This window comes from Falco cherrug, chromosome 2 (genome assembly GCF_023634085.1).
Source record: "Falco cherrug isolate bFalChe1 chromosome 2, bFalChe1.pri, whole genome shotgun sequence".
Taxonomy (NCBI): Eukaryota; Metazoa; Chordata; class Aves; order Falconiformes; family Falconidae; genus Falco; species Falco cherrug.
In genome coordinates, this window is record NC_073698.1 from 26,950,798 (window position 1) to 27,094,976 (window position 144,179).

General features: G+C 40.4%; 3 protein-coding genes across 8 annotated transcripts; 1 reads left to right on the forward strand and 2 right to left on the reverse strand.

The window, feature by feature from the left end:
• Positions 1-25,816: 25,816 nt before the first annotated feature.
• On the reverse strand, positions 25,817-77,135 carry CCDC169 (coiled-coil domain containing 169). 2 transcript variants are annotated; one of them, XM_055703123.1, is made up of 8 exons: positions 76,832-77,135; positions 70,648-70,730; positions 70,085-70,195; positions 69,952-69,992; positions 35,417-35,515; positions 35,213-35,266; positions 31,352-31,428; positions 25,817-27,862 (listed from the first exon to the last, which is right to left on the reverse strand). In XM_055703123.1, the coding sequence occupies exons 1-8, from the start codon at positions 76,906-76,908 to the stop codon at positions 27,760-27,762; spliced, it is 645 nt and encodes a 214-aa protein (XP_055559098.1). In that variant the 5' UTR covers positions 76,909-77,135; the 3' UTR covers positions 25,817-27,759. The 2 variants fall into 2 exon arrangements, with proteins under 2 accessions (XP_055559098.1, XP_055559099.1); XM_055703124.1 differs by lacking the exon at positions 70,648-70,730.
• Positions 77,136-81,937: 4,802 nt separating this feature from the next.
• SPART (spartin) lies at positions 81,938-99,809 on the reverse strand. Of its 5 annotated transcripts, XM_055702594.1 has the most exons (10): positions 98,766-99,084; positions 93,278-94,110; positions 91,983-92,180; positions 90,874-90,978; positions 88,967-89,096; positions 88,006-88,200; positions 86,876-87,034; positions 86,707-86,797; positions 85,675-85,735; positions 83,461-83,594 (listed from the first exon to the last, which is right to left on the reverse strand). In XM_055702594.1, the coding sequence occupies exons 1-9, from the start codon at positions 98,782-98,784 to the stop codon at positions 85,675-85,677; spliced, it is 1,791 nt and encodes a 596-aa protein (XP_055558569.1). In that variant the 5' UTR covers positions 98,785-99,084; the 3' UTR covers positions 83,461-83,594. The 5 variants fall into 5 exon arrangements, with proteins under 5 accessions (XP_055558565.1, XP_055558566.1, XP_027671427.2 ...); XM_055702590.1 differs by lacking the exons at positions 85,675-85,735; positions 98,766-99,084 and adding an exon at positions 99,742-99,809 and having other exon boundaries at positions 81,938-83,594; XM_055702591.1 differs by lacking the exons at positions 85,675-85,735; positions 98,766-99,084 and adding an exon at positions 99,632-99,751 and having other exon boundaries at positions 81,938-83,594.
• Positions 99,810-136,244: 36,435 nt separating this feature from the next.
• Positions 136,245-142,548, forward strand: CCNA1 (cyclin A1). The gene is made up of 8 exons (XM_055702707.1): positions 136,245-136,457; positions 137,553-137,796; positions 138,023-138,144; positions 139,283-139,506; positions 140,128-140,332; positions 141,264-141,377; positions 142,036-142,169; positions 142,497-142,548. The coding sequence occupies exons 1-8, from the start codon at positions 136,332-136,334 to the stop codon at positions 142,546-142,548; spliced, it is 1,221 nt and encodes a 406-aa protein (XP_055558682.1). The 5' UTR covers positions 136,245-136,331.
• The last annotated feature ends 1,631 nt before the right edge of the window (positions 142,549-144,179 follow it).

The following is a 144,179-nucleotide window of genomic DNA, read 5'->3' on the forward strand; positions in this document are numbered from 1 at the left end:
ATGTTCTGAGAATTGAGGGACTGCATATCTATATAGCAAAGAGGAATGATTGCCATGTGGGAGCTGAGAGGAAGAAACAGGCTGCTCTGTTGAAAACTGAGGGGGAGAATGGTTACATAAAGACAAAAGACAAGGTACTGCCTACAAGCCAGATACAAGAAGATATACTTTGGGAATAGTCAGTGATAATGAGAGACAAACAGGAAAAGAAAAGGATATATATGTACACACCTCAGACACACTGCAAAATAACACAAGGAAGGTTAACTGTTTAGTGTTTGTACAGATCCCAGCCTCTCCATCCTTTTTCTTATGAATTTCTTACGTATCTTTGTTGTTGTTGTTGGATACAAGAATGAGCTAAAATGTAGGAAATCAAATTGCCTTGTTTTTAAAAGAATTTGAAATATGTGGCAGCATCCTTAAAGGGAATTTAGTTTATCCCAAGTAATCATAAATCTACCTCTCAGAGACCCAGGGTTAAACCTACAACATATACAACAAACTTGGTCTTTGAGAGGTACAACCCATTGGTGTCTCAGGCTTTCATTTGAGAATGTTTGCCATCATGTGATCTGTGCAATACATGCAAGTATATGCTTCCTATCTTAACGTTTGTTAAAGAAAAGGCTGCCATTTATTGTATGATTCAGTATATTGCAGTAGAGAGAAGATACACTGGTGGCCCTTTACATGTCACTGTAATACAAATAGCATGTAAATAAACCTTAAAAGCTGAGGGCAAATGTAATGGGTCACTGGGCCTAAGATATCCTTTTTCTTAGTCTCAGTTTAGATTGTAATCAAGGAGTTCTTACTCTTGCAGTTACTAGGTTATGTGTAGAGCATTAAGGCATTTATAAAATTAGCAGTTCTATTATACTAATAATTGGAAACTGGTATTGGTCGTTAATTGGACCAGTAGCCTGTGGAAATTAGTACTGCGTGATAAAGGGAGAAGGGGGTATGTCACACATTTGCTTCTGCCTCTCCCTACTAAGTGCTCTGGAAACCCTGTTGAGACAAAATGCCCAGGCTTTAACAGAGGGAACGTAGTTGTGTCTTGCCATGACCAGCAGAAGGCAAACCCTTTATTGTTCTGGTGACACAGTTCTGAGTTAGGACTCAATACAGAATCACGATACCATGTCTGTCTCAAGTAATGACAGACAGCACCTTCTCAGCTTTGTTTCAACCCTGGATCTTCATAAAGATTTAATCCTTCAGCTTGTCCATCACCCTGTTGTGCCTCTCTGGTCCTCAAGTATTGTCTAATTGTCTCTCATGCTTCTATCATCCAGGTAGAATATGTCAGTGTAGGATTCCTATGTATCCTTAATCACAGGCCCAAAGGCTCTCTGTTGTCTTCTGTGCAGATGCAGGTAGTCATACAATAAAATAAAGAACAGTGATGACAGGCTCTGAATATTGTCTCATTTTACCCGAAAGTGCCAAATGAAAACTAGGAAATGAAAGTAAGTCCCCACCCCACCCCTAAGGATTGTTGTTAACAGTCCTTGGTTATGAAATTGCAGAGAATGGAGAGATTTCTTTGCAGATTGCTATGAAGTATCTTCTAAAGAACTTTTCTGAATGTTTTCTTTTCTGAGATTGGTTTTGGAGGTGAGAAGATGTTTTATGTTTTGTGTCTTATGTTCATGTTTTATCTTGACCGCAGCAGCAAAAAGGTACCATCAGGCGGAAGATGTCTGCAAATTAATTAAAAAAAAAAATCAAGTCAATTGTCTTTAGACTGGAAGCATTTTCCTCAGTAAATACAGATATTGATGTTTCATCTTTAGCCAGTGATAGAAAGACTGCTTAGGCGAGGAATCTGTATCATGAAAATGTTTGCTTTCTAAAAGTAAACAAAGAAGCAGTTTCTAAATCACCAAAAGACAAAGAGCAACTATTAGAGCGGTGAGATGACGAAGACACCCAAGAGGAGAGCTCAGTGTGGGTGACCTAGACTGATTGATACAGGACGGATAATGCAATTCCTATCAAATAAACCAGGATTATGACTCAACAGCATATTTACCTATATGCTAATTGAAGTGTATACTTAAGCCCCCTAGAAATCAATAAACTTAAGCATTGATTTAAAACTCTTTCTTTAATTAAACTGTAAGAATCATGGAATTCTACTTTGTTTAGAAATAACACAAAATACTATGTATGCCTAGTAGTTTTAAGAAAGTGCTAGGGAATTAAGAAAAAAAAGTGCGATTGCGTAAGGAAAGATTACATGTGCTGCTCAAAACTGTGCGAACAGTGCTCATGAATGAACTGAGCTTCACTAAAGCATAGCCAAGTTTGCAGAGCTGAAAAACTGTATTTAGCCATTTGTCTTAGGTTTGCATTTTGTATTGAAGAAGAGCTCACCTTGATTCAGTGCATTGCTAACAGTAGCAAAATTCTTAATCATTTCAAGGGTTGCAGGAGCAGTAGACCTTTGACATATGAATGAAAGGTGGGGATGGATATAAAAAAATTTAGTTTATGACTGGTCACCGTTTCCCCAGATCAAAAAGGCATCCATTTTATTATAGGTTAGTATAATGTACCCTAGGGGCTGACTAACAGTCTTTGAAGTCACTGGAATGCAGATATTTTTATTGAGAGGCCATGGTGGAGCAGGCTTACACCAAACTGTCTTGCTCACTTGAACCCTGAACACAGTTTGGGACCCAGTGCAAAAAATACCTAAGTACATGATTAATCATTAAGACCCAATGAATGTAATTATTTGCATTAGTAAAGTAATGTATATGCAGAAGTGTATGCCAAAGACAGGTATTTAGACTTATCTAAACATTTTTGTGGAATGACACACATAAAGGTGTCTGGATAACTCAGCAAGGTACAAAAAACTTACATGAAGTATGGGCGGGACCAAAGCATGCATATTTTGTGCAGGAAGGTGTGTATGTGCGGGTAAGTTCTCCTGTTTGTTGCCACTAACACAATTGTTACTTTGCCATCAACTGCCTGAATAATTGGTGGTTTCTTTCTCAGTTTCTTTGGCTGTACTTACATTGCTAAATGCATTCACTATAGGGAGATCCCTCGTGCCATGCTACATGGCGCAGAATATCTTATGTGCACACCTGGACTTGTCCCACTCACACAAGCCGGCTGCATGCACACTAGCTCTGGGCTTCCTTCTCAAGGACCAGTTGCTTAGAGATATGTTTTTTAATAACTTTTATTTTCTAGTTGAAATTGTCTGAAAAAAATGTGAAGATCTTGCTTCAGCCTATCAAAAGCAGTATTTTTATAGCATGAAACAGAAGGCATGTACTACCTGTCTGGGGGAGACATGTAAGGTTGCTTGAGGCTGCAAAGCCTACTGAGGGTGGGTTGGGAGAATGTAACATTGGAGTTCAAGCTTGTCCGGGCTCGTATCATCCTTAGAGAATGGGGTTTGGACTGAATTATGTCCAGAAGTACACCTAGTTTTTGTTTTGCAGGGAACTAAATGTTTCAGTCTGAAACAGTGCTTACTGCTGAACTAATATATACAGTATTGATGATCAGGGAGCCAAGACCCAGCAGAAAATTGGGGAACTAAGATATTTGGTAGCTATTAAGTACCCGTTGAGAATAGATTATGAAAACACACTTTCCCATTAAGCATTCAGAGAGTCTAATAGCTCTGAAAAATATAAACAAGTCACCTGTGAAAAATGACAATATGAATATTATTGCTTTTCCTCAGACATTCAACTGCTGCCGTATAAAACCCTTTTTGTTTGATAGTCTCTCTCTAGTATTAAAAATAAATGCATTTTTAAATGAATTTGCTATCTCCTGTTATCACAGACTGAGGCTGACTTTTAACAAGAAATACGATCTCAAAGAAATCAAGCTCAATGTCTTGCTCTAAATCAGTTCCACTTGTTTCCATCTTTCCTTTAACATCAGTCACATTGTTTGGAAGCAACCAATTAAACAGCATATGGGTTCTGGGTTTCAACTTCACCAACTGCTTAGTAAAAAAATTAAATTATTCCTACAAGTAGGTGTGAGGAGCACAAAAAGGTGTGAGCTTGGTGTTAGCAGATCCTCCCTTGACTTAATTCAAAGCTGTAGGAACACATCCTCCAGAGACCTAAGAAAAGTAGTCATAAAGAAGGTGGAAGTTAAAAAAGTTGTGTTCTAGGCATCTGAACCCTTTCACACATGCCTGTGCTTCCCATCAAGCATGCATGGGGAACGAGGAATAACAAAACAGGATGGACAGTTAGGTGAAATTAATTTTATCTGAAATTTCTAGACCTCTGCATGTTTTAGGTATGATCCATTTCACCTCGTGAAGACTGATGCTTCTGGACATGCAGCGACACAAGGTATTATGGATATGAGCTGAAAGCATTGCACGCCAAAGGATATTAGCCAACTTTAGGTGCCTCAGTGTTTAATGGGCAGCCGACTAGGGAATTGCTGGCATGAGAATTTCCTGCTCTCCTTCACATACTCAATGAGGGGAGAAAAACTGAATAAATAAAAACCATTGTGACCTGTGAAAAAACAAGCAGCATAGTCAAAGAACTCATAGACGTGGAAAGATTACAGAAAAAAAGTACCAAGATGCTTTTAACTGCACACCACTGGTGCAGAAACACAACTATTTTTTGATACTGTATTTCACAGTTACAGGGGAAAAAAAATAAATCAAAAAAATTAAACAACAAAAAAATGTCCTTCAGGCTCAGGAACATTTAATGTTTGCTGGCGTAATAGTACTGTAATCTTATTAAACGTTGGTCTTAATTGTTCCTATTTTACCTATTAGGTAAAAGTTTTGTGAATCAAGTCCTTACAGTGCATATTTAATTCACATATTTCAAAGTTACTGAAAATTTATTTTCTAATAGAAGCTCTTATTATCTTATTGACTTTTTTGGCAGAACAAGGCCCCACCAGACATTAAAATAATTTGCTTTATAAAAGGAAGTTCTGCTACAGTTACTCCAGAAATCTTCAGAAACTATTAGAGCACTCTACAAAATGACATATTTTAGACACTAAAATGTATGTTTTTACTATGCTAGATACTGGAAAAAATGTCAAGAGGTAATTGATTTGTTCCAGTAGTGCTCTAAAATAAGTTCCATTACATCAAGCAATATTTATAGAAAACAACATTGAGAGAAATTGGTTTCAAGGCAAAAATGATTACATATTACATAGCACCTTGTGAACTTCCATGTTATTATGAACTATTTGAATATTGTGGTTTCCATAGATTAAATCTCTGATAAATGAAGTTGTGCTTCAATAACTGAAAAAATAATTTAAAGAGTTGCTTGTTCATGCTAGACCTTCATTACAGCCAAAAAAAAAAAAAAAAAAAAAAAAAGGCAAGGTTTATCTTTTATTTACTAGGTTATTCAACAAATTCAGAGGTTATGGCAGTCCCAAAATCAAGAATGGATCAGGAACAAAATAGGGTAATATGGAGTTACGCTGTGTATGATAGTATTCGGCCTCCAACCTTATGACCAGATGTGATACCAGGTCTGTATTTCAGATTAATCCAAAATTGCAAAGAAGTGGAACAATTTACGTGGCTCAGGATACGATGTCTCATGTAACTGGCATCAGGTTTGGATAACAGATAGGCTGTAATTTAGATTAGTAGAACCCCTACATTTCAATCATTAACATGCATTCCTCCATTGTAGTTTTCCTTAACAAAAGCTAAGCTTTGTTCCCCAATAACTCAGATTTACGGTAATGTGGTCCCCACAGAGAAAAGAACAATTTCACCTCTGAAAAGGAAGGTCTGTAAAACAATGTATAGGACAGCATTGTTAAATAATGTATTTTGAGTATTAGACAGTAAAAACTTACTGTATTATATTAGACAGTAAAAACTGCCATACACAATAATCTGGCTGAGCTTCATAAGCCTGCATTTGGCCCATCGCTTTTGTCTCGTACCCCAAACACGTTTGGCTCTGTAAAACGCACTTTTGAGTTTACAGGGTAACAGGGACAGAAAAATAGTTTGAGAACTAATTAATATTTGCAAAGCATTTGTGTATTCCAAATGTTTTGGTTGTATAAAACAATTTACAGTCAATATTTCGTGTAACAGGTTAATTGTCTGAATTGTCCATAAACCAAAAACATCTTAATTTTTTAGTAAATCTTTCAGCGTAACAGCGATTGTATATATTGTTTTATTCACACAAGTCTTTAAGAAAGGATGAGAAGTGTGTAAAAAGCTTTACAAAGCAGGAGGAAGACAGAAAGATAATACAGAATAAACTGGGCAATAAACTTCATTTTAGTAAAATGGCTCACAATAATACCTAAAATAATAGGTATATGTCCTTTCTGCTGTCTCAGATTGGCAGCCCATTCAGAAGCAGCTATTTGAGAACATCCTGCTAACGGTGTTTTCTGATAGGGACTTCATGTAGGAGACATGAAAATAAATCTTAATATCTCTGATTATGGTCTACAATATCGCAGCAATAAAAGATCAAAAAAAACCCCATCAAAATGTCACAAGGAATAGATTTACTCAATGATATTGAATCAACATTCCCCGGAACATGACAGATGCATAAGTGTGCTGCATATACGCAACTCCCACGTGACTTTTCTGACTGGCGTTGCCATACTGCCTTATTTATGTACTTTTAAAAAAGTGTGTCCATTCAATTGTGTTCATGAATTTGATTAAACTGATTTTAAAATGCAGGTAATGTTCAGATTAGCTTTCCTTCCTGCATTCCAACCAGAATCTAGATTGTCTTCTGTGCCTTTCTGACTTAGGTGATGATTTCCACAGGATTCAGTAGTGACAATGCTGTGCATATTTGTAGACTATTTTCAGATTCCATTGGGTGACTTCTAGAAGAATCTATATCTAGCTGTGCATGAAACTGCCAGTTCCTCACATCAGCACTGACAGTCCACAGGCAGTCTAGGGGTTAAACTAATTAGGAAATGTATTTTTTTCAAAATTCCTTCATTTGGATACTAAGCCGTTTTAGATGCCTAGTTGTTCTTAGGCACGTCACAATATTATCAGACAAAACAGACAAGGCTTTTGCCACAGTAAGATGAAGTCTGACCAAATATTTATCAGTCATTAAAATTTCTGTGTGAAGTTTTGCTTTACTCTACACACTTTTGTAAGTTGTGTTAGCCTCTTTATAGCATCCACTTCCTATTTTGACGATGCACAAGAACTACATGATATTGTTTCAGATCAATATTGGACTTAGCGTGTCAAACTGATTAGTGATTTTTTACTGTAATTTTATATTCCAGTAGTGTAAGCTCAATTGTTTTCCAGTACACTGTATGCATTATTTTACAGCAAACTTCAGAGGCTTTTCTGCTGCTGGAAGCCTCTTGCAAATTAATTCTGTTTTGACTGGACGACAGGATATCAGCAGGGGATGACTAAAAACCAGCAATCACAAAAAAAACCCTTTCCCTCTAGGAGACTCAAACTCAGCTGGAATGCAGACTTCTTGGACGGGAAGGAATTTTTAATTATGTAGAAAAAATAGCTGAATAAAGGAGAAAATATAAATAATTAACAACCAACTTCACCCCGCAACAGCAAGAATTCCTCTTGGCTATTTTAAAACAGAAAATAATTAGTCTAGTATTTCAGAGTATGAGAAATAAACTACTTTTGCAGATACTCTTTTATGTTTCCTAGAATAGAACACCCCAACGTGACTGTGTCATTTAAACATTTGTAAAAGGGAAGAAAATCCTCTGAGTCTCCTTATGCATATTCTGATTAGCTCATGGAAATGTCAGAGTCTTCACACACGTAACTGGTGTGTGAAAGTCTTCAGCGGTGAAAGGCAGAGGGAGGAAAAAAGCCTAGACACTCCACCTTTGCTGTAGTCGTGTGGCTTTTGTAATCAAATGCTACTCCCCAATTTAGAGAAGTTGAAGACTAAGTTCAGAATAGAAGTTAATTGAAGAATTGTGACAACAGCTGTTAGAACTGAAGGAGGACTTTGTTAGAGTAGGTTGCCAGCATGCAATGAATCGGCCAAAGCGAAGGACACAAGACAGTGACAAAAGCAAGAAATCTGAACTTCAGTATGAGCTGGCACATTGATGAATGTCTAGTAGTATTAGTTTTTCAAGATAAATCAAACTGGGTAGACCACTAGGTTTTCTTCAAAAAGCTCACACCCTAACAGATAGAAAACCCTCCTTAAAGAGAACTAGGTAAGCTTCATACAAAAACACAGTGGGCACCTGAATTCAAGGCTGACTTTCAGGGTAGTGAAAGTGAGGTAAATTCCATCCTGCAGGATTCACCTTTTCTCGGAGTCCAATACATCCATGTCCTTCTTGTACTGGGGAGCCCAAAACTACACACAGCACCTAGACAGTCTCACAAGTGCCAAATTCATGACGAGAACCACTTCCCTGGACATGCAGGCTGATGCAACCCAGGAGGCTGCTGGCTGCCTTTGACATAGGGGTGCACTACTGGCTCTTCGTCAACATGTTGTCCACCAGAGCCCCCACACCCTTCTCTGCAAAGCTGCTTCTCAGCTCTTGGTTTCCAGCCTATGTTGGTGTATGGGTTTTTTCTACTCCAGAGATGTTTGCATTTTCTTTTTTTGAACTTCATGAGGTTCCCGAGGTTCTTATAAATCCCTATGTCAAATTATATTCAAGCCTAAATGAACTGAATTTTTCACAGATTACATAAAAACAAAAATAATCCTTCAGATGGTTCTCAGAAGCACTGCAAATCTGCAGGGTTGCGTTCTACTTGCCACTAATATCTGAATGAAACTGGTGAGTCTAATTAACACTTGATGCTTTCCATGAGATAAGTGTTTTCAGCTAAAACAAAGTCAGGAACTCAAATATATTTCAAATACATTAGTTTAGCTTCAAGCCCACCATTTTTCTTTGACAAGGCAGCTGTGTAAAGTTATTTCATTTTAGGAGGAAATGTAGGGCTGAACAAATCTCAATTATTTTTTGAAACTTCAGGCTTCTTAGATCAGGCATTTTCATAAAGAAATCTGGCATTCTTATGAGCCTTGGTGTCTGTTCTCCTTTGTGATCTTTAGCTTTATTTACTGCCTGTAGGCATGGGTAGCTACAACCATTTCAGGAAAAGAAGACGTTATTGGTATTTTTATCCCAGTTATGCAGGTATCACCAGTAGAATACATTGCTTTCAGGTTTTGCATGGACCACGAATTATGGTAGTCTAAACAGCCTTTAATCTTCTTAACGGCATGCATTTTACTCCTCTGCAAACTGACAGTGCTCTGCCTGAAATAAAATTAAAAAAAAAAAAAAAGGAAACGGTCTTATTATTGCTATTATTACTTGCAGCACAGTTTTTCCTGCTGATGGCAAGGGTAATCAAGGTGATGGAAACCCACACACTTAATTCTCACTCAGTATGTTAAAAGCTGTCAAGAGACAAGTCCTGAGCTCCTTAACTTAGATAAACCTCAACTGAAAAAAAAAAAAAAAAAAGTTTATCTGAATAGTACTTTAAACTTAATATCAACTTAGGCACATAGTTGCCATTAGTTTAATGAAAACACATTTTTAAATCTGGCTCTCAGCTTATATTTAGGTGCCATATATAAACTAGATAAAATAAAACCCATAATATTTTACCCTGCCCAGATAGTCAGACATTTAACAGAACACATTTATATGACAATGTTTAAGAATTTAATTTAGCGAATTGCAAAATTTGCTTTACCCTGACAAACTCTTTCTATATACATATGCATATTTAAAACTGTTCTACAGTGCTTCAAAACACTAACTGGGGAAAGATTTAAGACCTTTAAAGGTTAGTGAGAGGTGGTATTCCCTGAGGAGAACAAAGGGAGAATGAAGGTCCTTGAGAGACACTGGGGAGGCATTCCCAAATTACAGGAACTGCTGGCAGCACCAGAAAAAGCAGAATTAAGTGATCTTGTAACCTCTTACTAATGCTTACATATTTGTGCCTAGATCAAGCCTCAGGGCAGAGACTGTGTGGTTTTGTTACATTTTGTTATTTCACTTGTACCGATTTCCTGTTGTTCAATAATTCAGAGCAAACTATACACTGCACTAGAATGTATGGCTGTAGTCCTTTCCATGCATACCATAGCATGGCATGAACTCTGGAGAAGACGGTCTAACCTGTGCCGAACATCATCCCACCTTCTCTTGAGAATGCTTGCATTGTATGAGTCCATTCCTGTGGCTTGCCCGCCTGTAGACATCTGGGCTGTGATTGCTAGATGGAAGCTAGATCTGATGGCTTCAGGACTGAGGGGTCCCAGTCCCTGTCCCATACAGCCAGGCTGCCAACAGGATTTAGTCAAGAAGCCTATAGTATAACAAAACAATTACCCTCCTTATTCAGTGTTCATAGTACAGGTCACTATGACGTGGCAACCGGAAATGTAACATTTTATTAGTGTTGTTGATCCAGAACCCCTCCACCCTTCTTGTACATGCACAGGATTTTTTCTTCCTTTTTTTTTTTTTTTGCCTTTGCTCTTTCCAGATACATGTCCCAAGCAGTCTTTCTGCTTCTTGACTCACATTGTTGCAGAAACTTAGCAAAAGTTGGAACCACTAGATTCAGACCAGCAAGATATTTGCCTTTGACTGATGAGCAGACTTGCGCCAGTGTGAACTCACGTTCCCTCTATATTCTGAACCGTATATTGATCCCCTCTAGCCCCAGTGACGAGTATGGTGCATCTCTGCTTACAATCTCAAAAATGAAACAAACAAAAAAGACATAAATCCTGACCAGTCAGATATTGGCATATCTCTGACAACTGTGTCATGCTGCAGTCACAGAGTGCCTTCACTCACAAAAAACTCTGCCTCAGTAAAGCTGAATTTGCAAATATGGAGAAAAGAGAAGATTTGTACTTCTGCATGCTTTAAAACTGCCTGTGAAAGGCAGGGGTGAGGCCTGAGGTTAAGACAGTCATTGAAGAAAGTGGGATTCTGGCACAAAGAACCGGATCAGTGCAATCTGCACTCTCCCACCACCAGAGGAAGGAGTAATTTATGGTCTTTTTAACTGCAACTGCTTTACCCTTCTTTCTGTATTCTAACAGAGCTTGGCTGCAGGCTGCCTGGCTGATTTGATGGGAAAGTGAAGATAAGCACCTCTGTAATGAAAAAAAAAATAATCTGCTGCCTGTAAACAAGCCCTGCCAAGGTCCTCAGCAAGATCCTTAGGACAGTTGAAAGCCTGGACAAGTGCTTGAGCATCTTTAAATTTGATTATTCCCATTTGTTCACAAATGGAAATCAAAAGGTCACTAAAGTCAAACCCGGTTTGAGTCTCATAAAGTAGCGCTGCAAACTATCAACATTTCTTTGACTAGGGTATTGCTAGTGACTTGCTGCAGTCTTGCACTGCCTCTCTTGTTGGCACATAGCTCCTTTGGCAGCTGTGATGAGTGAAAAATCTCCCTTGGTGGCTCTTGCATGGTCATTTCTATTAAATTGCCAAGTGCCGTATTCCAGTGGGTGTTCCAGCTTGTTAGAGAAGGTGATAGATAATCCTGAGACAGAAGTCTGGCCTTGGTTTCTGGAGGGCAAAGCACTGCACAAACATAAAAAATTGACTACCAGAGCTGCTCATGGGAGTACCTTCAGGTAACTCATAGCAGGGTGCTAAAGGACTTGGTCTCAGAGAGCATCTATGGTATGTCTACATATACTTGATGCCTTTATAATGACACATATAGCCACACAAACAGCACTCAGAGGACCAACAACCCAGGCTATCATAAGACCAAGAAAAATTACTCCTGACCAGGGGTGGGTTATACACTTGCCAAGATCCTCTTGTGCATGTTACATACACCTGGCATATTGACACTCAGCAGGGAAGATTAACGACTGAGATACAGGTCCTGAAGGACCCACATCTGTCAGGAATACCTCTGTGCCATGACACAGGCTGATGGTGATGGATGTCAAGGAATTAGATGCCTCTTATGGGTCCTTTCATTGCTTTGAAGTGTTTTTGCAATGTAAATACAGGAGAAAAAATCAGCTGAGCACAGGGAAATTTTTTTAGGCAGGGTGTACAATGCTGTGAAGCATCCTAGAAGGAGTTCAGAGTGCCTGAGGCATCCTGTCTTGGATATATCTTGTATAACCAGATAGTACCTGAAGAATTAATATAATATCATTTCCCCCCCTTTATCTACTGCAGGAGATCAAACAGCTGTTCATAGTAATAACTTGTTCTCTAGTTAAAATAATTAGAAGAATGTATATTCCCCATGAAAGCAAGCTGTGTTGCAGCAGTTGCTTAATGCATTAACAATACTCTCTATCTTAGCTTCTTCAGGTAGGAGGAAAGCAGCACAAGGTATTCCCAAGGAGTATAATCCCATTTCACTTTGTGTGCCCTGGCTTTCTACCACAGTGGAGGAGCTCATAGACAAAACTGCTACATTCCTTGAAAACTAATGTTCATAGAAGTTGTACATTACAAGACTTAGATTAACTAGTTATTGGTAATATTTTCTTTGTTTCATAAAGGCATAAGTCTTAAAACTGAGAAGGTGCATCAAAGAGCAAAGCCAGTCCAATCTTTAAAAAGTAAATATTTATCCTCTAGAAGTATTGCTCATTGCTACTCTTTTACTTTGCTTCCATGTATTTTATTGCTTTTTCCCCTACTCAGCATGATGCAAATTTTTCAGGTTAAACCAACTTCTTCTTCTATGTCTTTTACCAAGCAGACACTAACATTGAAATATTCATCTGTAGTGTATGCTCTTTACACTTTTCATTATTAAATAATGGGATTGTAAAATCAGCATTTAGAAACTTCATAAAACCTAACAGCCATATCAATAATGAGTTTGAAAATATTTTATCCTTCATTTTATGTGCTCCATAATGCAGCAGCAAATCATAATCTATATGTGGGAGACTTTCTCTATGATTTTTTTTTTTCCCTAGAAGTCTTGCATATTGGAAGTTATTTAAGGTGCGTTGCCTCTTTTCCCTGCCAGCATGTGATAAAGTTCCAAAACAGCCTTGCTGATTTACATGGCAGTTCTGTAAGGGACTCTGCAATGGTGCTTATGGCGGTTTGTTTGCGGGGATACATTTCCTGCTAACTCATTACTGGAAGTTTGAAAATGCCTTGAAAGAAGGCAGGCCTCTCCTTTCATTCTTCCAAAAGTTGGGAGAGAGTGTGTACTATCACTACAGTCATGAAGTTTTTCTTCCTATCTAGCTAAAAGTCAGCACTTTAAAAATCTAGCTTAAAGATACATTTTAACAACAGGTGTCAAAGGCAGATTCTTAGGTGAGCTGGATGGTGTGGAAAAGGAGGTGTCAAATAGTGACTTGCAGACATAAAAGCATTGAGACTGTGAAGCTGAGAAATCACACTTCTGTGTTAATCACAAAGGGACTTCAAGAAAACTTTAGAGTTTAATCTCATCTTTGTACTTTTGGTCTATTTTTGTTCTGGAATGAGGGAAAAGTTGGGTTCACCTTTCGGTTCTTATGCAACAGAACAAATTTAGAAAAATGTTTACATTTCTTCCTGAAGGTTTTTGCTCTGTGACTATAGCTATTATAAAAGTGCTATACCAACAAGAGCTTAGGAAAAAATGTTGCATTTCCCTTACACTGTGCAAATGTCAGCACCGTGTGCACATCCACTCCCCTCTGCCAGCACAGCTCAGTGAGTTTTAAGCTGAATAAGAGCCCCTTTGCAACTCAGTTGGTTCTCCTTGCTTAATAACCTCTTTCTTCTAAAACTACAAGTTTTCTGTTTGATGAAAAAAAAAAAAAAATCAAAGAAAACAAGAGAAGTGAAGAGATGGAGGAAAGCATGGACCATAGGCAAGGTTAGTTCTCTTGCCCGCTCTTTGAAGAAGGAAGCAGAAGGCAGCAAAAGCAGAGCTGTGTCATACAACTTTTGTGTTGTTTCCTCTGCTTTTCAAAGTGCCTTGGCTATTTGATCTTTAGCAGATAGATGCTGTAGTCATTGTTTAGCAAAAGCCTTATCTTCATATGCCACTTTAGAACTATATTTCATAGTGAATGGCAACACAAACTTTCCCTAGTGATCTTCAAAACAACTTGCAAGCAAAATGGCAAGCTATCACAGTATCATTCCCTTAATTTCTCTTTCTGAGTCTCACTTTTATATATACTTTTTTTTTTTATCATGCTTTCTCAATGCATGTTGGTGCCACTTGACCTTTAAATGTCAAAATCCTTTTGAATGGCATTTACTGTGAACTCTGCAGCCATATACCATATGTGCCTAGCTAATATACATAAGAATCAAGAGATATATTTCATGATGCACAGCGAGACTTATGAATTCATTTTATTATTCCTATCACCTCCCCACCCCCATGAAAATAAATTTTCAACTAGCTACTGCTATTTTAGGAAGACGGTAGGGAGAGCATATACTGGCAAGCTGATTGACATAAGTCAGCTAACTCTTCCAGCTAAAGGTCTGAGTCTGCAAGCTGTTTCCTGGGGGTGGATCTCTATGCTAAGATTGAGAAGCCTGCAGAATTTAAACTGAAATCAGCTATAGCTAAGCTATAAACACTTACTTTAGCAGTTCTTAAAGTAAATAACCACTTACAAAGTGAAGTCGCTTTACATATTATTGTTACCACTTTCTGTTTGCTCTTGATCAGGTTTAACATAAAAATATTCTCTGTATTTTATTTTTTTCTGTTTGTCTCACATTGGGCAATAAGAAGAGGTTCCCATCATTGCATCGACCTGGATAAAATCTGAAATAAGAATCAAATACCCCATCTTGTTCCTTGAAAAGTTATGGACAAAGGCAGAGCACGGGAGCCAGTCATGAGGAGAGAACTGAAAATATTCCCAGTGTAGACAAGTTTCATTCAGGCTCATCTCTCTAACCCAAAGCTGTTTGGCAATGATTCAATCGTAATAGATGTTCTCTACCAATCTCAGCTAGGACAAATAGCAGATTTTGTCCCATTCTCATGCCAGCAAAAAAAAAGGAAGATGAAAGGTCCCCTTCCTCCATCAATTTCTGAAGCAGAACATGACAGATTTTGAAGCCATTAATTGAGAAGTATGCTCGTGGGATGCTGCAGGAGAGAGTATGGTTTTCCATTTGTGACTATACTTTGGTTTGCAAAGGTGTACTTGTCTATTTTACCCATTGGCAGGTCTTTCTGCCTACAGAGAAGAGGTTTAGCCTTCAGGAAGGGAGGATGAAAAATACTGATAAACTCGCCACTATTTCTCTCACTCACTTGGTCTAGACTGGTGGAAATGGCTGCCACAAAGAAACAGGATCAGGGCTCTGCTGGGCTGCAGAAGCCATCCACAGCCTGAACAGCCTGCAGGAAACTAGTCATTGTAGAAATCTGGGTATTACATCTTGCTGGGTGGCCAGCCAATAAACTCAAATAATCCCATTTTTGGGTGTACAAACAATGTAAGCATGCACAATTTCCACCATTCATTCAATTTTCTTCTTTCATCTTTCTGCTTTAGAAGGCATGGATTCGTTTGCAGGTTTTTACCGGTGATGCCTGTCGCGTTGAGATGGAGACGCCTCTAGAACATGACAGAATTATAGTGCTTACAACACCCACAGAAAACAGTTGCTATCCCACAGACAAGTGAGAAATTGAGTCACCATATCATCATCATCTCCTACAGCCCAGCTGAGTGTCCTAATTATAACATCATTCCCTATTCAGAATCATTTAAGTAAAATGAATCCTTAAAGGTAAGTACCTCCGTAGTATTAAAGAGCCTTGCTGGCACAATGAGCTGTCTCACATTTGAATTACAGACATCCAGGCTAGATCATGACCTTCAGGATGACCTCAGGAGGTATTGTAGGCCAAAGCAAGGGCTCCTCAATATTCACCCAACATAGTGCTCTATCCTGAAGTAAACAGCGCATGGCCCTCACTAGGAACTTTCCTCCCAGCCATGCAGAGCTCATGTCCCCGTGTTCACTAGTACACATATTAACCCAGTGCTACATAGGTTTACTGAGCTTTCCTCCCAGTCAAAGGAGCTAACTTGATTACTTAATGGCCTTTAGAAAGCAAATTTGAAAGTAATCGTCTATTCTTAGCTCAGCTAGTTCTCCTTTCAAAAACGTTTTCCCAAGAGCTCAGCTCAGATGAATGGGATGTTGCCCACAGAGCTGTACAGCTTGCCTGCAATTTCCACCCACCATCCTGAAGGAGGTACCTGACAGTTAAAGGTACAATACAACACACACAAAAAAAATGAAAATCCTCCTATTACAAACCAAAGAAAATCCTCTTTCAGTTAGATAACCGTCACCTGAGAACAAAATCACAGGTATTGCAGTTTTTGTGGTTTGTCATACATTAGCCTCAAGTTTTCTCACATGGTGCAGATCTCCTCCAAGTGGGCAGGCGTGCTGCACGTGCACTGCCCGCGAGTGCTATTGCACTGGGAACATCGGTAACGGTCATGGCAGTAGGTACCCCTGGAAACCGATACCTGGATGCCTCCATGCTGAAAACACTGCTTTCAGCAGCTGAAATGGTGCCTTCTACCTGAAAATTCAAAAAGACCAAGGCTCATAAATAGAACGTAAGTCATTAAAAACCTTCGGTATGAAGTATTTCCCACAGATTTGTTTCCATGTTTTTTTATTGAAAATGAAATACATACTTTAGAACAATAAGCATTGACATTTGGTAGTGTGATTTTATTTTTTTCCGTAGTAACTAGTGTTCTTATTCCAGGGAAGCTGTACTGTTAGACATGGCACATATCCTCTAGGCTGACTTTGATCTCCTACCTTTTCTACCAGAAAACTCAAGCAGCTTTTCTCAAAAACTATCTGCATTTCGCAGGTTTGTGATTCCACTACTCAGTTAAGAGCCAGGTGCCTCAAAGTAACTTTAGCACGCAACTATGACATTAGCACCTGTAAAGCTTTCACCACACTCCTGGTTTAAGGCCAAAGGACAAGATGTGTACAAAAAAGGAAAGGCTTAGTTGATAAGTGTCACACCTGGAGAGAAAATCTCTGGTATTTCTGCACGCACTGAAGAAGCCTAAACTTATCCTTCCTGAGAGTCAGCAGCTTGACTTATCAGCTCATAGACAGAATGTGTTTGATATCACTGCTTTGTTAAAATTGCCAAAATCACAACTTTAGGCTCTTTAATATCAGTTCTGTTTAAGGGCAGTTGTATTGTGTTTGCTTGGCAGGTTTTTGGTGGCGGGGGGGCTACAGGGGCGGCTTCAGCGAGTCGCTGCCAGAAGCTTCCCCCACGGCCCTCGGGCCAGTGCCAGCCGGCTCCCAGAGGGACCCGCCGCTGGCCAAGGCCGAGCCCACCAGCGACAGCGGCAGCGCCTCAGGGGCTGCGGATTGAGCAGGGGGTAAAACCCCCCTGCGGCAGCGAGAGAGCGAGCGCAGCAGCCCCGCAGCCCCGGGCGGTGCGGAGGGGCCGGGGGGCTCCGGGCGCCGCAGCAGCGGCTCCCCCAGCCCGCGGGGCAGCCCCCGGCGGGGCAGGCTGTGCCCCCAGCCCACGGAGCCCGCGGGGGAGCAGGCAGCCAGCTGCAGCCTGCGGGGACCCCACACTGGAGCAGGTGGGTGCCCAAAGGAGACCATGACTCCGCTGTGACCCCTGCCCAGCTGAGGAGAGGAGAGATAGACTGGCTTTGGTGGGCACCTTGGGTCCAGTCAGGGTCAACCCACCATATAATTGCAAAAGCAAAAAAGGGAGACTGACCTCTTATATTTTAAATAAAGCTTCATAGGCAACTACAAAGAGAAAGAATCAACATGGTAAAAGCATCACTCCCAGAGATGTACATATTAGAACTCTTGATTTGCTGAGGAAAGGATGAAAAGGTTACACAAAACCTCTTCAGCATTCCTTATTAAGGAGACCTTTTCCTTCCACTTGATTATGATTACTCTGTCTTCTTATACACATACAATTTCATAACATAAAGTGGTATTTTTTAAAAACCAACCTATTTTATTTAACCATTATATGTTTGGTTTAATAAAAATTATTCCAGCAGAGCATTTTCTGTTTGTTAAACACCAATGAATTATGGATGACTGTGGAATACATGTTACAATGCGCATGCAATGACATCAGCAATGTATTTATTTCTGCACTGTAGAAAATTATTAACAAGAAACCATCAAAAGGCTGAACTGTTGCAAAGACATTTGAAGGATTTGAAATGGAGTACAGCACAGAATTTTATGGTTAAGCTGCATTTCGTCGTGGAGTGGCCAATAACTGAAACAGAAGCTCTTACCAGAAAGAGCTGCCCTACTCGGTTTGGATAAGATAAAGCAGAGTTGGCAGGAGATCTCCGCCATTCATGGTCATCATCTTGACGATTGGACTGCTGGCTGGCTGGCTTAGGCTTCCCCACACTCGGCATCTGAGGGCTGCAAATCTCATCCTTCAATTTCTAACTTTTCCCATGTAACATACAGACAGTATTAGTGGCAGATTCCCTTTCTGGAACCTAACTTTCAAGCCCTGTATAATTTGAGCCCTCTTTGAATTTACTCTGTGAAGTCCTTTGAAAATCTGGCTCTTAATGTAAACCTTAACAACATATTCTGTATTATCTTCTGTTTGACCCTTTCTAAGGGTCCAGGAATCCCCTGGATGCTGTTAGCCAGTCTTTGCACAGATATACTGGGCAAGTACCTTGGCTATGCTTATACTCCACAGCTCAAGAGGAACGCCAAAAGCATGCAGGTTTACTTTAGAGCATCTCTCTCTTTTTTCTTTATACGAGAATTCAACCAGTCCATTAAATATATTAAACTTTATCTTTGCAAGTAAATAAATCACACCCTCAGCAAGCCTCTTCTGTAGCAGAAGTATCTTCTTTGCTTCTGAGCACATTTTTAGATGTAAAATAATCAAAGGTATTTCTTAAGTAAACCTTTCAAAGGCTTTTATAGGGTAACCTTCCTGCTCTCACTCTGCTTTGTACCGTTTTTTTTAAGCTGAAGTTTATATTAAGTTTGATACTACAATGTTTTTATAGAAATTATGAACTTTCTCTCAAAATAACTCAAGCCGAAGCCTGAATGGACCAGTTTTATCTTTCACTGCATAATTCTATTATTTAGATTTTAGGAGGGGTTGTTTTGGGTTGGGTTTTTGTTGTTGTTGTTGGCGAGGTTTTTTGCACATCATCAGAGCTTTGGCTGAGAAAGCAGCAGGGTGCTGTTTGTCCTCTGCAGCGATAGCATGTTCTTTTTTCTATTTTCTGTATCTTTGGGCACAGAGCGTTCCTTCTTCCTTTCTGAGAAATGCCATGGGCACTGCTCCTAAATGATAGTTCCCCGAGACCAGACAAGTAGTCCACAGACCTGCACTAAGCAGTAAAATTTTATTAATTTCCAGTTAAACTTTTGATGGGGAGAGGAGAGAGGACAGACAGTTCAAAAAGGGCAAAGCAGGCACTGCTGCGGCCAGTGCTGGCACTAGGAAACAGATGGTGCTGGGAAATCACCAGGCAGGCCAGAAAACAATCACTGAACTCCTCTATGGCTCAGGCTTGAAGGCGACCAACTTTAGTAAAACAAGATGAAGGAATAAGTTTGCAGTACTGTGAAATGCTACGGTGGGAAAGTATGTGCTGCAGATACCAGAGAACACATGCACAAGCAATTAAAGCAATTACCTAGGCAGGGCAGACTACTAGGAGGAACAAGACAGGTATTTTTGCCAAGGTTTTGGGATATCCGCCATGAAATCTGCTATAACTTCCCTCACCGAATGCCAGCCCAGAGTGTGAAATACCAGATCTCCCCAGAGGCTTTAGCACTAGTTCACATCTCTTCCACCTCTGCATTCGTTACCCTTTTCAGGAATTGTTAATTGCAGTGATGTCCACATAGTGATAAAATAAGCCAACAACAGAGAACACGCTACTATTCTGAATTGTAAGAATCTGTCAAACGCTGATATCTAACATTAAAAGCATGTGTGTTGCTGTAATTGTTGAATTTTCTCCTAATCATCCCACCTCCAGAATGTGTGGCTAAGTTACGTGTGAGATCCTAAGACAAAGGCTGGAGGGGTCGGAGGGAGGACAGCGTAAGTGCATGAACTCACTACTGTAAGGTAACTTGTACACACATGCCATGTGCTAAAATTGTAAACCCTGGACTGCCAGTAACAATCTGGGGCATGATAATCCCTTAATGAGCAACAGCAGGTGCTGAAGTGCTTAAAGTAAATCACTCCTGCATTTTAGCGAGCTGTTATTTATGTCATCGCTATTGACAAGTGCAAATCTGACAGGACTGGCAGCAGCCAGTGACCTCTGCTACTGAGGGCTAGGAGCTGCAGGGGATCCCCGGGCAGGCAGGGCAGGCAGGGCAGGCAGAGCAGACAGGGCAGGCAGGGCAGGCAGGGCAGGCAGGGCAGGCAGGGCAGGCAGAGCAGACAGGGCAGGCAGAGCAGACAGGGCAGGCAGGGCAGGCAGGGCCTGTCCCACTGCCCCAGCCAGGAGTAGGGCAGGCTGACAGGGTGCCAGGGGCAGCCCCAGCACCAGGCACCTCCCTGGGGACAGGGACAGGGACAGCCAAGGCTGGCACAGGACATCTGCCCGCAAGTGGAGTTGGGGGTCGGGCCCGGTGAGCGGAACCAGGGTTAGACCCAGCCCAGGGTGGCAAAGGCATCACAGCGTAGCTTTGTGAGTGTGGTTTTGTAATAACAGGTTTTTAGTCTTCTGATTTTTCTTTTTTTTATAAGATGTATTTTTTCTGTCTCTGCTCTGACAGATTTGGATTGTTAGGAATTCCCATTGCTTGTGCAGTTTAGCATGCCTGTGGGTACACCCAGAAACACCAGCCACTGGAGAGGTGTTCATACAAATTAAGAAGCGTTAGCCAAGGCAGCAATGACCACAACGCAACACAGTTTCACACTTGGTGCTTCACTGCAGATGTCTGGAGTGCAAAACACAGTCCAGACATATGGTCTTCCACTCTTCTCTCCTTGCCAGCCACATGAAGGACGCATGGTTTTCACGCCCCTCCAAGGCAGGACAGCCTCGGTGGCACAAGAGCAGCACCCATCCTCGCTGCTCAGGGGCTGATGGCAGACCATCAGAGGCTTGGCCTGAGAGGTGATTTCTGGTGGCACCCTAAGGCAAGGCAGGTGATTTAATCCAAACATTTTAAGTGTATTTGGACAAATTATTCTTGTCCTAGAGATATATTATACTAATGAAGTCATGCTATTAGCCATTGCAGCCCTGGCAGGAATTGCAAACTATTTTAATCCTTCAAGAACACATTTGCCCAGCCAACAATTTGACTTGTCATTAGTAAACTCCTAGCTCAGCTTTTTAAGAGATGGGAACACACAAGAAAGTATTGATCTCTAGGTTATTGATTCCTATCACAATTGCATCAGATTTCTTCTAAGGTCTGTAGCAAATTGATCTGTGGGCTATATTTTCCCACCTATATATTGGAGGTCCACAGGCTTCAGGGAGGGCTTTTTAGAATAATGCAGCAGCTTGTTGCTTTGATTTCAAAAGAGCGTGGAGCTTGCCAGATCTCTTCAAAGGGAAGGAAAAAAAAAAAGGTAATTTGTCCTTGTAAATGCTGATGCAACATGAGAATAGATCTGTGGGCCTTGTAAATAGAGTGCTTAAAGAACAGGTCCTCTGTTGTGTGCTGGGCTGATGCAAGAGGAAAAGATCAGCCCAAAGGAGAGTCAAATCGCAGCTCAGTATTTCCTCTTGGCTCAGACTCTCTACTGATCTTGTGTGTCACTCTCCTTAACCAGAGCAAGAAAAATAGGCATTTTCATGAACAGGATTCACCGTACCTAGCTACACGCTGGACAGGTTATTCTGAATTTGTAATCCTGTATTCTCTTTCTAGTTAGTGGAGAGAAATCCAGTAGATGTGTCATCTGATCCATTATAAGCAGCTTTGTTATAATGAGAGGAACTGCTCTCTGAAGGTGTCTATTTTTTCTCATTGATTACACATGGAGTACACGGTGATTAGCTCAGACTTAGATGTATGACTTCTAAGCCCCAAGCTGGGACAGATGATTCCCATGCTCACATTTCTTTCTTTCCCTTTTCTGCCCCCTTTTTTAAGATTTCTCAGTATCCTATTCCTAATCAGCACAGGATGAGTCAAGGGGGCACACCCTTGTTGCTTCATCCTTCTCCCAAAATAATCCCTCAGCTGTGCATGATTTCTCTGCTCCCCAGCCTGCGTTGTTCCATTACACCACATCATTCCTTAGCAGATTCTCCATAGGACACTAGCTAGTTGTGAGGAGGGATCAGACAGCTGCAGGAGGAAGTGCTTGTTGTACAGAGTGGTGGGGGGAGCGAGGCATCTCCTCAGCCACACCTCACAAGGGGTCCTTCTCCTTTCATGGCTGACATTTTTTCCTTTGACAAGATTTGCACAGCAACTGGTGACACTGCTGGGCTGTGTTCATTGGGAAACGCTCCATGACCCAATAAGACATGAATCTTTATTGGTAATTCTTTTCAGTAAGATGCAGTGGCGACAGCTGTTTCTGCACCAACATAGCACCAATGTTATCCATTTACATTGTAAGACAAAAGAAAACCCATTTGATTTAGGTCAGGCCTACTCAGGCTCATTGTGTTTTTACCAGTTGGCTTCCTTCCAGAACTCACGTATTTATCTTCGTATCACTTTTCAGCACCAGAATCATACTATTCTCCCCACTGTACGGGTGGGTTCCTGGAACAGAGTTCATCTTCTCCCAGGCAACAAAGTGAGGGGTGAGGATATTACATGGGAACCAGAGTGTAGGAGCTTTACTAACATGGAAGTAAAGCTCTGCTGCATCCATCAGGGAAGGCCACGCCAAGGAAGTCTTTGATATGGAATCCTGATGGAGTAGTGGTGATCCTCAAACACGTGACAGGTCATGGCAACGGCACACTCCTAGCTGCAAAATTTGAAGAAACTGCATTGCCTACACTTAGAAGCCCAGCTCCAACTTAGGAACTGCCCAGGTACCCGTGGGCATGAGCACAAGCAGCTGTTTAACCTCTTCTAGCAAGGTGCACTGAAGCATCTGCAACATCAGTACTGTGTTCTCAGCCTTGCTTTGTCCCTAGTTATAACAGGCAAAGGAACTTCAGCTGGGGGAACTCGAGATGCTCAGAACTGCCCTGTGCTAAGGGAGCAGGCTACTGTCCTTCTCAGTCCCGAGCTCTGTACTGTGGGTGAACAAAGTGCAACTCCCGTTGCTGTGTGACTACCACCAGGCACATGCCTCTCTTTCCATTCCTATCAGGTGATGTGCCACCATCTCTGATTAAGGAAAGAACATCTGAGAGTTTGGTAAAGAGTCACAATCACAATGGGAAATTTCTAGAAATGAATGGCAAGGGCCCAGCTAAGCCAGCTAGCTGTTTCCTGTTCCACCAGCCAGAATACACAAAACACCTTCATTCTCCTCCATGAGAAAACTTGTGGAGTCTTGACAGTCATTTTAAGAGTATGTTGCCAGCCACACAGAGCATGCTACATGGAGGACACAACTGTGGTGGAAGCCACCTTTGTGACAGGCAGCACCCAGAACGGCTTCAGAGGTTAAACCCATTCCAGTAGCTCAGCTGTTGTTGGTTCTTGCTGAAAGGACAGCACAGCCTGGGTGAGCCTTTTCTGTGGAGTGGTGCATTGGTTTGCACGCAGAACCATAGGGAAAAACTGGTCCCATGTGCATGCTGCTCCTGCAGACGTGAGATACTCGTTTGGGCTCTACACAGTTTAGTCAGTAGCTTATGGCACAGATTAGCGAAGGGCAAAAAAACTGGATTCCAAGCTGTAACCTACAAGGAACTACATACAATGTTTGTATCTTTGGAAGAGAAGGTTAAACTGATCTGCCAAGATAAATGACGTACTGCCAACTTTGAAAAGCTTCATTATCTGGTCTAGAGCTGTCTGCCATTAGTGTGACACCTGTATGTAAAGAGATAAAACTGTTGCAATTAGCTGTGATTTTCACCCACGTACTTTATGTCTGCTTCCAACCAGAGTTAGTTCAAATTATTGTTTAGGTTTGAGACCAGTCTGGCAGCAGCAGCAGAAGCTTAATGACGCAGAGGTTGGTTTGTTTGTTTCTTTCTTTCTTCCTTTCTTTATTTGCTTGCTACTGTGTGCATTACATTTTTAAAAATGCCTGCACAGCATCTTCCACTACTGGAAATGTGTTAAAGGTAAATTATACATCTCATCTGGACCAGTGGAGATGGAATATCACAGGAATTAGGGAAGGTGCGAACTGTACCACCCAGTCAGTTATTTATATTAAGAATCCATTAAACAAAGTATTTAAGCAATGAAATATCTTGCTCATTGTTAATGTCCTGAATGTGAGGAAGCTCATCACCTAAAGTTCTCTGGAGTCTGTGGTTATACTGCATAATTACATAATAACCACACAGTCAATGCCTATCCAGCAAACATTTTAATTTTGTTCTGTCATAGAGGAATACAGTGGTCCTATACTGATTTATCAAAAAGAAAAATCATGATTCAATACCCTCTTAAATCATGAGATTATTTTTTTTAAAAAAAAAGTTTTTCAGGAAATAAGAAATGTTTGCTTACCAGAATTTGAGATTTTTAATTCATATTTTCCAGCAACAATATGGGTAAATACTTAAAATGTCATAATTACTTCAAAATCATGACTCATCTGAAACCAGTGGAGTTACATGAGTAACTGTGTAAGGGAAGCATACTCTCAAGTCCTGAATTAGGGTATCAGATTTCTTGTTTCATCAATTAAAGGCACTTACATGCTACAACCAGTGTATCTGGAATCCCAATTACATTCTGTGCTGCAAGAAGTTTGGCCAGATTCAAACATTCAGCTCTAATTCTATCTTTCTCTGATGTTTAGCTCACTGATCACAACTGTCAGCAATTCAATTTCCCATTTTTGTCTTCAGATTCCTCCAGTTTAGGATATGATGCACAGAGACTTCAGAGGAGACAGATTTACCCTGCAATGGTTAGCAACATCACAAAAGATCACTCTGTCACAAAATCAGAGAAAAACCAGGCGTCACTACACACCATTCTCTACTTTAAATAAGCCTAGCTCTGTGATTCAGTCTTCTATGTCTAAAATAATAATACATAAGTGCTTTGAAGGATTAATTACTCCTAAATGTGCTGAAATATTCATATAGAATATAATGTATAAAGACATGTAACTGTTCATTGCCACAAATGTAAACAAAATCAATTTCAGAGCACAGCATAATAGTAAAGAAAAAAAGTCCACACAAGAGAAATTCAGGAATTTCAAAACACTCATCCATCCAAAACAACAAAGCCAAATGAAAAATTCCAACATAATTTGGGAAAGCTAGCAGTGTAAAAAGTTTTGCTCATGTCCGAAGAAATAACACAAAACACTTTTGAACCAAAAATTTTGCTGTTGCAAGGAAACTTGAGTCATCAAACAATCACAAGGGGTGCCCTTATTTTCAGAAAGGCAGGAGGAAAATGAAATGCCAAATTCAAAGAGTAAGAGTACAGAATTATAACCATTTTGCACAGCAAACTTTACAGCTGCCACACAATTAGAATGGTCAAACACATGTTTTAGGGCTTAATTAGCATACTACTGAGTTTCAAATCCTGAGGTTGCTCCTGGCAAGCTGAAACAGGGATGAAGTAGGACAGTCTGCTCTGCTCCTCAGGTCATTACTGTACCAAACTCCAGCAATAAACGACTCTTTCTAGGCTTAAAAAAAAAAAAAAAAAAAAAAAGTCTCTTTTTAAGTCCTCAGTAAGGACTACCCATGAGGGAAGCACCCAAGTCTCCTGCTGTGCATAAGTGCCATTCTACCATATTTGTGCAATGTTCCCAGTTATTTTGAGGTGCTACTGGGAAGTGCATTGACTAACATTTGATTCAGAGACAGCAGTAGTAAATGTCTGCTGCATGAATCCAAGAACTGGGTATTTTTCACTACTGCAGATGTCCCTTGTCTTTTATGCCAACAGGACCATTATGGTGATTTTTTCCCTCTCCTTCACGATGACAAATGCCAGCACAATCAAAATTTGGAATTTTTCCATGTGAAAAACAGAAACAGAAGAGTGCTAACCTGATCAGCTCTGCTATGCTTTCAGCTGTGACTGTGACTGTGACTAAAAAACTGGCCAGGCAGGCCACCCTGCTTATGGAAGAATAATACCAGGTGCATCACAGTAACATAAGAAATACCTGAAATAAGCCTCATGCTATGAAAGAGGAAAAAAATGGGGTTTCCATACAGAATATGCTGTACAATACTGCAGGCCTTTTCTCTCTGCATTTTAGAATGCCATCACTGATCTTTTTGTATGAGTTTAATTACAGCCTCACTTTAATGCTGCCAGTAATAAGGAACTATTAGTACTGCTCTTAAAAAGGCAAAAAGCTTTGTTAGATACTGAAAAGAGCTAGGGATGCTCTTAAAAATAATAAAGGACAGTCAAGCAATCACGCTTGCTCTGCCAAGAGCTTTTAAGATGTAACCCAAAGGCTTGAAGCTTCATTACCAAAACATTTTTCCTGTTGCCACTTAGAAAAATTCTGCTGAAGTTTAATGACTAAAGTGTAGGTAGTGAAACTGCAACAATAATTGCATGCTTAAGAATTAAAATACAAAGTAGTTCTACTTTATTTGAAGAGATTACTTTAAATACTGGCACTGTTTTGGATCCTCAAAATACACAGATCAGTGCCACTGAAGAATACATAGAGATTTTTATGGAACCCAGACTGCGGATACAAAGGTTCATCTGAGAGTTCAAATTTAAAATAGCAACATACCAATATCAGGAAACATAATGTGTATACAGTGTTTAAAAGAAACAACCCATCCACAAGATAGGCTCTGAAGAATCCTTAATAAAGTGTTCTGTTTTTCTTTCATTTCTACCCATTACCAGCGCCTAAAGTAGCTGGCAATGGTGCTGTGCTTCTAAACCGTGCAGGCAAAGTGGCAGTCAACACAGGAGCTGTGGTAAGCCAGCCTCTGAAAGAGTTACATTTGGAGGTGTTCTGTCTTCTCTGCTACAGTAATAAAGCTTGTAGAATATAACTTTAAACTGTAAAGGCACTCTACCGTATGGTATCATGTAAGAAATCAGACTGGCTAGCAAACTACGCTGTTGGTCTTTCTAAAAGCCAAATGAAAGGCATGTTCAGCTGTACCAACATCAGACTACTTGAGAAGTTCTTTTTGCTGCCTATATTGAATGGGCATGCTCTTGGATGGAACTGTATCTGAGATTTATTGGTTTGGGTGTTGATACAATACTTCAGGTTACATCAGCATGCCTTTTTCTTCTTCCTGGCTGAGAGGTCAAAAATGTTCCAGGATTGTCTGTTTTCAATGGCTGCCGTGTAGTCAAAAAGTTAAAGAATCTACCTAGCGTACAAAGACATTAAACATTCTCCAAGGCTTCCAACATCCTGGCACACAGAATCACTGATAAGAACCAGAATGGAAAGGGTCAGAGATCACCAGAACAAAGATGGCAACTAGAAGAACAATTCTGTCAGGCAAAGGATCACTTACATTAAGTGCCATTAAGACGACATGGCAATCTGGGTTTGGCACAAATACCTTCATTTTCAATTTGGAAACGCTCCGTTAAATTTGGTGGTGTTTTTTAAATGATTGGAAGTTCTTGGCATTGATATTAAATTAGTGCTTTAGTTTGGGAAGTTGCTTCACTCCTAAAGTCTTTTTAATTGATCCTTTTTGAGGATTAACCATCTTCGGGTTTCCTGGAACACTGTACCTCCCTCTGAAATAAAATGGGTGAAGTTAGTTATCAAGTGTCACATTCCTTGTAAGCTTTAAATGCTATAAATTTACATGCTTTTTATATTTACATAACTGATTACTATTGTGAATTAATAAAGCTGACTGAGGAAAAAACAAGTATATTTCTGGGTTTGCAGGCTAGCAGAGCATCTATTCTGCATACAAACTCCCTCCTCATCTCACTGTTCCTGACTGCTTCCTGTTACCTAAATGATGGTGTTTGAAGAACGTGAACAGAATACTGAACACCTGCACAAAGAGAACGATAACTGGCTAAGGAGACATTACATAATCCCCATTAGGAAATGGAAAACCACTTCATGTCAATGTAATTACAGTTCTCTGCAGGTATTCCACTCTGCTCTGGAGACCATGCTCTTGAGCCCATGATCTTACATAGGAAATGCTGCTCACCAGACTTGTGCTCCAGACCCTTCACCAGCTTCACTGCCCATCTCTGAACATGCTCCAGCACCTCACTATCTTTCTTCAAGCAAGGGGCCCCAAACTGAACAAAGAATTCACAGTGCAGCCTCACCAGTGCCCAGTACAGGGGGATGGTCACTGCCCTGGCCCTGCTGGCCACACTGTTTCAGACACAAGCCAGGGTGCTGTTGGCCTTCTTGGCCACCTGGGCACACTGCTGGATCATGTCCAGCTGGCTGTCAGCCAGCACCACCAGGTCCTTTCCCTCCAGGCAGCCTTCCAGCCACTCTGCCCCAAGCCTGTACCACTGCAAGGGATTGTTGTGACCTAAGGGCAGGACCCGACACTTCTTGTTGAACTTCATGCAACTGGCCTCAGCCCATCGGTCCAGCCTGACCAGACCCCTCGGCAGAGCCTTCCTGCCCTCCAGCAGATCAACAGTCCTGCCCAGCTTGGTGTCACCTGCCAGTTTACTGAGGATGCACTCAATCCCCTTGCCCATAGAGATTTGGAACTACTTCTACTTGGAGCTTAGAAGATTAGAACCCAAGGCCCCAGTTTGCTCAATAATTGATTATTCAAATAAATCCATTACTCAAAATCAATTGATTAATCTGTAGATCACTGTAGAACTGGACCAAGCACACACTGTGTGTCTGTGTGGAATTCTGCAGGCAGCAAAACCTCTTTCCACCCAAAACCAGTTGGAGTTACAGACTTGGAAGCCAGGTAGCTGCAGCCAGTGCAGTGTTGAAACTGAGCTAATAAGCCACGTTTATGCCCGAGTAAAACAGTAAGGGCTCATGATGACATTAAATTGGCTGCTCAGATTTCATCAGAGACATGAGTCATCAAGACATTCATGTTTTTCCCGACCGACAGCTAGCTTTTCTTCTTCTTTTCCTGTGAAATTCTGTAAGAAAGACCTTTACTGAACTTGGCTTCTAGGTCTGAGTGGCCAGGAAACTGAATGCATTGACAATTAGTGTTCAGAATTGCTACTCAAAAATGTTTTGGTGTTGCTTTAATATGCTGGTTGGGTTTTCCAAACCTGCACCTATAGTTAAACTTTAAGCATAGTTTCTTAGTATGGTTTGGAATCCAATGAAGGCAGACATTTTCTGAAAGGTCAAGAGAAGTGAGAGAAAAACTCTGGACAGAAAATTTTCAAATTATTCTCAAGAACATGTTTATTTTCAGTCATGCAGGTCTTCCCTCATTTGAATAAAAATATTTCATTAATGTCAGCTTGAATGAACAGCCTTCAGGCTGTAAATCAAAACATAATTAAAAAGGAATAATATAACAATGGCTGTGCTAACCTTGTGATGATCAAAGGGTCCTTACTTACATTCTAGTGTTTCCTTAAAATACAAACTATGCCAAATCCCCATTCTTATCTCCATGTTGCCAACTAAAGCCAAAGTTTGACCTTAAAGTTCTAAGTCCTAGTTATAAAAGCCAGTGCTTTGTAAACCATGTTTTTTGTTAGTAAGGGCAATTTAAAAGATGAAAAATTCCCTTCATGTGCATAAAGTACTTTGAAAAATTAAAAAGAATCCCCTGAGGGAAAATGCGTTGAAAGGGGATATTTTGTTACAATATGCATCTTCTGAGACGAGCAATTACAGGGCACTATTTTATTTTACACTTTATTTTCTTTTGTTTGATATAAAGAAAATTACGGAAATGTACTGTCATATAATTTCAGCATAAGTAATGGTCTACTAAAATAAAGTATAAAAAATCCCCAGATAATCACAGTTCTAACCCTCAGCAAATCTCAATATCTGGCTGATGATATTTAACCTTCCAGCAGAGACAGTGAATTCTAGTTCTAGCTTCCTGACCTTCTCCACATGAAGTATGTTAAACATCACTGGGACCAGAAGCAGCAGCTGGTGGGGTCTGATGTACCCCCTCAAACCTATACATGCTTTTTTTCTGTATTAAGAAACTTTAGTTATAGTCTTTAATTCATATTGTACTACATTAATTCATATTCTTTTAATGTCATCTCCTCGAGCATTAAGATCTAGTGTTCTGATTTCTGAAATCCTGTGATTCTGTGCTTACACAGAATGAAAGGATAAAGCTAGTCAGCAAATATACCTACACAATTTCATGCTTATAATTTACTCATTACATTTGCTGAAGTTCCCAATATATATTGGGTATGCTCGTTTTGATAATATTGGTAAGTGGGTTTATTGGTAAGAGTATTTACTGTGAGATACTAAATACACAGAAAACATACTAGCTCAGGAAGTCTCCAAACAAAGTATTTGGGAGAGCTCCAAAAGCAAATATTATATCTGCCTGCTTACATACTTTTGTTTGTTGGCATCTACTTATGGCCGCTGGAGGCAGGATACTGGGTCCAACACAATTTTGACATGAATCCCTATATTCTTCGTATTTTATATTCTCAACATTTTCAGTCCAGCTGAAAAATAAACGTCCTCCAATTTCAAGCTCTCCCACAAGCACTACAATCAGAAATTAATTTTATTTCTATGTAGCTCAGAGAGGGTGGGCTCTTTTCAAATTTAAATTTATAACCCATGTAACTAAACAGAAATCTGTTAAACAATGAAGTCTTTATATGTTGTCATCTAAAATCACTCACATTATCATCCACAAAAAGCTTTACAACCTCTATTAGCTAAAAAGGACCAAGCAAGGCATTTATTTAATTGAATCACTCTTAATGGACTAAAGGGTATACTTGCTATTCTCAACTCTGCAGTAATACAGAAAAAAATGATCCATTTTAAAGGCAGGTTGAAAGAGAAGGACATCAGAGGTATTGTAAGATTTCAGAAAGGCCACTTGAATACATCTATTTTCAATATTGCAACATACTTAGTATTAAATAAAACTGATTGAAAAACAGTATCAAATATTATGTTAAGATTAATACTTTGTCAGTAGAATTATGCTCAGTGCTATTTACCATGAACAGAAAGTTGCAATATTCAAAACACAGTATTTAGCAAAAAATAATAAACCAGAAAACAGAGGAAATATAAAGAAAATTTACCTTAGTATCTGGTTTTCTCTCTTGCCAGTCAGAGCATTTGTTTTTTGCCTTTCAATGATTTTAAGTGTAGCTGAGGTCTGCAATAGCCAATTTTTTTACAAAACAAGTTAAATGCTAACAACAATCACAGTTAAAGAAGTAAAATATTTCCAAACTAATTTTGACCCGCTATGGCCTTATCACCATAAAGTACTTTAAGCAGATATTATACTGATGCCTTGTTGATTTGGAGAATTGAACACATGCCAAAATCCCTTGCTGTGCAAAAATACCATTATTTATTGAGCTGAACGATCAGAGAATACGTAATTTCAATCAGCATGTTTTTGGTCATGCTACCTATAACTCCACATTTTCAATGAAGAAGGATTATTTTTCCTAACATACCTCCCTGAATAAGAAACAAATTATAATCACTTAATTGTATTTTTGAATGATTAAACCATTAATTAAGGACAGGAATTACTTGAAAAAAACATTAACACAGCATGGAAATCTCTGCATACTCTAGAAGTTTACTTTACTGGACACATAGAAAAACCCCTCGGTTGTTACCCTGGGTCTTGCATTTAACAGAATCCAAGCAGGACTAAATAACTTGGTTCCCTCGTTCCTTAGCTCCAAGGGTTCCCTTCTCACCCAGCTGCCTTCACCATGTTTACCATTACTTTACTGCATCTCAGAGGGACAGGCATACTGTGGGCAGAAAATTAGAAAATGCAGAAAGTTTAGGGCTTGCCTGGCTGCTGTGCACACTTGGGTATCAAGTGTAAGTGAATAAAGTTTTCTCAGCCCCTTTAAACAGATCCATCAGGAACATGTAATAAATACTTAATATATCATGATTATCATGTATCGGCTACATCAGATCAGTGGAGGCTTTTTCAAAGCCTACAGCTAGATTTTGGGGCTACCTAAACAAGGCTCAAGCTTTGGATTATTACATTACATTAAAATGCTACATTTTATAGCATGTGTGAAAACATCTTGCGCTTGTGAGAAAAAAATTCTGGCACTAAAAAGAAGCGTGTCTCACTGCTTACAAGACAAAAGGTTTCTACTGTGCTTCCAAATATACAATGCACCAGGCAAGTGTTCTTGACCCAGTTGTAGCTGTAACTAAAACAGTCTTTTCAGAGTGCAAGCATAAAAATGGAATAGGATCTGCACAGATTTACCCTCTTGAAAGCAAGAAATTTTTTACACTTAAGGAACTCTAGTACTAAAGATGGTGACTAGTATAATTCATCGTCTTTCTAGGCAGATGTGATTCTGTGACACAAGGCAAGGCCTGTACTACGATTGCCTTCACCATTCTTTTAAGTTATTACTTATATGAATATAGAGTGCCAGTATATACGATTATTGTCCTTAAAAGCCTCTTTGCTGGTAAAGTTTACTCCAGACCTATTCCAACTAAAACGAGCTGTTATTGCACAAGCAGATAATTGTGATTAATTGTGGTTTTTTTCTGCAAAGAATTCATAATCGCAAGTCAGAGTCTACTATACTAGTAAAAGGCATGAAAGAAACGGCCTTTTCAAAGTTCTGCTATTGTTCTTTGCTTCTTAAACTGATTTCCGAATAATATCAGAAAGTGTTTTGAGATTTGTGGAGTCCAAATCCCAAACCAACATTTTTTCAGACAGAAAACAAAAAAAAAAGCAAGCATGAATACACCAGAAACCGTTGGTGCCTCTAGCATGACTTCCCAAGTTTGTGAAATCTTTAATTTATTTTAAAACCATCATTTACAATTTACTATATCCATATAGATCCAGACAAGGCAAACAACAAAAGCACTCAGAAGATATTTTGTAAAACAGCAGAAAAAGCACTCTATTATAAAAAAGGTAATTAAAAGAAATGGCTGCTGAGAAGTATCTCTGCCTTCTGCTTCTGCCACAGGCTTCAGGAGGGATCCAAAACAAGCTAGGAAAAAAAATCCAAATACCTGGGATTTTTTTAACACCTAGTAGTGGAAACTTCCATTCTACAATTTTTTTAATATGTTTTTTTTTTACTGTGGGCTATAGAAAAGCACAAACATAACGAGGAAAAAAAGCCTAAAAAGACATTATATACATTCTCTGTAACAAAGAGTGTCACTGTAATATATAATAACAATATCCTGTAGTATATTTACTTTGGAATGTAGGGAAAATGTTAGCCTATGAGTAAATCCTTCTAACTTGACTACTACCAACATTACTGTGCAGACTTTAGAACAGAGAATTACAGCTGAAAAAGTCTGGACTGAATGTGAGTTTACTTCTGCCTCTATTGTTAAAATGAACTGTTAAAAGGGAGAGCGTATATACACAGACTTTAAAATAATATAAAGGAAACAATCAAATCAAATCCATACCTGAACAAGACCTGAAAAGACCAGAGGAGCCACTGGTCCTTTTGTAACCAACAACCAACCATGATTAGGTTGACTGCCATGTTCAGATTAGCAATGTAAAACATCAGTGTCTGATCACACAAACAACTCACATAGGCTCTGCTCACAGCTCAGGAGGAGGGACTGATAAGTCCCTGGGAAATTCATTTCATCTTGATCTAGAACAGGTGTGATGGCTTGCACCTTAAACATGCTCCTCTCTCCATAGGCTACAGAGGAACCCTCTACAACTACTTTAGATTGGGTGTTTTAACACTGAGAGATGATAGGGAGATTAAAGTGAAGAGTATTATTTTGCTCTCATATGATTCTGAAATCATGGGGGCAAATAACTGACTACTGAGAATAAAATGTGCTACCTACCTTGAGTGTCAGTGGCAAAATCCTAGTCCCTAATGCTCCATTTAAGCAACATGCCAGTGCATATACCTCACTTCAAATAATGCTTTATGCACATTTAAGTGCTTTTCTAGGCAGCTGAACAGAGGCACTCCTCTTACTAGCATGTTCAGCAATAAAATCATCTTTTCTTTCCTATATTCTTCCTCCAGCAGTTCCCAGTTTCATTGTTAATGCAAAGATATTAACAGTTATCGTGGGCATTTACTGGGGTTTTTTTTCTTGGTTTCATGCTGGAAAGTTAGTTTAAGCAATTCTTTCAGATTTCCCAGAGCAGCAATGAACCGTGCAAGAGAATCAGTTGCCCGCTGTGCAGACACATGGAAACACTGCTAATTACAGCCTTTCACCCCAGTTAGCTATGACAGGGATTCAGTGAGTCATTCTTGAGTATCACACTAAACTATTACTTTTACATAATTCAGAAATTAAGAGCTCTTTCAGACTAAGAAGTACTAGAAATCTTTACAGGTTCCTTCAGTTTGCAGTATCAATTTTTATGTATTACATAATGTGCAGCAATAAAATTTAACCTCTGATTTCACCAAAACAAGGTATCTTATCCTTTAGCTTATAAATTTAATTGAAATACATGCTGTATCATCATTCTGAGCTGGATGGCTAGTTTGTCTTTAAAAGAATAAAAGGAGAAATACAAAAAAGAGGAGTTGCTACTTAAGGTCGGTGTCACTACTGCTAAAAATTTGGTTCTGTTCTTTTCAACTGAAACATTAAACTGGCATAGCACTCCTGCGACTAATGGATGGGCAAGTATCAGAAAATTGCTTCAGCTTTCTCATTTAAGGGCACTGACTGTGCTTGGGAACAATGAAACACCAACTGACACAAAAGCAAAAATAGTATTTAAAAATAAATAAACTGTAGCAATATCTCAATTTCTAGCTCTCAAAATGTTTAAAAGGCAGCTTTTGTAATGGATTTGGTAGATGAATTAAGTGACAAAAGGCTTTGACCTAAGGTGTTAACAGATGCTGTTGCTATACTAAGAAAGCATACTGATTTTTAAAAGTTATTGAGTCACACATTTTTCTTACCTGTAAAATCTCTGAGAGGTATATGCGCCGCTCATTGTTAGCTTTGTGGTAAGCCTACAGTTGAAATAAGGGATATAGGCTAGAATTAAGCAAAATATTTTAAAAGCTTTTTTCCAGTGACATATTTTGTGAAACTATTCTATTGTCTGTTTGTCAGACAACATAATGGCTTTCATAGATTAGAGGCATACAGTGATTACAAACCTTTGCTTCTTGTTCCAGGCTAAGTTCATAGTCTTTTAGCTGATTCTGGAGCCTTTTCTTCTCTTCTTCTAGTTGTTTAAGAACCTCCTTTAAGGAACCCTGTGGTTACAGTAGATAAAATGATGTTTTATAAATATTTCCGTTCTGTATAAAGATATCATCATCATAGTCCTTATTCTTCAAGCATTATGATGTTTGTCATTCTAATTGCTTCTTGTGCACTTTTTGTTTACATGGTTGTGCCTGGTACACTGCAGAGACAAAGGCAATTAACCATATGCTACAATTATCAAGTTATGTGCTACACATTTCCACTGTGTTAAAATGATACAGATACAGTTTTCCACACTGCTGCTCCTTGATAGATTAGTAAAGTCACCCTGTGGTGACCAGCAAGAATTGCTCCTTACTGCTAACAAAAGTTCACTCTGATGGGTCCTTTTCGGTAGGAGGAAGATTTCAGATCTCACCTGTACATCCATTTCCAAACCACTTGCTGAGAGAGCTGCTGGACTGGCTGAAGAGGCACATGGGATGTCAAAGTAACTCATGACAGCTTGGCTAGAAAGCAGTATTTTGTGGGGCAACTATCTGTCTTAGGTGCGTAGCCATCTACCTTGTCTACAATTGGGATGAGCTAGACCAAGAGTGGTAGAGACTGTTTTTGATTACTGGCACTGGAAGCAGAACACACACCCAAGCAGGTGCTCCTCCATTTCTAACACGGGAAACTGCTTCTCTTTCATAAATTGATCCACTCCATCCACTAGAGACATTCTTACTGGGCGACTCTAAATGTAGATGGCTTTTTTATTTCCTTGTCTTACATTATTCAAGTTCAGTTTATAACTGTTTGTTTCTCTATTGAAATGATTTCTAAGATAACTGTTCTCCTTCCTCCCTGGTGTTTGCCCTCAGCATGAATAGACAGAAGACAGGAACACATTTTTTCAACATTCATTTTACTAGTATAAATAAGATGAGCTTTTAAAAATCATTTTTCACACAGCTGGCTGTCCTTTCCTCTAATCATCAAAGTAACCCCTTTGTACATCAGGCTGGAGCTCAACCTTCTTACGGTTGGAGAACAGAACTGTATTGAGTATGTAGTACTCCAGAAGCCACCTCACTGCCCTGAACAATGTCAGTAATACTCCTGTAAACTGTGTACAGAAGTTTTAGGATTGCATTTTCCTTTTTCACAGCTGCACGGTGATGGCTCACAGTCAACAAGGGATCAGCTGGAATACCCAGATTCTCCTCTGCAGCATGTCCAGGTGATCAGCTCTCAATTCATAACAGAATTTATTTACTATTTCCTAAATCCCTTGGTCTACACTATTAAATTTTAATCCCATTTTAATAATCTAGTCTTCAGTGTTGTTCTTTTTCTAAACAACATCCAGATCCCATTATATTACACAATTGGTATCAGGAGAGATATCACAACCTATTTCTACTTTGTGTATCAAGGTCATGCAATAAGTGTTAAGATTACTCCTAAACTGGTTCTGGAAGAACTCTGCTTGTACTCCCCCAGCAGCCTCCTTCACTAGTCGCTGCTATTACGTTCCATTTTCCAGCTCTTTAGTCCTTCACAAACCTACTAATCTTCTTTTTCTCCAAATTAGTTATTTTCCATGTGACATGGTATCTTTATCAGAGGTCACAATGAACATGATTACTGTATTTATTGTGACAACAAATCTATTGTCTCATCACAGAATGTCAACAGGTTTGCCTACCATCCATTTTTCAGTCTTGTTCTGCATTATTCCTCTCTTTCTCTATCTTAAAACTGAAACGAAAAAAATTCTTTTCTCCAATGCACACAATGCCATCATCCACAACTTTATTAAAACCACTTGCTATCAGATCAGTGATGTAGCAAGCCTGTTCTTTCAGAATCCTAAGGTACAGATTACACATTTCCCTCAATTTAAGCATGCCCAGCTCCTTGAGTTTTCCTTAGGATTTAGTTACTGTCATTTCCTCTTCTAGGCACTGGCTGACATTAGATATTTCTTCCTTTGTCTTGCATTTTATTGTGTCTGCCTTTACTGAAAACTTAGGCAATATATACACATTTAATTTAAAATTAATTAATTCATGATAACTTGATCTGACAGTTTTTTTGACTGGCTTTTCTGCAATGTTCTTCTAGATTTTCAAATTCTAAAAATGCATTCCCTCCTTATTATCCAGTATTTTCTGACAAAAAGTGTTAACTATTACATCCACTGAGATCTGTGCCTCATCATTATTACTAGGCACTTGGGTTTTAGTCTTTATTTACAAGTATCACATACAATACAATTTCTGGAAGTAATCTAATAATATTATATCCAAATTAATCCATCCAAGTTTTATATTTATATCTATATTTGACTGTATGTATGGGATTCAGTCTAAGGTGAAGATATCTACATTTGAGTGTCCATTTGTGAAGCTCCTGCTAAGCATCACAGTCAATACAGCCAATGATGCACAGCAATTCATTCAGCTGAACAGCTTCAGAGCTCAGTTCGGGGGCCATCTGAGATGCCCTAGAGGTTCCAAGACATTGATGTGTGGCAGGTATGACACATGGGTTACGGGAGACACATGTCCTTTTGGAGCAGCGGTGGGCTACTCTGCACTGAAACATCTGCAAACCTCTTTGTTTACACAACTATTCCACAGAAGATGCCTGCTTAGATATATCTAGATAAAAGACTCTATACTCACTCAACTGTATTAATGAGACCTGTAGTAAGAATTCAAGATCTAGCCAAGAGGTAGACAGCTATATATAGAAAAGAAAATATTGGTGTCCTAATATTAGAGCCATATTGTTTCAATACATATTTCAATATTATTTCCCAATATTACTGTGACTAAAATTTGTTTTCCTATCGATCTCAAGATGAATTAACCCAAACAGATGATGAAAGAATGAACAACACTGATGTAAAAGTCTTTCACACCTGCAACATACCGTATCTATCTCTGTTTTGATCTTTCCTGCCAAATGCATACCTTTAATAATTATCCCTTCTTGTTTTCATTATCAGTGTTACTACATATCAGGCTAGTCAGGTTCTTCCATTTGTCTGCTTAGGCCCCCTGTATAAACAAAGTATCCTTTTCAAAAATTTTGTTTATTTTTATTTCTAACTCGAGCATCTCCCTAGTCAGAATAGCTGAATCCTTTCACTTTCTGTACTGATTACCTTATCATTGCCTTAATGATCAGTTATTTCTTCTCATGACCTTAATGCTTCACTATGCATTTATTTACCAGATTTTCCTGGTACACATGGAAAGGAAGATAATATGACTCTCCCCAGATATTCTCCCTTTCTTTTTTTCATGTATTTTTTTTAATTTCCCTATTTATCATGCAAACCTCAGATCCAGAAGGCCAGTGCCCTTATATCATCTATTTCTCAGAGAGGTTATGAATGCATGCTAATGGTAAAAACATCCCAAACCTAATATAAGCCTTAAGGGATCAATACTGGGTCTGGTCCTGTTTAAAATCGTCATGAATGATCTGGATGATGGGGCACAGTGTCCCCTCAGGAAGGTTACAGATGACACCAAACTGGGAGGAATGGCTGATAGGCCAGAGGGTGGTGCTGCCATCCAGAGGGACCTCAGCAGGCTGGAGACATGGGCTGACAGGAGCCTCATGAAGTTGAACAAGAAGTCCGAAGTCCTGCACCTGGGGAGGAACAACCCCATGAACTGATATATGCTGGAAGCTGCCCAGCTGGAAAGCAGCATGGTAGAAAGGGACCTGGGTGTCCTGGCAGACATGGGCCAGCAACGTGCCCTTCTTTGCAAAGGTCAGCTGTATCCTGAGCTGCATTAGGCAAAGCATTCCCAGCAAGTCAAAGGAGGCGATGCTTCCCCTCTACCCAGCCCTGGTGAGGCCATACCCGGGGTAATGTGTTCAGTTCTGGGCTCCCCAAGGGAGACATGGACATACTGCAGAGAGTTCAGTGAAGGGCCATGGGGATGATTAGGGGACTGGATCACCTCTCCTGTAAGGAAAGGCTAAGAGATCTGGGATTGTTCAGTCTAGAGGAGAGAAGGCTGAGGGGGGATTTTATTGATGTGTATAATCACCAGAGGGTGGGTGCAAAGAGGACAGAGCCAGGCTGTTTTCACTGGTGCCCAGTGACAGGACATGAGGCACTGGGCACAAGCTGAAACTCAGGAGGTTTCCTGTGAACATCAGGAAACACTTTTTTACTGTGAGAGTGACTGAGCAGTGCAATAAGTTGCCCAGGAAGGTTGTTGAGTCTCTCTCCTTAGAGGTATTAGAAAAACATCTAGACATCATCCTGGGCCACTGGCTCTAGGTGGCCTGTACAAGACAACCTCCAGAGGTCCCTCCCAACCTCAACAGTTCTGTGATTCTGTGACCTTCATTTTATTGTTACAACTGTGCCCTCCATCCCTCAGTCAGTACCTTGGCTGAACAGTTCAGTTTCCACTTTTCTGGGCATCCATCCAGCCTCCCACAGTATTATTCAGTCTGTTCCAGAGTGAACTTGAAAATACCATTTGTCATTTCTCCAAAGATTATGTCATTCTTATAAAAGCATTTTCATCTCAGGTCCATAACTTATATCCTTGATTTTGGACATCATCAAGCCATTCTATTTTCTCGATGTGTAAAGTGATAGTCCTACCAATGGTTTCTAACAGGGAGCCACCAAGCATATACATCTCTTACATTTACTTGTTTGAAATCTCCAGTCTTCTCCTTTCTATCATCTGCAACTCACTGTGTCTTTTATTCTTTTCATAATTATCTATAAAACACGTTACTTATTCAGCTTCAAATTTTATTTTTCATAAAATTTGCAGTAACATTTCTGGCTGTTGCTGTGAATTCCCTAGGAATGATTTCCATTGAAGTCAAGATTTTGCAGGAGCATGGCAAAAGGCACAGTACTTGTAAAACATGTTGCCAAGAGAGAATAACCAGTCCCACTTTCTTTTTTTTTTTTTTTTAAAAAGGAGCTACAGAAGAGCCTCATCTTTCAAGAATGTTTCACACATGACTGAACTGTTATTAATTTTAATCTGTTACAACAGACACACTGGAGACATTAAAAGATTTGGGGGTTTTTTGGTCTTTTTCTAATTAAAACAGAAGTACCTTGGATGCAGATGAAATCTTTCTCCTAACACAGAAGGCTCCTATAGTTAACACTGGCCCATTCAAGGAGAAAAAGTAAGCTGCAGATTAAAGAAAAGATTTGGCCAAATTCCACCAGGTTCATATGCTATTTCATTACTTCAGTGTCTGTACAGAATTAAACAAGACAGATACAGAAAACCTCAGCACTGTCAAGCGAGGTAACTAATTTTATTTTTTGCTTTCTTTACCTGACTGCATATTAAAGATCACAACCATGTGACAGCATGTTTTGTACAACATATTTTGTACCACCTACAACATATTTTGTATGACTACAGTCAGCTTAAACACAGTAAATACAGAAGTTCATGATGCTCTCCAGATTTGTTCTGTGCAAATCCACAGCCCACTGTTTATTTCCTCACTAGATTGTCCATCAATGTTATATCAAACAGTAAGACTAGGTGTTGCAGCTGTTACTCACAACAGAGCAATTTGGTATTTCCTCAGTGATTGTACTCATCTAATTTCTTTGAGTTCTTTCACCTACAAAGTAGGGGTTTAGATCTTTTTTCATTTAATCTTTTCAGAAGCACTGTCTATTTTTTGCTGCCAATGCAGCTGGTGCAGTGCAGATGCCTGGGCATTCATTCAGCTCTAGAGCAAGGATGATATCCAACCACAAGCAAACAAACGGTGCACTACACTGCTTCTCATGAGCAAGCAGACGAAAATAGATTGATACTACAGTATATGGTTACCATCCCTATATTATCTGGGTGCCTCATAATTTGAAATGTACCTATGCTTACAATTCTCCTGTGAAATAAATTAAAAATTATTCCCAATGTATAGCTTGGGAAGTGAAGCCCCAAATCAAAAAGGGACTAGGGTCTAAATTGCACTTCAAGCAGAATGCTAATGCAGCAACCTATGCAATCTCTTACATTCTTCACATCTGATTTTGCCATGTAACTGAGGTAGGCATATGAGCTGTTGCTGTTGTGGTTGCCCATAAGCACAAGCTTAATCAAGCTCCTTAGTTTGCTGCTGAAAGCCTTTATGGAGTCTCAAAGCAAAGCTTTCTGGTGATCTGTCTGATGGGGCACAACCTGAGAAGCACGCTTCAGCCACATCACATGAGGAAGGAATACTGTCTAACAGCCTAAAAAATAACTCACAAAGAGTTTAGATGGGTTGCATTTTAGTCCTCTGCCACCCTCAGAGCTTCAGTTCTCATATCTCATATCCTGAGAGTGCCCTTGCCATCATACTTAACTGCTACTGAGATATTTTTTTTAAGCCAGGCCATCAATCAGTCAGAAATGCAAAATTTACATGAATGGAAGAGGAACAAGTGAGAAAGGCTGCAAGGTCATGCTTACTTCTGAAATTTCAGACACAATTCTTGGATGTTTCTTACCAACTTGCAATTACACACTGTTTTGAATCCCAATCTAGCTGCCTTTCTCCCAGTTAATACCTAGGAAACTTAGGCAGCTAACTCAGTGTTCTGACTTCTATTCCTGGGTCCACGCACCTAACTGATGATGCAGAGCTCAGCGTAGCAATACTGAAGTTCTTATAGGAATCTAGTGATACAGGTGTTCCTACTCAACTAAAAGACCTCCCCAAGTCCACAAACACTATAAAATGCAATTTCAAAAGCAGTCACAAGAAAATTTAAAATAGTAAAACTTCAGAGAGCTTCTAGAGACCCACTTTAGCTAGGACTATTGTAAATTACCTCCCACCCCTACTTTCAAGGCACTAATTGAAGTGCTAGCTGAGACCTTAGGCATCTGGAATTTTTAGCTGCTGCACAACATTACAAATCAAGAAGTGAGAAACTCCAGCACATGAACTCAGCCAGATCATTAAGGGCTGGATTTGTCTTTCCTAAATTCTGTAGGAAGGAAGCAGAAAGAAACCTCACCAAAACAGATTCAATTCTCAGTGCTCATGGTTGTATGATCAGCTTAGTGCTTAATACAACAAAAGCACACAAAAGCAAAAGCTCACAGAAAACAGAGTTTAAAGCATACAGTAACACAGACTTATAGCAGAGTTCTTGGAGCACAGAAAAGTGTCAATACAAAGCAAGGACCAGTGAGAGCTCAAGAGAACCAGAAGGAGCCTCCCAGTATGCAGCACTCCCCCAGAGGGGGAAATTGCCAACAAAACTCCAGGATGAACCAGTAAGATAAATTCTGAAAAAGCTTTTAGAAGTGGTGTAACTGAATATTGAAATGGGTTTTCAAAGATAGGTTTATTACAGGTTCTTCTACTAAGTTTTGAATAGCTGGACAATGTGTTCCTGAAAAGGAGACATAAGCTAAGGCATTTAACCTGAATTTAAGATCCTTTAGTTTTCAGTAAGTCATCCATGTGAAACCACTCTGAGCAAGCTGCTAAGCTAAAAGACACACTGAGATTTTAAATGAATACTTTCTTTATGTAATGGAATTTTGCAGGGCTTAGCAAGATTCACTCTCAGAGCAATGATACATTAAGTCTTCTGTCCAGCAGTGACCAAAGCCCGGAGTTCCACAAAGGGAACACCAATTCTCCAGTTCATCTTTTTTTCACACAATTTCCTTTTCATTCGACTAAAATTACAAATTTCACTTAACACTTGCCAGAAAATGAAATTATACAGAATGACACTGCAGCTGAATTTTTAAGGCCACCCACATATGTTGTACTCATTCTGGATTTTTCCTTGCCCTGCTACCAGTGGCAACAGAGATGGTAATTTCCATAAATCATTTCACAACAGACAAGGTGACAAATCCATGACACCATCAAGAGGCTCAAACTTGCTTTCACCAGAGTCTAGCTCCTGCAAACTATTGATCTTTATGGCAATTTGCTTCAGCTCTAATGCTCTTTAACTTTTCTCCATGAGTTAAAACAGAAGCAATATATCTGTCAGTCGTGTAGAAAAAAAAAAGGAACACAAGAAGCCTTTGCAATCCATCCTGCTTGACATTTTAAATCAAATGAAGTTTTGTTTAGAAAATAAACACTCTTCCCTCCAACACTAGGAGCTGATGTTCATCAGCTGATTTAGCTGAATCTTTTAACATGTTTTAAACCCATCAAGAGCAAAAAGCAATACATCTTTAGTTTTGTTGTAACAGAAAATTATATTAAGTTGATAACAATAAACTCACTAGTCATATGCTACCGAGAAAATGATACACAAAAATTATTTAGCATATTTCTACAGAAAATATGCACTGACATGCACTCGGTATATACGCACGGATCCTCTAAGGGCTTCAGGAGAGGCGCAGACAGGCTCCCGGCACTTGTCTAAATGCCAAGTGCCCCCTCGCGGTTAGCACCATCTTCATAGTCAAAACCAGACCCAGAGCTGAACTCCACGCACGCAGCGCGTCTTATGTGCACCAGACATGTGCAACAGCCAGGGTAAAGAAACCAGCCTGAAGACTTGGAAATCTCAGGCTCCTTCAGTGTAATGGGTGTGGGGCACCGCTACCCTAAATCCTGGTGTCAATGGTCTCCACAGCATCACTCCTAGAGGTTAGCTGCTGACTCCAGGAGGAAGGCGGCAGAATGCAGCCCTCCGTTGCCATGGTTCAGATTGCCAGAACAAGTTGTTGCTGGCTCTGAAATGCTTCACTTAGTATCTTTTCTGGTCGGCCTGATTGCTTCCTTATGCATATTCTCTGGAAGATATCCCAGGGTCCCAAGTCAACCGATGTCGATGGACTTTTTAAGAACAGCCAGTAATAAATGTCCCTTGCCTGCAAGATTTTTCCCTGATTGTTTTCTTTGAAATATAAAACATATTCTGCCTCTGGGAATACCACAAAGTGATGTAAATAAAATTGCCTGCTGGTTTGTGCAAGGCCACCAGGAGGACCAACCACCACCACTATGACAAGGAAAATAAAAACGGCAAAACGAAAAGGTCTCTTCAAGGCATCCAAAATACTTGTCTGAGGTCAGATGAAAGGAGTAGGAAGGGGAGGTCTGCAAGGAGGCAGGATACAGCTTAGGGCAGTCAGACCAGGCTGCAGAATCTTCTCCAAAATACTCCCAAGTTTCACAAAAGACAGGATACCAGATTTCTTATTCCCACAGAGCTACTGGTGACTTAATCCAGCAAGAGCAATAAAGTTCATTTAACAGTCACTTTCTAGTAGAATTGTCAACATTTCCTATGACATTATAAAGTGCTGACATTCCCTATAGGCAGTTATCAACACCTACTGAAGTAGAGTCTTTGTTACGCGTTTTCATAAACCCAACATTCCCCTCCTGCCATGTTACCAACACCTTCTCCAGTGTGACACCGCCACACATTCTACTTACAGTATAAAACTGACAGCCTGAACAACCCTGAGGTGGTTGTGTGAGGGTCTCAGTTCTGCGGTCACTGCGCTCTCAGAAAGGCAGCTTTGCGCAGTAAGTATCTGGCCCTCAATGTCAGAATTTTCTCAGCTATGGTGCTGGAGACTCCTGAAAATGGTGATTTATCACACAAACCTTGGTTCCTTGGCTAATCTTAACTAGAGTGTTGCTAAGGCCATGACATCAGGAGTGCACTCTTCTGAACTGATTTTGCAGCGTGCTTTCCAGTCTTTGCATAATAAAGCCACTATCCAGGGATTCTTTCTTGCATAAATGGTGAGAGAGAAAGGAATAATTTTCTTTCTGCTTTTATGGGAAATTATGTTTAACAGAGAGCATGTATTTCACCAAAACTCATGTAATGAAAAGATGCAAACAAATGAATGCAGCATGTTTAAGAGAAGCAAGGAAAATTCACATCATGTTATACTTTAAAGAGAAGGCATTCCTTCTGTAATTATTTCTGAAGTACTGTATGACATTTGTATTACTCATTGGGACATAAAGGAAATTACTGACTAAACAGTTTTCATTGCTGAAACTCCCCTGTGCTCCCTGTGCTCTTTACTATTTAGGTTATTTTTATTCTGCCCTCAGTACACAAAAATTATTTTCTAAACCTTGCCTGTAAAATTTGTGTTCAAGGTATTGGTTCTGCATTTACTGTCATGTGACATCTACATTTTTTTTGAGACAAAAAGAAAAATATTATCTCAAGTCAATATAAGGACTTCAGAAAGATAGTTGTATATTTAAATGGTTTAGGGGTGTTTTTAATAGCAAGGAACCATTCATTAGTACGATTCTGATTTTAAAGCAAAAATAGCACAAGCCATCTGCAATAATCATTGCAATTTACCAACACAGAAAATCCTCAGTGCTTCCTTGCTCATCACTCCAGAATTTACATTTGTATTCTTCTTTTTCATTCAGGTTTTTATAGCTTGCTGACTGCCAGGGTCCCTAATGACGAACCTTTTTTTATTTTTCCTTTAGTGCTTGATATCAAGAAAATATTTCATGCTACCTAGCTCTAGGTATGAATGATGATGGGATGAATTACTCTACAGAAATGTTCTTCTCTCTTTCTGTTGACTGGCAGGACCTTAAATGACTAGCTGAGTGAGATAAATCTAGTATCTTTGAGGTATTTCCTGTGTTAAATAGAGCTGAAATTGCTTAGGAAGTTACAGATTATTAGAGGTCCTTCTAATAATTCTAACTGCGTGATTCTGACTTCCTTGAAAAATTAGAAAGGTTGCTAATAGGTTAAAAAGACTTGCCAATACTACTTAATTTTCTACATATGTTGCTCAAAACAAAAATGCTGTTGGCATATTATAGAAATTGTATCACCTCGCTGGAATTAAGTTTGAATGTGATTAAAGACTTCAGCATCTGACTTTTCAGAAATAAAGACTTGTAAAGTGTTTTCATTTCCTAAACATTCAATGTATTATTTGTTTTCTTTTTTCCTGTGGTTCTGTGACATTCTTACAACAGTCTTTTCTTTAAAATGTGTACTTGTGCTTTTTTACCTCTTCATGTTTGATGCATTAAAACTTAGAATAACGCGTACACTGTGGTGACTGTAACTTCAGCCCTAGACTTTAAAGTGGTCAGACCTAAAGCTGGCTGTTTACCTACACATATTTAAACTATTTTCAGGAGAATGTCTGTGAGGAGACTTAACAGCGCAACGTTAAGTGTCTCAGGGATGCCACTGGACTTCATGACAGATGGTTAGAGATACACATGCAGGTAGAAGCAGAAACACAGGTTGTGACACAGATGCTTATTGAAGCTTTCGTAAGCGTGTTTTTCAGTGAAAATGCAAAAATCCCCCAGTGGTTGTCAGAGGGAAGCTAGAGAATAAATTTCAGTGTAATATATGTGTACGCCAGATTTTTGGTTTATATGCATAACCATGAATTTCAGTTTTTATTGAACAGATGTAGATGCTTAAACTCACCTTCACAGGATGAAGGAAAAAACTAGACCAGGATAAGAACATCCTAATGCCTAAGAATCCCTAAATAGGGTGTTTGGAATTCTTACGCGTGGACAGAAAGTACTGGATTTTTATAACTGTGCAGGAGTCCCGACTAAATGCTGAAATGATCTTAGAAAGACCCTTGAGTGGACCTTGAGTGAAGATAGCCTACTTGTTCAGATTTTTCCAAGACATTTCATAACGGAAATCTAGTAACAGAAGCAAGGCTAATAGAAGCTAAAAGTAAACAGGATTTGAAATATGGGGAGGGGGGCGGGGGTGATATGGTGGACTCTTTGTAAGATGCTGGGAAGGCAAAATGGATGGTTGGGACTTATTTTAAAAGGCCAGAGAGGGACTGTGTGTGGGGGTGTCCTCATCCATGCTCACTATAGGGACGTGTTCTATGGTTTTGTAACCCAACAGAAGGAAAAAAACTTAAGCTAGATCAGGAAGGAATCTCATGCATTAGCAGACTCTCCTTTAGCAACCTTAAGGACCATTTTGCTGTTGGCATTCATTCTATTCTAAAGAAAAAAAAAATATTGAAAAGATTTTGCTACTTGCAGTTGACTATCAAACCTGAAGATTTCTTGAAATGTACTGTTAGTGTGTTGAGGCGATAAAAGCACAACACTGCATGTAAAATTTTGCTTTTATATCTGTAATGGGATTCTCTGCAGTGATATGTAATTACATATTAAAGGCCGTTCTTAAGAACTGACTAATGCTTTTTCTGTATTTATATTGTTTTCAGAATACAGAGATGATAATGCCCTGATTCCTAGGAACTCATCAGTAACTGTTAGGAGAGCCCTGTTGGAGGAGTTAAAGTAACCACAAATCAGATGTTACGTACGTAGCCATAAAGCACTGTAGTCTGTGTTAGGGTTTCAGCATATTCACTTTTTTTTGTGGATATTGGTTCATTCAGATTGTATCTTTCTTGTTAAATTTGCTGTTAAGTTTTGTTGCCACAGGGTAGATTTTACTGTACCTGTCCCAAAGCAGACAGACTTTTTGGCCTGCTGGGACATGGGATTCAAACTCCAAGAGTGGTAACTGTTCAGATGATTAAGTTGGGTTTGCTCTTGGGGCTGATTTTTCTGAAAGTCAAGTTGTAGATCCTGCTTCCTCTACATGGAGAGATTCCTTATGGTATGCGTTTGCCATTATAGTAAAGACAGATATGCATTGTAGTGTAAACTTATAATTTGTTCCCATCACCCAGCAGTCTGACTGTCAGCGTTTGACTGTTTTTTTCCCTTTGGGGGAGGGGGGCAGGGATATTCTTACATCCCAAATCTGGGGGGTTTTGCACACTAGCTCTGGAGGAAAGAACAAGACTTCCCAGCTGGCGAACCAGACAAACAAGAAGTTTCATTCTTAAGTGATTCCTATTAGTCTCCTAAAGACAATGTCCATGTCAGGCAAGAGAAAAAGAATAACATCCTAAAGCATATTGCTTTTTTTCTGCAAGTATGATGAAGGAATAGTTAATCCTTTCCAACTTGAAACTCAGTAAGCAGTTTAGCACATTCCCAAATGTTACTAGTTATCTTTCTAAGTCTGCTTTTACCCTAAGCTGGTATCTGTGCTCCAGATTTTATTTCTGTATTCCTAAGATTTATGGAGGATGGAGAATCAGGTATATTGATAAAGTTAGATATTCAAATGCAATTCTGACTACAGGTTCATGGTTGTTGTTGATGTATTCATACAGTCCGGTTCTGTATCAGCTATATCAGCATGGTTTGAATGGCCATGTTTTCCAGCCTTCTTAAAAGATACACTTTGTCTCCACAGTTAGTAGATATTATTAAGCTGTGGGTTTTCCATGTCTTTCTAAGGTTAATTCTCAATAAATAAAGTATAACAAGTTACAGCATGTCTCAAACAAATAGTACCGCAGCATCCTGGTGCCCATGAAACATTTGCAAGTAAAACCCCCTGAATTTATGTGGCTCTGCATATAAACTTTGGGCATAATGCTGAAGCAGTTGCAGTGCTTTCAGACACTACCAAGTAATTCTGGATGCTACAGTGTTGTGCTGCTAAACATGGCTTTGTTTTGGGGGTTAATTTAGGTAGGTATGCTTAGTGCTGTATTGCCAATGCATCTGTTTCTGGTTGGATGGCACCCCCTCCTGGTATTCAAATGCTGCCCTAAAATGAGAGGATAGAAGCAGCCACCATCAAAAATCCAATACCTGTATGTGGGGATAAGGAATGAAGGTCACTGCCATCCTAACATTGAAAATGAAGCAGGCAGGTTAGCTTTCTATTCCTTCAGCTGGAAACCTCGAGGAAACAGCTGGTGGGGTGGCTAATGTTTGGGAATGATGAATGCATGCTGTCATGGTTGGAGAGGCCTTCAAAAATGCGTTACTTGCCTTGTAATATGTTCTTCAAGGAAAATGGATAAAGATAATCTAAAGTATTTCCGTGTGCTTTTTCGTCTTTGGGAGGTGTGCGGCTGTAATTGTAGCCTGGTGATGTTCCAGCAGTGGCAGGAAGAATGAGCCTTTCTATTTTTACAGAAATCCCACAGCAGCCTTTGCATTGCCTCTGCGCATAGGACACTTTGGATGATGTATGAATTGTTTATTAACTAGATCAATGGTTGCATGTTTGATTCATGATGAGTAGCGTGCAGGTACAGACCAATGAGTATACGGAATCTCAGCAAGTGTTTGTGTATCATAAATACTTCCTAAAGTATTGTAACATTTTCAAGATGATCTTAAAGCAAATTCTGGCAATTAAGACCTTTTTTTGTCAAAGGTCTCCTCAGTTGCACAAAATCCTAGGAACTGCTTTCACGTGACATTTCTACTGCTGTTTTCAGTAAATATAGCATATGACCACAGGTAGTGCTTTGGCATGTTCATGTCTGAGTATGGTAGGTACCTGAACCCAGTGCTTAGGCTTCCACAAAGAAACACTGTTCTAAAGACAATGCTGCTGCTATTTTATTTCTTTGTCAGATTACTGATTTTTTTTTTCATGTAAGTAAACATGCACTTCAAAGTGTCTAGACAATTACTGTTCTTTCTTAGAAACCAAAGCATTGTATCTGGCACCTATTTGTAACACTAGGGCTATACAGTTTGGCTGAAGTTACCCTTGTAATTTCATGGCTGACTATTTAAGAACACAAAACTGTAGTATAGACTTCACATATAGCGGAGAGAAATTGCATAGTATAGCAGAGAGAAAATATCTGAGGACTTCCTCCTGCACTGTTGTATTCTGTATCTTAAAGTAATTGGTGACAAATTACAAATGGGATTTTGAGGGGGTTTTTTCAGTTGCACTGAATATACCAAGAGAGCAGTGTTTATGTATACAAATGAATTTCCACATTCACAAGACTATCAGAATATAATGTTTCGATGTTCAGGCTTTATAATCTGTTTTCACTGATTTATGTTGAGTACAAGTTCCAATCACCTTTATTTCTTCTTCTAGAAGTCGAACGGAGCCAGTGAGTGGAACATAAAAAGCAGTATGTAAAAACACAATCTCAAACTTTTTTCTGCACGCTGCACCCAATTCTAAGCAATGTAGCCTTGTATTAATTCTCCAAACATTGACAACGTATTTTCCAGTAAAACATAGTATACGTTATAAATCCAATGTATTTGATTCAGCATAGTCGAAACTGAGCAATGCTATCATTTGCACGGTTCTAATGAGAACATTGATATTTGTGCCTAGTAACACATTGCATTTCATACTAAATATGCTAGAATATTTCCTGTATGACTGTGTGCTGTACAGATAATGTATGATCATTTTTAGATCATGTAGGTTCAAGGTTTGCACCACTGAACTTGGTGCCGTTCTTTATTATACCACCACACTATACCAACACTTTCACTTTACTTGTGCCCCCTTTAGAAAAGGGGCAGCATTTTTCTTCACGTTTGAAAACACTGTCATTCTGCTGCTAGAACATGAGTAACTCACTCGAGGAAATACTGACTGGTAATGGCCTAGATCTCCATTTGCCACTTGGGTCAAATGCTATGCGTAATGACAAATTTCAAAATAGTCCTTACAGTACAAAAATTACTTTGTGGTGGTTTTGGTTTTCATCTTTAAGTATAACTGCTTTTTCTTCATTAGAATGGGGTGAGGCATTACATTAACCCTAGATCACTGGATCTGATCACTTGATAAGCTGTTAGGATAACTTAATCTAGAAATTAATGAACTTGAGGTCTGTGTTCTGTGAAGGATACAGCCTCTGATTCTCATGGAATGGTATACAATCAATTTAAAACGGAAAACATTTTGTAAGTCTAAATTGGCCCTCTGTAATTCTATCACTGGGTAGTTCAAATTCCTTTTTGGACATGAATGCCTCTCACTGCGAGCCTGAGTTAAACTGGCCCAGTGACCCTAGTAGTTAATGTAATGTGTTTATGTAAAACACGTTTATAGCATTTGAACTAATTCAGATTGGGTTTTATTTCTGTAAAAGAGTTCCTTTTATCTTTTCTTATTAGCATGTGTATAAACACAAATCACATGTTCATAAATAAAGTTAGCAGTCTTTTAGCCTCAAGTGTTCTGTGGCATGTCTGTATTACATTTCTAAGATGCATCTTATCATAAGCTAACACAGCTGCCTCAAAAAAAAAAAAAGAAAAAAGGAAAAGAAGGAGAAAGGAGAAAGGAGAAAGGAGAAAGGAGAAAGGAGAAATTAAAAAGAAAAGGAAAAAGGAAAAGGAAAAGAGAAAGAGAAAGAAAGAGAGAAAGAGAGAAAGAGAAAGCGAAAAAGAAAGAAAAAGAAAAAGAAAAAGAAAAATCCTGGAGTGGGAGGGAAGACAGTGTTGGTTATAACTAAGTAAATGAAAGACAAAGAAAAAACTACACTGTGTTCATAAATGATACCTGTATGCATTTAGAAAATCATGCGATATTAACTGATTAATTTACAAACTACCCTGAAAATAAGTTTCCTATAGTGACACTTCCTTCTCAAATAAACTGAAATGTATTTTTTACATCCTTTTTAGCTGAAAATTGACAGCTTCCTTAACCTTCTGTTTTTTAAGCAGTTGTAAGCATTGACAAGGGTCCCTCTCAAATATATTCTGAGTAACAAGTTGATCTCAGGAGGGTTTGGTTATTTTAGTTTCTTCCCATTAACCACATAGGCACTCTTAAGCTGTCATAGGTTTGGACTTTGTTTTGAACAAATACAAATTACACTGGCTTAGAAATGGCCCTTTCAGAGACACTCAGAGGATATAGTGCAGGCTTTCAGACAACAGTAAACTATTGCCATGGTTTGATTGTAGAACTTGAATATGTGTTTAATTTTTCTAAACAGATTGATGACACTTCTGTACCTGTTCTCTGGCCCAGCTTATTGAGGTATATTTAGATGTACTTTTTTGTCAAATACTTTTTTTAAAAAAGGGGTTGCTTTGTGTTTTTAAACCTTATGCTGTGATCTATAGCTGGATAACTGCTGTAATGTGAACAAAACTTTAATTTAATTTTTAATAATTTAAAGTATTTAACTTTAAAATGTGTGTATATTTTGATACTACCCTGTAAATTGTAGTTCCTAGTTCAGGAAGATAGAAGGGGAGGACCATATCAGCCTCAGTGTAATGTTGCAGTATTACCCAACTTCAAGACAAAAAGAACTGTTTACAGACGCTTCAGAAGCTGTTTACCATTTTTCATATGTTTCATTAATTTTGCATTGGGAACTAACACAATTTTTACAGAAGAATTTAATTGGCTGCAAATTAGAGACATCTCATGGCCATTTGCAACAGTCAGAATAGAAGTGTTTCTGGAACATTGATGTTTTGTATGACGATTGTATGGCTATTTTTGAATTTCTAGTCATTATAGTTACAGATCCACAATTTGAATAGTGCACTACTTCATAAATTGTGGTATATAGACAGTGGACAACACAGCCTAATTTGTTTGAACACAGACTGTGAAAATTGTGTAAACGTACCTAATTGCTTATAGGAATATATGAATGTGTATGTGTGGCACATTAGGAGACATGACCTGAAAGTGCTGTAATGCCATGTTTGCCACTTGCATTTTTTGCTCAACAATGTGTAACTTTGTCTGGGAAAGCACTAGTGATTGCACTTGGTGAAACAATGTACTGCTAGCCAATGAAATTACTAGTCTTTGACGTTACAAAGATTAGAGAAGGCAGGGCCTAATGCAGAGGAGCTAGTTCATTCTTCTGAAAATAAAGGACAAAGCTCATTTCCAAGAAAAAGAAACCTCTTCCCACTGGGAACTTCTTCCCTCACTCATGGCAGAAATATAATGGTGTAATTTCAGGGGGATTACTTTGGAAAGTAGCTACTGAAGGAAATTGGTCTCCCTTAGTGCTGCCCCTAAACGTGTTCTTGGTTCTGTAAAGTCATGTGAAGTTTACTCTAACATGTGAAAAACTGTCCACTGGTGTCCAAGCCCACTTAAACTTTTGATAAAATTCAAGTATTTCAAAAAATGGAGGTACATAAAGCAGCTCAAAACTTACTCTAATCTCTTTAGTACAGACTGGCACAGGAGGTAATGTGTAGTCATAAACCAAAACTTTTTACTATCTATTAAATGCCATATTTGAATTTTGGTCTATTCCTAGAGATGTTTTGTGGCATTTGGATGTGTTTTGCAAACCATTTGGGTTCAAACAAATTAGTTAATAACCTGTAAAATTCTCTGCAAATATTAATGGAAGTTGTTTCATAGATGTCAATCTAGATCATGCTACCATTGAGAAAAGAGCTGTATATGAAACAACAATTTAGTAGAATGTGGAAACTAGTTGGTTGCTTTTGTGAATGAATGCATGTAAAAACAAAAACATGAATGGTTGATCTGAATGATAGGTTCTTGAAGGTCTAAATAATTTACAGTCACTCCCTTCAACCCTGCTTGTATCTGGACTAGTGTGGAATAAATACATTTGAAGAAGTACTACTTAAAAAAACATCAGCTGGCTTCCATAATTTGAAGATCTAGTTCTGCATAAGGTTTATATTACAATTTATATGTTAAAAGGACACTGTCAACTGGAAAAAGTTTAGTTAAATCACTTAATATGAAAGTTAATGAGGAGAAACTATGCGGTTTGGTCTGCCTACAGCACATAATGGTCAAATGTCTACTGAAAAAGACTCTTTTGTCTTGCTGAGGGATTATAAAAAGCTTGATCTTTTTTTTCTTTTTTGCTTCTGTGTCTGAAGCTGAATTTCAGCAAGCAAACCCAACTGCCTTGACTTTCAAGTTGTGTGTCCTTTTAATGCTGCTAAATGTAAATAATGCTACTTGCACACATCTTTCTCAAATGCACAGTGGCTAGCTTCTTCAGATAGTCTGGAGCTTAAAGACCAGCTTAAAAAAAACACTGGCTAGTATACTTTTTTCTACACATAGCTTCAACCCACTTGGAAGACAACTGGATTAGTTACACAACTCCTTACCCGAGGTAACTTACCTGAGTCTCCTTGTAGCCTAATGTGTGTGCAAAATACTAATTACCTGTTAAACAGACTGCCAATCTGGCTGAAGCCAATGCTTCCAAAGCAGATAAAAAGCTATGATGATACAGTCTTGCCATGAATACAATCTAGTCAAGTAAGTGTCAGATATGTTCTTTGGAGGTTATGGAAATATTGTAGAGATTTATTTTTTTAAAAAAAACAGAAAGAAGGTATGCATGTGTCTCTCCTTTTTTTCTCCCCCAAAAAACTTCTAGTTACGCAAAGAAACCCTCGGGTCCACCTCTACCATCATACACCTGCTTTCATTGTGGAAAACCTGGCCACTATAGAAAGAACTGTCCAACAAAAACTAAGATTGTACAGGGGTTCTAGTGTTACCAAGCTTTTAAGGTTTTTTTTCACCTTGACAATTACATAAATACATGAACACTCATAGTAAGAATTATTTCTCTTGGGGTGAAATACGGAACTTACGTGGCAATGTTGCAAAGCCTTTCAAAATTCAAGGGAGACCTGGAATAACAGATGTGTAATTTTTTTTCTAGGTCATACTCACCAAATATGTCCATAGATCTTTCTCAGTGAACCTTCACACGTATTTTCATCTATTTCAGTAGTACCATGTTGCAGTAGTACCCAACCTAACCAGCTGCAACAAGACTTTTTTACCATCCCATACCAGGCTAACTTCAATAAGCAGTTTCTGTGCCTTTCCCCAGCATGGCCACCAATCCCCCACAAGATTTCAAAATTTAATGTAATGTTTGTGCTGTTTCTTCATCCTTTTCAGGCCAGTCCACCCTGCTTCTTGCCTCTGCTGCGTTTGAAATCTTCCTTCTCCAGGGTCCTCTTCCAGCCAGCCTCTCCTCATCCAGGCCCCCTTCTTTTCTCCCAGGGCCTCTCCTTGTCTCTCCTACATCCAGGACACTTTCTTCCCTCTGCTTCTTCTGGGTCTCTCTTCATCCATTGCTCCTCTTCATATGCTCCTTCTTTTTCATACCCCTTAGAGCTATTTAACTACTTAGGAGGAACCAGCCACAGCTGCACCTTATCTACATCAGCCAACCCACCGCCCCAAAGCCAGCCCACAGCTGTATATTATCAATGTTAATTAACCTGCCTTTATTCCTCTATAATTCCTCTAAAGTACTGAATTTTTTTCTGGTTCTAACTCTTTTTAATGACAGTTCAAAGCCTTTAAAATTTCATATAAAAACAAGATGCTTCTGTTGACCACATCTATTGAATATTTGTGAGTTTTAATTACAGAAGCCTCTGGTTGATTATTCATGCTGTTTAACATCAATCACTGAAGGTATATACATGAGGTATGAATTCAACCTTCATATATAAATGGTGAATATAAGTTTCCCCAGGGACTGCTTCAGAATGCTGAATTAAGCTCTCACTCAGAAATTTGCTTTGGAGAGGGAGAGAGTTTGTGTCTCTTCTCTGAGTGGACAGTGAACTAAGGGATATTTCACTTTAAGGATACTGAAGTTATGCCAAAGAATGTCAACTGAGTTCAAAACACTGCTCAAGCCTTTGGTACAGCCTGGCTACATTCATTGAGGAAAGTGGATATTTCAGTCAAGCAACCTTTCACTAGGTAAAAGGAGAGGATTAAAGGCTTTCACTGCTTAGAATAATCACTGAAATGTCATTTTAAGTGTGGGACTTGAGATATGTCTGCACTTCCTTTCCTAACAGGACAAAAATTTTGAGTCTGTTCCCAGAATTAAAAGGAGCACAGGAATTCCAAGGAGTTTCATGATGCAGGTGAAAGATCACAATGCAAAGGGTGTTATGATGACAAAGACTGGGAAATATGCAATACCAACTATTAATGCCTAAGTATGGAATTAATTGGACTGACCAAAAAGTGAATTAGAGAAACCATGCACAAACGTCTGAGTGGCAATGCAGCCAAGCTGGCCAGCCTCTGTAACTGCAGAGGAGGAAGCACTGTCATTGTATCTTAACTTCAAAATCTGTGATACTTTCTAATACTAAAATAGGGTGATCCTACTGTTCATGCCCCTAGAAGCTGGGTAACTTTAAGGTATGCTAAGAATCTGTGCTTCTGCAAGACATTTCAGTAGTGTTTACCGTTGGAGTCATTCTCTGAAAGCTCATTTTGCTTCTGGTTTACGTTTCAAAGGCTTCTTGCAAAATTTAACAAATAGCTGTTATACTGAGATTTCCTCCCCCTCTGACTTTTAGCAAATCTCATGTGTGAAACAGACTGAAGTATTCCTGTTGCTATAAACTAAGAAAATACTACTGTGTGCTGACAAGAGTGGCTGTTTTAGAATGCACTTGGTAGCACTTCTATTTTTCTGTCATAGATCTCCTTTTGTAGAAGTTTTAACATAGACTTCTTTCATTTATAAAATTTAATTACTCAGAGACTAACTTTAACCCGAACCAGCAATTTACATTTACCCTCTGGCAAAGGAGAGGTGGGATGCACTTCACTGCTTTCTACCTGTCAAGCAATGATTCTTTCAGTCTGATCTAATTTCATAGTTGATGCAATGATTAAGGAAGTTCCATAGAAAGAAAATTGTTGTTGCTCCTCCCTGCCTACCCTCCCCGCCCCCCCCACCCCCCGCCCTTTCTGGTATTGTGGCTAGGCTAATGTGGAATAAGAAGACTTCCATTTATTAGCTTCCTTTGATAAAATCCAAAGGCGGGAAAAGTTTTCCTTTACCCATCTTTTACTTTTTTCTTTTACCTTCCTGCCCTGCCCTCCCCACCTATGGCCGCCCCTCCCGCCCCCCGGCTCGAGGGAAGCTTATGCTAGAGGGAAGAAGGAAAAGCCTCCCTTTTTATCAGAGGAGCTCCCCTCCTCCTCAGATGGTCCTATTCCAGATGAGTTATTATGTCTCATTTGTAAAGATACAATAACAGATGCAGTTGTTATTCCCAGCTGTGGAATGAGTTATTGTGATGAATGTAAGTGCTACTCCCATGTTTGTTAACCTAAAACATCACAATGCATTTAGTTTGTCCACAGCCCCTTCTCTCACGCAAAACTATATAGCCAATGCTGGTGACTGACTGTGGCCTGCCACAAATGGATAGTTAGGTATTTAATCCACATTCTTTGCCAAGGGAGAGTTGGTTAAAACCTTCAAAACTCAAACCCACTCATGGCTTTTTGAGATGTGTTTTATTCATTAATCTTGATGTCGGTGCCTTCTCACCGTACTAGATAGTGGAAAGACCACTAGTCAAAATATCATGACACAGCCTACTTGACATCTTCAAATGTTACAACAATGAAATACCAAAACTGTACAGCTATTTGTTGCATACTAGACATTTTTTACACTATTGAACATTTATATCTTCATGTTCTCCATTCAAGACCACATTCACCCATTAATCATCTACGTATTTGTATAATTGATAAGAACCCTCAAAATTTCCTTAGTTTGGCTAAAACCTATTTTGATGCTTCTAATTACACAGAAGTACTAGAAGAGCATTACTGGAATCTGAGGAACATATATGCCCATTGTGTCATCAGACAGATGTTTCTCCTGATGCCTTAATTGCCAACAACTTCCTATGCTGGGTAACATGATGACATTTTTGTAAACTCTAAGAAAAGTCTATTTGTAAACAGCTGGAAGAGAAGAGTATATTAATTTTCATCTCCTTAAACAAGGTTAAATTACATAAGGCTACATTTACTTTTCAAATGCATTATCTGTTGTTACAGAATCTGCAACTCTTTAGGGACAACCTAGCAAATTCAGGTCATGCTTTTGTTTAACACGATTGCCTGTCTTTCAAATTCAGTGTTAACACTGAAGTACTTTAACTACAGATACTCTGAGTTACCAATCTTTAATATCAGTGTTTCATGTGACATGTTCATATCTCTGTATGCTGATTTATTTTAGGCTTGATAGCATTTACAGGAACACACAAGTCATTTTATCCTGTAGAGACTTTTGTTCATCTATCTACTAAAGTGTCAGATGACCTTTTTGTAAGTGTTCTTCTGCCTCTAGGCTGAGAACAACTTCATCAATGGAACTGGCTACACAAAAGGGCTCAGTAATTAGATTCATCAGCAGCTGTCACCACCGCCAACTCCACCACCACTCGTGACTGTAACACCTCCTGCTGCTCTGGTGACTGCCACTGAACTTTCTAAATCTTCCTCTCTGTTAATCAGCAGTGTGTTGGAAAAGAAGGCAAGTTTTATTTCAATATATGCTGTTGAAATACTGTATTTATTAGAGCTTATTTTCCAACTGTTTGCATTTACTCACAAGGGCTGTCTGGTTCCTGTACTAAGACAACAAGCATTACCATGTCTTCTGGGCCGCCAAGAAGGAACAATACCCACAACTGGAAAGTGACTGTAACTTTAGAATTTCTTTTAAAAAAATTATCTTCAGATGAGCTGAATGGGATTGCTTTCTTTTTCCTCTCCCCATTCCAAAAGGTCATCCGATGAAAACCAGTACAATTCACTCAGCAGGTGGCAGACCAGGCTGAGAATTGTATTTCACAGAAAATCAGTCTATGATGACTTGTAACCTGTTAAACCAGTCTGTAACATGTACTTAATTTCTACAACAGCTGATTTATAATTAAGTATGCACAGATAGTTGCAGAGAATACAAGTGGTAACTAATTTTTCAGTAGCTCTAATTGGATTGGTTTTAACAAAGAAGATCTGTGCTTGCGGTAAAATTACTTCAAATAAAACTCTAGTACGTGACTGAGGAACTGTAAGCACCTATCAAAATTAAACATAATTACAGAATGAGGTGGAAAACCACCCTTTAGATAACTGGCTGGACAGGACCGAAGAAATTCATTTCCCAATAGAAATCAGCCTCCAACATTCTATTTTCAGTGGCTTAGCTGATAGTGATTGAGCAAATTCTTGGAAAAGTCAACGCTGTTATTCTATGCCAGTTTTGAATTTCTGCAATTTAGTCATCTCAAATAGCCAAGCTGCTTTCTCCCAGCTGGAGAGAGAGAGGAGGCTGTTTTCTTTGTTAATGCCGTGCCAATATAGTCCTTCCTTTTGGTACATATTTATTATAGATAGATTGTAAGGGTTTATAAAAATGTATATAATGTTAATATAAATGTAAAAATTTATCTTAAAGGTAAATCAAAACAAAAAAACCCAGTATTCATCCCACAGATTATCTAAAAATCTCAAATTCAGTAAGCAAGGAAAGAACAATTCAGAGACAAGACCAGGCCAATTAGGTCACTACGAGGTAACAAATCAGGAAACATACATGGAAGAAAAGAAGCTTGAGAGAAGACCAGCTAATATCTGTGCAGTACTTTGAAGCTCAGAATTGCAAAGTATTAAGTGTATCAAGAAGTGGCAGAGGAGCAGTGGGCACTTGGCACCTGAGAGATGGGAGTCTCTTAAGCATAGGCAGCCTCCACCCACAGTTGCAAAACTGAGTATAAGGCGAGAAGACTGAGGGAACTGCTTGGGGTGAGGATGTGGAAGGCAAGTATGATAATCAAGAAATGAGGGTAGTCTCAAATAAACAGAAAGCAGGGAGAAAAATGCTTAAGTTGAGAACAGGAAGTGCTCACCACCAAGTTCCTGCTTCATTCATTTTCCTCTTTAAAATCAATGCAGAGCATAAAAGGGACACAGGGGTTTGCGTTTCTTTAGAAGTTCAAATTGAGGACATCCGCATAGCAAAGGTACCTAAAGGACTCAGACCCCAGCACTACCATTGTAACAGCAGTCTTTGTGCATATGCCTCCACCTCCCTTGTATCTTCCATCACCCCATGCACTTTCTCTTCCACTGGCGGTACCACCGCCACCATTTCCTCCTCAGTTTCCACTTGGTCAGCCTCCATCTGCTGGGTATACCTTCCCCTGTTCCAGGATACACCCCAGCTCCTGCAAACATGTCATCAGTCAACAGCACTACCAACAGCACATTCAAATACCATCCCAACAACAGCAGCACTTTCTTTATAGAATCACAGAATCATTTAGGTTGGAAAAGACCTTTAAGATCATTGAGTCCAACTGTTAACCTAAAACTACGAAGTCCACTACTAAAGCAGGTCCTTAAGTCCACCTCTACATTTATTTCAATACCTCCAGGGATGGTGAAACAACCACCTCCCCAGGCAGCCTGTTCCAGTGCTTGACCAACCTTTCGGTGAAGAAATTTTCCCTAATATCCAATCTAAACCTCCCCTGGCACAACTTGAGGCTGTTTCATCCCTGTTACTTGTTACCTGGAAAAAGAGACCAACACCCACCTCATTACAATCTCCTATCAGGTAGTTTTAGGGAGCAATGAGGTCTCCCCTCAGCCTCCTCCTCTCCAGACTAACCAGCCCCAGTTCCCTCAGCCGCTCCTCATCAGACTTGTGCTCCAGACCCTTCACCAGCTCCGCTGCCCGTCTCTGGACACGCTCCAGCACCTCAGTGTCTGTCTTGTAGAGAGAGGCCCAAACCTGAACACAGGGTTCGAGGTACGGCCTCACCAGTGCCCAGTGCAGGGGGATGATCACTTCCCTGGCCCTGCTGGCCACACTGTTTTGAATAGAAGCCAGGATGCTGTTGGCCTCCCTTATGCAGGGAGGAATTTTACGGAGAATGGAGACTTAAAAAGGAATACGTATTTGGCTCAATGAAATTGCGTTGTTTTTCATTGTTGTATTCTGATAGCATATCAGACTGCAGTCACACTAAAGTACATCCGACATAAGCAAAAACGACAAAGAGTTTTATCCAACAGACTATTTCATTGCATATGGTAAACATGCAAAACTAAACCAAGACACATGGAATTCTATAACATTCTCCAAAACTTGTAGGAATTCTAAACTGATTTTGGTTAACTAGGATGTTCACCTTTTGCACTGCATGCAGTACACATTTTTGCATCTTGGCCATGTTTTGTTTCTTGGTGTCTTTTTGGAATAAAGGTCAAGCTATAATTGTAGTAACAGTCAAACTGATTTTAACAGCGAAAAGAAGTCCAAACTCTATGAGTTTATGAATGATTCTCCTACAGGATTGATGGCATATAGGAAGATTCAAAAGGAGCACAGGTATTCATTTTCCAGGTAAATGTTTTACATAATCCTAATGAGAAGGAGATTGTCTAGAACAATCAGAAAGAGTTCCAATCCACCTCTCTCTGTCATTAGATGGACTGGATGATTCAAGGGATCAGCAGCGACAGGAGTTTCATATGTAGGTCACTAGCTCGAAAATGGCAGGGATTACAGTTGACTGATATTTATAATTGGGTAGTGGTTGTTAAAGAACAGGTGCCTTTTTTACTAAAGCTTCTCTGTAATGACATCCTTCACCTCCTGACAGCCATGAGCAGGCTAGAAACTGCATAGGTGTAGTTTCTGCATCTCCCTAGTCTGATTGTAACTATTACCTACCTCAAAGCACTTTGTAGGAGATATGTGAGAGACACTGCCTTAATTTTCTCTTCTGTCTATCTCATGTGGATACATAAAGAGATTTTAACCTGGACTGCAGACTGGTTAAATTTTTCTTACAAATCAAAAGATCAGACTTGTGTAAGGAAATCTCAAATAGGAGGAGAAATGAGCATATGTGGAATAAATTGTGAAGAAAAAACTCAGGGTAGCTGATGTCTTCTATCCTCAAAAAAGCCCATGGGCAGGAGTCTGAATAGCTCTCTTAGTAATGCTGTCAGTATCTTTCCTAGAGCAATGGCATTCATTACTGGAGGCTGAGTTTAGCGGCTTTTAGATATGATTTTTCTTGAAATGTGGTCACTATCCTTAGTTAGAGCTACAGGTATGTGCAAAATTTTGCTACAATGTTTGGCTAGAAGCCAGTCCTGCATGTAAGAATGCAAAACAAGTATTTTGCACCCTGTGCAAATTGCCAAATATGCAGTCAAGTTAAATTGACTAAGCTGGCATTTTAAAATGGAGCTTTACTGTCTTCAGGCTAAACCGTGTTTTCTTGATGCTTGATACTGTGCTGTAGCTACTAAGGCTTGCTCTTTTTGCATCTTACTGCAACAAGTATTTGCACTGCACGTAGCTGCTGAGCAGTGAAAAATGTGCACGTTCACGTACCAGTAGAGGCCAGTATACACCACCTTAAATCCATCCATAACTAAGTAGTTCATGTGATAGAAGTGAGTGGAAACATTTACCCTTCCTGTATGTTTTTACACTTACAAAGCAGCAGCTGTTCTGGCTTATAAGCAGAAAATTTACATGTTACCATGCTCTTCAATTTGCAGTAGCAGTATGTCAGCAGCTGAAAGAAGCTCTGACATAAGCATATGGAGAGGAATAAAAAAAAAAAAAAAAAAGTGAGAAAAAAATTGGTGTGAGTGGCTGTTTTAAATTAACTTCATTCATTTATTTTGTGTTGTGGGTCTGGGTGGGGTTTTTTCATTGTTTTTTTAAGGTCCAAGTCTCCCTACAGTGCTTCATCTTGGTCTGGAAGTTTGTATCCCTATTCCAAGCCAAGATCAGGTTCTTCCCCCTCTTGCTCCTGCTCTCAATCATTTAGTTGTGCCCACTCTCACTCCTACTCATGATTGCCGCCATATCAAAGAAGAGGCAATGGGAAGAGTCGTAACTATCGTCGTAGGTCAAGGTCACATAGTTATCCCCATTTAAGGCCAAGGTCACCCTCATACAGAAGATAACCATGCAACACCAAAGTCTCCAGTATTGAGGCCACTCTCCCACTAAACAGACTACACCTTAAGGGGAAGGACAACAGGAGTGTTTCAACAGATACAGAGAAGTTCCACCATATGATATGAAAGCTTACTACGGCAGACGAAACCAAGAGAGCCCATTACAGCAGAAGATGTTGAAATGGGCTCATGCTCCCAAGCAGAGATGGGGATAAAACTTTGGTTGTGTATACCTCTCTATAACTGCTTGCTTACATGTTGAAACAAGAATGTATATCTAATTTATCCACAATTGGTAGAAGTAGGACGTGAAGCCATTACCAGATCAGACAGTCCCCAGTCTGGTAAGAATCTTGTGTCTTTGTTAATTAAATGTAGAGTTGGAACATAATTGATTCTTCATCATCTTAGCTAGTGGACTCGTCTTTTCTCTTGTCTGTTCCTATTTGAAAAAATACTGAAGATTTAGAATTGAAACAAAAGCTGTTTTATGAAGCATTACAAAAGACAGTGCTGTGTATCTCACCCATTATGACTATACGCTTTTTTCCTCTTAGCACTAGTTCTACAGGAGGAAGCCCCATTAGAAAGAGTGGAGAAAATCCAGATACAAAAGGAACTGTCATTATGAACATGGAGGAGTATAACGAGGATATAACAGCACTTGCTGAAAATGTCATTATGATGATCTAGGTCCCTCAGTCAAAGTGGAATAAAGGTGACTTTGAGTCTGAAGAGGAAGATATTAAACCTACCTAGGTGCCCACAGACGTAGGAAAACCTGCTAGCATAATAAAAAAATGTGAGTGCTAAGCTGCCAAACCCTGTGCAACACAATGAAAAAGAAATAGAGCCTTTGGAGGGAACACAGGTCTGCGAGGCACACAGCAGGCAGAGGTGAGGACTTTCAGCCCAAAGACAAAGCAGGGGGTAAGGCTGGCTAATGTCCTAGTCTGGGTGTTTTCATGTAGATGTGCCTGTGTTTTGCATCCAGCTTGCACGACCAGTCTGTTCTGGATTTTCTTGTTACTACTAGTCAGCATTTCTTAAGACCCATCCCACTTTTACCACCACTTTCTAGTGTGCCAGTGAACTGCTTTCCATTGTGCCCTGTCCTTGTAGTTCTGACTGTCCCCGTAGACCCTGGCCTTCCTGCGTGTCTAACCCTGCCTCCTAACGACCTGGCCGCCAGCACAGGAAGGATGCTGGGGCTGCTGCTGCTGCTGCTGCTGCTGTGCTCACTGCCATCAATTATTCAGGGCCAAGAGGCAGAGCGAGGAGGCTGGTGCTGCAGCAGGAGGTGAAACTGTTGCATAATTCATTAATGGAGCATAGTTTTTGTCTCTGTTTCCTTCTCTGCAACTCCCTCTCCCTATGTTTCAATGCTTTCCTGTGTTTCTTGTATCCCGTTGCATTTTAATTTCTCTTTCTATGTTTCTCTCTCTCTGGTGCCCTGGTCTTATTTTTTAATGCCTCCCTCTGTCCTGTACTCCATCACTTCTAAAATTTTCTTTATTTTCTTCTTTCCATCTCTCTGTTCCCATTTTTTAATTATCTCCTGTGTTTCTCATACCCCATCACTTTCAAAATTTTCTTAGTATGGTTCTTCCTATCCACCCCAGCATCCTAGTTTTTTTAATATTCCTGTGTTTCTTGTACCCGATCAGTGTTTAAATGTTCTTTCTACATTGTCCTCTATCTCCCTGTCTTTATGCTTTACTTCTTATTTATATTTCTTGTACTCAGTTGCTTTTTAAAATTCCTTCTATGTCCCCCTCTATCCAGCTCCCTTTCTTGATTTTTTAAAAGTTCTTCCCTATATTTCTTGTACCCATCACTATTTAATTTCTCTTTCAACATTTCCCTTTATCTGCCTCCCTTTCCCTGAATTCTAATTCCTTATTTTTTTCCATATACACTGTCACTTTTTAAATTCTCTTTCAATGCTTCCTTTTGTTCTCATCCATGTTCCTGCATTTTCATTCTTTCCTATGTTTCTTGCAGATTGTCCCTTTAAAAAATTTCTGTGTCTGCCTCTGATTCCCTGTCCCTGTTTTCTAATCCCTCCCTGTCCTGTACCCAGTTGCTTTAAAAATTTTATTTCTATGTCTCTATTTATTTAGTTTCCTGTCTTTTTTTTAATTTTTTCCTTTCCATAGTACACTTTGTCAATTTTAAATTTAGTTTCTATGGCTACTTTTATGCAGTTCACTGTCTTTATTTTCTAATTGTCTCCTGTCTGTCCTATGCCCTGTCACTTCTTCCAATGTCTACTTTTATCCAAGCCCTGAATCAGCATTTTTAATTCTTTCCTGTGACATGCACCCCGTCACTTTTAAAATTAATTTTGTGTGTCTTTTTTCCCCTATTCTTATTTTTTATTTATTCTTGTCTTTTTCCTTAAAGCCATCACATTTTAAACTATGTTGAAGTTTATCCACTTTGCTGTCCCTATTTTTTATGTTTTCCTTCTATCCTGTGCCTTGTTGCCTTTTAAATTTTCTTTCTATGTCTACTTTAACCTATTCACTGTCTTTCTTTTTTAAGTTATTGCTGTCTGACATGTAGGACATTGCCTTTTAAATTTTCTTTCTATGGCTAGTTAATTAGCTTTCACTGTTCTTTAATTCTTTCATCTGTCATGTACCCCATCACTTTTGAAATTTCTTTTCTATGTGTACTTCAACCTATTAACTGTCTTTATTTTAAATTTTATCCTGTCTCTCTGTGCTGGTTTTGGCTGGGGTAGAGTTAATTTTCTTCATAGTAGTTAGTATGGGGCTATGTTTTGGATTTGTGCTGGAAACAGCATTGGTAATTCAGGGTTGTTTAGTTATTGCTGAGCAGCGCTTACACAGAGTCATGTCCTTTTCTGCTTCTCACACCACCCAACCAGTGAGCGGGCTGGGGGTGCACCAGAAGTTGAGAGGGGACACAGCTGGGACAGCTAGCCCCAACTGACCAAAGGATATTCCATACCACATGATATCATGTCCAGAATATAAAACTGGGGGAAGAAGAAGGATGGGGCAGACATCATCAATAATTTTAAAATTAGGTTTTGTGTTTCTTTAGCCCCCTGGCTTTTTACATTTTCCTTCTACTTACATGTCTTAGTTCACTGCCATTACTTAATTTTATTTTCCTTAATCCCTGTTGTTCTAAAAATTTTCTGTTTGCTTTTATTCCATTCACTCTTTTTTGCTGTCTTTATTTTTTTTCTCTTTCCTTATGGCACTCACTTTTTAGTTTTCTTTCTACATCTCCATTTTAGTTCGCCGTCCCTATTTTTTTTCCATTTATTTCCCCAATTTGCATTGCTTTTAAATTTTTGTACTTTTATGGTGTTTGCTCTCTGTATTTCACTGTCATTTCTTTTAAATATCTCTTGTCTTTCCTTAGTGTCTTCGCTTTTTAAACTTTCTTTCTACGTCTGTTTTAGTTTGCTTTCCCTATTTTTTAGTTTTTCCCTTTATTTCCCTCATCCCTTTTGCTTTTTCAAATGGTTTTTCTATGCCTACTTTTATTCCCTTCACTGTCTTTTAAAATATTATTTCTTCTCTTTCCTTGGCACCCTCGCTTATTAGTTTTTCTTTCTATGTTTCTGTTTTAATTCATTGTCCCTATTTTTCACGTTATTTCCCTAATCCCCCTTGCTTTTTAAGTTTTCTACTTTTATCTATTCGCCATCTTTATTTCAATGTCTTTGTTGCTTGTCACTTTTAAAATGTTCTGTATCTACTTTTATCCCATTTGATGCCTTTAGTTTTGAATTATTTCTTGTTCTTCTGTCTCCGTTCTAGTTTGCCATCCCTATTTTTTGATCTTTTCATCTTTTAATCCTGTGGCTTTTAAAATTTCGTTTCTCTGCCTATTTTTATCTACTTTGACATCCCTATTTTAATTTTTTTCCTGTCTGTCTCATACCTCATTGCTTTTTAAATTTTCTTTCCATCACCAGTTTTATCAATGGGCCTCTTCTCATTTTTTAATTCTTTCCTGCCTGTCATTTAACACATCACTTAGACTTACTTTTTATGTCTGCTTTTATCCAGTTCACTGTCTTCACTTACTGTTTCTTGCATTTCCTTAGCACCTGTTGTGGTTTAACCCCAGCCAGCATGCCGGGAATTGTAGTCCACCACGGGACAGCACTGGAAAGGGACTGCACCAGGCAGAAGAGAGGGGACTCTCTGCACCCCAGGAAGGCTGTACCCTGTTGTTGTGCCTGATTTAATTTTTGAAATACGTTGCTCAAAACAAAATCTACTGTCTACTGTTGCCATATTATAGAAATTGTATCACCTTGCTGGAAGAATCACACTGCTATCTTTCCAAGAATCACACTGCTATCTTTCCAGAGAGCTTCATACAACCATAGAATTATTTAGGTCAGAAAAGACCTTACCATTAACCCAGCACTGCCAAGTCAGTCCACCATTAAACCACAGCCCTAAGTGCCACATCTATAGGTCTTTTAAATACCTCCAAGGATGGGGACTCAGCCACTTTCCTGGGCAGCCTGTTCCAATGCTTGACAACCCTTTCAGTGAATAATTTTTTCCTGTGCAATATGCATAAGAAATATATATTCCTATTCATACCCAACTGCAAGCTGAAAGCTGAATATCATAGCGTGCTTTTGATTAACATACACACACACACAATTTTATATATACCCACTCTCAGCATTTTTACTTTGAGCAAATGTGGATTGATGACTGGCTGCAAAGCTCTTTGTTTTTCTACACCCACTCACCACATCTGCTCTTTATTCTCATCTGTGGAGAAGCTAAATATTCCCACCTACTCCCTCGAGCAACTCTCCAAAACATAAAAAGGATTTGGATAAACCTATATGCTTAAACAGCACAAAATAATCTGTGTATTTATTTTTTTTTCGTAGTGTTTTATCTCCTAAAAATTTAAATAAAACTGGAGCAGCTCTGCATTCTCCAAGAGTATCTGTAAATATACACTGACTTTTCCGATATCTTCAGTGAAAAAAAAACCAACATAAAAGATATCTATTTTCTTCCCCTCTTTCCAACTCCTGAAAATCAAAACAAGGAAAATGAAATATTTCACTAAATCCCTAAGGACTTTTTTTTCTCCCCTCTGGACAGACCATAGTCTTTAGGACAGTACTAAAACTGGCAAGAATGTTTACTACCTGAAAGCCATGTATCAGATCAGAAAGAGCAGTTATTCACACCCTGCTTACAACAGATAATCATTCCTACTAATAGGCCATGAAGCTTCTTCCAGGCTCAGTAAACTCCCATTAATCTTCAGAATCTGAAGCACAAAAAAGTCAGATGGAAACATTTCTGTAAGCATAAGCAACTGGAATAAAAATCATCACAGGCCTGCCTTATAATGTCCATTATTCCTACTTATGTGACAAGGCATTATCACATCTTTATCTACCTTCCCTATTTACAGAGTGAGTAAGACGCAAGGTGCAAAAAATTCCAGCAGACAACAGACTTAAGAAAAAATCAGTACTGAATATAAAATTGTTTTCACTTTATTTACAACTTTAGAAGAGTAGACGGCCAAAATATTTGCTGGTTTTATCTTGCCATTTTCTCCTCAAAATCGCAGAAAAATGTTTTATGCTTTGTTGAAATGCAGGTCATGAAATACGAATGTATTAAGGAATAACATTTTCAAAATGAAAACAGATACTTCCTTCAGTGTTGCAAAGATTCACTGTACAATGAGGAATTCCTGTAACTCTATTATGCAAAACGTTACTGCAACTATTCACCTATGTTACCACAGCTGATACAAAACTGGGAGTAGTGACTGATACACCAGAGCACTGTGCTGCCATTCTGAGGGGCCTCAACAGGCTGCAGAAGTAGGCAGAGAGGAATCGTATGAAATTCAGTTCACCAAGGGGAAATGCAGAAGAAATAACCCCAGGCACCAGCATATGCTGGGGCCCACTGGCTGGGAAGCAGCTTGGCAGCAAATGACCTTGGGGTCCTGGTGCGCGACAAGATGACCACAAGCCAGCTATGCACTCTTGCTGCAAAGGCAGCCAATGGCCCCCTGGACTCCCCATTAGGAAGAATGTGGCCAGCAGGTTGAGGGAAGTAATATGTCCCTTTTCCTTAGCACTGGTGAGACATATCTGAAGTGCTGGGTCCAGTTTTGGACTCACCAGTATAAGAAAGATATGGACTTCCTGAACCAAGTCCAGCACAGGGCTATGAAGATTGATTAAGGGACTGGAGCATCTGACAGATGAAAAGAGGCTGAGAAAGCTGGGACTGTTCAGCCTGGAGAAGAGAAGGACCCCAGCAATGTGTATAAATACATGATAGGAGTGAATGAAGAAGAGGGAGCCAGCCTCTTCTCGGTAGTGCCCAGTGACAGGACAAGGGGCAATGGGCACAAATAGAAACACATGGAATTCCATCTGAACGCAAGAAAGCACTTTTTTTTTACTGTGACAGTGGTCAAACACTAAGTGAGTCCATGATTTTGTGATCAAGGTTTAAGATTTTTCATTTATTCACAGAACTAGCCCAGCTACTCCTTCTCATATGCCTTACTGCAGATTCAATCACACAACCTTCACTCCGTTAAAATTTTCACTGCTTGGTTCTCCCCAACATTCAGGTCTTACGTACCTCCTAAATAATGATTTTACTCTATAAATTTATAAGTAACTGCATTATCTGAAACAATAAAAAAGGAAGCAGGACTGATTGTTGTGGTTTCTAGACCAAGGCTGCTGGTATTTTTTTATCATGAGAAAACAAAAGATTATACAAGTTCTTCAATTACAGTGTTATTTATTGCTAAGCAACTAAATGTCATAGTACTCACCACAGGCATTTGATCAAAGGTGCGAACAATGGACAGTTTATCTACAAGTAAGCAGAAAATTTGATCCATTGATATAATTTCAACATATAATCACTAATTATATCAAAAGCCAGTTATGAATACGCGTTTCTACCTGCTGGATTTCCACGAATAAGCTCCATCTTGTCCTGAAGAATATTTATTTGCCTTTCTAGCTGTTTGTTCAATTCTACTTGTGTCTCGTATCTGGTTTTCCATTCATTACCTTAAAACAAATACAGGATTATTCTATCTTCCACATTATTTCATGCTGTTTAAAGTAAAACTTAGCATTTTTTCAAACTGTTCCCACTTTTTTTCTGGAGACTGAGAAAGTCTCAAATTAGTAATCCTCATAATGAGGATCTTTGCATACAAAAGAGCTCGAAAATATAAATCAAGGGATTTTTTCACAGGGCTTACTGTGGCCAGAATATTAACCAACTCTATGAATTCATGTTATTCATAGTTTCATTAATAATTAATGAAGAAAGCAAACATGGCAGCATGTAGCATTCCTTAAGTTCACATTTGCAACATCACACCTCTAATAGCCATGTCTGAAAAGGGAAAACTTGTATTTCTAAATAAAAATATGTATCTCTGTAGGGCCTTCACAAAATAATTAATATTTTTGTGTTTCCTAATCAATTAGCAAGACTGTTGTAATTCACTTACCTTCATCTTCAACACAGCAAAGTCTTTTTTCCAGCTCTCTTACAGTGTTTCCTAGTTCAAATATTGAGATTTCAAGGATTTCCCTGTGGTATTTAGAGAAGTCTATAAATTCACTATTGCATTAATCTTATTATTAAAATTACAAAGAATAAAGCAAATATATTTTCAGCTGAAGCATCTATTAGTCATTCCTATGCAATTACATCATCTTGCCCATGCTTTTTTAATGTATTTTTCTCTACAGATACTACAGTGCCTTAAAAACAATGGAAGCATTTCTATGTCATTAATAAAATTACTTCCATAAAAAACAAGACCAGTATTTCTTAAATTAAAAAATGTCTAGCAGACCATCAGAATTAAACAAATGTAGAAAAGACCCTGGCCTTAATTTTTCATTTAAAGAAGATGCCCAAGGAATATGTTTTTTGAAATGGGAATATGCCTGAGAGATGTGCTGTTTGAAATTCTAATTAATTCTTCATTTTGACTCACTAGTCAATGATTGTCATTTTCTAAATTGTACCCATAACAAAAACAATCAAAGCATACCATGTATTATGACTACCAGAAAATAAAGCCAGTGATTACATTGAATTTAACACAAAAAAAACCCAAAACCAGGAGCTAAAGCCATCATGTCTTTCAGTATCTTAACCTTGTGGGAAAATATATTTCTGGCAATTGATTACTTCTGATGGGGCAGCCAGACAGCTGGCAAGTACTATGGAAACTGAGCTCTTTCTGCCTTGGAAGGTATGACCAGCAGCAGAAACTAGCAGAGGACTTTGGTGAGAGTACAACCCACCTGCATGTAACAGACAACATGCTGAATGACTCTCATCCTTTAAGATGTTACTTCAGTGTGCTACAATGAATCATAACCATCTCAATCACAGCAAAAGAAAATTACTGCTAACTAAATTATCGGCCATATTTATGCCAACAGCCTGGTTCTTTTTGGAGATGTCTATGGATAAATTCTCCTGCCTATGAGTTCTCAAGAAGTCAGCCCACACCAGTGTAGGTTGTAAGAAAAACACACCACACCACAACGCAAAAGCAGTTTGTGATTTTGTCCTTTAAAGTTGTTTGGAAAGTCAAGGTTTAAAAAAAAACAACCAATGGTTCTTGGGTGCCTCCATTTTTCAGTGCCCAAACTGAGATACTTCAAAAGAACTGAGACCGAAACTCTTCAAATAAAGCCCTTTGGAAAACGCTTTATAATACCAACATGACTATAGATGCCTTTTAAATCTCACCCGAGTTCATTAAAACAAGCAAGAGAGAAAATAGTGTTGTCCTATTTTTTGGTGTGTTTTATTATTTTAAAGGGGAGCTTCCATGTCAACACGGATCTTCTCTTTCTGAACATGTTCATAATGAGAAATGCTCTTAAGGAAATAGTTAATTGGCCTATGAGACATCAATGCTCTGATGATAGAGCTGATTAAGAAATGGTACCACCTGTTGCACTCCTCATGCTCACATTCAGTTGGTGACTTTCTTTTCTATAGTGTGAAACATCAGATTTCAACTGAAAGCTGCAGAAGCAAACCAACCCATCTTAAGAAACAGAAGAGGTATGCCTGGAATAAGGAAAGCTGAAGAGCTGAAATAGCAAAGAAATATAAAGAAGAGTAATTTCAGTGCAAGAAACACACTGGAGAACAGCAGGAGATGTCTGAATGGCAGGGGAGAGCTGGGTCTTCCCCTCCCTCCTTGCTCCATTGCTCTTTTTGTCTCTGCCAATGTTAAATCAGAGACAGGGGGACAAAGGCAAAGAAATAATGAAAGTATTGGTAACTTGCTGGAGACAAAATGGTTGTGGTGAAAGCCCCAGCAAAAGTTAGACTTGAAACATATAGGTCAAAAAGCTTAGATGCAGGAATACCAAAGGAAATTTGATTTCTGCTGCCTGTTTGCTTCCACTCCAAATGAAATATGCAGATGGCTAGGAAGAAGAAAGACAAAATCTTACTACATTGCTGGTATCATTCCAACACAAATAGATAAAGTTTCTGTAAATCAGATTTCTATCAACCTCTCAGTGCCTGGAAAAGACGAAATGATGACGACAGTGAGTGCTAAAATGGGATTTTTGGAAGGAAGTAACACTGAAAATTAGACACAGTCAAAGCTGTAACTAAAGCTGAGCTATCAAAATGAAATTGCTTTCCTTTCTAAAGAAATCCCAACCAGGTGCTTAGATGGATGCAGAGTGATAATACAGGAAGAATCAGTTCTTTACATCCAGTGTTTTCAGTTTTTAGTTTATGTTACCATTACAAGACTCTATACAACATTGCGTACATTAGATTTTATTATTCTTTCTGCACCATTAGCAAAACTGCCAGACAACTCCAATTATATTTTGTCCTGATGAAAGTGTGTACAGAAATGATAAATTGTCAGGTGTCAGACTGTAATTGCTACACTGACAGAAAGCTGTATTTTCATTTGGCAACTGAAACTGGTTTTTTTCAAAAAAATCCAATTATTATTATACATTTAATTCTCCAATAGCACCCAGAAAGTAGCCAGGGTGGAACCTCTCTATTTTAGTCAGTGTATGTGCAGTAAATCACAGTCCCTGCCCTAACAGAGGATGCAGAAATAAATCACATTGACCAACTTGGTAAATATTTCAGCTTTTTAATGTAACAGAGTATTTTGCATTTCTGGAGTTATTTCTAATTGTGACAGGAAGTGATGGTCACACCATATATTTTACTGTGAATTTAATGCAGCTGTGCCTGCCCAAAGACTCAGTCTGTACTTAGAGGGACTGTGGTGTGACTTTCCTGCAGCCTCACATGTGCTAAACATAGACACATTCAAGCACTATGAATCTTTCCCATGTCAATGGACAATTTATAGTCATCACAGAAGAAAGCCCTTAAATCCTTGAGGCTCACATTTAAGTCATCAGGGGAGCATAACTACATCCTTGCATACTAAGCATAACAAGAAAGCTCTCTTGAAAAGGGGGAAAAAGCACAGTGCAGAAAAGAAGGCTGTGATTGAAATGATAAAAGAAAAAAATTGCTAAGTTTCTCTTTAAGACAGCGTACAGGTGTTATTTTACTTGAAAGTGACAGCCACCTAGGATGAAAGCCATTTTCTTGCACATTTTGCTATCCATATCTGGATATCTGCTACACGTATCAGGCAAAAGGCTGCCTGAAGCCATTTTCTGTAGTGGAGAGAGAAGCCGGTGAAACATTACAGGAGAAGCTCAAGGCAAATCATCAGTTCTAGGCTATCAGCTCTATAACATGACAGATCTTTACCGATTCCTGTGGAAGACAAAAGTATATAGATGCCTTCAGAACCTATAAATGAAGCAGAAACAATGCTGCGCAGTGCAAATGGCACCACAAAGAAGAGCATATACAGTATTGAAAGCTACAGACTTCTCACACTCGCAGTCAGGAGCGTGCTGGGAAAATGCTGCAGCCTTCCTGGCAAGCAAAGCCAGAGAAGCTGAAATCTCACAAGCTGAATTAACACACAACTCCATCAACATCAGTAAGTAGCTGACATGCATATATATATGGCTTTAAGATCTCTTTATTAAGATGTCTACTGCAGCATTATATGCCTTCTCTCTTTCTCTCAGAAACATTTGCCATGACATTTCCCAATCAAAACCTGTACTGAATCTTGATTACAGTAATTCAGAGTCAAATTTAAGTTGACTTTCATTAAAGCCTTTGAAAGATTTCACAGTACTACATCCACAATCACCGAGAATCAGCAGGTACTTTAGGTACAGACCCCCTTACATATATGGATGATTGAATTTACTCTTTGATGTAAAAAATCTCTTCTTCATGACTGTTAAATGAGAGCAGGAGGTGGGCTGTTAGCAAACTGCCTAAATGGTACAATAATCAAATAAGCCAGTAAAAAGAGGCATGGGTGAGATGGCTGTGAAAGAATGCAGACATCTATCTGCAAGCCAGTTATCCTCATCTTGCTTTATACCCAATGGAGAGAAACAGGCACCTCCTAGGGTGTGAGTCATCTCATGCTAAAACAGCCAGCCAAAGTAGGTCAGATGAATCACACCTTCAAAGAGCCCTTCTGTATTCACTGACTACACATGCCACTGGTTTAGATACAGATGTCTAACAAGCCTGGTCATCAACAGTCAGGTTGAATAAACAATCTCTGTGAGATCGACAATACTAGTATTGTCTATTTGCACACACAAGATACACATGGGAAACATTTGTAGAATCCACCTGAAGCAACAAGTCTTTTACTGTCATGCCATCACAATAAAGTTTTTTATTAAGTATATATATTCCTTTCATTGGCAAATAAGCCACCACTTCACAATGTGTCCTGGACTTCGGGCACAGTCTCGCAGAAGATTCTCAGGGATGTTAGCAAGAACTTAAGGTACATAAAGAAATCAGATTTTCATTAACAACAACAACAAAAAAATATATCCAAGCAGTGCAAGAAAGCCAATACCATTCTGCAGTTGATATGTAGAACACACATCCCACTGGCACACTACTATTCAGGAAACATAGTAAAAGGACATTTGCTTACATGTTGCAAGCATGTCTAAGCTCCTTTTTGTGTCATTTCAAACACGGAAGCTGTGTACCTATTTTGACTCTGTTAGTATTGGTTTCGCCCTTTCCATTAATGAATACACATTTTATAAAGTCCATAATTGCAGGACTAGTTTGAAGAGATCTGCAGCCCAGACACTGAATGAAACATTATCCAGGGAGAAGTCAGCATGGAATAAAATGTTTGAAAATTGTATGGAAATGTAAATATTAAGGGTCTGACTTAAGACAGCATGGGAGCTTCTGACGTTTTCTAACTTTGAATTTATTAACATTCAAAAGGCAATCATGTTATTTAACACAGGGGAAAAATGTGTAACTTCCTAAGCAAACTGAGGAAAAAGTCTAGAATCCCACCACTGCAGGAGAATCAGCAATCATCAGAGCACTGAAACATTTCCTGCTTAAGCAAGGGAACTAACAGGGAGCAGTAACCAGTCCTCATCTTCTCTGCAAACTGCAGTAGAGAGATGCCATACCTTCCCTGTAGGTTTCAGAGATATTTGCTCATAGTAGAGAAAGGTGAAATCCAGCTTTCCAGATTTATTCAACGTTGTGCAAAGAAGTGTGTATTATGACCACCTCATTGTCCATCAGGTTCTTCTTCCCCCAGTCAGGCATGCACCCACGTAAGGCCTCTAATGTTTTTACTCCATCATGGCTTCCAGTCCCAGTGTACTGGTTTTGGCTTGGGTGCGGTTAATTTCCCTCACAGTAGCTCATATGGTGCTGTTCTGGATTTGTGATGAAACAGCGCTGATAACGCAGTGATGCTTTGGCTATTGCTGAGCAGTGATCACACAGCACCAAGGCCTTTTCTTCTCACCCCACCCCACCAGCGAGTGGGCTGGGGGTGCACAAGAAGCTGTGAAGGTGACACAGCCGGGACAGCTGGCCCCAGCTGACCACCAGAGTATTGCGTACCACCTAATGCCTTGCTCAGCAATAAAACCTGAGGGGGGGTGGGGGGCAGTTTGCCAGGGCTGCCTTGCTTGAAGATTGCCATTGGCCAGCTGGTGGGGAGCAACTGGAGTTTTTCACATCGCTTACTTTTCTTGGGTGTGTTTGTTTCCTTTTTCTTTCCTTTATTACTTATTACACTGCCTTTGCCTCAACCCACGTATTTTCTCAGTTACCCTTCCGACTCTCTCCCCCATCCCACTGGGAAGGCAGTGACCACGCGGCTCTGCAGTGCTTAGCTGCCTGCTGTGGTTAAACCATGACGCCCAGTCTTGTCTTCCTCGGCTCTTCCGCACCAGCCTCACCTTTGGCTGAAATTATTTCTCCTGCATCTTCAAGCTCCTCGGGCCAGGGCCAGCGCCAGCCCTTTGGCCAGCTGTCCCTGTTGGCCACCGTGCCCCGTGACACACCCTGCCCCACCGCTCCCGGCTGCGCTCCGGCCGGGCCGAGCCGTGTCCCCCCCGGGCGCACAGGGCCTCCCAGGCCGCTCCGCACCCCCGCATCGGCCGGCGCTCCCGCCCCAGGCAGCAGCCGCCATTTTGCCGCAGGACGGCCGGGGCTTCGGCGCGGCTCCCCGGGACAGCTGGCGCCTGCGGAGCTCGGCCTCAGCCCCGTCCCCGCCGGGCACTCACTTCTTCCGCCTCTCTCGCCCCAGCTCCAGCGCCAGCCGGTCGGGGCCTGCCGCTCGCCCGCCGCCGCCATCCCCCATGCCGCCGCCGGCCGCCGCCCAGCGCGCACTCCCCGCGTCGGCGCCGTTGCGCGGAGCGACGGCCGGCGCTGGCCTGAGGGAGCGGCTCGGCGCGGCCCCAGAGGCGGCGAGCGGGGGTCCTGGCCCCCGGCCCGGTCACCCCTCGGGGCGCTCAACCCCAGACACCGCGGATCTCCCGCTGCCCGGGGAAAGCGGAGCGGGGGCCGCCCAGCAGCTGGCGTCGCCTTTCCCTGTGGCGGTGCCCCTCAGCCCGCCGGCAGCCGCTGCCGGGAGGCGGCTTCTCCGCTCTGTCAGGGAAGTCCCCAGCGTGTGGCTCGGGCCGCGCCAGGAATTAATGGGAAAAAACACAATACAGGTTTGGCCCAGTTTGCGTGCTGAGCTTTTTGGGACCTGGGATGCACAAATAATGTGCAGATTGTTCTGAACACTTGGACGTAAAGTAGCACGGTTTTAGGATAAGCGCTTTGACCCACACATAAAGGCTGGCACAGCATGGCAGGGCCCGATGGCCAAAGGGAGCCCAGCCGGCATGTTGGCATCCCCGGCAGTTGTGATCAGTGCTGGCCATAAAGTAGTTTGCAAGAACCTAACTTGCGACAGAAAGCTTAAAATAATCGGCCTTAATCATTGCTGATCAAGTCAATTAGTCAATATACACTGGCTAATATTTTAGTGGTCTGGATTCACGCTCAAAAATGTTTGATGTTGCATTTTTCAAACAAGGAATTTCAGATCTGATGGCTTCCTCAAGGTAAAGCTTTATGGGTGGACTGAATTAACCTCAGCTCAATGCTGCAAGAGTGGCATCACCTCTGCCAGGCTCTCCCTGTCACCTTCTCCGGCAGCTTCAGTGCCAGCTCTGACATCTAACTCCAACAGGCCAGTGCAGCTCAGGAAACCTAGAAAACTTGTACCAGGGAATGCATTTAATGTTTGCAGTTTCTGCTGGTTAGTGAGCTGAAACGGCTTACCAGCTACTCAGAAAAGCCCCAGAGCTGACGCAAAAGACAGGGTGAGACTGACAGCGACCAGTGTACTCTTGGATCAACTCACAATTTCACGCAACCTAGTGCTCGTTAGAGGAACTATCTGTTCGCTTTCTCAGGAAAGAGATGGACTGTAATTTAGCTTTACTGGTGTACTATGAAAAAACACAGGGTGTATTTTCTCAGTTCAAGTAATTCTGTTGCATAAGTAGCAAGCCAAAGCCAACAGCCCTACAGCTTGTTGGGTAACACAGGCACTGCTCTGAAGTTTAAAACAAGGGTAAGGGTTATGTATTACCATTACTTTTAACATAGCATAAATCAGCATTGCCATCCAAAAGTTGCCCCTGAAATCTTGTGAAATTTTAGGCCTAAGGTGCTAGTGCATGACACTGGAATGGCCCAGTCTAACACTTTATTGATACTGCAACAGCGGGGTCACTAATCCAGTGTCTGGGGGTAGAACAGTAGGATGGAGCATAAGAACCTTGGTCGTAAGAAGAAAAAGTCATTTTAATTTCATTTGTCTGACAGATTAGAGCAGGAGGTGATTTTTGACAGTCTCGAGTTATAACTGATGCTATCATCTAATCACTGAATTATCACTTGAGGTGTGGATTGAATTAAAAATTGACCGAAATACTTTAATCAAGAAACAAATTTTAGAAGAGTGCTGCACTGTAACACATTTAAATTTAGCTGCTCATTTTGCCTTCACAATTTACTGAATGCTACCTTTTTAAGATATAGACTGAAAACACATTCCATACCAAACCAGTAATTTAAGTAATGACTTAGACCTAGGTTAGCATCCATAAGTAACTCAGTGTAGTGAATCTTAACAGCTAAGGTGTTAATCAGTAACCATTTTTCTTGTTACAAGTTTTTGTGAAGAACTGCTTCAAGATTTAACTTAACCAGCCTACTGAATAGTTCTCATCTGGAGGGCACATTCAGAACTCAGAAAGAGCCCTGAAATCACACAGAAGTCTGAGAACAAAGAGCACATGGTAACAGGGCTAGATCCTGGCCACCATGTACTCTCTCTGCCCCAGGAAACCCTTCTTTGACCTACTCTCCAGGATACTTTCAGGTCCTAGCCTCAACTCAGATTACAAGTTATCCTAACTAGGTAAGTTCTCAGGAACATAAAGATGAGCCCAGACCATACAGGTTGGGTTGGCACAGGACAGCAGGTATAACCATGTGCTTCACCAGGTGGTTTGGGAACTGGAGTGGGAGAAGAGCCAAGGCGTCTTGTGGACTGAGGTCCTGCGTGAGCATGGTAAAACTTCAAACTGTCAATATTTTTAACAATCACAGCAGTAACATAATGACACTTGCAACACATGAGAATTTTCCTGCATTTCTTTATTCCAAATAAATTGGCTAAAATTGGATATGAATACCTATAAAGCTACTTTCATTGTTTTAAGGCTTTTAATGTTATTTTTGAAACTAAAATTTTCAGTAAGATAAGTTGGGAAACCTGGTCATAATGTTTGACATTATGTGGTTTGAAAACAGAATTTTATACTTGAATACATATCTTCAGATTATGTGAAGGCAATAAAGAGAGACTAAGACAGACCAGGTGCAGAAGACAAACATTTCAGTTATGACTTAATTTAATTGTTAGAAAGAACTAGTTATTTCTGTAGCACCAGTAACTAGGGTATGACTGGCTGTGTGGACAAGGAAAAAAGTGGTAGATGTATATTTTGACTTTGCCAAGGACTCTGATATAGCCTTCCATAGTACCCTTATAGCCAAATTGGCGAGTTACAGATTGGGTAACTGGGAAGTAAGGTTGCTGGAAAATTGGCTGGGCCATCAGGTTTAAAGTGTGGTGATCAGCAGTATGACCACTTTACTCTGGGATCAAACCCTGACCTAATACCTTGATTCTTTATTAACAACCTGGAAGACTGGGCATACCTTCAGCAAATTTGCCAATGATGATGAACTGAGGGGAGCAGCCTCTATGCAGGTGGGCAGGGCTGCCTTTCAGAGTGGGGTGTACAGCCTGAAGAGGCAGGTCGCTGAAAGGAACCTAATGATATTAAATAAAAAACAAATCCAATGTCTGGGATGGGAAAAGCCCATGGATCTGTACAGGCTGGGCATGCTAACAAGAATGCAGCTTCATAGGAAGAGACACGGGGTCCCTGGTGAACAAGCTGACCACGAGCTGGCAACACACCTTGCAGCAAACAAGGCCAACAGCCTCCTGGACTGCGTCAGAAGAACATAGCCAGGAGGCTGATGGAGATGGTTCTTCTGCTCAGTTCAGCACTTGTGGGACCACATGCTGGAGCACTTAGTTTTGGTCCCCCAAACAAATCCTAAGAGCTCCCTTAGGTCAGAGGCTGGCACACCTGGCCTATATTCAGCCTGGAGAAGAGAAGGCGTAAGGAGATCTTAGTGTTGTCAACAGCTACGTAAGAGGAGGGCATGGAGAAGACAGGCTTCTCTCTAGTGTGCACTATGGAAGGATAAGCAGTAATGCACCTGAGTACCTATAAAAGTTTTAAGCCCAGTATAAGGGAGAAATATTTACCTTTACCAAAGTCAAACTTGGCAAAGGTTGCCCAGAGAGGTTGTAAAGTCTCCATCCTTGGAGATAATCAAAATGTGAGCAGAACTGACACAGAGTACTGTGCTCCAGCTGGACCTGTTTTGAGAAGGAAGGTGGATTACAGATCTCTGTAGTTTGGGACCTCTGGAGGTCCCTCCCAACCTACACTGTTTTATGGTGAGCTAGTCAGCATGTTTTAGTGGAAGGTAGTTCTACCAATTCATTTTAAAAGATTACAGATTTAGTTTGTCAGTAAATATTAAGATAGACTATCCCAAGATGGTTTTAAACTGGCATTAAACAAACTAACCAACCAATCCACCCTTGCAATCTAGAGGAATCCATTCAAATGCAGGGGTCTTAGACTTGAGGTAAGAATAGTTGTTTATACAGACACAGCATTAGCTTAGGATGACTTAGAGGTCATTAAAAGTAATCTTCTCAAGACAAGATTTGAGACCACTATTGCAGCAGAAAAGACTTTGAGCACATTATTTTGGAAATAGAAATGCAGTAGGAAAGCAGGTAGCAGTTCACTCAGTAAACAGCTCAGTAAGACCACTTCTAAGACTGCCATACATCAAAAGATGTTCAGTGTTCAAAGGAGAAACAAAACCAAGCTGGAAATAAAAACCTACTAAGATATGAGGCTTAGAGAGGTTAGCGTGTAGTGTATAAAAGGGAGAGCTGAGATAAGGCTGTTGAATATGGTAGAGGAAGTGGGGAGAACCCTGTGGAGTTGCTGCCCAGGGCCCAAGTAGTGACAACTGAAGCAGGGTAAATTCAACAGCGTAATACTTTCAGCAGTGAGAATTAACTAAAGTTTGGAACAACGTAAAAGGGAGTATCATGGATGTATCACATTAGAAAATGTAAAATGGGGTAGTAATTATTAAAAAAAAGAATAACTTTCATCTACTTCAAGACAAATTTGAAAGAGTACATGTGAAGTCAGCAACAACAGGTTCAACAGGACAATGCTCGTCTTATATGAATGGCATTCAAATATTTTTCCTCAGTGTGCTACAATTTAAGTCTCTTGAAGACTGTTAACACTTCAATCTTAACTGTTGTTTTAATCCAACTTGTTGTTCTGATGGTTTATATACAAAACTAAAGGACATGAGCTACATATGAAAGCAAAACAGGAGGCAGAAGGAAGATACAAATACATACATCCCTGCTGTAAATGAAGTTCATAACAAAAATGCTTTTGCGAGCATGAAGTCTTTAGTCACCTTAAACTAATTATACTTGGCAAGTGACAGACTGTAGAAAAAGAAAGTGTTGTAGTGGACTTTCAATGGACCTTTTTAGTTTGAAAAGTTTTAAGCTCTAATTGATGAGCTTATTTCTATCGTAAATATTGTAAATACCCTAATACTTTTCTTTTTTTCAGAAGGCCTAGTCTTTCCACTCCTTGATCCGTACAGTAGCTTCATATCATAAAAAGGCCAAGCACAGATTAACCGATTTTAATTTCATCTTTATTTCCATAAATCAAAGTTACACCGCAAGTGGTTAGATCCTGTTTCACATTTCTCACCCTAAGTACAGGCTTACAGTAGCTACCACAAAGTGTGCACCTATTACCATTCTAATAGACGTTAGTCATTACTGTATTTTTTTCAATCTGATGCAAATATCATTTGCTAACAATCATTTATAGTTATCTTCTCCATTTACATGAAATGGAGGGAAGTTGTAAATTGGTGGTGTTCTGTTTGCTGCAGGTCCAACCAATATTAAAATGTGTAGTAGCAGCTTTAAAACTCAATAATGAACTGTTAAATAAGTAGCAGTGTAAAACCATCTCAAGGGTTCTACGTATGGAGTTACTTCACACTGTACTGGGAACAGAATGAAAAACCTACACAGTAGGGTCTATCCTATTCCACACACACCTCTTCATTAAAAGGGCTTGACTTCATACCCTTTAAAGATGCACCTTGTGCAACTATGAATTTAATAAAGATGCTGACTGTTAGAACTATTTGTTGAAGCAAATACATATTGTCTTCCATTAGGAGGCCATGATACATACTCTGAATCTTTCTGGATTGGCTGAAAAGTACAAATGCATAGAAGTTCCTAGTGTCCCCTATGGATTTATTTTTTTTTTTTTTACAGAAAAATACTTTATGCAAAACCATACTTATCTTCTCTACATAAAAATCAAAATTTCAAAGAATCTTTATATATTCCTTATGGAGTCAACTGGAGAATACATTTTTCTACAGTTGTAAATACCCTCTTTTAAAAGAAATGCTTGCTATCTTTGGTTTGCTTATATGCTGGATGGAAAAAAAAAGTTTTAAAGGGAATAACTACCTAGTTACCTGAGGTTCATCTTTCATTTCTTCTAACATGAGCTTTGGAAAGATTAGCTGTTTGGTAGCTGAACAGGGAAATTCTCTACAAAACAACAAAACACAAAGCTTATTTTAGTAGTGCATATTAAATAAGACAAGCTGTTTTAGTAAAACTAACTCTTAAGGGTAGTTAAAAACTAAAACTAGTAATCCTACTTGTTCCAGAATCAGTAATCCTATCTGTTCTGTATCACCACCTTCTTTACAAATATAAAGTATTACAAAAATATTCACAATAATATTTCTATATTAATGTATTATTCCATATTATATTTTGAAAAAGTGCTTACAGAGGCAAGTTTATTAACTGCAAACTTACATCCTTGCAGTTGTCTAAAGCCCTGATCAAGTTAAGACCCTTGTTCAGTACAGAACAAGGACTTAACACAACTTTCATTTTTCCATCTATGAACACCCTCCCTACTTTAACATTTTCATGTCATATTAACAGTTTCTTGAAAAGTACAGCGTGATCTGTGTTAAACTGCAGATTAGCAATGTGGTTAATTCTAAATAGGAAGTTTCATCTCTAATGTAAGGCTTTGAGAAATACTTCATTGCTTTCATTTTTTATCCTTCTTCTCATTATCCAATACTTTATATTCATCTAACACAGCATGGCCCGTTTCCTTTGCAGTTTTCTTTACAACAGCTTTGATACCAATACTGTCAATGTTAAATGCTGTCACACCAACATTGATTGCAGAATTCATAGCGTTGTCTGTAGCATGGCCAGCATCATCTCCATACCTTAAGAAAGATAGTGGTTTTGTAGATTTGTATACTTAGTATTTTAAAGCAAAAAATTAAGCATTACCAAAATAATAAGCACACAGCCTGAATGTCTAAAGAATAAAATTAGAAACTACCAAGCCATTTGAGCAAGGGCTGCTCCTCTATCAGATGAATTACTCTTTAGAGTTATCAATATGCTTCTGGCCTTTTTCCTCTGCAAAAAAACTTCCAGCCTTTCTCCCTCCTTCCTCTAGTTTTGATGAGAAGGCTTATCTATAGAACTATAAAGGGGTGGTGGTGTGTGCAATAACCCCCCAAGTACTTTTTCACTTAAGTTCTTAGGCAAACTTCCTAATACCCTCTATATCCCCCCATCTAAGTCCTCACAACTAGACCCTTGAAGCTGCTTAATCTTCTCAGTCTGTACCATGGGTGGCAGCACTGAGGAGGGAGGGCAAACTGTCCTGCCTTCTCACCTGTTACAGAAAAAGGGGCAGGAATCGCCTCGGGCATATTTTAGCTCTATTGGTACCACCACTGCCAGAATAGTGCTTGGTTAGTACTTGTCCTCTATCACCTTTGCCCATGCCTACATGGCATAAAATGATACTGTGTCTCATGTAACAGCAACCCACTGGCATGTTAGTTCAAAATCTCCAAAGCAGACTTACTGAGGTAGTGCACCACTGTGCTCAAGTAAATTAACTCAGCCTAGCAGGTCTCCTGGGTACAAAGACCTGCTGACACAGCTACGCTCACACACTGGAGGTAGCAAGGTCCCTACAAAAGCGTTCCATTGTGCAGTGAAAGCTTATCTGAAGTAATCTGGAATCAATGCAGTGGCAAAGGGGAAGGAGCAGGGAAAAAGGAGAAGTCATACAATATCCCAAAAGACTCAAAAAAGCTGTCTTAAGGCTATGATGAAAATTGCTACAAGATAAAGCCTCGGGTCTCTTCACTGGGCTGTGGGCCCAGCTTCTTTATGCTTTAGGGGGTAAGTCAGCAGTCTCATATTAATTACTCAACTGTGAAGAAAGGTGCACATATACACCAGTATGGACAGCATACAGGAGGACAAGAGTATAGTGAGAGCAGGAACTCCAGCTGTTCTGGGCAACCAAACATTTCCCGAGAGAGCACTGTAATCAGACAAACCAGGCCAAAGGGAAGTATTTCTGGCAGCATCAGAATCCCAACAGTTAGTGGAGTTACTTTTTCCCTGTGCTTCCTGAGACCAGAAATTCTTTGAGGACCTCAAAGTAAGGCCAGAGAAAAGCACAGAATATTGAAGAACCTTGAAATCTATTGCATTATCAGTACAGCAGCCATGGCATGATGGCTGGAACCAACAATGAAACCAAATAAAAAGAATTAGTGCTTCTTTTGTTTTATTTTTAATTCTCTGATAGAGCAACAGCCTTGAATCACCAGCATCAAATTTGCAGAGCACAGAATTAATCTCACAGCAAATGTGCAGTATTTGTCAGTTTGATTAGTTATTTGCACCTCAGGAACATCATAAGCCAGTTTTATACATCATAAGTAAAACAGGTAACCTCCTTTAAAGTAAGACTGTAGCTTATCCAATACAGTCAGATAACAATTGCTTAGTATTTGATAAGTGATTTTTCAATTTGCTTGTCTCAATTGCATCATTTATCACTTTTGCTTTTTTAAGGAAGAAAGCTGGGCAGATGTAGATGCTGCAATTATTTAAACCACTGTAAAAAACCCACGAAGGTAGTAGCACGGTACTTTGGCAGAAGTATCTGAAGCTACGTTTGCCCCCAGTTCTGATCAACAAGCACATATGATGAGCATCTCTTTATAACTCCATCCAAAGAGGTATTGCAGCTAAGTTTTTTATTAATTTAGAGACACTGTGCTGATGCTCCTTCAGCTTTGTTTCCATTAAAGTGGAATTTAGCACATTCGCTGAAGTATTTTGAATGGCAGAAATCTTTGTCACTGAAACAAAAGCCAGCATCCAAAAGATATATATTATGTAGTATTTTAATATATTTATATAGATTTTTAAAAGATCACATATCAAATATTTTAAAATATATCATAATTAACTGCAACATTTAATTACTTATTGGTTTTCACTCTTAGTGCCTGTTGACTGCTGATCTCCATATGTCCTATTTTTATATCTAAAATAAAAACATTAATGTGAATTCATGTGAAACCTCCTGATATTCCTATTAAGTACAAACATTAGCAACAAAGCACCACTGACTAGAACTTCACTATCTAGCCTCTTTCAAATTCAGCACAACACAACCCTGAATGCCAATCCACTTAATTTTGTATGCTGTTTACCTTGTTACCTTCTGGTAGTAGCCTGTACGCACTTTCAGCAATCCTGAACATCTCTTTTGTGACACCTATTACCAGTTCCACAAGCTACATGTTTTTGCTTACTCTTCACTTTTTATTGTAATACATATATTGCCTTTTTTTTTTTCTTTTAAGGGGTATATTTCATGTCTTGCAGTTATTTTGATATATTCCCTTATTCTCCACAGCATCTTCTAGTACATGCACTCAGTTTTGGTCTTTCCATCATCTTAATCTCAAATGTTACTAACCTCTTCCCCTATTATCTTTTTCTAAGAATGCCTGTATTTTGCAAGTCAAGTCTATTGTATTATTGCTATTTATGTCTTAGATTTCCTTACACAGTTCTCTTTTTTGTACATCCTCACTTTAACCAAACCTGCTGATAGATGGAATTTTTCCATTTTTCTTAAATTTAGCTAAGTAAATACATACTACATAAATTCAGGACCAGAGCTGAGAAGTTTAAAACAGTAACGTTTTTAATAATGACATTGTAGTGTAGAGCAAAGATATAAATCTGAACGTTACTTGTAACATAGCCTGAAGCGGTAATATTTCTAGAAGAGAGCTAAAAAAATACTTACCACGACCACTTACTCATTTAATCTTTTTACTTACAGGAGATGCTCATTACTGTGCACTTAGCAGCTTATCATGTGCTGCATAGAGTAAAGCAAGTATTTCAGTTAGTTTCCCTGCACTTTCATATACTTTTTTTTGCCAGTATTCAAACACAATGACAATATGCTGTAGAAGATGAACCAATAAAAACATAACTTACTTGTATTTGACAGTTTTTACGGTCTCAGTTGAAACACTTTTAGCAATGCACTTTGCTGCGCTTTCTAAACCTTGCCACACTGTTGAAAACCCTGTAAAAATGAGGAGCTTATGTGAGTTCATAGCGTTGAAAAAAGTACAATTACAAAAGTATATGGAATTTTTATTACCTTGAACTCCACTTGCTGCCACCACCAGAGCACCATCAAAAGTGGATTTACCATCTTTATCTTTCTTAAGGGATTCTGGAACTAATTTGCTGCCATGCTTCTTCACGTGTGGAGCCAGCTCCTTTCCGACACAGCTTGCTATAGAACACACTCCCTCAACTACCGTAAAAGAATAGTATGCAGATTATTTAGTAAGAACAAAGGTCATCTTTCTTCAAAAGTCCTTCCTTCTAATTAGAACTAAGCTTCACTGAAGTCTTAAGCGTTGCTTCTATTTAAACGCTCTTACTTGAAAGACAGACTTTAATCCAGGCTTAAGTACCCAACTGATACAGAAGCAACCTTATTTTTCAGATTCTGCACAACTCCAATTCCTAAGAAATGGGTAAGGCTGGCCTTACAGCTAAAAAGAACTTTAAAAGAAATACGTACATGCCCTGCACTCAAACTGTTTCCATTGCTTTGTTACCCCCAACCTGCAGATAGGTAACAAGCTGTTTCTTTCCTCACTTGTCTTCACGAGAAGTCTTTCTTACAGTCTTTCCAGCTCTTCAAAGTACTTTTGCAACATCCAGCACAATTTGTTTTTTAAACTTGGATGAGTCACTAGACACTGGACATAAACATTAATGCAAGTAAGTAACACAATGAAGTTACCGAGAGCTGCTAGGGTTACCAAGCACCTCTGAACAACCAGCCGTTTCTATCTGGAAGTTTATACATAGTCTAATAGACTTGTTTCAGGTGTGTGTATTTAAAACAATGCCCACACACACACACATTCTCTAATGGTACAATATGGTAGTAACCAGTGACTATACAGCTTTTAAAATACACTGTTATCAATTTAAGAAGAGAGGTACCATCTTCAAATAACTGTCTATAACTTAGAAAAGCATGCCAAACTTAAGACTGTACAGACTATTAAGAAAAAAATGCCTCAAGGCCATAGAATAAGTATTAGTCCTAAAGTATGTCTCTCACAGGAGGTAACTAGGCACAAACTACTGATCTCTGGATTTCATCAGCTCAGTCCCTCCCCTCTAGGTCATTGGCTAGAGAAACCAACCCCCATTTTATGAAATATTTAAGGCAAAAAATAGAATATACTATGAGATGGAAATTTTTACCTAAGAACTGGCTGACTTTCACAGCTCCTCCAGTAGCCTGTTTTGCTACATGAAGTCCCTTTGCTACAGTTGGATTGACTTCCAGAGGTTTTTCTTCTGGTTGAATGTGTTCTCGCAGTTTAGAAGCTCCTTTGTGGATAGCTTTACCAGTATATTCTGCTCCTTTTACCAGGCCCCAGCTTACCCAAGACGCACCTTCAAGGCAAAAATTGTTTTTCTTACAATGTACAATATTACAGACTATGATTCCTACAGTTTTCCCTCCTCTGAAACACTGACTTTACAAACATTCCTGATAACACAGTCTGCAATTATATTCTTCCCTGCATGGGCCAGCATGAATTCCTGAAGCGATTTCGGCTCCTACACCACCCACAGTTTTTCAATTTACTAAAGTTCAATATAGCCATCTCTCATCAATGTCAGCTTAATACAGACATTCAGTTTTTTAATAAATATCCATGCCCCAGTTGGGTCAGAAGGACAGAACTGCACACCTCAACACTACTAACGTTCTGAAAACATACAACCCAACCCTCTAGCCCTCCTAGCAGATTTATATTTATTACAATCAGTTTGTGGTCATTAGTATATTCCAAAAGTTCGCAGAGGGAAAAAAAACTTTTATCTGCAGAAATCACAACAGATACCTGCTTTAATAGAACAATTTTACTCCTGTATGAGCAGTTATATATCACGGTGGTTTGAGTCACAGGCAGAGATATCCTGACATATAGTCAGCTGAGGAGCCTCATGAACAAAACTGTTGCCAATGTGTTTAAATTCTGCACGGTTTTTATAAAGGTTGTCAAAGTATCCTTTAGATGATCACAACGAACTGGTGAACAACTACTTCTGACCACTCAGCTTCTACTAGCACACATGTGTTTAGGTGAAAATACTGTTTAAATGTTACTCACAGAGCTTTACATTCAACACAATCCTCTTATTACAGCAGTACCTGATAAGATTCCATGGGCAACTTTCTCACTCCATTCTGGCAACTCTTTCTGATTTTCTGCTCCTTCAGGTTGTGGTTGGATACGTACAGTCTGAGGCAAGTTAACTGCATCACCAGAGGCTTCTGAAGGCTATGAAGAAAAAGTAAACATCTGAGAAGCTACTTCCCAATGTATCATCAGGATTTCTGGTTTAAATGCTTCAGATCATACAGATCTGATATCAAATCATGTTAATATTGTGTATTCCTTGGGTAAGTGTACAGAAACTCAAGCAAGCTGTAAGTATACAAGCAACTCAATTTGCACAGAAATGCTGTGCATTCAAAAAAGCTTATCAGACAGCTCAGCACTTCCTGTGCGCTTTCTTAATCCAGTTACAATAGAGATGTGCTTGCCAATACGGCCATATGGTCAAGTAACTAAGGAAAACTTGCAATACAAACTAACTAGCAATACAGATAAGAGACTCATCAACCTATTATTTTTATCTTCTCAGAGGGAATTCACCTCTGTTGTTATTCAGTATGAGAACTGCAGTCTTTGGTCAGAGAATCCAGCTGCACTAAAAGAATGCAGCTGTTCTGGTTGTTTTGCTCCTTACCCTTTCCTCTCAAATTAAAAAATAAAGGAGATTATTCATTCTACGTGCCGTTGATGCTGTTGCAGAATGGCACAGCCAAGGACCATATCAAGCTCCCAATCTAAAGCTGGGCAGATAGGTTCTGTGTGATTTCATGTCAAACACTAGAGTTTCTGGAGTATATGTTAATCATTCAAACACAGCAACCACCACCACAGTATGGTTAGTTTTTCTAAATAGTACAGCAAAACTTTACACAGTTCACAGACAATGTATAATAGAACTTTAACTATAGAAAGCAAAAAAATTGGAATAGATTTAGGTTTTTCTTAGAGATTCCATGTTTAGGTCTTCTCCAATGTAAAAGTAAAAAAAACCTCCAACACTTCCGTGATTGAAAACACTGCTAGTTAATGATGGACAGAAAGAAAAAATCTTTTTGTTTAGTCTAGAAAAGTCTAACTGACAGCATTCATAGATGAAACCTAGGAACAGAACAGAATACAGAATAATGTTTGATATTTCATGGAATTCTTAGATTCCCCTGAAATATTTACTGGAAATAAAAGCAGGGTATGTCACAAAGATGACTGTCGCAATAAAAGAAAGCAAAACCAACATTAACAGAAAAGAGTAGATTAAGATTTACAAGGTTGCTACCCAGAAGATTAACAATGTATCCCTGACATATACTGTATCATCAATTACTGCTCCACCGCAGTGTGAAATCTCCTGTTCAAGAAAGACCTTTAGCATGTGACCAAAACACTTCAGGGGCTGGGCAGGACAAATAACCTTAATACACAGCTATAGCTAAAAAACAACCAACCAAAAACAGTTAAAAACCCCCAAACTATGTTCCAGATATAATTTAATTACACCACAGTTTGGGTCACTATGTAGAAAAACAGTCAACAAGACTTCTAAGGACTATACTAAAGAACAGAAACTGATTGCCTAATAGGACAGGTGACTCAATACTATAATTAAATTAAATACAGTTGTTAATTAGATCCTCATGAGTACTGTGTAAAACAGACACGTTAAATGGCCATCAGATTAGGCTTTGAAATATTTGTGCTATATCACGTTTTTTAAAACTCCAGCAATCTGCTCATTTGCAAAATGTGGCAGCCTGCAGTAGTGAATTAGCTCTTGAACAACCAAAAAAACTCCAGCCAACCCCCCCACACACACTACACAGCACACCATACATTGCCGCTGTCAATTGAGTCTGGAATCTCAGCAGTACCAGCGTCTGTTTCTGTGACAATTTATTATTATTTTTTTAACATAAAATTTTGGAATCACTGTCCTGGAATTTACCTGGACTTTGTGGCCAGACATCTGTTTAAATTTATCTTCAAAATGCGCTCTATCAGTTGCTGGGAGCTCTGAAGATAACCCTACTCTCTCATGGGATCCTGGCACCTGTGACATTGTATCAGGGAACATTAACAAAAACATGGAATTTGAGGACAATAAGGAACTAATGAGATAGCAAGTTTGAACTACTACACATGAAAAATGACAGGATCTTATCCAGCAAGTCCTGCATTGAAATATCACATAAAGGTTCTGTAGTACCTTTCCCTTTAAAACAAAAATTAGTGGCCTCCTGTGCCAGTGAAGTTCCTTTCTGAACTCAACAGGATTTACACAGTAACAGAACCCCACTCACACAGCATGCTGCAAACTGGTCTTCCATCAGCACTGCATTCAAATCTTCATGGTTCAACATGATTTTGTCTTTCACAAAAAGATATAATCTTGCTATGAGCTTTTACGTAGTTATTGATTACCATTCTTCCTGAGATGGTGCTCCAGTGCTCTTACAGTAACATTTTTCACCTTGTCTCCAGTCACTGTATCTTACTGCACCTTGTTACACTGTTGGGGTTTTTTTTCTGTTTTCTCAATCTGCCAACATCTTAGTGCAATAAGGAACCAGATATGTCTATTTTGAGATCACATTTGAATGCAGATTTTTGAGATACACGCTATTTTCACAGGTTTGCTCTCAAGTGGCTTAACATTTTTGAACTGTTAACACGTTTGGGCACAATATTCCAAGAATGGTATCATCAAAACTACACAGAGAGCGTGTGCATGTGTGTGTACACACAGCAGAAAACGTGCTTTCTCCTAAACACAAAACTTTTGAGTCCTACATTACCTTTCGGAAAAATAGAGAAAATATAAAAAATGGTCTCCAATTCCTCTCTGCGCTTACAAATCTGTACTTTAAAATTTCTCTTCTCCCATCTCACAGGCCTACAGCTTCATTACTAGGTTGTTTAATCTTGGATACTTTATCGATTTCTCACTGGTGAGCTTACCAAGCAAGACACAGAACTTCGCAGTTTCACACAAAAAATACATTGACCATTTGCACCTTTCCTTATCAGCTTAAACCAGGCAGCCCAGAAATTCACCTGGATTCGAAGGTCAGACATCTGTTTTAAGAGATCCTCAAACAGCTCTCTGTCAGCTGCTGGAAGTTCTGAAGACAGCACTACTCCCACGTAGGACCCTGGTATCTGGGACATCGTGTCAGGAAACATGTACACTCCAGTATTGCAGCACAGAACAGGAGACTGGTTACACATTAGAGGATATAACCAGTCACAAACCTAGAGAAGACAAGCACAAAAAGGAATTAAAGGATCCTTTTAAAAAGAAAGGTAGGTAAAACATACTGATAAGCATCACAAACTTGATTTTGTATAAAGTTTTGTAAGAAAAATAAAAAAGCCTTATGCCATCTTGGGGGCGGGTAGAAAAAGCAAACAAAAACCACAACAGCTTCAAAACAAAAACCCCACATGACTGTTCTTGGTTAGTTCTGACAGTCCAATATGGAGAAAATACTAATTTTCACAGGACTGTAATTCAGACTGGTAGTCTCTTAACTAGGTCTCGTCTTGAGGCCCAGGTGTAAAAGCAGATGACAACCACTGCCAAACAAGTCAGAACTCACAGCGCCTGTAGATCTCAGGCTGGGTTTATATGATTGGATAATGAGACTATATGTCTGTTGTTGGCTGACTGTTGAAGGCTGCTAACACAGGTGGAGGTGAACTAGCAGACCCAAAACCAAGAAGCAGTTTTTGTTTGCTCCTCCAGGTTTCCGCTTTGTGGATGAGATTTCCAACAGCCAATCTTAGCAGCAAAAAGGAGATCCAGAAACCAGACCAGAAACACAATGTACATTACAGAACATGCCCACATGAAGCAAGCATGGACCAAAAAAATTCAAATAACGCATCTTTTTTATTTGTAGTTCAGAGTCTGGGTTAACACGGGCCCTCAAATTCCACATTATCAGCTGCCCTAACTGTAGTACCTTATCACTAGCTCTGACCGAAGCAGGTAGCGCACAACCCCATTTTACACCAACACGTTACAACAGCTGAATTAACACATCTTCTCTATGGGAGGAAAGGGAAGTTCACTTAATGAAAAGACATGTTAAGTCAACTCCTTTAGAAAATGGAATTCACCAGAACAGTCAGCACCTGACAACCTTTGGAAGACAGCTGATTTTCGCAAAAAAAAAGTCATAAAAGTATGTATTTGCACAAAACCATTTTTCCAACAGCTGTAACATCCTTCATATTATCACACAGATATTTAGGCTCAGAAGAGCAAGAACTTAAGAAAACTGCCTTTTAAATTTTTATGACAGCTCTTGAAATTCAATTAAAGGAGAAAATTATTTTCCTGTTACCTGAAGAAATGCAGGTGGACGATTCTGTGCCATCTCACTATCTGTATCCAGGAACTTCACAATGCGTAGATATCCAGGATATGAAGGAGCACTAACCTGCCCATCAGGAGTTACAAAGAAGATTTGCACTCCTTGGGGAATCAAGATCAGCTCATCTGCATCCACTCCCAGGTTTTCAAGGGGAGGTGGCTGAGTACACTTACTGTAGTAGTCCTCACCTACAGAAGAAAACTCCCCTGAGTCCGTGCCATAAGACACGGTAAAATGGCCGTTGGTAGCTTGAGGAGTATAGGCAGGAGGTGCTTCATTTGGCAGACAAAGAGGTTTTGCAGATGATGGACTCATAGCTGGAATTTGCCCCTGGCTCGCAGTTGCAACACCCCTATCTGCTACAGGTGGTTGATTTGGTACAAACGAAGAATTAGGGGCAGGGGGTCGTTCTGGTTTTTCTTTAGAAGGAATGGATGGGTACAACTTGGGCACCCCAGCAGGGGCATCCATCGCAGCAGGACTTGCTTGTACAGATGGCATGTTTTGTTCTAGAATGCCGAGTCGAGCGTGAACATTTCGGAGGGTCTCCCTCATCTTCTGTTGCATTTGCCTAGCAGACTCCCACTGGGACCCTACACATGCAGGACCTTGCGATGGAATGCTAATACCTCGGAGCAAGTGGTCAAGCCCTTGCTTGTAATAACTTCTTGCCTCTTCTTTCTGACCCCGTTCATCGGTATTCAGTCCTCTATTGATAAAAATAAAGGCTTTCCTGTACTCTTCATTAATAGCTTTAATATTTGCATCTTCTTGCATAACTGGATCCTGCAGTTCTTCCATTACTGCAAATTGGAATAAAGCCCATTAAGCATGTTCATAGATGAAACCAAACAATATTTACCTTAGAATACCTTCTAACCAGTTTCTAATGATGACCACACTGCATGTATTAGCAGAAAGCTATCTAGTTGCTTGGTGCAGTGCCTGCTACATTATGGTTATCTCCTAATAACCTCCAGATTTAGAATATGTGACTCCAAGGCAGCAAGGAATTGATAACCATTGCACCTAGTTACATCACACACATGCATTTTTTAGAAGTTAAACATCAGAAGAATATGAACACACCTGATATTAAACTTTTCATCTAAAAGAAGTATTAAGATCAGTAGCAAATAGAGTAAAAAAAATAATTTAGAAACATCTAACTTTTCTTTTGATAATATTTTCAAAAAATCTTTTAAGATATTAAAAAATGCAGTTAACATTTTGTCTATTTAAATAAAGGCTGAAGTTACAAACTCAGTACATTTATTTAAGTAATTTAAGGTAAAGCACTCAAAAGATTAAAACAAATCTTGATAAACTTCAACTAACATCAACACACAGAATGTGAAAAAATACTCTGAACAGTTAAAGCTGTGCTTTACAACATGAAAACAGGGAATTTCTTACTTCCTTTACAGTGTTTATAAAGTGAGAAAGACAATTGGTGTTTTCACTTTCTTGCACCCCAGGTGACAAAAACTTGGAAGTACCAGTATCTATAAAATGTTGTAGCTTTTATGTCTATTGCACCAACTGAACAGCAGAAAATAATCCAATAGGTTTATGTGAACTCTAAAGTGTGTAAAATCACTCTTTTAACTGAATGCAGGTCTTCAGTCTTGGCCAAATGCAGCAAATACAAATCATTCTTGGACTAACACCATGTTTGCAACACACAATGTAAAAAAAACTCCAGTGAAATTTTTTGCTGACTGTGTTGAGAGGCACTGTCAGTTCAGAAAAACCAGGTTATACTAGAAGAGAATAATGATCATGGACAACAAAAACTGGATACTTTATAAAAATGAAAGAGTATGTATTTTCAGTAAAAACAATGATTCTCTGCTGTAAGCTTGATGGAAGAGAGAAAAATCTAGAGACATCTGTCAATCACAATGATAGCAAGCTACAGAAAACATGAGGGTAAGTAAAATCCAAGTGCAAAAATTAAAATACTTCCATTCCATGTGCAGAAGCATTAAAGCCACTGCACACAGCATTGGTGAGACCTCACACAAGACTGAGCCACATTCAAGAAAGCTGTACCTGAACTGGAAAAGATGTGCAGAAAGTTACTGGTTTTTTTCTGGTGAATCAATCACTTTTCTTTTGCCTAGAGAGGCAAGTTTCCCTTACCAAGCCAATAAACCAAAGGCTAAGTCACAGGGGTCCTCAAACTTTTTAACCAGGGGGCCGGCGCGCGGATGCAGTGGCAGGCAGTCATCTGCGGCTGCTTGGTTTCCCCCCCCAACCCCCGGTGGGGGGGGCGGGGGGGTCTGTAAATACTGGGGCTGGACTGAGGACCCTGGGGTGCGTATCTGGCCCGCGGGCCATAGTTTGAGGACCCCTGGGCTAAGAGATTGGATTACTCGCTATGAATATACTGGATGAATGGAAGAAAGTAAATCAGGAAAGAAGAGAAGAACTACTGAAATCCAAACTCATAATAAAAACCTGAAATTGTACCTACATTTAAGTTTATTTAATGTCTCTTCTTCTTTTAGTCTATCAATAAAGTAAAAAAAAAATAATTAAAAAAATGTGTATCATCCAGAAAATATCCTTCCTCTACTCCAACATAACCAAAGAAACTTAAGCAGTGCAAGTCATGAAAAGATTTTGAAGGAAAGATGAAACATTGGGCTCTATTCCTGCATCCTTTATGATCAAAATGCAGATAGCATTTATGTGACTGATGCATCTGCAGTCACAGGACCTGCCATGTAATCTGGAACGTATCTGTATTTTTATGACATGACAAAATCCAATTTCATGCAAAAGACAAGATGTGTGATTTTAGTCCAATGACAGACACATAGCTAGGAATATGACAGGGATGGCTCGAGAAGGCAGCCCACATGGAGTGGATCAGCAGCAACTTGAGCCACCAGGCTTGCTGCCCATTCCCCACCACGTAGCTGGAAAACAAATCTTGGGCTGGAGGAGATTTTTCTGGTTGATTGCAATCACCTGCTGCCAATGTGCTCCGCATCTTTGATTTAAGCTGAGAACAACACTGGCATAAGAATAAGTGTATATTTAACAACAAGGACATCAGGTTTAGAAGTTTTAAGTATGTTTCTGACCAGCACAATAGGAAGCAATTAATTGGAAAGAATTACTGTCAAATATAGCTGGATCCTTACATGAAAGATTTTACTTAGCCATGTCATATATTTTATGAGCTGGACATTAACCATTTAATATGTGCATAGTCAAATAATTTGCTAGCAAAAAACCCCAGGGACTCCCAAACCACATCATCTTGCGTCAACACTTGTTTTTACTAATGAAAAATCAAATCTTCCTTTTAAGAAGGGCATAAAGGTAAAAAACAACCCAATATTAAAGAACTCTGATTTTAAAATTACTGTAGGTTTCCAAAACAGAGAAAATGTTTAGAAGAGTGAGAGACAGACAAGTTTAATCTAATATCACAGTTTATTTCTTTATGAGCAAAATTTACCATTTTTGACTTTTTTAGAGCCTGTGAATTCATTCTGTAAATGAATTTTGTAAAAAGTCTGTAAAGTCCATTAAGGCTTTAAGTAAACAGTTCATCTGTGTGAACACAACTGCAGCACCAGTCTATTTTGCTCCATGTTTTTTATTTGTTTCTGCTGGGGAAGGCTAAGGCAAAGATACTTAACAGCTTTTATATCATTTTTTTGCTAATGATTGTTAGTACATTACAAAAAGAGGCATCAAGTAAAATCCTAGAGTCATAGCTACATTTCCATTTAATAGTGAACTAATTTACTATTCACTGTATGCTCATCATACTGTCAACACTACTGTTCTTGCTAAAGCTCAGTCTTTATTCACAATAGAAAAGGTCTGTAAGAAAACAGATGTCAGCACGATCAGTGTACATACAGCACTGGTACAGCCGTGCACGGCGGAGGTACAAAATCTGGCTCAGCAATTCAGAAGAGTGGGTGTTTTGCAACTCTTCTCTGATCATTTGCAACATACCAAGTTTGCAGTGTATGTACAGTATAGTTACCATGAACCTATGCATTAGTGTGGCAAAGCACTTGGAGGAAGGAATTAATGGTATATCTTAAGTTTAACACAAGGTAACTAAAAGTCAGTCTGAAGAGCCGAATTCAATTAATTCTTATTGATTTATTAAAATTAATACAAAATAACGGATTGTATAAAGTAAGGAAGCCAACTGGATTGCTCCCTCACAACACAAGAGGAAATATTCTCTGAAACAGAACATTTAAGTAGCAATCTGTATGCAAGGAAGATCCTTGGTCATTATTATTTTCAGTATTATGATCTTAGTACAGTATTTAAGTGTCCTGCATGCTTTGATATTTATCTGTAATCAGTTTCTGTACAATGCAGAGTCTTATTTCCTCTGTTTCAAAGCTGGAATGAATGGCAAGGTGTATATTACTAAATACGAGAGTGCCACAAGTGAACCTTTGATCCTACGGCCTGCACAGACTGGCCCAGATCTGTACTACTCGGCACTAAGACCAAGAGGAACTTCTCCTACAGGAAGCTGGCCCAAAACAGAGCTAGGAAAAGAGCCAACAGGCACTGTAGATAATCACAGATCAATCCAGTGCCTGAGCTCATTCCATGGCCCTTTTTCATTTATCAGTACACATATAGTCTGTGTTTTAAATGACTTGAACAAGAGAGGCTAGCTACAGTGCAACACGGAAACTCGAGTTCAATTTTATATAGTAAGCTAACATCTCAACTATCTGGCTGATCACCCTTCCTCCAAAGCAGCAAACCCCACTTCATTAAAAATATAATGTATATTTAAAAAAAAAAAATAAAATTACAGCTTAATGATGGATCTCACTGCCAGAAGGTAAACATGAAGCCTAAAGCTTATTAAGAGGATTAAATATTCTTACTGACAGAGGTAGTACACTCTTTCCGTCTCACTATTTCTGAAACCTGGGGAATGTAAGGCAGGAAAAGCAAAAAACAACAAAAAAATGCAAACCACTTAATCAAAGAGCTGTTCCTGCATATCAACTATTTTACTATCAGCCACTGATTTCAAAGATGAAGAGGATAAAGGAGAACTACCATGCAGACAGAATTGTTTAAGCCTTACTTCTGTAGGGAAAGAGCAATTAACAAAGTATTAGTGACTTTCAAGAATTCAGAGAACAAAACTGAATTAAAACAAATGTTATAAAGGATTTAAACTAATACATGCCAGGTACTAGCTGATAAACTAAAAGCAAAAAACTGTGGATTTATTTAGGTTGTTTAAAGTAGCCCTTAAATTTTTCATTAACTGGTGGCCTGCTGCTAGTATTTAAGCACCTAAGGCTAGATAATACCAACAGCTACACAACAGAAAGGCAGTGATCTGACCTAACATGGTCATTCTTACTCTCAAAATTACTGAGGACTTCAGTAAACTCCCATCTTCCAACATTTCAACCTACAGCAATACCCCCGCACCTACATTCACCCAGCCAGCACATCCACTTCTCCTCTGGGTACTGCTGCTTGTTTCAAACACTTTTCTGCCCAGATTAATACCTCCTGACTCCTTGGTGTGTATTTCCATCCACAAGCACTCAACACAGAGCTTTTAGGCTTCAAGGGCCTACTTGGCACTTCTCTGGAAAGGAAATTGAAAAACCAGTCGGGCAGATAATTCCTTTCACCGTGTAGCCGTGCTGCCCAGCCTTGAATTTTCACAGTGCTCATGTCCAAAGACATTGTCACTATCCACCACCGAGTGGCCAGAGACTCCGACAACGTCATGGAAGATGCAGCGTTACGTAAGATGGCTACTTAATATTTTTCATCAGCTGCACGCCTGCCAGTTTCCGATCACCGCCAATAGATTTCTCCACATCCAAACAACTCCAGCCCAACCCGACGCGAATCTTTTAAAAACCGCAAAACACGAGGAACAGTCTTCCGAAGTACACTGACAAGTAACCTCTCAGTCCCATAAGGAGCTACGCAAGAAATGACCGCGGTTACTTCAACCCAGCCTAACCACCCGCTGCCCCGCCGGCTCTCCCGCACCGGGGCTCGCCGCGCTGAGGCGGCACCGCGCCCCCCGCGCCCCCCGCCGGGGTGGGGGCTCCCTCCCGCCTCCGGCGCCGCACACCTGCAGGCCGGCCTCAGGCCTGAGGCGATACGAGCCCTCCGGGCGCTGCCCGGCCCTGCCCAGGCCCGCGTCCCGGCTCCCCGCCGCGCACACAGCAACCCCCGCCCCGCCGTCGCTTCGGCACCGCGGCCGCGCTGCGGCGCCCACCCCACGACCTCCTACCTGCCCTGTGCCCGCCCCGCCCCAGGCCTAACAAGCCCCCTCACCGCAGCCCGCCGGGCCGGGCCGGGCCGGGCCTCCCCGCGTCCCCGGGCTCCGCAGCTGAGCCCCCCTCCAACCCGGGAGGGCTCGACCCCGGCCCCGCCGCCGCGCTCACCGAGCCAGACCCCGCAGCCCCAGCCGAGGCCCAGCCTCCCGGGTCAGGCGGCAGCGGGCGGGGCCGCCGGCACGCGGCCCTGGCGTCACCGCGCGGCCGTGGCGGGTGCGGGCGGGGCCGGCGCGGCGGGAGCGGCGCTCCGGGGGCGAGCCGGGGGGCAGCATGGGAGCGTAATGCGCTGTGTGGTGATGTTGGATAAGGATGCCCACCGGGTAAGCACAGAAAACCTGGACCATTTTATGGGACCCCACATGTAACATTCCCAGCCTTCAGGCATGCCGTAAGCATGGTCCTCGAGTCCAGCCTAAGGGAATTTTTTTCTGGAAAGGGGTCAGCGCTCTTGGAGGGTCTGCTGCGGCAGGATCTGCTGCAATGGAGACGGGAACGTGAGAACCAGGGAGACTCTGCAGAATGTACCAGCTTCAGTGGACTGGGAGTTCAGTTTGTTAATTAAGCAGCACATTAAGTTGACAAAAATGGTCAGAAGAGAGTACTACCAGGGAAATACCTGGCTCTGTCTCTGTAAAGACCGGTGGTAGCAAAGCTCTTCTCTTGGGTGGTTTATAGCTAAACACATCCCTGTTGGAACAGATTATAGTGAAGCTGGGCACGACAGAACTTGAATTATTCACAAATGTTGATTACAATATTGAGGTGCTGCTTGTTCAGTTCAGAGGAAAAACAAATTCAAATGCTGATGAAGCGTGCTAGCATGCCTCTTTGTCACACTTGGAATAGTGGGCCACTTTATTAGATGGCAGCTATGTGTTTTCCAAAATGATTTGACATACAGTCAGACTGCAGAGAGCAGTGGAGGTGGTGAAATATATTTCACCTTTTTTCCTTTAGCATCAAAGGTGCAAATTATGCTGCTGTCAAAAAAGAGACCATTCAGGGGCAAGGACTCTGCACTTCACAAGCCTGGAAGTGATTTTTTTATTACTATTACTAATAATAATAATAATGATAATGACGATGATGAATTATTCTGAGTTATGCAATTTTTCCTGGTTTTTTTGGAGGTGGTTTGGTTTTTTTTATTGGGGGGGGGGAGGCTACACAGAAGATTAAAAATGCAAACTTGAAAATGCAGAATTACAAAGCAGTGTATCTCACACTGTATCCACAATTAAACATTTTTTTTTAATGCTCTTAATGTTGTGGAGGAACAGTTGTCTGCATGCTGATTTTACCTCATGAATTCGTTTCTCTGGGAACATGAAAGAGCAATTCTTGTCTTCTGGCTTTTTGTGGCTCACACCACCAAGTACTAATGTGTCAAACTGAAAAATAATGCATAGCCCTAATGATATCAAGTGTTGTTTTTTCTACTGTTTTTCAGTGGACAAGAGTGGTTGGGCATCTGTGATAAGTTGCGTTAATCACTTGAACGCATGTAGTCTCTTCCCTATTTCTTAAGAAGCTGTAACTCTCATTCAGCTCTGTGTATGTGTACAAAAATACGCATACCCAAACTTCAAAGTAAGTTATTCCAAAAATTGTATTGGCAGATTTAGGGCCTTGTGATATACTATATGTAAGAAAAAAGATCAAGATTTTGTTACAGATGACTTGGGAGAACATCTGTTTTCCTAATCATTTAGGTGAGGCAATCTGGGGCCCTGCCTGTGGCAGTCTTCTTGTAGTGTCTTCTTGTCTTCTGGCTTGTCTTGTAGTGTCAGCTCTTCACGATTTGAAAATCAGGCTAACCTCCTGTTGCTTGAATTAGAACGGGTCTGAGGGCTGTTAGTCTGTGAGTAACAACATGTTTTCTTGCATCTTCCTTTGATGAATCTGATATTGGCCCGTTTTTGGACTAGACAGTTCTGTGAACTGGTCCGGTGCAGGAATAGATGTCATACAGCGTGTCTTGTTTGGTAAGGGTATATGAAATACTAGCTAAAAGACATCTGCTTATGTAGATTTTCTCTCCTTTTATGTTTCAGGTAAGTCTGTGTTTGGATAGGATTCACTTTCTAGTTGGAGTGCCACTGTGTGTGTGCTAGATTACGTAGACTTTCTTTCTCAGGTGAGAAGTGGATAACTTTCCCGATAGCTTTGTACTTAGAAATGAGACTCTGTTTTGTAATTAGGTGGCGTATCTGTCATGTAATTACGTCAGTTATCTCTGCCTAGGGAAGAAAGTTGAAGGAGTCACATGTCTCAATTTGTTTTTCGAAGTACAAGCTCCTCAAATTGATGGGCAGGAGCTCAACCAGAATGATTCTAGTTATCCACTGTGTAATCCCAAACAACAGTCTAGCTCTGCACAGCCCTGTACATAATATTGTGGATGATGTGTGGAAACAGGCTGTGGAAATCAATTCTTCTAGTTCCCAAGACTAGGTGCTGAGACCATTCATGTCCTTCTCAGTATCAGGGCAAGTCCTGTGCCTGTCTTCTGTTTCTTCATCCTTTGGTTACCCATAGAGGTGCTGAGGAGGATGCTTGGTGTATCAACATCTTGAACATGCAATGATATGCTTCCAAAAATTCCTCAATATGGAACTCAAAGAGTACGGTTTGAATACTGAGTGTTCAGCTGACACTCTATATAAACAGTTTCCAAACAATTAATAGATCAAAATAATAAGGGTATTTGTTAGACAAAGTGTTTTGTAGAAATCCTGATCTTTGGTAGATGAATCTCAAACTGGAAAGAGGATCTAGACTTCAATTTACAAACATGTGGTTTCAACTTTATTAGTTACCCCAATCAACTGAAGGCATGTATAAACCTTTGAAAAATGAGGTCCTGCATTTGTAATGTAAGTCATTCACAAGGAATAGCTTGCTCACCGTCAGATGCAATGATTTTAATCTTGTTCTGATCTTTTCAGTTTTCTGTCAAAACTGTATTTTATAACATTATACTATATTTTAATAATAAATGATGTCTACACCATTTTTAAATTAACAGAACTCCAACTGGAATTTTTATATCTCAGTCCTGCTCTATTCTAAACTGAAACTGAAAGTTTGTGTCTAGCAAAACTGGCCTAAAGATATACTGTTACTGTATAGCTAGATGGCAGTATTCACATTGCTTTGAGAAAAACTAGGGCTATTTGAAAGATTGTCAGCAAAATCTGTCTGCTCTGTAAGTTAAATGGTATGGTCCTGTTTTGAAATGGGTTGCACACGAATGTTTGAATACCTAATATATCTGAAAATCTATCCATTTCATTTAGGTCTCTAAATTGGAGATGCATAATTTGGCCCTACAGGTAATGAGTACGAAATGTAGTATTTCCCTGTTCATCTAAAAAGATAAAAATTTGATTATGTGTCTACATCTTTCAAAACAGGCTAATATATTATTATATATGATTATTTTAATTTGAGAGTTTTGTAAATAAATAAATAAAATAAAATAAAAACATTCATTTTACATACTCTGCTTAAAATTTGAGGCGATATTAATAGGAAAACTGAATCTTTGCCATGGACTCAGCAGACCTTGAGTCATTCTTATAATGATCTTTTAGTTTTTTCTCAGTAGAAAACCTCCCAAACCTCGTTTATTTCATTACAAAAGCAATTAAATGCAGTACAGTAAAATGCAGATGCTACTGAACATGTCTATAATAGGCTAATCTGTAAACACAATGAGCAGGGAAACAGATTCCAGCTTAAAATCCCAAGAAGCTACTTTAAGCAGCATTATAGGGAAGCATATGTTTATGATAGTAACATGAAATGCTACAAGGTTGTTTTGATGATATATGAATTTTCATCCTTTCAGATACAGAACAACATACTTATTCAACAAAGTCTTTCTGAATGTCCACCAAGCTCCTTCCATCCGTCCCACCAAGCCTTACCTATCTTCATTAAGCGTAACCCCACCACCTCTTGCTTTGCCCTCTAAATGGACAAAGGCACTTTTTAGAACATTACCACATTTTTCTCCCTACTCAAGAAATATGTTTATTTGTCTAGTCCAGGCTACCATGCACAGTGGCATAAGCCTTCCAGTCCTTCATGTGTCAGCCCACATGGAGGTGAGACTGGGAAGACCTGGGACAGGGGAGCTTGGGCCCTGCTGGCTCACACAGTCTGAGGCTTACACAGAGCTTCTACTATGAGCAGAGTTGTGGGCTGGGTCCACCTTGTCCTCTCAGCTTTTTGGAGGATAACCAATATCCTGAGGCTAATTTGCTAAAACCCCTGCTTTGCCATTATATGCAACCTTGGCTGACTGACACTTTATGAGAAACAGAGTTTGCTTCCATTCAGCTGAAGACCAGAGCAAGCTGCAAGGAGCTTAGTGGCAAAAAAAGCACAGAGGAGTAAGACCAGTAAGATATGGGTATGGGTATGCATAAGGAGGAGACAAGTAGGCTTGGGAAATAATTTCTGTGCAACACAAGCAGTATTTTGTAAATAATAATAATAAAAAAAAGTGGGCTAAGTAGTGTTGCTTTGTATTTGCTGTTGGATATAAGATGCCGTGTAAATGGCCAGTGACAACTGTGGATGGTTTAGGTCATTTGAAGGAGCATCTTGGAAGGTATTAGAAAAGTTGAATACTCTGGACGTTTGTTCTACACTATTGCGTGCTGACACTTCTGCATGAACAGAGTTGTGAATTCTTCACTTATTCTCATTCTTGTAGGCAGTTGTTCATGTGTTTATTTCAGTTGAGTGGAGGCTACCAAGTGTGACACCCATCCACAAGGAGAATCCAGGGAACTACAGGCCTGTCAGCCTGACCCCAGTGCTGGGCAACGTTGTGGATCAGGTCACCCAGAGTGCCATCACGCGGCATGTGCAGGACAAACAAGGGATCAGGCCCAGCCAGCATGGGGTTATGAAAGGCAGGTCCTGCTTGACAAACCTTATCTCCCACGACAAAGTGACCCCGCTTAGCGGATGAGGGAAAGGCTGTGGCTGTTCTCTACCTGGACCTTAGTAAAGCCTTTGACACCATTTCCCACAGCATTCTCCTGGAGAAACTGGCTGCTTGTGGCTTGGACAGATGTGCACTTCACTGGGTAAAAACCTGGCTGGACAGCCGAGTCTGAAGGGTAGTGGTGAGTGGAGTTACATCCTGCTGGTGACCGGTCACAAGGGGTGTTCCTCATGGCTCAGTGCTGGGGCCAGTCCTGTTTAATGTCTTTATTGATGATCTGAATGAGGGGATCGAGTACACCCTCAGTAAGTTTGCAGGTGACACCAAATTGAGGGGGGAGTGCTGATCTGCTGGAGGGCAGGAAGGCTCTGCAGAGGGGTCTGGACAGGCTGGACCCATGGGCCGAGGCCAGTTGGATGAGGTTCCACAAGGCTCAGTGCCGGGTCCTGCCCTTAGGTCACACCAGCCCCACACAGCGCTACAGGCTGGGGCAGAGCGGCTGGAAAGCTGCCTGGTGGGAAAGGGCCTGGGGGTGCTGGCTGACAGCCAGCTGAACATGAGCCAGCAGTGTGCCCAGGTGGCCAATAAGACCAACAGCATCCTGGCTGGTATGTAGATTATACACATACATGTGTGTATATATAAAATAGCATAGCAGTGTGTCCAGCAGGACTAAGGCAGTGACCGTCCCCCAGTACTCAGCACTGGTGAGGTCGCACCTCAAATCCTGTGTTCAGTTTTGGGCCCCTCACTGCAAGGGGGGTGTAGAGGGGCTGGAGCACGTCCAGAGAAGAACAATGAAGCTGGTGAATGGTCTGGAGCACAAGTCTGATGAGGAGTAGCTAAAGGAACTGGGGTTGTTTAATTTGGAGAAAAAGAGACTGAGGGGAGACCTTATCACTCTCTACAGCTGCCTGAACAGTGGTTGTAGGCAGGTGGGGGTCGGTCTCTTCTCCCGGGTAACAAGCAATAGGACAAGAGGAAAGAGCCTCAAGTTGCACCCGGCGAGGTTTAGATTGGATGTTCGGAAAAATGTCTGCCCCAGAATCATTGTCAAGCATTGGAACAGGCTGCCCAGGGGAGTGGCTGAGTCCCCATCCCCGGAGGTATTTAAAAGTCATGTAGATGTGGCACTTAGGGACGCAGTTTAGTGGTGGCCTTGGCAGTATTAGGTAAACAGTTGGACTAAAGGTCTTTTCCAACCTAAATGATTCTATGATTCTATGATGCTATTTTTACTGATTTTGCTGCTAACTGCTTAAAAATTGTCTCTAAATATATGCAAAGTTATATATTCATTTACTAGTGAGGTGGTATTATTTCCTAGAACCTACCTGTCCATGACATTCCTGTGCGGGGGGTTCACAGACGCAGAAAAACGCGGGGAAGCTCCTGTGCTGAAAGGGCTTGCCATCTCCATAGTAGACTAAAGACAGCAGGCGATACAGATGAGAAGTCCAAGAAAGCCATGGGACTGTTCAGAGCCACAGTCAACCTTAAATTAAAGTAAATTAAAGAGCAAATAGTGTTGTGTTGTCTTCTGAAAATCAGCTCTGCTACACACTTTTCGAGGGTCCATGGGGACAGGATGGACATGGACTGTGTGTCAGACAGGCTGGCTCCCTAGCAGGGGGAAAGAAGAGGGAGAGCCAACAGGAGTGCCTTTGCTCAGGTGCCACTTCAGCTCTGACACTAGTCATAAGAGCCTTTAGGACTGGGCCAACCTGATCTAGAGGACCTAGCCAGAGGAGATCCTGGATGATGTGGGCATACTGTCTTTCCTGGTAAACTGTTGCTGTGGCCTTGGCATTATAACAGGGGTGAATTTAGCTCTGCTATCACAGTTCAATTATTTATGAATTTCAGTTCACTGTCCTTGGAAATACCATTGACAGAATCTTTTCTGCTGCTCTCTGTAATTTCTTATCTCTAGTTTATGGGCTAGACTGCAGAAAGCAAAGAAGGCTAACTATGTAGTGTGCGGAGGTGTCAGCCTAAAATCAAACAATACTGCAGCGAAAATTAGGTTTTGCTCAGTGTCTGTCTATTCTGCAGACTATAGGATAGTACAGAGATGCTTAAACCTATTCTCAGTATTTCTGCATAACAGTGAAGGTTATACTATGGACATATCTACTTGAAATCATAATGTGAATTCTAACCATGATTTTATTAGCAAAAATGCACCATTACATTTCTATTCAGTAATTCTGGTCTTACAGCCCTCTTCTGACTGCCTTGCTTGCTAATGCATAGACTAAAAGGTTTCTGAATTTTCTTTATTTCTGTAAATCCAATGCCCGTGATTTTTCGTTTATAGGAATGGGATTTATATTTATCAGCTCAGTGGAGGAAATCTGCCATCAGAACCTGAAATGAATCTCCAGAGTTTTTGTAGATGGGCAATATCAACCAAAGGTCAGTAAATTTCATAATCAAAAGCTGTATAATACAGAACAAAGGTTAAGAGTTCATTAAAACTCATAATCAGAGGCTATAAAAGTTGAATGAAAAAGTCACCTGAAAGTTCACAGCTCCATTATTAATACTTATATAGGGAGCTCAGTGCAAAGCTTGGCCTTGAGTGTACAAGGGAAACACGCTAGGTAATACATTACTTGTAAATATGATTGAATTTAATTTTAAATTCGCCAAAACAGCAAAAAATGAGACTGTGATGGTACAGACACCTACGTACATCCTCAGTGTTATGGACTGCCCTGTGGTAAATGGACCTACATGTGTAGGATTTTGTCCAAGTGTGTGTAGAGAATTTGTGACCCATTAACCACTCTGTGCTTATGCTGATTCCTCTTTCCTAGGTTAGAAGGCTGCATCCTTTACTTAGAGATACCTCATGGTTATTCCAGCTTGGCAACCACAACACTTAAGCACCTGAAGCATATATAAAACTTGAACTTTAAATAAAAGTTTCTTTGTTATTGGCTTTATGTACTTCCCTAGGTAAATTACCTAGTACAAGCACTGGAATGTTGTTCCACCATTGTATAAATAAATTACAGTAAAATTCCTGTTTTCTTCATTCAGTCTTCTTGGGTGAAGGAGAGTTATGTATTAAATTTAGTGAACATGGAACTCTCCTGAAATGAAATAGGTATTTTTTTAATTTTCTAGAAGGTATATTAGACTTCAAAATTATTTTAATTGAAATATTTAATATCTTTCCTTTTTATACAGGGATTACAAGGAAAATCCTTCTGGGGCTAATTTAACACAAACAAGTCCCAATAACTAGCACTGGGAACTCTAACCTGCCGGATAAAGTGTCTGTATGATATTGAAATGCAAGTAACAAGGTTATATCCCAAGGATTACATTTTTATGAGAAATTTTTCATACCTTTTATTCCCTCAGTGTTTGAGACATTATTGTATTCCAGTACAATTATTTTATTACCCTCAAATATTACTTATTTATTGAAATATTTAAGAAAATATAATATGCAGCATAATTAAGTCTAGATTTTTATGTGCATAGGTCTTGATACGTGCTCTTAGGGAATTAACCTTGTTTGAAGTCTGTACTTGTAGGACGAAAATACCCTTTCACTTTCCCTCTTGCAATTCAAGTGAACTAATATTAATTTAATTCTTCAAAAGCTCAGGAATTCATGCTGTCTGCATACTAGCGGAGTGCAGAGAGGCTGAGGGCATAATTACCTTAACAGTCAAATCATCCTGGTTTAAAAACCAATCAATGAACCCACTGGTGAAGAACTGTTTCTTTTTCTTTGATTTGGCAAGTTTTTAGCACCACTGATGCTGTTCATGGTAGGTCCTCATCACAGTCACATCTGCAGACCTGATGGGATGATGAACTGCAGTGTGGAGGTGGGGAACTTGTCAGAATAGCCTTGCTGCCAGAGAAAAAGGGGCACCACTTGCAACCTAAGGATCTAAAATACACCCTCTAAGCTATTTCTCAGGTATATAGTAGATAGTAGTTAATTTCTTTTGTTAGCATAAGCTAACAATAAGTGATAGGACAGGGATCACCATTCTTTGCTGAGAACAGCGACTCTGCAAAACTAAGGTGCCGTGAGAAAGGTACACTTCTGTGCGTAAGGAGGCACATGCATTTGGAGGATAGGGGCTTGCATTATCCAGGAAAATAACTCCTCCACACAGTATCAGCTGTAATGGTGAAAGGTAAATTCACTTTCTTCACAATATGCCATGTCCCTTCTTGAACTGTTCAAATGATTACTTTGTTCTAATTTACAGAAAACACGTATTTGAAGATACTAATTCTGACTGGGTTTTACTTGCAAAGCACTTCAAATTCGATAAATATTCAATACATATTTACTCAAGCAGAACCTGTTCCACTGTTCTTGTCTGCTGCATAAATTTTTCAAGTATTTTCAAAAGCTGCCGGAGTAAAACTACAGATATTCAAGAGCAGAAGATTGTTCTCCCGGCTTCAAGGATGGGTAGTTCAGTGGCTTACATAATTTTCTTGTTTTGTTTGAAGCCTTTAAAAAAGAAGTAATTCCTGTAGACATTTTTATTTGGTAGGTGTGAAAACAGTGATTGTATAAAAAATGCTTTTCGACTGAAACTAGGGTGCCAAATGCAACCTAAATTTGAGTTAATCCCTATTGAACTGAATTCTGTCTTAACAGGATTATACACATCAGAGGTGAGACAGCTTCTAGTTCTTTGGTCTAGTTTGAAATACGTACAAGTAAGACAGCTTATATCACCTCTGACACAGCACTCATTTTCTGTATTAGGTCCTTCTGCCTCAGGTTTTGCACGTATTATAAGAGCAACATTCTCTGGTGTTGTTAGCTATTGCCCTATCTTTGATGTTCCCTTCTGGAAAAGATTATAGCCAAAAAGATCTGGAAAGAAATTAAAAATCAATAATAAAAATAGGAATGCTCATTTAAAGCAACAGGTATGGCATATACTGCATTTCCCTAAATACATGCTGGGAATACTCCTTTCTAAAACCATTCTTGCCTCTTGAGCAGTAGTTCTGCTCTCTTGTTAGCCAGCACTGACTACACTAATCTGTGTAATAGCACCTGATGTCAAGACCTACAAATGATCCTAGATGTTAGTTTATATCAAATACACTCAAATAGCATTGTATTAAGATGCAATGAAACTGTGACTCTTAACATAAAGAGTGATGAACCAGACTTCGTGAGACTGATGGACAAAGAGAAGAAGCTAACATAAACAAGCTAGTGGGGCTGATATCACATATAAGGAGGAAATATAAGACAATGTATGACTGATGCAGTACGATATAGGTATGGAAAACTGAAATGTTTTACTAACAGTTCAGTGATATCCAGGACATTGCACTACCTGGGCAAGGCAACAGTAATTCTGTGCTAATGTAAGGGCTCTGGAGGGAAAAAGAGCCTGTTCCAGGCTAGTGCTTACATACGCTTTCTGACTGTAAAACGGGAAAACTTTCCAAACTTGATGAGGTAATGGGAAGTTTTATGTTATTAAGAGTAATGGGCTAACAAGTGTTCATTGTCAATCTTGGTCAGTCTAAAGTACCTTGGAAGCCAGGTGGTATAATTAAATCAGATTGAGCAATTACGCTGGAAATACCCACATCAAATGAAGACGGTTCAGAAGTTTCTTGGACTAATTCTGTCATTAACTGCAAAAAAACCCTAGCTAATTATCTTATTATAGTACACTGTTTAAGCCTTAACCCATAATCAGCATAATCAATAGTGTTACTTTGTGGACACATTCTCAAAAGAAACATTTTACTTAGAAAACACATGTGTAAATGTCATAGGGCCTTATGAATAAAACATTTGTTATTAAAATTATTGAACACAGTCCTCAGCTAATCCCACCACTTTTCCACTGTTAGACGTGCTTACTGTTGTAAAGGCTGTTGCCATGTGTGTTCTTGAAGTACAAAGCATGGTGCGGTGCTTACTGCCACCAGCTGCTGGCCAGTGCAAATTATCCACCTTGTGCAGTAACCTCTTTCTGAGGAGCAGCAATAGCAGCTGGAGTTGGTGAGGGCCAGGAGCTCTTATAATGGAAGCAGAAAAGGACATATGTCCGAGGCCTTGTTCATACTTTGTGATTCGATTTCCATACAACCCAGAAAGTGTCTCGCTGTGAGACCCAAGTTTGCTGTGAAGCCCTTGAAAACCAAAGCAGTTTCGATCTCCAGATAGAAAGAAGAAGGTGTACAGAGCCAGCAGGGTGTATTTGCACACTGACTCCTGGAAAGGTGTCCTCTGCACATGAAAACTCTTGTGTGCGGACCCAAAACAAAAGAGAATGAGGCTTCCCAGTCTTTCAGAAACCTGAAGGAGTGAGGATATCCCCAGGTGCAGAAGCTGAATCTACGTCTCTCATCCAGTTGCCTTTTTCTCTTTGCAGATATTTTGATCCTCCTTTGTCACTCCTCTAGGGCTGGAGCTGAGACAGTCTAATGCCTCCAGTGCACCATAACCACAAAGCAGTTGCAAAGAGGTGCACCATCATGCACAGTATTACATAAAAACACCGATTTCTTCAGTTTCCCTGTTGAATAACTATTCCATAAAGAATCAATGATTTGGCTCTGTTGATTGTTGTGTATAAGTGTTAGCAACTAGGTTGGTCCAGAGCTGTAGCCTTGTAAACCACATCTTTTGCTGCTCTTTTAAAACGTCAGCATTCCTAGAACTATCAGATCAGAATGTCCTCATGGTCAAGAATTTGGGAGGAATGAAAAGTCTCTAGGTTTGCTGGCTGTCCACAGCTGTAACAGAGGTGGCCGGTGCACAAGGAGCTGATTCCTGGCTCCCCTGAGCACAGCTGTTGCGGGAGCTGACAGCTGGATTTGGAGAAAGCCCAGGAGTGGTGCAGGGGGTGGGTCGAGCAGGCACTCCGGCACTGCTTTCTCTTTGTCAAAGTATCTGCATGCCTTGCACAAGTGACAATAAGGACCAATTAATTTGGAAACCTGCAGGAAGGTGGTACGTCTGTTATAACTCTTGGACATTTGGAGTGATGATGGCCTAATGATGTGGAGCACCAGTGTGCTGAGAGCAGCTGGGGTGTTAGCAGTGGTGCTGGCAGGTGTGAGAGCACTGGGTGGCCCAAGGGATGGTGGGGGAGCCCCCGCCAGGCAGCTGGGGACCGGGATGGTCCAGCCCGGCTTGGTGTATGCATGGGCTGTGCCTCTGGGATCAGGGGGCAGATGCATGCTGCTCCAGCAGCAGTTGCTTGAAAACTGACAAACTCCATCTCACTTCACCCCTGCCACGTCCCACACTTGAAGTCCTTGCATTTCCCAGCCTTCCCCCATGGTCCATCCCTCTGTGCCAGGAGGCAGCTGCCTGCACTAACCCTGCAGTTTTAAGTCACTGTGAGCAGCAAGTCCTGTGTATCAGCTGGAGAAGCTGACTTTCACAGCTCGTCCTGTATCATTGCTGTAGAACCCCTGTGGGCTGTTCCTCAGAAATGGCTGAGTTTCTGTGATGCCTTTGCTGGTGTATGCAAGTAATTAAAATCTCTGTATAAAAAGCTCTTTTGAATGAAATGTCTTATACAAGTATGTTATTATCATTGCCAAAAATGGTGTTGAAACCGTGCTTATCTCTATCTTGTCTTTCCCGGTTTGGTTCCTTTAGCAAAAGGCATAATAATAATGAATAATGTGACAATACCATCTTTTTCTATTGCTTTAGTCTTCACCATGTGTCAGTATTATCTTTCTCAGCAGTCATCATTGCAATGAGTGAATAGAAACTGTTATTAGGAGGCTGCATTACAGCTTAAATTGCACGTAGCAATCACCTTGAATTTGATTGTCTGTCCTTCAAGCAAATTCTAAGCGAGAAAACCGTTAGTGATACCTTGGTGGTCCTGATGTACAGCACCTTTACAAACAAGTCAAATGTTAATAAATTAAGTTAATTCCCAGAAATAATGGCCTGTGTTCTTGGAAATGAAACTAAATCCTATCACTTTACTGGATTCTTATTAAAGCTGGACAAACACTCGGTTTGTGATTTGGAGACTGCCAGTAAAGCAAGAATATGCATTACTCATCTACTCTTCACTTCTGAGACTAGAATCAGATGGAAGTTGCATATAAACGTTCTGTGTTGTTCAATAAACAAATGACAATAGAGGCATAGAGAAGGTAGCTCTTGATAAACAATGACTTATGAAAGAATTCCTAGACAAGCTGTTACCAGTGGATGGGAGTGGCCTCCCATGTATTTAATTTTGGTGTGAGTTTCTACAAGTTGATGTGTACACAAGTGCTAATTAGCATGACTGTACATCAGCTTGAAGCTCTCTTGGTAGCTAATACCAGCAGTGCTACAACTAGCTGTGTAAATGAAGAAATGTGTGGTGGTCACTGTTGTACTATGCTATTGGAATTATGAAGATGTTGCAGTCACTTGGTAAAAGACTGCAGGCTAGAGAACCAGGTATTTTGGATCTTAGAGCAGTAGGGCTAAAATCTATATAGAGCTTCAGGTGCAATATTCATTTCTTGGAAATAGACTGAGAAAAAACATTTTTTTTCAAGTAAGAAAAAAGCTATAGATGTTTTTAAAATCTAGATATAGATCTCTGCACCACAGAAGATGGCTGGCAAATGCTAAAACAAAGACCAAAGGGCACTTGAGAGAAGCATCCTTGTAATCTTTTTGCTGCTTTTCTTCTCACCTTACCTGCAGCTGTTAGGCATGAAGAGGTGTGCTGTGGAGCACCCCACCAGCTTTGCCTACCTGCCTGTCAGCAGCCAGCTCTTTGTTTTTCTTCTTTAGTTACATCTCTTAGCTTTTCTTTGACTTTATAAGTCCTGTGGTTTATCTTTTATTGCTCACCAGAGGGAGATAACAAGAATAAAACTCTTTGTTCAAACAGTGATAAAAGCACGAGAGGGAGAGATGGACTCTTCCATCTTCCATCAATCAACAAAAGTCAGTCTGAAAGAACCCTGTGTGTGTGAGGTTGTGGATTAAGCAGGTGCATTGAGCCCATGTAGGAAGCAAATGTGATGCCAGAACAGTTTGCTTCATCCTTGTTGCAAACCACCTGCAAAAGATTTGCAGGAGAAAATTACTGTCTGCAATGATTCATATACATTTCTACCCAGAACATCTCTCTCTCTGTGGGAAGGGAAGCAGTGACAAATTGTTCGAGATCGTGGGTAGCCAAAAGATCCTGACCCTGCAAACTGCATATCAGAATCTCCTGTAAGCTTTGGGACCAGTTTGTGGCAGCAACTCTCCCAGGGTCCCAGCACTTCATTTTTGCAGGATGAGGTTACACTGGGCAAGTGGTGATAGCAGCCTTAGCAGCACATGCTGGTTTGCTTTTTCCCACCACAGAGAATTCAAATAGTCCCCTCAGCACTTTCTGCCCCCTGGGGGGGTCCATCTCCTGCCTGAGGACTGTTCTAGACTCATGAGACAATGCGAATCAAGAGTGAGAGGGTGACCACTCCTGTTCTAGACAGCATTCTGAGCACGAAAATCTCAATTTTGCTAAATATAGCTTTTTCACCAAGAGATGTTTAACATACAGAAATCGGAGTATAGAGCCCCTGGTGGGCCAGATTATTAGACTGAAATTCCTTCTCAAGAAAGGTATTTTTCTCTCTAATCAAAAAATGAAATTACTACATCACCCAGTGTCATAGTCTATTTACACTTTAATTTTTCTAATTGAAGACATTCTTATAAAGGTCTCCCCTGACCGCTGCTCTAGAGCTGAGGTGGCTGGGAGTAGCCTGTATGGTAATTACAACACAGAAAGGGGACAGGGTCCCCTTTAGTGTCTCTTAGTCAAGGAGACATCTGACATGAAGCCTCCCTCATCTTAACTTGGGATGCCTATTACCTGAGCCTGCTGCCAACAGCACTGACAATTTTGTGAATCTAGGCTGTCATTCCTCACACTTTTCAATGGTCCTAAAACAACCCCTCAGAAAAAAAAACAACCCAACATTTCCTTTGTAGCAGAATAAAATAAATGCAAACGCCTGAAAATATTTATTTTATCTCAGTATCCCTTCTTCTTAGGTTTTTGGTGGGATTTTTTTATGTTGAGCCACAAGGAAAGAAAGGATATTGGCACAATCCTAATCTCTACTACCAGGCAGAGGATTCAGACCTTGGGGGTTTATTACCAAGAGAGTGGGGGAATAGCCCCTCTCCAGGTAGCAGGGCTCTCCCTCAGTGAGACTTGTTGGCCACAGACTCAGCTGAATGCCAGGCACGATGGTTGATATGGATCTTGCTACAAAGGGAGATTTTTGTTCCCTGAAAAAGTCATGCATTTTCCTTACTCAGAGTCTGTGCACACTCTTTTCCACATGATTTCAAAATACACTCTTTTCAAAACCATTGTCAAAAGCATAAAGAAACAAAATTATTTTTCCTTAAATACCGCATATCTTATTTTTCTTATGATCTTAATTTTGCAGTGGTTTTCTACAGATAATGCTGCACATGGTACAGTATATGTCGGCAGGATTATTCAAAAGCCAAGCGCAGGGGAAGGAAAAATATAAGGTTTATCTCATTATCTTTAGGAGCATCCAGATAAAATTGTAAATGGGTGTTTTCATAAAGCTTTCCAGTTCTCATCACACAGTACTAATTAAAGCTTTGTATAAATTTGCACATCTTGTCACAAGCACAGAGAAAGTAATGGGAAAATTAAAAATGCAAGCTTTGCTGACATGCACGTGAACTTTTAATTTTGCATATTTTTTCTATCTTTGTTTTGAACAAGAATTTGAAGAAGAATTTTGCAGGGGAATTTAATGCTCTCCTGTTAAGAGAGCTCTTTCCTATGTGTGTGTGTATTGCTGTACTAGCCCTAGCAATACCTGCACGCTGAACACAAAATTCACGCATGGAGCTGAGCTAATACAGACACACGAGACATTCAGCCTTCTCCCAAGAGCCTTGCAATACAATTTAAAATAACTTCCAAGCTTGAGGAGTAATAATAATTGGGAAGAACGAAGGGAGAGGGACAGGATATCTCGGATAGCACTGTGACACTCAAACCATTGTAGGTTTAGCTTTAAGCCCTTTAATTTCCTATGCAGTGAGCATTTGGCTGGGTGGATATTACTGGCTGCCTCTGATATCAGAGAAAAGCAGGAGCCTGTTCCGGTGGGAGCTGCACAGGCAGATTTGTTCAGTGGAGTATTTCTCCCCTCTGAAGGCCACTTAGTGTTTCCAATGTGGCCCAAAAAAAAGCTCGTCTTCCTGAGAGCCAGACTGCCTCTTTAATTCAGAGCAGCACCAGGGTGTGATGGTTTCCTCATTATTTGAGGTATCTCTCTCCTGTCAGTCAGGGTTGCCTCTGCGTCAGGGAGCTGATGCACTCCACACTGCAAAACTTTGCAAGAGGCGAGGTGATGTTCTCATTAAAGAAACCATGAATCCCTTAGGAACATCCCAGCCTTCAAGAAACTCGGTTTGTTGTTTGACCTGTTTTCTTCAGAAAGGCTGCTGGAGAATGCAGAGGAAAGGTCTGACATATGGTACCCACACTGACACGTTGGGCAGAATCACAGGAATACGTTATTTATGAATCACTCTGTATTAATTCACCTACAGGTCTCTGGAGAATACAACTTGTAAACAAAATTCTTAAAATGTTACCTGAGGTACTGCACAGCAGATCAATTAATAATTATTAATCCACTAATAATGAGTGGTTTTTACAGTTTAATAGAGCTCTGTGCTGAACTTAAGTGAAAGGTTGTTTCAGGTGGTTGTAGGGACTATAGATTTTCTATGGGGAGGTATGTGTTTGATTGCTCACTGCCTTGGATTTTGTATAATCACATGCATATGGAAAAAATGCTGGAAAGCTGTATCAAATCAGACTGGTAATGACACACAGTTTGGACAGTTGCAGGTGACCATATGGGTGGAGAATCAGAACCTCTTCTGTGAAGACAGTGGGGAAAGACCAGGCTCCAAAGCCTAACTTAGACAGTAAAAGATAGGAATATGTTTGTAGCAACTCATTAACAGTGCATTTATTCTATGTAGCACTTCCTATAGTGGCTTCTGAATGTGTCGTTTTAGTAGTCTTTTTTATTACCAAGTCTCAACAGATCATGCAAAAAAATGAATTGTGACTTGGCAGTCACAACGTTAGTCTGCTGCACATTTAAACAGACTGTTGAAAGAGAATTTTTTAACAGCTAAAATCCAAGCACCTGGCAAACAGAATGTTTTGCAAGGAGATTGGTTTATTTCACTTGACAGTTTTATTAAACTTTAATCACCTTCTCAGTGCCTGCATTGTCTAGTACCCACTGTTCCTATGGCCTAAATCGGGGACTTCTAAAAAGATGAATACTTATTTTTCTGATTCTTAAGCACAGTGCAGTTCTGCTGTCTTTCATTATTAACTGTAAACCAGAGACAGAAATCGTTGAGATAAAATGAGGCAATAAAACAAAATTAAAGTGCTGTCAACACTAGATTTGTCATGAACTTAATGAGCTTCGCCATAAAGGGTTCTGATTATAGGTAATATTTCACAATGCCATTCATCACTCAATGAAATAATATACTTTTAGGAGACAACTGTTACTGTGTTCTGAAATTATGATGGCACTTACAGACGAGACTGATGTGTGCTGTGAGCAGTTGCCATTGCTGCTGTGCTCCAACTAAAGGCTATGTGCATTGTATGAAGTTAAAGTTGTCTCCTACCCAGTGTTTACATTACAGAAAGTTCAAAAAGCAGTAACAGGACACCCAGCTCAGCTTGAACTGTCTCCTGCTAGCCTTTCCTATGGTTTTATGCAGATACTCTGTTTCCCCCACTTCCCTCCAGTCTCCACATCTTCCCCACGCTGCAGAATGCATGTGACACGTGCAGCTGAGGCATGTTACAAGTCAGTAGCCAGAGGTATATGATAAGGCTACTGACCTGTCTGGCTCCCCAGCCCCATTGACCAAACGCACATTAGTAGGCAAGCCTCACCTCACAGAGACAGCCTTTATGGCAAGCACTGTGCAATGTTTACATTTCTGGCACAGGGAGCATAGTGAGACACTTTAATTGCTCTATCCTTGCCCCTGGTACCTGGGAAGCCTGCCCTCCAGTTGTTTTCTAAGAAAGTGAAAACCCTGAATAATTTACGGAAGAACTTAAAGGCAGATTTTCCAGCTGGGTCAGATCTTTCATTTACCCTTAATGTTTTTTTCTCAACTGTAAATCTAGTTGTTTCCATAGATTACTTTCACTTCACATCTGTGCAGATGAGAAAATGAGGTCAGACAGATCTGCTAGGTGTAATCCTCTACTTATTTGCTTGAGGTGAAACTTAAGGTAGTTGCCAAACCTGTAAAAACAAGAGAGGAATGAGGATCTATCAGCACAATGACCCACATCTGGTGGGTGTGCACAAGCAATATCAGAAGGGCCTTGCTTGATGGGGAATCTGCTTGGAAACATCTTTTGTGTCCACAAAGAGCTGTGTAGAAATGACAGTCTGAATAACGAAGCAGCTGACTTCAGTGCGGACACAGGTACTTAGATGTCTAAAACCTGGAAAACATTTTAATTGTGCCTGGACCATTACGCTTCTTGTTATTTTTAGCTGCCATGACACAAAAGTTATTGGCTGGCTTTCTTGTTTGCAGAAGTTGAAAAGATTACATCAAAGCTAATCAAAAAGGCAGTTTTAGAGCTGAAAGCTATGACACGTCAGTCCAAGTTGATGTGCAGAATCAAACTCTACGACTCAAGGAGTTATAAAGCAGGTACATTTATTACAGTGCCAGGTGCAAGGGGGATTGCTCCTCCTAACTTGCACACTTGATTTTACTCACAATACATATTTCATACAGTGAAGTTGGTTATAGTTCCACCCAAAGTCTACACCTCCTAACTAATTATTGGTTAGCTGCTTTCTTGCTTCCATTTAAAGGTACAGTTCATTTTAAATTTACTATGCATGCTCCCTGAGCAGAGGATCCACCCTCTTTGGGGGGGCCATCTGAGTAGGAGGTCACAATCTCCCACTACCACAATTATTTTACCCTAGTGTCCTTGAGTCTTATGTCTTCAGCAGTTTGTTTCCTTTTAGCAGTTAGCGTGGCCTTGTCAGAAGGCTCCTTATTTACATTCTTGTTGAGCTCATCTACATCAGTACTAACTGTCCCCTTCTGGGAATGCTGAGTGGGCTGAGCTCCAAACCTTCTCTCGCAGACAACAAGGCTCCCGCTTGTGTGTTGATGGTTCCTGTTACCTATGTAACTCCTGCCTGCAGCACAGTTTTAGGTTTTTTGCTATATTTTCTCGCATCAAAGTCCTGAAAATCCTTATTGACGCTGCTAGTCTGACTCACACCACTGCTTCCTCCTCATCAGAGCACTCTTCATCTGGAGGAGTATGGTAGAGTCTGAGAAAATCTGATCACATATTAGCTGCAATATTCAATGCATCAGTATTTCTGAAGCCAAGAAATAAATACTTTATATGCATTATGACTTTAATTGGTGACCTGATGAACAGTATTCTGTATTCCTCAAATACGTAGTCATTGCTTTCTTTTAACCACATTTTGTCACTGATCTGTGTGATATCAAGACATCAGGACATCAAGAATGTAGGCCTAAGCTATGGGCTATAATGTGAGGCTATGACAGGTGTTCTGGGTAATCTGATATGGACAGGGAAATAAAAAATCAAACCCACAGCTAGCTGTGACCATTATCAATGGCTTACAGCTTACAGTGCACACAGCACTGGACTCAGCATTGACACTGAGTTAAGTAGCACTGAGTAGCCCAGGGAAAGCCAGGGAGCTGTAAATCTGGGACATTTTCTGGTATCCTTGTAAATGTCAGCCAAAGCATATATAGTATCGTTTTGCTTTTTGATGCATGCCAAATCACTTTAGGATTGTGATTTGTAAAAGTGATTTTCCTTCCTTTCTGGGGCACTCTGGAAGATGCTGTTAAGGTTGTGAAAAAGGCTCGCTAGCTCTTTAACAAAGTCCTGACCCCAAAAATGCTGGAGTAAATGGAAACCCTCATTTAATCTCTAGTCATGGTTAGATGAAGTCACAAATCTCCTGGGATTCATTACAAAATCCAGAACAGTGCAGCGCAGTTCAACACCTGTAGCTTGAAAGTTTACTCTGCTCAATAGCTGGGGAGTTTTTGGACCATCATTTCCCTTTGGATATTCATAGCATGTGGACATGATTTTGTCTTTGGTCTTTCTGTTATTTCACAGGGATGAGATCCAAGCTCGGTGCCCACCACTGCATATACAACACAGGACACCCTCAGTCCAGTACCTGTGTCACCCCACACTCCTCAGGACTGAGAGAGGAACCACCCACCAGCAGCCATGTTTCTTGGTAACTTCCTATTGTCAGACCATGGTTACTCAGGGCATTATGTCATTTGTTTCAGCCTGTTTTTATTGACTGGGTAAATAACGCTCTTGATTGCAGCAGTTACAGTTTTCCCTGTGGTTATGTTTGGCAGCAAGCTGCTCACCCTTCTTTAACTGCACTGTTAATTAGGAGGTCTATGTTTCCCTTCTTGTCAAAAGCAACTAAGCTCCCTGCCACTGGAATCCCTCCTCCTCTCTTCTCCTAGGGTGAGAGAACAGTGATCGTTTGCTTGGTTACGCTTCAGGTTTTCTGTATGCTTTTAATAAAATCTGTAATTAATACTTTGAGTGGGTGTTTTTTTTTTCCTGTGGCTGAGCACATTTTGTGCACAATTTTTAAATGGCAGTAAATAAAATAAAGAATACGTAATTGTGCTCCCAGTGTGACACTGACATTTCTCATAACGTGGCAATAGCCTGAGTGGCTAAGTGTGAATGTCTAAAAGAAGTCAGCATTGTATTTGTAACAAGCATCCTGTCTTCATTAACTAATCAAGTCTTACATGGAACAATCTGCCCAAACACTGCCAAAGATTTGGCAGTGTTAAAATCCAGGGACGCTAGACTTTCTGGGAACACAGAGTAAGCTATTAGTGCCCTTTTCCTGGGTTTTAGAAGAAAGCAGCAGCAGTCTTTGACCTGTGAAAATCTATAAAGAGCATGAAGAGCTTGAATGGACTCCAGCTGAAGCCAAAGATAAACTAGACATGTCAATATAAGCAGAAATGAGCCCAAAACATCCACGTATGGGAAATGGATAACTAGTATTTCTAAATACAGAGTTTATATTACTTATTGTCATCAGATATCACAGCTTGTGAGTTTGGTTTTAACTTTAAAAAAATTAGACATTAATACGCTTCTAGATACAAAATAATCACAAGAGACTGTGTTCATCTCACATAACTTGTTGAGACAGTCTCCATCTTTAGCCAAAGGAGAGACAAAGGCACCTCCTGAGGCTGACTCAGCTTTTCAGTCTTTAAGCCTCAGTTTAAAATGAGAAGTGCCCTTCTCTTGCAGGGGAAGATAAATTTCAAATTTGTCTTCAAGAGAAGATAAATTTTCAAGCAAGACATACTTCACTTTCCATACCTGGACTACAAGAACATTTCTCTGATTTATATGCCACTCGTCACTATTCACTGTAAGTCTGGAGTACCATGAGGATGCAGCACTTTTTATATTCAGACAATATGCACATGAAAGGGATTTTGTATTTTTCTGAGTAATAAAATGTTGGTCCTTGTCTGAGGTAGGCTGTTCAACTAGATGAATCACAGGTCTGCCTGGAAGACACATAAACCTATTAATGTATTCTTATTCTTACCTACTTTCATATTCTTTTAAGAGTTTTACATTAGCTTTTAAAACCTCAACTTAACTTTCTAAATGAAGTCATATTTATGTAGCCTTTGAATAAAAAATACATATATTGGCTCTGAAGAAACATATTATTCTCTAATATGAAGTGCCTTGTTCAATACTTACAAGTCCCTTACCACTTTGTACTGTAACATTTCCATATAGTTTGATTTGAAGGCATCCAACTATTTTCAAGTTTTGAGAAACTACATAGGTAGGTTCATTACAATGCCTTAAGACAGAAATCACAAGATGCATTTAGAAACTTGAGCCTGGGAGAGGATAATATCATATGCCATATCCATGCAGCCTTCAGCATCTATTGTGGAGATACAAGGAACGGCAGCTATCACATTGAAAGTATGGGTTAGATAAAGTGACAGGGAGGCGGATGGAAAACTGCCTGAAATGCCAAGCTGACAGGACTGTGGTCAGTGGCACAAGGTCCAGATGGAGGAAAGTCACTACTGGTGTACCCCAGGGGTCCATACTGGGGCCAATCCTGTTTAACATCTTCATTAATGACCTGGATGATGGGAAAAAGTGCACCTTTAACACGTTTGCACAATACAAAACTGGGAGGAATGACTGATAAACCATGTGGGTGTGCTGCCCTTCAGAGGGACCTCAGCAAGCTCGAGAAATGGGCTGTGAGAAACCTCATGCAGTTCAGTAAGGGGAAATGCCAAGTACTGCACCCGGGGAGGAACAAGCCCAGGCACCAGCATATGATCAGGGCTGGCCAGCTAGAAACCAGCTTGGCAGAGAACAGCTTTGGTGTCCTGGTAGAGAGACAGGTCACCACAAGCCAGCAATGCACTCTTGCTGCAAGGGTGGCCAGTGGCCCCCTGGGCTGCATTAGGAAGAACATCGCCAGCAGGTTGAAGGTGGTGATCCATCCTCTCCACTCAGCACTGGTGAGGCTCTGGGCTCCTCAGTAAAAGATGCATATTTACTGGAGGGAGTCCAGCACAGGGCTATGAAGGTTGATTAAGGGACTGGAGCATCTGACAGATGAGGAGAGGCTGAGAAAGCTGGGACTGTTCAGCCTGGGGAAGAGAGGGCCCAGAGGGATCCCAGCAACGTGTATAAATACATAATAGATGTGAATGAAGAAGAGGGAGCCAGCCTTTTCTCAGTAGTGACCAGTGACAGGACAATGAAACATGTGAAATTCCATCGAAACACAAGAAAGCACTTCTTTTTTACTGTGAGAGTGGTCAAACACTGGAACACATTGCCGAGAGACGTGGAGTTTCCACCTGCGGAGATACTCAAACCCAACTGGGCATGATGCTGGGCAACCTGCTGTAGCTGACCCTGCTTGAGCAAGGGGGCTGGACTAGATGATCTCAAGAGTTCCCTCTCAACCTAAATGATTTTGTGACTTTGTGATTCATAATCCTTGAAAGTCCTGGTATTGCTAATAGCTTACTGTTATGAATGACTGCTTACTCTGTCTTTGTAAAAAGTTTCCAGAAGATTGGTTAAAACTAGTCCAAACACATTTGTTGGGGTTTTTTTTTCCCCCAGAAAATTGTATTACTTCAATGAAAATGCCTATAAATGTTTCTCCATGTATTTAATTTTTGAATATTTTCATTTCAGAAAACTTTGAAACTCCTTCATATTTGACTTTATGTGGTTTTATTTATTATTTGTAAGTGTTTCATAACAAATTAGGAACGGTAGTGCTACAGCATAGATGGAACATCTAATTCTTAAAATCAGTAACAGCAGTTAATACATTATACTGATTGAAACAGGTGGGGTTTTTTAGCATTAATATCTAAGGTTGTTTCATTTTAATGTACAGGTAATCTAGAGAAGGTATTCTGTCCATCCACAAAGTAGTAATTTATCTTCATGGTTCTAGAGTAAAATTAAAACAGCAAAAATTTTTCCTCTATGTATATGCAGTATGTTTGGTTTTGGTGCACATTATATACTACAATAGGTATTTTATGAAATAAATCAACATTAAAAATATTTAAAATTAGGTTCTCAAATTTTTTTAAAAAAGTTTTGCATAGTAATTTTTATGTGAAAATCCCATTTCATGGGAAACTAAACTGTGTCTTCAGGCAAGGAAGACATTTCAAAAACTCATAATTTGCAGCAAATTAGGAATTCTGTTTCAATGCTCTCAATTCTTCCAGATTATATGAGTGTTTTACTCACATCTGTTTCATAAGCAGCAACAGAGAAAGAGCATCACATAAAAAGAGGATGACCTGATCTCCTGCATGTTACGTGTACATAAACCAGCGTGGAAAGTCTCCCAAAGTCGAACAAGAGTTTCTTGTGTCATCCCAATAAATATGAGAGTAGAATCAGGTGTAGAGGTAACCAGCTGGTTATTTAGATACTAATGAACCTTTCCAAGACTTCAGAACATTGCTGTTTCACAGGCACGCATCAGAGAAGTCTTTCTGGGCACGTCCAGCCTGAGAAGCTTCAGTTTCCCCGAAAGGGGACTGGTTGCAGACACTGAAGATGCTCAGCGACATCCAGGACTGGTTCCAGATTGTCACTGGTGAAAAAGCATATTCTGGGACTGCCGAATAAGCACGCTGGCACTGCGTGCTGGGGAGGGACCCCAGAGAAGGGGAACGACCATACAGTGCTTGAGCAGGACTGCTGCACAGAGGAGCTGGCCCTGCTTGCTGGGGCGGATCTACAGTGACAGACACTGGGTCATTCACAGGCAGAAACATAATCACCATGTTCCAAAAGGGATGGTGATATTAAATGAACAAACAGGGAGACAGTAATTACAGGAGAAGGGGAAAACAGTGACATTTATGCCCTGTTTTGGTATATCTGGCTCCAAAGGCTTCTTTATTTGCCCTAAAACAGTGGGATCCTGTATCTCCATCACCCTAGAGCTGAGAATGCAAGAATCATTCATAGAGCATCAATGCAAGAATCAGGTATAAAGCTGTCAGCAGTACACAACTAGATGATGGAAAAGTACCACCAGGAAAATTCTTAGTGGTCTTAAAGGACATCACGCATTGCTGTCTGAAAATAAGCTCTGAAACCCTAACAAGCTGGTAAAAAGATACAAGCTCTCTACTCTCTTGGTACTAAGCAAGTATAAAATATAAAAGAAGAAAGTTTGAATACGTATGCCATACATTATAAGTTCAGTAAATGAAACAGAGTTTTGTAAGTGCTGTCTCTGACAGTATATTCTATTTCAAGAAAGGCATTTATTTCTTACTATCTTATCAGTATCACGGTGGTAGTCTGTAAGCTAGAGATAAATAGAAATTATTATTTTTTCTGGCTAACAGATGAATACTTAAAGGCCTGGGCTGTTTTACAGATAAGGACTCTTCTAAAATGACTATAATTCATTCACCTCTCAGATGTGTATCTTTTCTCAGGAGGGTATCAGAGGCAAAGGTTTCCCTTGCTTTAGAGACAACCTATGGATGCTTATTAACTACCTGAGAATAGGACGCGGTTGGCTTCTGGGGTGGAAAGCAGGGAATGATGAAAACAGGGAGAGGGCAACATCTAGAGGACAAAAGAATGTGACACCGAGCTCTTGACTGTCCAGACTAAAAAAGGAGTTTGCAGTTACCTTACTGTGTTTTCTAAGGAAAGAGCTGCTTCCAGAGTAAGGAATTAGGTAAATATAAACATGCAGGTGAAAGCTTACTAGTCAGTGATGTTATAGCCCAAATATAGCTCTACAGGAACTAATTTTCAGATAAGAGTTGTTTTGATCTTAGAGGCCAAACAGTCTGTTAGATCATCTCATTAAGGTTTCTATTTATTAACGTACCATAGGATTTTTTTCCCCAGTTACTCCAGTATACAGTCTGGTAGCATGTGTATTTTTTAGATAATGTATATCTTAACTAAAGACATACTGAAAACATGGAGAGACATCCTGGTTTCCCCCGGGGGGTGTGTGCTCTAATGGGTAATAAATCTCATTGTTACAAACATTTGCTTTATGCCTAATTGGAATCTGACTGTTTTCGGGTACCTGTCATTGAATCTTATTATCTCAGTGTCTGATAGAATAAATGGGCTTTTCAGGCTTGGTATCATCTTCCCGTGGGAGCCCTGATGCAATCCTGTCATCTTTCAGTCTTCCACTTAGTAAGATGTTGAGATATTTAAATGTCTTCCTATAAGGTTTAAGTTGGGGTTTTTTTAATAAAAACCTCCACATCTTTTTTTTTTTCTTTTTTTTTTTCTTTATTCTGTTCTGCATCCCTTGCTATGTTTTCAACATCTTTTTTATATGCAGAAATTGGTTTTCCCTATTAAAATCATCATTCATGTTTTCTACATTGTAGAGTTCTTATTCTCCACCACACTGAATTTGGAAACTCAAACTCTATGATATCAAAGCTTCTTGGCTTTCCAAGTTGTAGCCAAGATGAATGTTAGCAACAGATGACTACACGAACAGAGCTTTTTAAATTTTAATCTATGTGAAATAGATGTGCTGAATTTTCCAGTCCTCTATTTCCCCTACTAATTACCCATCTCCACTACTTATATACAGATTTGCTCTCTTTATTAATTGAATTATCTTATTGTTTGTATTTCTTTATTCACAGTTAAGATTTTTTTATTCACACTAGACTTTTAATATCTCGCCTTCCCACAAGATCACTTTTTCCCACTATGCATTGCATTTTCATGAGAGCTATACGCTTGCAATTACAGGTACTCTATAAATCATCATCACTGTGATCCATGGACATAAATAAACAAGGGTGATGAAAGACCTTTTACTGCTATCAGTTATAACATAAAACAGGTTACACAGACAAGCTGTGACCTGTGAGATCAGATTGGTATCTGGAGTTTTAATCTCTGTTCTTGGCTGCAGTAGAGAAAAATAGCTATCATTTATCACTAGCAAAGCATGCAGTAAGCAATAAGAATGTGTGAGCTCAACTACATTAAACGTTAGCTGCTGTGTATGTACATACACATCTACTACAAACATTTATTAGCAATATGCTGTAATTATGAACACAGATTCATTATGGACAACTTGAAACAGCAGAATTCAGATAATTGCAATGGGAAAGTGTAATTGCAATGAGCAAGTATCATTAACTAATTTACTCAGATAATCAAGGGCCAGCTAAAATTACATTGTGGAGAAACCACACAGTATTCCAATTAAAACACATAAACGAAAGAAAAAAGGTAGGGGAACTCTCCAAGTAATGGCACAGCTTGGCTACTTGTGTTTCTTCTTTTAATGCACTTTCCTGGCCATAAGGCTAATAACTCTGGTATACAGTTTGTGATGAACAGTGTATTGTTACAAGCAGCTATATAGCTGTATTTTTCTTTAGTTTGAAAACAACAAGACTGCAATACTCCAGGTATGATCAGTAAAGTACAGCCTATTTGCTTCACAGGTTATGAAATCCACACTAATGGGTTGTCTAAGGAGCTCATCTAACAGATTTGATGAAGCTTATCACTGACTCTAGGGAAAATAGGGGAAAGAGTGCCAGGCACATGAAACCAATGGGCAATGGCTGTAAAGCCATCCTCTGTCTAAGCACCTGTCTCTCCTTTCACCCGTGCAGGGTGGCATGAAGTCATGTACTTAATATGTAAGACACAGAGTTCAGAGGACAACCTCTCTTCCAGTTCAGATAAAACCATTACCGGACTGCAGCAACACCGGATCTTGCATGCAGAGCTAACTGAAAAAACAACAGTTGCTTGTCATGATTCATTGTGATAAATAGTTGTCATTCTGATAATTCCCCCCAAAACCAAAACATACATTGCTTTTGTTCAGAGGTTGTTCTTGCCTTCAAACAGAGATTTTCAATTTAATTTGAAATAAATTATTGTTATATCAAAAAGTTAAATTACTGAAATACAAGATACAAAAGTTTTGGTGCTTGATTTCTTTCTATTATAAGTCAAAAAAGAAATTCCATATCAAACTGCTATTCTATTAAGAAAACTATTAAAACGCCCTCAGATAATTATAGTGATCAGTTCTGCTCACATACTTTAATTTAGCTGTAACAAGGATTTATGGTATGAATTTTAGCATGTGGAAAGTCTCAAAGAAGTTACCACCCTGTCAAGATACAGCATTTACTCTGGCCCTTCAGAGCTCTGTTGAGCTGAGGCCTTCATGAGCGGCCTTTGCCTTCACAACACTATAGATGTTGATCATTGCACCTACTTTTCAAAACGACAAAGAAAAAAAAAATATTTCGCAAGATTATTGCTGCTATTAATTTTGCCTCAATTTTTGTTAATTATAGTTGATCTCCAACTAGTCATGCATACAAACTCATCTGCTTTATATGCATGCAAGCCACTCTACATGAATTAATAACACAACCAAGTAGAACTGAGAGCAACAAATAATAAATAACTGTTCTTTTAACATCCAGATGCTGCACTCTGAGAAGCTGTCTGTGATTTGTTACCTGCGAAACAGAGCCCAAGGGTCAGCTTCTATAGGATCATCAAGTCAAAACATGAATTTTTTTGAAACTTTTCAACTGCCAGCTTCTGAGTAGGAATGAACAGCAGCTGTCAAAAACAGATGAGTAACAGATGCTATGAATATAGGGATCATAAATTAGGAGCCTGACTGAGAAAAGCTCTGCTATACAAGGGCATTTTAGCACGCACTTCAGCAATACCTGGCAGAAGGACCTACCAGTGGAGCTAGATGGTTATTAAAGGGAGTGATCTGAACAATCTGGAAATGTCTATTTCTGAATTATGCAGACCTCTTTCAAGGTTCTGTCAAAGTTATGGGTGTTTTCCTGTGTCATTTTGAAATTAAAAGGGCTGAGATATTAATGCTCTGTGAAGGACATTAATTTAAAACATTCACAGTGCTAAAGCATGCTATCAGCTGCTTTACGATACAGAGAAGCTTGTAAAGGAATAAAATAAGGACAGCAGAAATATTTGAAGTTCGTTTTTTTCCCATCACATGCAGCACTAAAGGGTATAGATTATATTTTATGATTGTGTTGATACTGAAAAATCTCATTTTCTTGTCCTTCTGGGTGAAATGGGAGTAACTGCAGTGGTGCTGGGCAACGTGCATAGTCACAAAGCTAGCAGGAGCAGCCCTAGACTGCTGTGGAGAAGCAACCCCAAAGCTGGAAATGTTTGGAACTGTATTTGTCGCCTGTGAGACCACTTGATTCAGAAACATCTTTGGGGTCACCTTCAGACTATTCTGCTCATACCTCGTAGTGCAAGGCACTGGGGCTAGTGTACTTTATGATCCCAGTAAGAAAGGCACTCAGACTCAATAAGCTATTGCTTAAAATACCATTTTCTGGAGCTATCACAAGAAAGAAAAAGAACAGAGATAATCTTATGTCCCTTCAGGTGCTGCGAACTCCAAGCTGTGCAGTGTCAGACAGACCTTTGTTCATGTGGTACAGATCCCACCCGTAGAAAGCTTTGGTAACACTTTGGTTTCAAGACCTCTGAAAGAATTTTCTTAGATTAAAAAATTATTTTATTCATCATTTCTACCATCAACTAACCATGTGTTCACAGGAGAACTTGCTGCTCCACTCTAAGATAAAGACAAGGACATGTGAGTGGTGTAATCGACAACACCGAGTGGGAGCTGCCAGTGGGCTCCTGTTACCACCACCCAGCTGAGTTTGTGCTGCGGACAAGACACCTGCACAGCCCAGCACTGGCCTGGAGGACAAGCTGTACGGGCAGCACAGTGCAGTGCAGCACCGGCTTGTGCCTACTTCACTGTTACGTGTATCACTAACTCTTTGATAAACTATAGTCTTCTGGTTAGGTTTGCTACAGCCCTAAAGGGGAAAATCTTGTACCTGCTTGAGGGTTTTAGGCTTTTCTTTCCTGCTGGGGGCATCAGCTGGTGCTCTGTGCCAGCTTGGTAGCTTCCACTGCTCCTTGAGGTGAGTTCTGCCTACTATCAGACATGAGACACGGCGGCAAAGGATTGTTGCTGGAGGGTCCCTTTATTATCTAGCATGAGGGCGACGGGATTTGCAGGCAGGCTGTGCTGTAAGGTCAGGGGCCTACGGAGATAATAAGGATGCAGAGTGCATCAGGTTTCAACCAGCATCAACCATGCCACGAACAAGGCAGCTGGAAGCACAGAAGCGAACGTTCTCCCGCTATAGAGGGAACAAGATGCCTGTGGCTCTGTCTGGGATGTAGGATATGTTGCTGCTCCCCTTCCTTCGTCACACAGACACCTTGGGACTTTCACAGGTTATTTCTGTTTTCAATAGCAAGTGGAGGATGAGTATGTGCACAATACAGGCAGATCTCACAGTCTCACCTTGCACAGCCTTTGCCAAGAACACAGATGGTGTACTGTAGCTCTGAAGGCATTCAGCATCCAGGGAACAGGAATCTGCTTTTGAGGGCTGCTCTGGGACCATCATACTCTTCTTACACCAGCCTCACATGGTTGTCTCTGGGCTGTTCTGCAGAATGGATTTTCAAGAACACTCTGCTTACTAAGGTCCTACATTTATTGTCCTCCATTATGCCCCTGGCTCTGTATCTCCACATCCACTTTACATTTAATTTATATGCTACAGTGGTATGCAGTGTAGTAAGAATCAGAAATTGTATCATAGCACTCCATGTAACAGAATGGGCTGCTTGGTTGATCTTGCAGGCAATATAAACCTTTCACAGCCTTTCACACTGGTTGGTGATTTGGCTTGAGGAAAATCAGTCAGTTCACTTTGCAGGTAAATTTCAGTTCACAGATACACGTAATGAGTTATTAATTTAGGCCTCTCTTTAGGAAGAAAGCTTTAATTCTAAGCCTTGGAGTTAACTGATCTTATGAAGTCGGTATATGTAAAAATACACAAAAGTTTGTGTACAGCAGACCCCTAATACCCATAGAGAAAACATAATTTTGCACAACATAAAACTGCATGTGTGTGGTGGTTTGTGTGTTTTCTTTTTTATAACTGAAAAGTTTAGTGCATGAAACCTAGTGGAACTTGCTTAATAGAGAACACTGGCAAAGTTATGAAAGCAAATTTAATCAGTAAATTATTCTGAAAGGCAAATATAAAGTATTTTCTAGAGAAGCCTAAGGAATACTGATGAATTGCAAATTAAAACTATGTAGACGTCATTCAAAGAAGCATCATAAAGGGGAAACAGATTTTTAAAGTGCATCATGTAAGCATAAGCAACAGTTTATAGAAACATGTCCATTGGAAAAAGCTACTTTCTTTTACATCCTGTGAACTACAGTTGAATATTACACATAACCTCAATTGACAAGCATACATGTAGCCCTATTTAAATTATACCAATCAACACTACATAATCAGTACAACCTGCACCATTAAGTTTAGATTAAGTTAGTTAAAAAAAAGGAAAAAGAAAAGTTTATAAACATTCCAATATAGTTTCCATCTTCTAGCACTCAGAATATAGTTATTTTTCTAAAACTTTCCTGAAATATTTTAGAAAAGCAATTTACTGCTTTAAAACTCTGATTTAAGCACAGTATTTCTTCCTTATCTCTGCCCTCTTTTTGCTTGTGAAGGCAGCAAAATAAATTATAGCTCTGGTTTTCTTCTGTTTTTTTCTTTCAGACAAGTGTAACTTTGCAAAAGCTAAGGGCATTTGGAAAAGTTATGGAACAGCAAAAGGAGAAACACAAGATTAGAGGAAACTAGGTGGCAGACATTACTAATTTGATTGCCTCCTGACAACCTCTTTGGGTTACGGCTGGGCTTCTTTTTGAGTTTCTGGAGGGTGCTGAACAAGCACAATTCTTACTCTCAGAGCTTTTCTTCTATGCTTAGGAATACAGGCTCAGAAAACCCTAGAGTATTAGGTTCTCTTATCTATCAAAACAGGGAGTCCACGTGTCTACTGCCAATGGGGACTGGTCCCTGGCAATGCTATCCTTTGGATTATGCTCCCAAACTCTTGAAAAAGCACAATCTGCCATGAGCCTGCACTGCAGCAGGCACCATGTCAGAGCTGTACTAACAACTGTACAGTATAGATGACTGAACTGCATGGTACTGTAAATTTTCCAGCCATTTTTCAGGCACTATCATAAGCCAACCAATACAGACTGTGTCCGTGTCTGCCTGTGCTACCAGCGATAAGTGACCCTATCTGTTAGGTTGTTGGGTGCACAGAGCATTTTCTCGTTGGGCTACAGAGTTGTCCAAGCTCACAGTTCACAGTGGGCTTTCATGCAGAGGAACACTATGTAAGCTTGGACTTGAGCGCTGGTTTGGGCCTGTGCTAAATACCCAGTACAGGTAGAGAAAGCTAAAGCCATCTATCCAATATATGTGGAGAGCTGGTGGCTCAACCAAGGCTGTGTTGACAACCCAACAACTTGGGTCTTGTTTGTATGCCTTGGACAACAGCTCCTGAGCCCTGGAATCATGTCATAATTGTTGGCCATTTTTGAGATTTTGGTAGTTCAGAAAAACACTGAGACTCAAGATGAAATCCCTGTATTCTTAAATAATGTGAGATTAATTTACTGATATGATAATCAAAGCAAACTGCAGCCAGGGAACTATTCACAACCCAAGGAATCATAGCCATATGAAAGAAGAGAGGTCATGTTCTTCACTTTTTTGGTGCTGTAACTGCGAACATACAACACAGTCCTGATAGGACCCTGCAGGTCACGAAGTCCAGACCCTGCTTTTGCTGTCCAGGAGATTTCATAATCCTTTTTAAAAACTTTCTGAACTCAAAGACTGCTCCCACAGCACATTTTCCAGGGTATTATGCAGCTGTGCATTAAATTTGCCATGCAGTGGGACTTCCAGGGTTGCTCTGCAATAAGCTGACCTCAGAAAAGTCTGTGGCACATGTGGACCTGCTGTATGATTGCTCGGTACATTGATCTGAAAAAATTTGCTGAATATTGCATGTGACCTGGCCAAGGTTGCCATAACTCTGTTTAACCTGCTTGAATGGGTTTTAATATGAAAATCCAGCTCTTCAATCTCTAAAGAAGCCCTCTGTGGCACTTCTGGGAGGTCTGACGTCAGGGGAGAACAGGAGATCAGGCACAGTCACTCTCCATGCCCTGGATCATGAACTGAAGCCTGTGTGGAGCTTGCTATATAAAACCTGGGATGTAACAGTTGCCCTCAGAGAGGAAAGCAGGAGCCTGTGCCTGCTCCCACAGCATGGAAGAAGGGAAGCCCCTTTAATTAAAAGAGTCACCAAAATGGGAAATTTCAAAATTCAAAGCAAAAACTGCAAAAAGTAAGAATAGCTAAGGAAAGATTCACAAGACAGAGACTAGTCCTAACCAGCCCTTTAATGTCATCTTTTCCAGAGCCACCAAGGAAGCATCCTGCCAAGTCAGGTATTGCTCTGACTTCTCTGTCTTCCTAGAAATCATAAGACACCAATTACTGCAAGAAGCCCTAAGGATTCCACTCAGGAAGGCTTCAGTTTCCTCCTAAGCACACACAGGGAAGCTCAGAAGTAAATGATTAATGGCCCAAAGCTTTATTTCATCTGCTGCTACAATTAAGTAGTGGCTGGCAAAGCTCACTGGCCTCCCTCAGGTACTAATCCATACTGGGCTGTTTCAAAGAGTTCCTGAGAAACTGGAGCATAGATAACCTCATTAAAAGCTATTTGAGAGGTGTTTCAGTTACATTAATGTACTGTATGACTACTGAGGATATCCATATGCTGCTCATATATAAAAACAGGAATAAATCATCTGTTGGGTAGCTGAGGTTCTTCAGCTATGTCTAAACAGTATATGGATATGATGGGTATTTGAATATAAAGGATATTCACTGCCTAAAGACAAATTTAGTAAATAACTTCCATCCATATATTTGTCTAGGAGTGACAAATGATATTTGTATCAATGTAAGTTATATGTTAGACCTGTGACTACCAAGTTAGGACATTCCTCATGAGAAATACCACATGGAGAGACTGAGCAATTAGAAAAATAGGTTTGGACAGAGGTAAGATTATTTTTATAAGCTACAAGCAGTCTTCACAAACATCATCTACCTATCTGAAAACATGCACTTGCATAATATTTCATCTATCTCAGTATCATACCTAGATGTTTTTACTGAAAATAATAATAATAAAAAAACCCCAACCACCAGCTCTGGCACTGCCAAAGGAAGATACCTTGAAAGAATAGGTGGTATTTTCAATGTTGACAAAGAATAGGATAACATTTTAAAAATCATGAAAAAATAAATAGCACTTAAAATTATTCAGGCACAGAGCACTGTGTCTATAAAGATAAGGGATGGCACCACCCCCACTGCCTTCCTGATGCTGGTACCTGTGTCATAATTTCTTTTGTACTGGACCTGCAGTTCATGGAGTTTATGGAAACCCAGTTCAGAGAACTGACCCTGCCAGTGACAATGCTGTGGTGTTGTTGTGGCTGTGTTACTTCTGAGGTGGACCATGTCCTTGGTCTGTCTCACAGGCACACACATCCTTGTGCCAGCAAGAGGGTGGCAGCAGCAGTGAGTGGCTGGGAGTGGGACAGTCCTTGTCCGCAGCAGGCAAGACCATGCTGAATGCAAACGGGCACACAACCAGGGTGCCAGGGACGTAAATGTCCCTGGGGATCTGAGCCCTAGAACCATCATCTCATTGATGTCCTGAGAGAATGAGTTTCCTAAATCATTCCCTTATTTTTCATATTTTAACACTTCACTCTTCAATATACAGCTGCTGTTCTTCTCAGAGGAGAATTTGAAACTACTAACCAGTATTGATTTAAGGTCAGAAGAGTAGTGCCAGCTACTTAAAATATAATTAGAGACTGAAATCAGTGTCTTGATACTCCTAAATTAGAAAAACATTGCTAAATATTAATTCAAAGTGAAAGATAATTTTTGCTTTGATGGAAAGATCCCATTTTTTCTTCCCTTATTGATAAACAGTTTGAGACTGGGCTTTTTTCACTCATAAAACATACATTTCAAAAGCCTTCTGTTTAACAAATGTTGTTAAAACTGAAAATGTTAATTAAAATGTGGAATTTAGAACGTTTTGATTAACATCCACCTTCTTAGACTGCTATGGATTCTACATCTATCATAGCACAGGTTTTTTCAAGATTTTTTAGTAGCCCCATCAAAACAATAGGATAAAGGGTATTTAAAGTTCTGCTTAAGCTGATACTTAATTTCAAAGGCTGACAGCTAGGCTAATTTTTTCCAGAAATTAAAACTTCGCATGCAAATATTTAAAGAAGTGTCCCCAAGTGAAGTCTTCCTTGTGGAAACCTGGGGTTTAGAGATGACATGAAAGAGAAGAACACCAAAGTACAGTGTGAACAGTCCCCCTGACCTGCATTTGCCCACACCTGTAGTTGTGGCAGCTCCACTATGATAACTACCTGCTTACAACCTTGTTGCTGCAAGGACATGGAGCTCCTCTTGTCAAAAAGGAGAAGTAGTGTTATGTGGCCAAGGGATCAAACAGAGGCAACATTTTTCACCTTGAGATATACCACTTACCTCCTATAGTACAGTGGGGGAAAGGGGGGCAATTAAAAATTAAACATAAGCAAAGTGGGGGGAAAGATACAGACCTTAACACAGCCTGGATGACAAAAAGTGCAAAAAACAATTCTGGCATAAGACCCTGCTTGATCTATCCAAATTTTTGATCAGAGCTCCCTCATTCCAATCACACTGGAGAGCATCTCAAGAAGTACCACAACTGCCAAGGCACAGACATTTTTGACAGTAGTTTCTTAAACCTGCTCTTACAGATCTGCTAAAAGAGGAACCCCCAGTTTCCTGTGCTGTCTCTTCTAGGGCATCACAATCCTGATACCTAACTTAAATCTCACGCTGAGGTTTCAGCTGTTATACCGCTTGCTCTTCTGTCTCCACCATGGACTTTCAGAGGGCTCACATGCCACCCAGGCTACATTCCTGTTTGTTCATGCCAGGCCAGCCATGAGCATGGTGACTTGCGCTCAGTCCGAGGATCACTATAACCTCCTGATTCTCCTTCACAGAGCTGCTACCTACCTGGCTGTTCCCTGTCCTGCATTTGGCAGCCGATGGCTCTGTCTGACCTTGCTCTTGCGCTTCAGGAGCATCCTGCTTTTGCAGAACATTTTTCCAGTTTGTCAAGATAATTCCTGAAATCTAATCTTGTTCCCAGTGCAGTCACAGCCCTTTCCAGCACCATCCGTGGCGTTACCCACAGGTCTAGCGAGCGTGCTCTCTGTGTCGTTACCCACAGCACTGGACAAAACGCTGCTTGATTCCTTTTACAAAGCTCCGTGTTTCCACTGCTGACAGCTGAGAACTGCTTTCATGTACGATCAGTCCTGCCAGTTGTCCCCTGGCTTAGACTTTATCAAAGCGTCACGGGAGTCAAATCCACGCTTAAATCAACTAAATCTTGGGTTTCCTTCCTCCCAGAGGGAAGTCAAACTCTTCTGGCCTCAGCTGTGCCCCTAACGCTGCGGCTGTCGCTCCTGCACCCCTCTCTCACACCCTGGGCGCTGGAAGCAGCGCGTCGCGGGGGGCGGCGGCGCCGGGGCCGGGCGCTCGGGCTGTGCCGGGCGCTCCGCGGGGCTGCGCCGGCCGCTCCGTGCCCCGCGCGGGGCAGCGGCCGGGCCCGCGGCGGGCGGCACCCGCCGGGGTCTCCACGACGCTCGGGCGCCGCTTGCGTTGCCAGGGCGGCGGCGCCGGCGGTTGCGGCCCGAGCTTCCAATTGGCAGCGGCCAACAGCCGCCGCCGCCCCCGTTGGCCGCCGCCTATATAGGAGCGGCGGGCCGGTAGCCCCGCCGGCGTGCGCGACCTGGCCTGTCCCGTGAGTGGGGCCGCCCGAGGCGTAGCCACCGGTCTGTGGCGGTTCGGGGAGCGGTTCCCCCCCGCCGATTTCACGCTGTCGCGGTGCTTGCTTGTGGGTTTTTGTGGTCTCCGAAAGGTATCGACGTCGGGGCGATGCGCCGCACGTGTGAGACGAGCTGGGAGGGCCGGCGGGAGCCCTGCCTGGCCCTGCCCCGCAGCGGCGGGCGGACCGTGCTGGGGATGCTTACCGGGAGCGGGCAGCAGCGGCCCGGCGGCCAGGTGAGCCCCACCCGCGGCGGCAGCGGTGCCCCCTCCCTCCCCGCCGAGGGGCCGCGGCCACCTGCCGGGGGTCCCGGGCCCGGGGGTCCCTACCGCGCTCCGGGACCGGCGGCGGGCGGGCACGAGCCCCCTCTCGGGGCTGCAGGTGGGGGCCGGGGGCGGCGGGTGAGCGGTTGGATCGGGCTTCTGTTAACGAGCGTGAGTTTCCCGAGAAACCCGGCGAGTAACTGCTCAGTCCTAATCCGTAGATGCTTCCCTGTGGAAATCCTTTGAGTAAACAATCCGTCCTGGAAGGGAGACTCGGTGGGACTATGTGGGCACTTAAGCCCTGAAGTGTAGGGGGCGGTTCAAGAAAAGTCCGTTTACTAGTGCTTACCCGCTGCTGCCAGCCTGGCTGTGCCCTTTCAGGGTGCCGGGGCCCCCCAGAAACTAAAGGTTCACACCAGGGTCTGTGCACTGCTCTTCCTTGGGCCATCCTGGGCTCTACAGGTGTGGCGGGGAAATGTTACTGCGCTGACTTACAAGACCTAAAATAGCAGCTACTACATGCATACAAACTCCTCTTGGTTGTGACAGTGTAAAGCTCTGAACTTGGTTGGTAACTTACTCCTAGTCCTAGGGGCTGTGATGTTTGAGCTCAAAAGTTCAAACTCCTGTTTGTAACTTGGCATAAAATGCCTTTCTTGCAGGTGACGCCCTTCATGAGGCTGTGACAGTGCCTGAGCACTTCCTTTTGTTACTCTGACTTGCTGCACTTTAAAGCAGCTGCCCCTTGCTAGAACGGAGTGTGGAGCAGCCCCATCAGAACTGAGCAGCACCCTCACCTTATTCTCCTTGGTGTGGTGGGTGCTGGAGATGAGGCTACTCACATGACATTCACCAACACCTCTTTCTGTGAGCAGCCTGTTGCAACAAGACAGCAACAAGTGGTACTTCTGAGGCACCAGCTGTAGCTGGTGTTTTTTGCGGTGAATTTTTGTTATTGTGACTGTTGGGCAAGGATAGATTTTCCTTTCTGAAACAAGTGATACTCACTGTTGTGTTCTGTTCTTCCTGAGCTGCCCTTCCACAGCATTACTGTGTGCTCTGTTTCAGGGTGCCAATGTTCTTGGATGCTTTTCTGGCTCTGAAAATACCATCCCTTCACCTCGAAAAGATTCGTTACTCACCTACATGGTCAATGCTGTGTCAAAGCAAGGGTTTTCTATCTATGTGGATGATCCAGAGCAGAAAGAAAACTACAACTGCCAAGTGGATGAAGAGCTAGAATCAAACCTGTGTGAACTGGGTACTAGTGCAGTCACATCCAATGTTCACCTACTGCTGGATCTGAGTACAGGTAACTCCTGTTACTACTCAGATAGTATCTACAGCACAAGTATGTATAGGGCGATTATGAATTGTGATGCTGGTAAGCTAGTGAGTAGCTTATGTTACAGCAGGTAACACTCCAAGAGAATTTGGATTGTGTCTACATGAGTCACAAAGCTTCTGTGCTGGAAACAGCAGGAGAAGTTGAAGAGGCTAATTACACAAATGTCTTGCTGCTTCCTTTTACCTGTTAGGGTGTCCTATGGTAATGGATATATCTATCCAGTCCCAGCCTGAGGATCACATGGAAGATGCCGTAACTCTGACTGTGGTAGAGTATGCAGAAGAAATTCATCAATACCTGCGAGAGGCCGAAGTGAGTGGCTTGTTATAAGCTTATAGGTACTTGTGGCCTCTGTGATAGGCTGCAGTACTGCAGAGATGTATGGCTGCCGCAGGGTAACCCAAGGCAGCCACTGAACTACAGAATAAAGCAAGCTGTAAAAGCCATCTCTGAAGGCAGCATCTAGACAGTGATGAGATCTTTCAGAATTCACTGTGTCACAGAATGGCCAAGTTTGGAAGGGACCTCTGGAGATCTAATCCGACCCCCTGCTAAAGCAAATTCACTTAGATTAGGTGGCAGAGTCACATCCAGGCAGATTTTGAAGGTCTCCAGAGAAGGAGACTTTACAGCAGGGGTCCTCAAACTTTTTAAACAGGGGGCTGGAGCGCGGATGAAGTGGCAGGCAGTCATCTGTGGCTGCTTGGTTTCCCCCCCAGCCCCCGGCAGGGCAGGTCGGGGGGGTCTGTAAATACCAGGGGCCGGACTGAGGACCCCGGGGGGCCGTATCCGGCCCGTGGGCCATAGTCTGAGGACCCCTGCTCTACAGCCTCTCCGGGCAAGCCCGTTTCAGTGCTTTTTCACCCTCAAAGAAGTTCTTACTCATACTCAGTTGGAACTTGTGTTTCAGTTCATGCCTGTTGCCCCTTGTCCCTGAAGTTTCCTACCATTGGAGCAACTCTTGACTCTTTGGGGTGAAGAATACTTGCAGACAAGAGTTGAATGCTGCAAAAATACCGAAGCAGTTGGATGTGATCTCACTGATGGTTCTCTTGCTATAGTAGTAGTTTTCTCTACCTTTCTGTATCGGAGCAATAAAGTGCAGTCTCCCAATAGGAAGGGGAGGTGGGAGTGGGGAAATATCACTTCTTTTTCACATCCCTCTGAATACCTCCTACATGCTTGATGGTGAAGGCTGTTCATAGTCCTGGAAGTCTTTTACTTTCCTACTTTACTCCTGTGCCTTGAGTGTAGAAGTTTTCTGGAGATGCTACTAGATGCCAATTAATACTACGAGCACTATAATTGTAGCTAGTAGTAGTAATGAGTTATTAATAGTGGAGCAACTCATGCTTCTTTTGGTATAAGTATAAAGAACATTAATCAGCTCAGCCATCAATGGGTCTCTTCAGGGTGAGCATCCTGATTGTTCAACACTCTCTCCACACAGGTAAGATTCAGGCCCAAGCCCTGCTACATGAGGAAGCAGCCAGATATCACAACAGAAATGCGTGCCATCTTGGTTGACTGGATGGTGCAAGTAGGGGAAGAATATAAACTTCAGACAGAGACTTTGTACTTGGCAGTGAACTTCCTGGACAGGTTTCTTTCCTGCATGTCTGTTCTCAGAGGGAAGCTGCAGCTTGTAGGAACAGCAGCACTTCTTCTGGCTGCGTAAGTGTTTCATCTCCTGAAATCTCAGTGAGCTAAACCTTATTTTTAGACTGAGTCTTTTTGTTTAATTTGAAGGACTGAAGCTTACAGTGGTAGGTAGCTTTTCATGATGTCTCAAGATTAGCAACTTTGCCTGCTTTGGCACTAGCAAAATTAAACATTTAATGTTTGTGAGGAACTGCAGCGGGGGAACCTTGTAACCATAACAGCAGGAGCAAAACCACTACTGTATTAGACTGCTAGCCTATAAGGTTGTAGTAGATTCACAATTTTAATCTGAAATTAGCCCTAAGCTGCTTTAAGTAGATGAGGTACCCACCATAGATGAGTACATGAGTCTGTCTGGAGTTCATAGTTACTGAGACTTCTTTCTGAGAGCTTGCTATCAGGCAAGAGTTAATGATATGAGTGTGTTTCTACCTAGACTGATGACTTGGAGTTCCTCTAAACATCTTTGCCCATACTTGAAACTAAATTGTTACCTAGCCTGGAGAAAGAATTAAAATAAGAGCTCTAAACAAATCTTAATGTTACATGCCTGTCCTTGTATGGGTCCAGCAGAAACCTCTCTTTACCATAACTCTTAAGCTGACAAATGTGCTTTCTGTATTCCTCCTTCAGGAAACATGAAGAGATCTACCCTCCAGAAGTGGATGAATTTCTGTATATAACAGACAATGCCTACGGAAAAAGGCAGTTGCTAAGAATGGAACACCTGCTTCTCAAAGTGTTGGCTTTTGACCTAACAGCCCCAACTATCAACCAGTTCCTCCTCCAGTATATCCAGAGACATGGAGTCTGTATAAGGACAGAGAACTTTGCAAGGGTATGAATTATCCTCCTTTCAGGACTAATGGGGGAGAAATGACCCTAAAAGCAGAACCACTTGTATTTCACAAAGTTATCCGAGCAGACAGGTTCTGCTATACTATGCCCTATGAGAAGATACTCTTTCTCATGCCAGGTTCTATCTGGGATGGCAATAGGCCTAAAGGTGGATGTTTTGTAGCCTACTAACCTCAGGAGGTGGCTTGTGTGCCAAGTCCTCTGGATGTCTCGTGGAAATACCAAGCTTGGTCTATCTGCCTGGTCAGGAATAATGCACTGACTGGGCAAGTAGGTGGTAGAAATCTGATTATTTTTTTTCAACAGTGCCTGCATAGGAAGTCTGTGCCAGATGTGGTGGTACTACATACTGCTGCACAATGACACAGTATATACCTGCATGGGCAACTCTGCTTAGAAACAGTTTAACCCCACCTTATAGCAAAACATCTGACCTGCTGCTTATCTGCAAAGGGTGTAGGATTGTACAGTGACTGTACTCCAACAGAGCCCAAATTCTGTTTCTGAGAGCTGTCAATTTATCCCTGATTCCAAGTGAGGTCCACCTATGTGAACAAGAGCCTCAGAGGATGGAAAGAATGTCTTATTTAACACCCCTCCACCCCCCCATTTATTTTCTAAGTCTCTATCTGTAAAATTAAATCAGAACTGATGATGGGACCAGAACTTCAGATTAGTGTAGATCATTTAGGCTTTGATAAAGTATGGTCTTTCTGTCCCCACTGAAATGTGCTAAAGGTTATTCTGTAAGGCCAACAGGACTAGAATACTATTCTACCCACCAGACTTGTAACTTGTGGTACTTTTTTTACATGAAACTGAGACCACTGACAATTCTCGGTGCCTGTTGTATTGGACTGATTGTACCAGCTAGGCTCAATCTCTTTGGAACCTGTGGGGTTTTTGTTCAGTATCTTGCAGAGCTGAGTCTCCTTGAAGCTGATCCTTTTCTGGGGTACCTTCCTTCACAAACTGCTGCAGCAGCCTACTGTCTAGCAAACTATACAGTGAACAGGTCTTTCTGGGTAAGAACAACTGCATGTTAACTAGTAGCTCAAGCATTTTGTCTTCATTAGAACTAGGTTAAGAAGTAGGAGTAGCTTCAAAGTAAGTTGTTATAAAGGCTGGAATCCTAGGATCAGTAATTGTTTCTGAGCTAATGGAACCACCTGATAAATTAATGTTAAATCAACCTGAAGTATCCTGCCTCTTTTTCTCAAATGGGAGAGACCTTGCTGTCTTGCTCACATTGTCTGTACCTAAGGCCTTGTTAGTCTTTAATCTCCAAAACTCTCCCCCCAAATACAATTCAGGAGCTTTCTGGGAGGGAGGGGAGAGCTGCATGTGTGTGTGTGGAGTGATTACACTGAGTGGCTGCTTTAGTGTAAGCCTTGATAGGCCTCTCAGCTGTGTGTTGGAGGAATAGCTTTAACAGAGCAGGATGCACAAGAGATCTAATGGATGACACATGCTTAGAGAAGGAGCTGCTTGTCAGATCTCCTGGCACCAAGGAAGACCTTGAGTGAAACTGATGGCAGGATATAGTTAAATTCTTTTCAAGCCTAAAGAATCTAGAGTCAGCGCTGATGTAGTGAAAATGGTTTCTGCTCCTGTAGAAAATGTATCTTCTAGATGAATGTTGCCTACAATAGAGTAATACTGCTTTTTTCCTCCTCTGACCAGCCAGAAACACTTGCTGCATTCACTGGGTATTCATTAAGTGAGATAGTGCCTTGCCTGACTGATCTGCATAAAGCATGCTTCGATGCTTCCCATTGCCAACTGCAAGCAATTAAGGAGAAGTATAAGCATTCAAAGTAAGTAACCAGGAAGCCAGTGTTCTGTAGCTTGGAGGCTATAAGGACAGGATGACTGGCAGCTTGGGCTACAGCTGCTGTGGCTGGCAAACGTCTCATAGTGGTCAGCTTCTGTTTCTCAAATTGGAGCATCTGTCAGCCTCTTGAGGGGAAAACTTTTCTGACCATGACCAGAAGAGTAGTTCCTACAGAGGTATACAGATGTATTGGATAACTATTCTTCTGCAGCATTGCAGGATGATAATCTTCCCCATTGTATTGCACAAGATGTTATCTTTAAATTTGTTAACTAAACTGATATATTTAATGATTGCATTTGTATTCCAGGTACTTGCAGGTGTCTCTTCTGGATCTCCCAGCAGTTCTTCCTCAACAATAGAGACTGTGGATCTTGGACTTGAAGGTTACTTTGTCCCTGTCGGCAAAGCTGGTCTAATACTTCATAGAGCACCACAGGTCATGCATTTGTAACCACAGTGATCAGAATGTGTTTTAGCTTCTATTTTTTAATTAGATGTCCCTTTTTAAAAAGGATATTAGAATATAGTTCTTAATATAACTGACAGCACTTTGAATAAATGTCTTATTACACTTTTCCTCTGAATTCTGATTCCAGTTAATATCTGCAGTAAGTGAGTAGAAAGGGTTGTGGGTTTTGACAAAATCATTGTGAGCAGGGCTTTTAAGCTGGCTGGAGTGGATCAAGTGTGACTCAAACCAACACAACCTGACATCTCCATAGACATGGGTGATGTGCTGCAGTACCTTACCTGCTGCTTCCTCTTCTATGAGAAGATCGTGTATCTGTGAACAGAACCTATGTTCTGCAACTTGTTGGCCAGATCGCAGCAGAAACATCCAGATGCAAGTGGTCTATGGTGGTCTTCTACACACAAGTTCAGAGCTCAGTGTTGAGGTAAAAGTCAAACTTTATAGAAGCAAATAGGGGGGATTGCTTTGTGGGGAGCTGGAGGAAGGGAAGGCTGTGGCAGAGCCTTAGGAGCACTTCAAACACTGCTAGACAGACTGCAGTAAAGAGCAAGGCTAAACTATGAAGTGCTGGAACAGTGGAGTTGAGCTGGATGGCTGCTGTATCATATTTGTGGAATTGAGTAGTCTTACAGCATAGCTGTCTGAGATGACTTCTGCCTTTATAGTACTGTTGAATGTGAGTGCTCAGCAGTCTCTAGAGGTACCTCACTCTTAGCAGGAAGAAGGGGGGTGATGGTACAGCATTGTCTTATTCTGAACTGCTACACTGTCTTGTGGCCCCAGTTATTTGTTAGGTAGTGTTTTTTAAAAAACAAAGCACCACCTTGAGTATTCTTAAACACAAGCCCTATCCAAAGTAGTCACAAAAACAAAAAAATCAGTGAGTCAACATGTAGAGAACTATATTCAGCTCATCTAAATGGCAAGATAAATCTGAGGTGTTCTTTTACTGTAAGAGTTTAAAACCTTCAGTGCTTAGCGATTCCTAAGAGAGTAATCTGTACAGGGCATTATGTGTTTCCAAGCAAGAATATGCTTAACGTTTGATGCTAACATGCAATTCAGCAGACATACTAAGTACCAGCTAACAAGACTTTTCAATTTTAAAACCTGATTAGACAACTGTCATGATGGTCTTCTTAGCTTCAGGGCTTTAATTTCCCTTGTGTGCAAAACGTTCTTCCCCCTGCCTCCTTCTTGTCTGGGCTGGTGAATCCTAGTAGTGCAAACACTTGTATTCCTCCATGTGGTGGATGATGCCAAGAAGGTCTAGCATTCCCATCAGCAAAAAAGGGGGGTGAGGAACCCAAAACTTGTGGGTCAATATGAAGGCAGTTTAATGAACTAATAGCAAAAGTCACACATGTGGAAGCAAAGGAAAATAAAAGATGCTGTTCTCTACTTCCTATCAGCAGGTGATGTTCAGCCACTTCCTGGGAAGCAGGGCTTCAGTACACGTATTGTTTGTTCCAGAAGACACATGTCATAATTAATGCCCCCCTTCTTCCTTTTAGATCT

Excerpts from the sequence above, each read along its gene's own strand:
- CCNA1 (XM_055702707.1), top strand. The coding sequence starts at position 136,332 with ATGCGCCGCACGTGTGAGACGAGCTGGGAGGGCCGGCGGGAGCCCTGC. Across the intron at positions 140,333-141,263 it reads GGACAGAGAACTTTGCAAGG|TATCTTGCAGAGCTGAGTCT; the intron begins GTATGAATTATC and ends GTTTTTGTTCAG. Across the intron at positions 142,170-142,496 it reads GAGAAGTATAAGCATTCAAA|GTACTTGCAGGTGTCTCTTC; the intron begins GTAAGTAACCAG and ends TTTGTATTCCAG.
- CCDC169 (XM_055703123.1), bottom strand. The coding sequence starts at position 76,908 with ATGGGGGATGGCGGCGGCGGGCGAGCGGCAGGCCCCGACCGGCTGGCG. Across the intron at positions 70,196-70,647 it reads TTGCTGTGTTGAAGATGAAG|GTAATGAATGGAAAACCAGA; the intron begins GTAAGTGAATTA and ends ATTTGTTTTAAG. Across the intron at positions 27,863-31,351 it reads AGAGAAAACCAGATACTAAG|AGGGAGGTACAGTGTTCCAG; the intron begins GTAAATTTTCTT and ends ATTTTATTTCAG.
- SPART (XM_027815626.2), bottom strand. Across the intron at positions 88,201-88,966 it reads TGCCCATGGAATCTTATCAG|GTGCGTCTTGGGTAAGCTGG; the intron begins GTACTGCTGTAA and ends TTTGCCTTGAAG. Across the intron at positions 86,798-86,875 it reads GGCAGCAAGTGGAGTTCAAG|GGTTTTCAACAGTGTGGCAA; the intron begins GTAATAAAAATT and ends TCATTTTTACAG.